The sequence below is a fragment of the Callithrix jacchus genome, chromosome 14 (genome assembly GCF_049354715.1).
Source record: "Callithrix jacchus isolate 240 chromosome 14, calJac240_pri, whole genome shotgun sequence".
Taxonomy (NCBI): Eukaryota; Metazoa; Chordata; class Mammalia; order Primates; family Cebidae; genus Callithrix; species Callithrix jacchus.
In genome coordinates this window covers 12458597-12602775 of record NC_133515.1, presented here as the reverse complement: position 1 = coordinate 12602775, position 144179 = coordinate 12458597, and the positions used below count along the sequence as shown (strand labels likewise).

At 40.5% G+C, this 144179-nt stretch overlaps 1 protein-coding gene and 1 pseudogene across 2 annotated transcripts in view; one reads left to right on the top strand and one right to left on the bottom strand.

The window, feature by feature from the left end:
- Nucleotides 1-42861: 42861 nt before the first annotated feature.
- On the bottom strand, nucleotides 42862-111314 carry SLC9A4 (solute carrier family 9 member A4). Its single transcript, XM_002757459.6, has 12 exons — nucleotides 110524-111314; nucleotides 105235-105698; nucleotides 78674-78933; nucleotides 77180-77397; nucleotides 74448-74650; nucleotides 73797-73883; nucleotides 70553-70623; nucleotides 68270-68431; nucleotides 62595-62691; nucleotides 57371-57502; nucleotides 55839-55926; nucleotides 42862-48079 (listed from the first exon to the last, which is right to left on the bottom strand). The coding sequence occupies exons 1-12, from the start codon at nucleotides 110777-110779 to the stop codon at nucleotides 47727-47729; spliced, it is 2391 nt and encodes a 796-aa protein (XP_002757505.3). The 5' UTR covers nucleotides 110780-111314; the 3' UTR covers nucleotides 42862-47726.
- Nucleotides 111315-138040: 26726 nt separating this feature from the next.
- Nucleotides 138041-144179, top strand: part of LOC118147217 (lithostathine-1-alpha-like) — a 16598-nt pseudogene continuing 10459 nt past the window's right edge. Inside the window, exon 1 of the transcript XR_013526051.1 lies at nucleotides 138041-138481. The product of XR_013526051.1 is annotated as a lithostathine-1-alpha-like (transcript). The remainder of the gene's footprint in view (nucleotides 138482-144179) is intronic.

Here is a 144179-nt window from a genome sequence, read left to right as displayed (position 1 = left end):
AAAATCATGTGGCAAATCTAAGATGGCACAATCTCATGTTTCTTTCAACTCTGGTTAAAGACACATTTTAGACTGCTCATAGAGTGCTTTCTAGTGTTTAGCTTAGACTTAAAGTAATCACTTCGAGTCAGTTCAAGTTCAGCCAAAATACTAGTTTAGACCAATTTTTGTTTTGGTTTGAATTTGTACCCCACTCTGCACAAATGCATTTCCTTTTAGGAAGGCTGCCTTTGGTATGAGAGGAAAGTCCCCCTTTCTCCAAAAAACCATTTTCACTCACTTGCCTGCCTGAAATTCATTTTTCTCAAACTTGGCTCAGATGCCGGTGTTCTGAGAAATCTAACCCACCAAAATGGAAAGTGTTTGTTCTGAATTTTCCTAAGAACATGTTTTGATAAGCGGGGCTCAGGTGAGACCTGGAGGCGATCAGGGGCAAGCAGAGAAACAGGGTCAGATTCTTTCGGATGACCTTGACCACTTCATTATTTCCCCAGGACAAGGTCGATATTTTACCATTGCATTCCCCCAAAAGAAAGGGAATAGCCATTTGAACATAACGACTGGGCACTCCCAAAATAATTGCTACTGGAGCTAAAGAAATCACTCACTCAAAACCTAGCTGTTTGTCCAAAAGGAACAGAGGGAAAATTGTTGCAATGTACCCAGATAATAAATCAAACCAGAGAAAAATGATTAGTCATAAAAGGCTTTGGCCCTGACTGTATTTGCCATAGAGAAAAGAAAGGAGTGCTATTTCAGCTACCCTGTACCTCCTCCCTGAGCTAATTAAGGGTCACTCCGGGATCTTCAGAGTTTTCTTTGGTGGCTTCAGAGGAGAAAGATAGGAGGTGGCTTTGAACAAACAGGAACCTCACCCAGAAAGTCAATCTCATATTTCAACCTCAGTTCTTTTGCCAGCTAAAGCACCCGCATAGAGCTAGGAGTGGTCTATTGTGCCAGGGAATTTACCCTTAGGGAAAGACAAAACCCCAACAAGCAAAGACTAACAAAACATAATCTCAGAAACAAGGAGTCACACTGGCTTTCAGGGAGAAACACACTCTGACTCCTCATTCCTTATCATTGAAGGTAGTAAGACCAAACACTAGGAGCTGGATCCAAAGGTGGACAGGTACAGTGTGTACTTAGGGATAAAACTTGGCCTTCTCCAATTGTAGTTAGGGGTCATCTGTAGTTTTTTGAAAAACTTCTGATGACTCCCGAAGCCTTCCCTGCCTCTCTCCTAGCTTCCCTCTCTCCAGCCTGGCAGTGCTCATCCATCTGGCAACTCTTTTCATATCTTTGGGTGTCACCTAGTGATTCTGTCGTCAACTTCCACACTGCCACCCCCGGGCCTGAAGATTTGAAGAAAAGCCAAATGGAAACTCAAACAGGCATAAAGCTTAGCAAAGAGATTAGTTCGTATTAAATAATGTGTGTTTTGCAGGGCTGCATTGTGCATGGAAAAGCATTGTGGAGGTTTACTTGGGTTTTTAAACGTTAATAATAAATTTACTAAAGTTACAAACTTCAAACATTCTGTTTTCTCTATAAATGTTTGAGCTTAGCTTAAAAAGCATGTAAGTCTAGCAAATTTTAACAATCACCTTTAAGAGGGCCGTTGGCTAATGTTCTGTCTACTTTACAAACAGGAAAACTCTTAACATCTCAAACTGGTATTTTATGTTTAATACACATATGTTTAGGTTAAAACCTCCATAATTAAAAAAACTTAAAAATTTGATGACTCAAACTTATAATTAGTGAGAAACTTAAATCATCTTAAGCTTTCCATTGATATTTTTAATCTTACTAAGATGTCTACTTAAAAATCATGTCTTTCAATTGCTTAAAAATACGCTTCAAATTGGAATTATGAAGCCAATCTGTTGTTTCTATCAAGTTAAAATTTTGAGTGATATATATATATGTAAAGTATCATCCACAGATTTCTTATTTCAAAGGTATTAATACCATAAATTTATTCATTCATTTATTTTCTATTTTTAGTTTTGTCTTTCTGCCATTGAAAGATATTTGCCCATTAAGTAAACAATTATTTTGTATTTGACACCATTTGATGATTATTGCCCTGTGCAGTTTTAGGGGACAGCTTCTCAACTTGGTGTCTTAATAACCAGAGATTTCAGGCAGGGCATGACTGTTGTTTGGTTTGATTCTAATGGGCTATATCTTATGTATTTGTGGTGGCTAGGTCAATTACTCCAATACTCACAGGAGGCCAGCAGGAAGTCCCAATCTCAGAATTAATTACACAATGACTAATTACTTGGGAAAGACCTCTAGAAGTTACACAATAACTCAGAAGGTGAATTAGATTTTACATTTGACTCTTGAAATACATGTTTTTTCCATTTAATGCTAAAGAACTATGGATCTAATATAACCTTTTACTCTGTTTCAAAGATGTCCTCTCTCTCATTAATATTAAATTACATCTGCTTAAATGTTGACTCTCCTCTTATGGCTTTGTCTGAACACTGGATCACAGTTTTCTCAGTCATCCGCTAACACTAAGATTACATTGAGAGTATGTTGCGAGGCCACCTGGACGGCAATCTAGGCTGATTCATCTGAACATACGTGGGCAATAAGCTGGAAAAGTCCTTTGCTATAGGATGAGCAAGTTCTCCATGCCACCTTAACTGGTCATTTCAACCCTCACTTATTCCCTCAAATTCTTGCCGTTGTTATTTTCCACAAGCCTTGTTATTGCCAGAAATGAATGCAGGGGACCATGTTAATCTGAAGCTCAAGAAACGGAAGAGCCACTTGTGATTTCCCAGGGAGGATTTGCCACATTCTGAAGGGCCTGTTAGATAATGGCAAGTGTCCTTTGGGAGCAAAAATTTGCTGCCCATACTACAAGTCTACAAAGTAGCGTTTGGAAAATGCCCAACAATAAGGCAGAACTGGAAGGTAACATGAGTTCCATGTACTGGAACGTAAAATGAAAGTGAACACTATCAATCAACCAACCAATAAAAACCTTAGCAAAAAATAAATAAAAATAAAACGCTGGACATAATAGACAGTGTCATATTATCAAAAAGTACAACAAAAGAACTGTTATGCACAGAAGGAAATGATTCATTTTGACTAGAAGAATTAGGGACCAACTTGATGAAAATGATAGAAATGTTCTAGTAAACTCTGAGGTATAAATTTAGGTTGCTATAGCTAAAAGAAAGGTCACAACTTGAGCTCTGTGGTTACAAGTATATCCCACTGTTATGCCTCCTTCTGTATAAAATACATATATATATATATATAAATGAACAGAACTTGAGGGATCTGTGGGACAGTATCAGACAGTTTAACATTTATGTGATTGAAGTCACAGAACAAGAACAGAAAAGGCAGAAAAATATTTGAAGGAATAGTTAAAATTTTCTTCAATTTGGGTAAAAACATCAAGATACAAATCCAAGAATCTCAGTGAACCTCAAGTAGGATAAAACAACAAAGAGAAGGACACATGAATACACCATGGTAAACTGCTGAAAATTTATGGTAAAGATAAATTCTTAACAGGAGGCTGAAAAAAAATTAAGTAAAGTAGAACAAGGTAAAATTATAGCTGAATTATCATCAGAAGCAATGGCAATCAGAAAACAGCTGAATTATGTTTTTAAAGTGTTGAAAGAAAAAAGATGGCCAACCCAAAATTCTATGTCCAATGAATGTACGAAATCATAGCACACAAGATAGGAGAAAGGGTAAAATGAATTATACTGTTAAAACATACTGGGGTGTGTGTGTGTGTGTGTGTGTGTGTGTGTGTGTGTAATGTTATTTCAAGTGAAATTCAGAATTAAGTTGGATTAACATTCAAGTAGAATTGAAGTTAACTAAAGTAGACTTAGACAAGGAAACATATCATAATCCTCAGTGTAGTCACTTAAAAATAGGGAAATCCAATAGAGGACATAATATGCAATGCTCCAACACATGCAGCCTTAAAGAAGGCAGACAGGGAAAAACCAAAAATAACATACCTGTGAGACCAACAAAGCATACACTTAAATTCATCCACAATTACATTCACAGTATATCAACTATATCCTTCAATTAAAAGTCAGAGATAATCACACAAGGCAAAAAGGAAAGAACCACATATATGATATTCATGATTAATTTAAATATAAAGATGTGGAAATTTTAAAAGTACAAGGATAAGTAAAGAGATATATGATGCCATCAGTAAGGATAAGAAAGTTGCTTTAGCTATATTAATGTCTCCAAGTCTACTTGGAGACAAAGAATATTAACAGAGGTAACTATGGATGTTTTATAATGATAAAAGGGTCAATTCTTCAGGAAAATATAATAATCTGTAATGTGTATGTATTTAAAATAACAGACCTACAAAATAAATGGAAAAAATTGGCAGAAAAAAATAAATATAAAAGTCTAATCATAATTTAAAATGTTAACATTCTTCCTGCAGTAATTGATAGAACAAGAACACACAAAAAGATATAAAATATCTGAACAACAATATCCAACTGGGCCTAACTGACATTTATAGAAGGAAACACCCAACAAATGCAAAATATGCATTTTTAAGTGAACACGGACATTGCACCAAGATTGATCATCTGATAGACCATTAAAAGAGCCTCAATAAATTTTAAAATATTGAAATAGTTTAGAGTATGTTCTATGACATTAATAGATTTTATTTAGAGATTAATAACCACATATCTAGAATATCTCTAAATATTTCACAATAAAGCAACATATTCCTTAAAAAGATATGGCTCGAAGGAAAAATAACAAAGAAAATCAGACAACATTTTGAACTGCATGATACCTGAAAATTTGTGGGATGCAGGTAAAACAGTGCTTAGAGGAAAATTACGTGCTTATATTAGAAAAAAAGACTAAATGCTCTAAGTTTCCATCTTAAGTTCTCAAATAGAAGCACAACTTAACCTTATATCAAGGAAGGAAATAATGGGAATAAAAGAAGAGATGAACTAAAATAGAAAACATTCCAACAATAGGCAAAGTCAACAAAGTAAAAATTGGTTTTTTGAAGAGATCAATACAAATGAGAATCCCTTAGCAAGATTAATAAAGAAAAAATAATAATAAAAGTGGAAGTGACATCAATGTAGCAGAACAGGAAACTCCTAACTCTCTGTCCACCCACAGATGCACCAAATAAAAATCTACTCATGGGCCGGGCGCGGTGGCTCAAGCCTGTAATCCCAGCACTTTGGGAGGCCGAGGCAGGTGGATCACGAAGTCAACAAATCGAGACCATCCCGGTCAACATGGTGAAACCCCGTCTGTACTAAAAATACAAAAAATTAGCTGGGCATAGTGGCGCGTGCCTGTAATCCCAGCTCCTCAGGAGGCTGAGGCAGGAGAATTGCCTGAACCCAGGAGGCGGAGGTTGCCGTGAGCCGAGATCGCGCCATTGCACTCCAGCTTGGGTAACAAGAGCGAAACGCCGTCAAAAAAAAAAAAAAAAAAAAATCTACTCATGAATCAATTCCCTCCAAGAGAGAGTCAGAAACCAAATTCAGAGACTCCTACACACTGGGCAATAGAAAAAACATTCATATCAAATAGGAAAAGCAGAGGAAAACTTGGGTATGGACCCACTCAGGCACTGCTGCATACAGTTGGAAAAGGAATCCCCAACTATCACATTCTCCCTGAGGGGAAGAGGGTCTAGGACTTACTTGTGGGACCCTAACCCTACGTTTCCCTAGTACTGAACTGAAAAATCCGCTAGAGTGATTCAACAAGAGAATAGATCAGACAGAGAAAAGATCAGTGAACTTGAAGACAGATCACTCGAAAGCTGTCAATCTGAGAAGCAAACAGCAAAAAGAATTTAAGAAGTAAAGATAGCTCAAGAGACTTAAGGGACACTGTCAGCAGAACAACTTATGCATTACTGGTATGCCGAAGAAGGAAAAAAGAAAGTGGCAAAAATACATTTTAAAAATGGCTGAAAACTTTCCAAGTTTGGGGAGGAAATTAGAAAGCCGTATCCAGGAGCCATTGGAGATATCAAATAAATCCAAAGACACTAAGAACATGACACATAATAGTCAAATTGTCAAAAATAGAGACAAAGAGTGTTGAAAGCAAGAGAAAAGTGAATCATGCCAAATAGAGGAACTCCCACACGACTACCAGTGAACTTTTAAGCAGAAACCTTGCAAGTTAGAAAGGAGTAGAATAATATGTTCAAAATCCTGAAAAAATTGCCAACCCAGAATATTAAACTCACCAATTCTATCTTTCAAAATGCAGGAATAATAAAGGCTTTCTCAGAAAGAAAAAAGCTGAGAGAGTTTATCACCACTATACCTGCATAACAAAAAAAAAAAATGTTAAAAGTTCTCTAAGCTGAAGGAAAATGATGCTGATTGGTATCATAAAAACATATGAAAGTATAAAACTCACTGGTAAAGTAAGTACACTGTCAAATTCAAACAGTCCAATAGTTTAATGGCAGTGGATAAAAAATATGATCTAGTATAAAGGTCACAGGCAAAACTATTAAAAACAATGAAAGCTACAATAATTTCCTAAGAGATCTTTATCATAAAGTTGTGTAAAGTGTGACATCAAAAACAAAACATGGGAAGAGGAAGAGTAAAATTGGAGAGTTTGTGTATGTGATCAAAATTAAGCTGTTATCAGCTTAAATTAACCTGTTATAAGTATAAGATGATTTTAACACCTAAGTATAGCCACAAAGCAATAGCCTATAACAGACACACAAAAGATGGAAAGAAAAAAAATCATACCCTTATAGAAAGCTGTAAAACCACAAGGAAGAAAGTAAGACAAGAAGAAAGGAGCAAAAATCTACAAAACATCCAAAAAACAATTAATAAAATAGCAGCAGCAAGTTTGTACTTATCAATAATAACCTTAATTTTAAAAGAATTAAATTATCCAATTAAATGATACAGAATGACTTAACAGATTTAAACAACACCACCCAACTATAATCTGCAAATCTATTAGCAAACCAAATTTAATAGAACATCAGAAAGACTACATGCCATGATTAAGTGGTATATATCCTAGTGATGTAAGGATGGTTCAACAAACATGATATATCATATCAACAGAATTAAGGGCAAAAACCTTACCATCATCTTAATAGATGCAGAGAAAGCATTTGATAAAATTCAGTATTCTTTCATGATAGAAGCTCTCAACAAATTAAGTATCAAAGCAATATATCTCAAAACAATAATGGCCATATATGACAGAGCTACAGCTAACGTGAAAAAGTTGAGAAACTTTCCACTGATATCTAAAACAAGATAAGAATGCCCACTTTGACCACTTTTATTTAATGGTGTACCAGAAGTCTACTGCATAATCTTATAGGTAGCAAAACCTAATGGCTCCACTAAAAAAACATAGAACTGATAATTTAGTTAAGACACAAGATATAAAATTAGCATGCAAAATCAATGGCACTTCTGTATCCCAATAGCTAACAATCTGAAAAAGAATCCCATTTATGATAACTACAAAAAAAAAATAAAATCCTAGAAATAAATTTTCCCAAATAGGTTGAAGGTCTCTATAATAAAAACTATAAAACACATATAAAAATTATCAAAAAAATCAAAAAATGCAAAGATATTCCATGTTCATGGATTGGAAAAATATTTTTATAATATCCATAGTGATCAATGATTCAGTGCAATTGTTATAAAAATACCAATGGCATTCTTCACAGAAACAGAGAAAACAACCTTAAGATTTATATGGAACCATAAAAAACTCAAAATGACCAAAACAATTTTGAGCAGAAAGAGCAAAGTTGGAAGTATTACTGTACCTGACTTCAAAATATACTACAAAACTATAGTAATCAAAACAACATAGTACTGGAATGAAAACAGCCACATAGACCAATGGAGCACAATAGACAATCCACAAATAAATTCACGTGTTTATAGCCAACTGATTTCAACAATGGCATCAGGAACATTAAATGGGGAAAGGACAGTCTCTTTAATAAATGGTGCTTGGAAAGCTGGATATACAAATGCAAAAGAATAAAACTAGACCCATATCTCTCACCATATAACAAAATCAATTCAAAATAGATTTAAGACTTAAATGTAAAACTGAAACCTAAGAAACTTCTAGAAGAGAACATAAAAGAAATGCTTTAGAATATTAATTTAGGCAAAGAATTTTTGCATAATACCTCAAAGACATAGGAAATGAAACAAAAATTGACAAATGGGATTATATCAAACTAAAAACCTTCTGCACAGTAATCAACAGAATGAAGAGACAATCGAAAGAATTGGAGAAAATATTTTCAAATGATCCATCTGAAAGTGATTAACAACCAGAATACATAAGAAACTCAAACAGCCCAACAACAAAAAAGTAAAAAAATCTGATTAAAAATGGGCAAATAATCTGAATAGACACAAATGTCCAGTATGTATATAAAAAAATGCTGAGCATTAGTAATCATCAGAGAAATGTGAATCGAAACCACAATGAGATATAAAAATAACAAATGCTAGTAATGATGTAGAGAAAAGGGAACTCACACACTGTTGTTGGGAATGTAAATCACTACTGCCATTATGAAAAGAAATTATAAATGTTTGAGATGATGGACTTGCTACTGAACCTGACCTGATCACTTTACACCACATGTATCGAAACATACCTATGTATTCCATGAATATGTATAATTATTATTTGTCTATTAAAATTAAAATTGAAAATAACTAAAAGTAGAAATACCACATAATTTACAAAACCACTACTTGGTATATATCCAAAAAAAAGGAAATCAGTGTATCAAAGCAATATCTGTGCTCCTATGTTTATTGCAATACTATTCACAATATTCAAGGTACAGAATCAACCCAAGTGTTCATCAATGGATAAATAGACAAAGAAAATATAGTATAGGTACATAATAGAATATTATTTAACCATAAAAAGAAATCCTATTATTTGGGGCAACATAAATGAGCATGGAAGACATTATGTTAAGTGAACATAGGCACAGAAAGACAAATATTACCTGTTTTCACTCATATGTGGGAGCTAAAGATGTTTATCACATAGAAATAGAGAGTAAAATAATGGTTATCAGATATTAAGAAATGTAGGAGAAAGAGGAAAATAAGGAGAGGTTGGTTAATGGGTACAAAATTAGTTAGGTAGGAGAAACAAGCTCAGTTTTCTATAGCACAGCAAGGTGACTGTAGTTAACCATAATTGTTGTATATTTTAAAATACTAAAAAGAGGTTTTTGAATGTTTTCAACACAAAATAATGCTAAACATTTGAATTGATGGATATGTTAATTACTTTGATTATTACACAGTGCATACATAATCCATAAATATATACAATTATTATATGCCAATTAAAATTGAAACAAAAGAAAAAACACAAAATTACTAAATACTAGTGATTCTAAAGGACTTAAAAGTATAACAAGATGGTATTAGGAACAGCCTCATGCCAAGAAAATGATAGGCCAATATTATTCACAGACAAAGATACATCAATCTTCAACAAAAATATTAGCAATAGAATCAATGAATATATTTAAAAAGTACTAAATGATCATCAAGATGGGTTTATCTCAGGAATAAAAGGGTAGTTCAACATCTAAAAATTAAGAAGTTTAACAATTTGTTTACCACATTAACAAAATAAGAAAAATGATTTGATTACTTTATTCAATGCTGATAAAGCATGTGATGTAATACACAATCCATTAAGGTAAAAAATCTTACATTAGAAATAGAGAACTTACTCTGATAACAAGTGTCTATTAATCCCTCCCTGCAGCTAATTTAATGCTTACTGGTTAATTAATGATGAATTTTTCCCCGCTCTACATCCTTTCAACATTGTGTTAGAGATGCTAGTTAGTACAATAAAGCAGGAAAAAAAATACAAACTACCAATATTGGAAAGATACAAACTTATGTTTATTTGAAGATGACATGATTGTGCACATAGAAAATGTTGATAGATTCACACAAAGTATATTACATCTAATTAAGTGAATTTGGCAAAGCCACAGGATACAAGGTTAATTTGAAATTCAATTGTATCTGCATATACCAGCAACAAATAATTGAAAAATAAAATCAAAATGTAGTAATTTAAAAGTACATAGCATAGCCTAAAAGTATTAAAATACTGAGTGATAAAGTTAGTGAAAGGTATACAAAACGTCTACATTAAAGAATATAAGACATTAATTACTAAGTTAAATACCTCAATAATGAGAAAACATACCATGTTCATTAATTGAAAGGCTCATTATTTTTAAGATGTAGTTTCCCCCAACTGAAACAGGATTCACTACAATACTAATCAACATTCCAGTGGATATTTTGTATGGAAGCTACATGCTTATTATATGGAAATGCAAAAGGCCAGAGACATTCATAATGATTTTTTTTTTAAGTTTGAGGTCTTACATTTCTGGATTTAAAGATTTGCTATAAAGATACAGAAATCAAGACCATGATATTGACAATAAGGATAGACAATAATTAGCAGAAGAGAGAGTTTAGTATAAACTCATGCATATATAGTTAGTGGTTTTTGACACAGTCACCAAGAACTACCTATTCTATGTCAACTAGGTCAGTGTGGAATCTATAAGGCTGGACTTAGAAATTCAAAGCTACAGAGCTGTGGCAGCTCCACCAAAACTGAGAGTACTGGACAATTGGAAGTGTGAAAATATACGTTAGTGGCAAAGAATAATATCTTTACATGGTATGGATGGTGGGTAAGCAGCCAAGAAAATCCTGGGTTTTTAGAGTTGGCTCCTACCCCACCTCTATGGACCATGTCTTTGATGAGAAGTGGTCCTATAATTTTCCTGGATACAATGAGTCGCTTCCATTCCTTTAGATTGGAGAATACTTTTTTAAAAAGTGACAGTGCATTAATGATCAGCATTATTAAAAGGCTAAAGGAAAATTTGAAAAACGGTCATATTTTCTTTGGAAAAATTATAGCAATTAACATTTGTTGAGCAATAACTATAGACAAGCAGTGTCCTACATGCTTTATAAGCACTATAAATTACCCAGCAATGGTATGACCATCATTACCATTTTAGAGATGAGAAAACGAAGGTATTTGCCCAATGTCGTAAAACTGATTAACCTAAGAAAGATTGGATATAAAAACCCAGGTAGTCAGACTTCATAGTCCACACTCTTAAAGACTAGTCTATATCTGTCTCCCTAAAAGCAAATACTTCACACCTCTTCTTGACATTTATTTCTCCATGCTTGATCTTTCTGACTCTAGTTACATTTTCTTAAGATATGCTGTCGCAGCCTTACAGTATATATGTACCTGAGGTAGTGCTCACAAAATTCTGTTCAAATCTGCTCTGTTAATTTATACTATACAGAGGGTGTATGTAATTGCATTATTTGCAGTATAACGAGGTACAATCTCTCTAAACATCACATTACTATTACTAATATTAAACACCATTCTCGATTTCTTTCTGTCCTCCTTTAACAAGCACTTTCCTACCCTGCACTCAACATTCAGGCTTTCTTTGTTTACACAGTCTGCAGAGATGGATTGCTACATTTTCTTACTGTAATTTCTGAGTCATATTTATTTTATCATTTATCAGTTTCTTTGTCATTTTTTGTATGAGATATTGACCTTTCAAGAAACTCTTGCTCATGTCCTTATCTTACACTAAACCAAGCACTCTCAGAAAACATAAAAAACTCTTATATTTAGCCAACACTGATGGAGGAGAACTTGAAATTTGTAACTCCCTTGTCTAAGCATATTTAAAGTAAAACTAAAAATTATTTTGCTAAATACCACATAATGCTGGTGTCTGCTATATGTTATGTATAATACTAGCCTTTAAAGGAGCAAAAAAGAGTAAGACTTGGTAATTGCTCTCAAGCAGCTAACGATTTGGTGGCAGACTTGCTAATGAATCCTTGTATGTTCCATGGATTTAGAGAAATGCTGGAGAAGGAAACTCAGCCAGAGGAAAAACGGCCCTGACTGAACCCTGGAAGTGCAGGAACCATATCTCCATATATGGTGGTTTAATGAATTGGCCATTTGTAAAAGCAATAAATAGCAGTGGAATGTCTACCATGTGGCAGACATTGTCTTTGGGTCTCTATGTATAATCTTTAAAAATCATGACAATTTATGAAGTGGATATAATAATTATTGTCCCCATTTTATAGATAAGGAAACTGAAGCACTGAGAAGCAGAATAACTTGCTCAGCATCACCCAGCTGGTAAAAGTTGAAACCATGCTTTAAATATAAACATTACAATGGTGAAATATGCATTTTTAACACCAAAATCACATGTCTTCACTGGGTAGTCTCAGGCAGGTGATCAAAAGTCATGCAACAGTACTTATTCTACTTTAAAACAATGGCTACTTTTGATTGAGTGCTACCATATTTCAAGCACTGTTTTAGACTCTAGGGAAAACAATCGTAAACACTACAATTGTCGGTGTGCAAAATGGTAGGCCACATATCAAGAAGCTAGCTAGGTGCTGCTTATTTATTTCTTAATCCATTCAATATATATTTACTAAATATTTATTATGGTTTAGATACTATCTAGAGTAGGACAGGCAGAAGTAGCTGTGAACATGATACTTCTAGATCTCATGAAGTTTACTTGTTAACAGAAAAATTAACAAATTATACATAGATAAACAAATAGACTAAGCTTACTATCATGGTACATTCTGCTTTTTTACAACTATCATCCTACTGTAATGTTTTTGATATTGTGAAGAGGTTATAGATCCCTTTTATAGAAGATAACGATTGATATCGTTATCTTTATCGAATATAAAGATAGATAGATAACACCTTTTGAAAAGACTCTTGTTATTTGAGCGAATTCCCACATTATATGGTTTGGCTGTGTCACCACCCAAATCTCAACTTGAATTGTAGTTCCCATGATTCCCACAGGTCCTGGGAGAGACCTAGTGGGAGGAAATTGAATCATGAGGTGGTTACTCTTATGCTGTTTTCATGATAGTGATTTCTCACAAGATCTGTTGGTTTCATAAGGGGCTTTCCCCACCCTTTGCCTACACTTCTCCTTGCTGCCACCATGTGGAGAAGGCATGTTTGCTTCCCCTTCCACCATGAGTGTAGGTTTCCTGAGGCCTCTCCCCACTCTGTGGAACTGTGAATCAAAAATTAAACCTCTGTGGCACATATACACCATGGAATATTATGCAGCAATCAGAAATGATGAGTTTGTGTCATTTGTAGGGACATGGATGAATCTGGAGAACATCATCCTCAGCAAACTGACACAAGAACAGAAAAGGAAACACCGCATATTCTCACTCATAGATGGGTGATGAAAAATGAGAACACATGGACACAGAAAGGGGAGTACTAAACACTGGGGTCTATTGGGGGGAAAAGGGGAGGGCCAGTGGGAGGGGAAGTGGGGAGGGATAGCCTGGGGAGAGATGCCAAATGTGGATGAAGGGGAGAAGAAAAGCAAAGCACACTGCCATGTGTGTACCTATGCAACTGTCTTGCATGCTCTGCTCATGTACCCCAAAACCTATAATCCAATAAAAAATTAAAAAAAAAAAAGATAATTTAAGGGAAAAAAATAAAAATAAAAAGTAAAAAAAAAAAAAAAAAATTAAACCTCTTTTCTTTATAAATTACCCCGTCTCAGGTATGTCTTTATTATCTGTGTGAGAACAGAGTGACACCCATGCTGTTATGTATGCCTTATTATGTCATAGAAAGAACTCAATCTGTACCTCCTTCGGCAGTAACAGAGGTGGACTTGAGCTCTCCCCATCAGCTACATTAGCATGGGATTTAAGTTCAGAGAAAGCAAGGGGAGGAAGTTGGTTCTGTAGAATTCCTATTTGCTGGTAAGAGTGGTGGTTAGGTGCCTGTCTCTTGGGGGTTAAAATCAATGCAGTGATATAAAAGTAGCATCAGTGCTAAGGGTGGTGGGATTGCAGTAGAGTTTCTGGCATCTAGGGTCTTCTGTCTGTGAGGGCAGCAGAAAAGAACAGCAGCAGCGGTTTCTTTAACAGACCATGTGTGTAGCAATTGCAGGCATTTTTTTTTTTTTGGACATTTAGCCTCAAGCCTACTTTTTCTTTTTTCCCAATGATACTGTAAGCTACTGAATATCAGATAATAACTTCACTATAAACTAGATGGTGAATTCTGTTGTTAGCAGCTGAGATCCTTATGTTATTCAGTAATTCTTACAGGGGTGGCTGCAAGCAGCAGGTCCTCGTTGAAATAAGAAGGTGATATTGTATATCTGGCCTCATTGAAAACAGAAAAATCCAATTAGGGTTAGAAGAGAGGATTCTGGTAGCCATTTCATGTAATGCTGAAATAATTTCTTGAATTATCATCAGTGCTCACCTTGAATTAAGCGTCACTAGAGACAAGGTTTTGAAGGAGAGAGTGTATGCTGCCTTAGGACAGTGGGAAAGGCATGAGGGACACAGCACTATGGTGGCTGCTTCTAACTGTGCTGACAGCCTCAAAAATGACAGGTCCCAATACTTCAAATAGCCACAGAACAAGAAAAGATTTTGTGATTCTTCTAAGAGAATGTTTGGGACATGCAGACCTATAGAACTAATGTAGCTGAAAATCACATTCTCTCCTTGATCATATGAGTTGCTTAATCAAAATACAGGTTGAATTCCCAGCTCACAAAACCTTTTATGTGCATCCTTAGTCACTACCTAGGAAAGAATGAAATACAGTGAATTTGAGTGGGTACATTAAGGAATATTTGAATCACTCAAAATATCCCAAATTTGAAAACTTCACTGACCCTTTCAGATAGAAGAAGCAATTCCATGGACTCTGCATGATGAATGCCTGCCTTATTTGAAGACCCTAAAATAACCTCAGTAGGGAAGCAACTTTGCAATGTTAAGTCACCCCTATCTCTACAAGTCTTTATCACATCGCAGCACAGCCCCGAGGCCAAGTTCAGGAGGAAAATCTTTACTCTCTAAAATAATTGCAAGATATTCTCTAGTTTATTTTGATCAAACAAGGGAAGTATTTGTGGCAATAAATTCACAGGACTCCAGACCAGGGAAAAATAAACACAATTTCAGATCAAGATGACTTTGATACTAATACTCTTACTGAACATTCCAGATTTAACGTACATTTTTGGGTGGTAGGAAAGACTCTATTTGCTTATTTTGTTTGCTGAAAACTGAACTCAGTGGTGTTCTATGCTGAATGAAGTACAGAGGCCAGAAACTCATTGATAGCGTAGAAAAGGATTCCAAAGACATGAAAAACTCAGTGAGTGTATCTGCATTATTTTTTCTCCATCATAGTTCTGTTCCTAAAAGAAGACTCTGAAGTTCCTCTTTTCACCACGATAAGGGGAACATCGGCATCTGAGAAAAATACTTTACTGGTTGTTTCCCATAGGTAATCGGATACATTTGGGAGATACCACTATTGAGATGGACTCCCAAATTTCAGTGGATGATAGACTCTTGATATGGCAGAAGCCAAGTAGCAGTATTCAGTAACCATAGACAAGGTAGTTGTTGCTACTGTAATCATCAAGTTGATTCATGTGATTATAAGAATGGTCTCATCTTCAGGGCTCTTCAGCAGGCATTGATTAACACCAGGTTCCCGGAACTGATATAGCTAGGAAACTTACTAATACCCTCCTTGAACCCCTAAAACTCTGGGACTGTAGCCAGAAGTCTGACTTAAACCACCACAGTAGATTCATGACCATTCACCATTTCTCAGATTTAAGTCAGTTCACAAACCCAGTGCCTCTTGAATAAAGTGGAGCCCAGGTCCTCTTGAGCAACTTGTGATAACATTAAAATGACATGCATTAAGCCTCCTACCCAATATTTCCCAGAGTAGCTTGTGGATATTTTACATGTAATTGTGTTCAAGGAAAAGAAAAAATCCAGGTGCTTGGGGAGTATTGGACACTGGGTTCAAGATAACTTCATTTCTACGAATCTAACATTCAACTGTGGAGCATGAGTCCAAATAGGGGCTTATGGATAAAACAACAGGGAATTTGGGCCAACCTCCAACTATTGATGATTCACTGGATCTATGGATCCATTTGTGGTTAATGTTTTAGATCTTGAATGTATAATCAAAACTGAGCAATTGGCTTCCTGACTCATCTAATGGGGACCATTATGTCATAAATACCAAGCAAAATTCTCTGGAGCTTTTCTTAATAAACAAAATAGGAAGCCAAATGTATTACCACATTCTTAGGGGAATCACACAATCAGTGCTGCTTTCTGAGATTTCAAAGATGCAAGGATGGTGATTTCTACCACCTCCCCATTTGACTGTCTGTTTAGATGTGCATAGGACTTCTGGAGCTGGCGAGGGCTGTGGTACCCCAGGCAGACCCCATTAGGACTGAGACACAGCTATCAGGAATGCTGTCCGCTAAAAGTTTGAGGCCTGTTCCCTCCTCAGAAATGCCTTTAGCTGAAAAGAGTGGCCTCGTGGCCCAAAGTTAAGACCCTTCCCCAGGGCAGCCCACATCTAATGATGGGTCCTCATTAAGATTTAAAGGCTGACTTCTTTGCATGAATTCAGGTCATCTCTGAAGGGCTGCCACACCGTCAGAGCTCTCTGGGCGTTTGGCAATGACCTTTGTTGCCTTTCTATCACAGTTAACTCTCTCCCTATGCCCAATCCCCATCACTCACAAGTGTTCCTGTGCATGCTCCCTGTAAAACTCCCTGCGACCAATCTGCTGCTTAGGGTCTACTTCCCAAGGAACCAGACCAAGTCAGTTGGTGCCCAATTTGGCCCTAGGAATCAAATTCAAAATGAGATTTGCAGTTGGTCACCTACAAATTGTCAATGAGGACCCCATCCATATCTGATGGTAGGTGAAATAGGTAGCTCGTGGTATGCTGCTATTGTGTAGTTATTAAGTTTTCACTGGTTATATACTGGAATTGAATGCCAGTGGGAGGAGATACACAGGCAGGTACAATAACTAAGGTGTTTGAGAGGCTTGGGGAGGTACAAATTATATGGAAAACGGAATGGGATGGCTGATGCTGAATACCATGAATGCACTAGGAAGAGGCAGTGACAGGTTGATGGTGATTAATCACCAATAAAATCCTAGATATGAAGCCAGCGGCCTCCTTGAAACCATATAAAGAGACTCTCACATCCTGCAGCTGGAGAGCAGAAAAAGCCAAAGACTGGCCCCAGAGATTAATAAGATAAGCAGAGGACTCCACAGTTAGTAGAACAAGCAAAGGAAAATTTGTTCTCTTACAGTTCTGGAAATCAGAGTCTGCAGTGGATTTTGCTGGGTCAAAATCAAGGTGCCAGCAGGTTTGCAATCCCTCTGGAGGATCTAAGGGAGAGTCACTCCTTGCCGTTATCCGCTTCTAGAGGCAATATGCATTCCTTGGCTCATGGCCCCTTCCTCCATCTGCAAAGCCAGCAGAGCAGCATCTTCAAATCTCTCTCTGACTTTGACCCTCTGTGTCCATATCTCATCTCTTTCTGACTCACCCTTTTTCCCCACTCTATAAGAGCTCTTGTGATTGCACTGGGCCTACTTGGCTAATCCAGGATAATCTCCCCATGTTAAGATCTTTTACGTGATTACGTCTACAAAGTTCTTTTCGCCATGTAAAGTAACATATTCACAGGTTTTGGAGATCGGAATGTGGATTTTTGTTGTTGTTGTTGTTTGAGATGGAGCCTCGCTCTGTCACCCATGCTGCAGTGCAGTCGTGTGTTCTTGGCTCACTGCAACCTCTGCCTCCCGAGTTCAAGTGATTCTCCTGCTTCATTCAGCCTCTGGAGTAGCTGGAATTACAGGCAACTGATACCACATCCAGTTAATTTTTTGTGTTTTTAGTAGAGATGGCATGTTATCATGTTGGCTGGGTTGGTCTCGAACACCTGATCTCAAGTGATACACCTACCTCAGCTTCTCAAAGTGCAGGGATTACAGGCATGAGACACCATGCCCAGCCTGGAATGTGGGCTTTTTCTTGGAGGGCATTACCTGTCTATTGCACCACCTAAGTAAACAACAATTCCTTGCCAGTTTTCCAAACTGGTCAGATTTTAGAACAAGAACCCGCTGACTGAAGGAGAGGCCAGATCCCCAAAATCACAGATCCCACAACCCTAAAACAAGCATATATAGTATGATTTACTGCTCCTTCCCTAAAAGAACCTATAGCTTTTTACTCAGAAACCATCAACTAGGAAAACCATCAACTTGAAAAAACATTTCAAGGGCTGTTGGACACAGGGTTGGCTTGACATGAATACCAGACATCTAAAGGATCACCACAAATCACTTGTTAAAATGAAAGTAAGCAGGAACAAGGTCTAGGTGACTACGGGTTCATCTGCCACAAAAACCTACCCAAGCATTATTTTCCTGAACCCTAAATGTATAATTGAAGTAGACTTATTTAAAGATTGACAGAGCCCCACATTTTTTTCTTGTCTTTTAGGGTAAGAGCTAGTATATATGGGAAAGTCAAGTTGAAGCCTCTAAAATGTTGCTTCTGTGGCCAAGAGAGTAAATTAAGTGACAGAGATTAGTTCCATGTTTAAAGACTTAGATAATATAGTGGGTTCAGTGCCAATAATATTCCCATTTAATTCACCAGTCTGGTTCCACCTAGAAGCAGATGGATCCTATAGGCTGGTAGTGGACTATTACCAATTGAAAGAAATAATTGCTCCAATTGCAGCTGCTATCTATATGTGGTATTATCTTTGCTAGACCTGACAACATGGATGCAGGTATATCTTATGCAGCCATTCATCTGTTTAATGCATTTAGGTTCATCCCTATCAAGACATAAAAACAAAAACAGTTTGCATTCTCCTGGAACAGAGATATGCATATATGGTCTTTCTCCAGGGCTACAGTAACTCTCCATTTCTCTGTCATAATATATTTTGAAGTTGCCTAGTCCTTATAAACTTTACATATGAGATCATAGTAATACCATGCTAAGTGACCTGAATGTACAAGGAGTATGCGGTGTTTTGGAACCTTAATAAGACACGTGCACAGAAGAAGTTGGGAGATAAACAATGGAAACATTTAAGGACCTGCCACATTAGTAAAGTTCAAATGGCCCAAGCATGAGGCATATTAAGACCACCCCTTCTAAAGCAAAGGTCAAAATGTTGTGTCTTGCACTTCTCATTGCTAAGAAGCAAGCACAAAGTCTAGTAGATTTCTTTGGATTCAAGAGATGGCATATTTCACATCGCCAACATTTGTGTTTCACTTATCAAATAACACGGAAGACTGCCAATTTTTAAAAAATGTATGGATACACGATAGTTGTACATTTTTATGGGGCATGTGATATTTTGCTATAATCATACAATGCATAGGATCAATTGAGAGCAATTGGGCCATCACCTCAAATATTTATCATTTCTTTGTGTTGTGAACATTTTAGATTCACTCCTCTAGTTATTTTGAAATATGCAATACATTACTGTTAACTATAGTCACTTTGCTATGCTACCAAACACTAGATCTTATTCTTTCTATCTATCTATATTTTTTGCGCCCACTAACCATCTGGGGCTCCTCAGAAAAGATCTGTGCACCAGCTCTAGGCAATGTTGCAAGTAGTCCTGATACCTGAGCCATATAACAAACCCTATGTCATTCAAGATATTTGTAGTAGGAAAAGATACTATAAGGAGTTTATTGGCAAGCTTGTATAGAAGAATCACAAAGTCAGTGTCCAGAATTCTGCAGGAAGGCCATGCCAACAATATCAAAAAATGACATGTTTTCAAAACAGCTGTTGGGGGTGCTCCCGGGATTCTATAACATCTGACATGGGACATCAAGTGATCGTGCCTCTCATGATCTGAGTCTGTTAGATTCCCCCCTCATTGAACCTTAAGTTTAGTCAGGCCAACCAACAAACGATAATGTCAAATTTGTGTATTTCTGGGATCAGGCATGAGCAGGGCCAAAGAGCACATGTGAAATACGTAACCAGATGGCCTTGACCCCTTCTACTACAACCTTGTTCCACTACCTAGGAGTGGAAAAGACTTCTCATCTTCACCAGCTCAAGGGTATTTTGTAATTCCTTGTTGACATTCCTAACTTTGTCTGCATCTTTCTGAATAGATTCTTCACTAAATAATTATTAATTATCAATACAGAGGGTTGCATGGTTTTCTGACAGAACTCTGAAACTATGAAAAAGAATAACCTGCTTCAGATTTGTGACCTGCAGAAACCTAACTGCCTAGGTCAATCCTCACATTTTCATTGAATGAATCACACTTGCTCTAACACATGTGTGTCTTACTAAAGCATCAATATTTCTTGCTGTTCCCTGGTAATCTAGCCCTATCAGCAAGTCATGGACTAGTATGTCCTATGGGATGATAAAATAATTAAAGCCTTTGTAGTCTAATTTACAGAACAGAACTGAAGTGAATACAGCCTAAAACAAAATGGCAAAAGTGCAGTTGAGCCTTGAACAACATAGGTTTGAACTGTGTGTCTACTTACGTGTGATTTTTTTTTCAGTAAATATATTCAAAAACTTGTTGGAGAGTTGCAAGAATTTTTAAAAACTTACAGATGAACTGCATAGCCTAGAAATACTGAAAAAAATAAGACAAAGTTAAGTATGTCATGAATTCATTAAATATATTGAGATACCAGTCTATTTCACCATCTATTACCATAAAATAGACACGAATCTATTGTAAAAAGTTAAAGTGTATCAAAAATCATGCATACAAACACAAACTCTACATGGTGCCATTTGCAGTTGAGAAAAATGCAAACAAATGTAAAGATGCAGTATGAAATCATAACTGCATAAAATCAACTATAGTACATAATGCACTATTATAATAATTTTATAATCACCTCCTGTTGCTATAGGTAGGAGTATCTGCTTAAAATGCAATGTGATGCTGATCATGTCCATGTGAGCAGTTCATATTTCCAGTAAATTGTGTATCAGATTCCCTCATGGTTCTCTTGTATTTTTCATTGTGTTTAGTGCAACATTGTAAACCTTTAATAATACCATGGGACATATGATGTGCCACTAGTGATGCTGGAAGTGCTCCCAAAAAGCAGAGAAAAGTCATGACATTACAAGAAAAAGCTGAATTGCTTCATATGTAGCATGAATTGAGGTCTGCATCTACGATTGACCATCATTTCAGGCAGATGGTTCATCTTGCAAACATATGATGTAAACTTACGAGATCAATAAATACAGTATAGTACTATAAATATATTTTACTTTCCTTATGATCTTTAACCATTATCTTTAACTTCCTTTAAGAATACATTATGTAATACATACAACATGCAAAATATACGTTACTTAACTGTAAATGTTATAGGTAAGGTTTCCATTCAATAGTAGGCCATTAGTAAAGTTGTTTTGAAAGCCAAAAGTTATACACATATTTTTTTACTCCATCGGGGTTTGGAGGATTCAGTGCCCCTGACCCCCACATTGTTCAAGAATCAACAGAATTCGTGCTATCGCTTCTAAATAAAAGAAAACTGTTGGTGTTCCCTGCTTATTGAAATAGAGGGAGAAATGCATTTTCTAATTCAATAACTGCATACTAAGTGCTAGGAGTTCTGTTAACTTATTCAGTAAATTTACCAAATCTGGTAAAATCTGGTCAGATTCTTCATTTAAAAAATCTTTAACACAGAAATCTGTGTGCAGAAAGTTTATTTGAGAATGATGTTAGCAACACTTATGAAGGGAAGAGATTCTGGGCAAAGGAAGAAGTTAGGCTGTAATGTACTGCAACATAGACTCAGCTCATTTCACAGATTGTTCTAAATCAGAGGCATTCAGAAATGCAGTGAAATGAGGCAGGAAGAATGGCCCTTTTCGTCTTCATCTTCATAAGTTACTGTATCTAGTCTACTCCCATGAAGGAGGAGAAAAGTTGGCCATGCAATTCTCTTCACCTGAGGGCAATCTCTGGGAAATGACTCAGCCGTTGACAGGCAATGCTTTTGGAAGCCGGGAGAGTGTATATCAAAATCCTGAAGGAGAACCTGGGTGGTTCACTACAGGGTCCAATACAGTCCATCCTACACAACTTGATGCCACTTGTGTTGTAAAAGTTGACCCTATCTGGGAACAGCTCTGAGGGAAAGTTATAAGAGGAAGAATAATGCAACAAAACTGTGACCCTCACATCTGCAGCTGGTCTTGGGGATGCAGTGAATCACACTCATCTCCCTCCTTTATTAAGCCTTCTCTATTCCTCTCATCATCCTCCACACTTCTGGTTATCTAGGTGGCTTTTCTGGTAGGGTGACTTAGACCTGTATCTCTGAGGGCTTCGAGCCACTGCTCACTTTGCCTTTCAAAGCCTGTGGCTGCTGCATGTGTTCATTTACCACAAAATTGGCCAAGAAAGTATCAAGAGAAGTCCCACAGGATTATCTAGGAGACAGCCATATTCTTCCCTATATCCATTGTGTAAGAGCATCCTGCCCATCAGTCAATTAATTTCCCCTACCCAGATGGTGAGTCCTTTTCTTATCTGCTCCTTTTCAACTTAACATAGTCCCAAACTTTTCTACTTTTCTCATGATGGATGACCATTATGCACTGTATCAATGGGGTCCTTGTCATTTGGCTTCTGATTGTGTTCATCCTGTAGGAGGTAGACAGGAGCAAGAGGAAGATGAAATTTTGGTATTTATTAACTTAGCTGCCTGACTACTGGGCTGGATAGTACCATGGATAGAGATACAGAGGGTCACAGATCCCTTTGAACAGACTTCTCTTGTACCTGCTAGAATCTCACGTCCAGATTCATAATTTGGCCAGATCTACCTATATTTTATTCTCCTTGATAGAACATCCTAAGAATCCACTCCTATACACAGTCTCCAGACTCCTATCAATATAAATTAGTTTCAGAACTCTTTCTGAAACTATTTCAGTATAGGTTATTTCCTATGGAATCATGCCTTGTGCTACTCACTCTAGAATGTGCTGGGACCTAACTCTAATTATGATTCTAGAGGCATCAAGGGGTGATGAAGTAAACCTGGCAGAGAATTATTTCCTTCTTGAGAAACAGCTATCGCAGTACAGTTATTGAAGTATTTTATGCAAAGAAAAGTTTGACTCTTCTAATGAGAAGAAAACAAGGACTGCTTTTGGCAAGGAATGACCAGAAACTCTGCAATGTCAGAGTTCTCAGAATCATCTTTGTCTGCCTAGATATTGCCAGCCCAGGTATCAAGTTTTCACAGTTGTCCTGTTCTGAACATAAATAACTTGGCAGGATTGAGTGTCTAATTGGAGGTGCAACTCTACAAACATTATTATCAAGCCCAAGGCTTCATCATCATACCTGCCCTGGAGGTTGAAGTCAATATATGCTGCATTTGGAGATGCTCCTCTGATAATTTTTACCCAATTTTCCACAAGACTGCCAAATTTGAGTGAGGTGCAGAAAACTTCAAATAATTAAGACCATAGAACAAGTGGCTTTTCTTCTTGGCCCTTGTATTACCAATGATTCACTGATGCTTAAACTATTGTAAAAGACCTGAAGCCCTTTGAAGCTGAGTCAAGAGCCAGTAGAAAAGTCACAGGAGAAACCTCTAAGTGTTTAGCGTTAAGTTGTGCGAGTAATTTTTTCTTCTAAGTTTTCTTTTGACATGTAACCGTGTTTCTTTTGAGACTGCCTGATTATGGAATGCCAGGTGCTCCTGCTATCTGAGTTGCCCATTATAAATGGGGTGTTATATGAGCCATCAAGCCAAATGACACCCAGTTGTCAAACAGAGGTGTTGGTTAGGCCGGGCGTGGTGGCTCACATCTGTAATCCCAGCATTTTGGAAGGCCAAGGCAGGTGGATAATGAGGTCAGGAGTTCAAGACCAGCCTGGCTAAGATGGTGAAACCCCATCTCTACTAAAGGTACCAAAATTAGTTGGGCATGGTGGCAGTGCCTGTAATCCCAGCTACTAGGGAGGCAGAGGGATAGAATTGCTTGAACCCAGGAAGCAGAGGTTGCAGTGAGCCGAGATCGCACCAGTCTACTCCAGCCTGGGCGACAGAGCAAGACGTGGTCTCAAAAAAGAAAAAGTGTCGCATATAGTGTATGAGTTTCCAATTGCTGCTTGCTGAATTACCACAAATACAGTGGCTTCAAACAACACAAATTTATTGTCTCACATTTTCCTAAGTCAGAAGCCTGGCATGATATGGCTGGGTTCTCTACCCAGAGTGTTACAGGGCTGATATCAAGGCATTAGTTGGGTTGAGTTCTTGTCTGGAGGCCTTGGGGGAAAATGTTCTTCCAAACACATTCTTTTTGGCAGAGGTCAGTACTTTGCATTTGCAGAATGGAGGTTTATGTTTGTTAGCTGTCAGGCCATTCTCAGCTTCTAGATGCCACCATATTTCTTTCAACATGACCTCTATTTCAAGCCAACAGTGAAGAATTCCTCTGTAGTTGAAGGCCTCTAATGCTTTGTATCTCTCTTGCTTCCCTTTTGTGACCAGCCTGAGAAAACCTTCTGCTTTGGAAGGGATTATGTGATTAGATAAGCCTCACTCAGATAATCTTCCCTTATTAAAGTCAACTGTGCCATAAGCATAACTTAGTCACAGAAGTAAAATCATCATACTCCCAGTCCTAGGGTTATGTAGGATGTGTATACAAACAGGAAATCTTAGGGGCTGTATTACTTTCCATTTGCTGCAGTAAAGAACTACCACCCAGTGGCTTGAAACAACACCAATTTATTCTGTTACAGTTCTTGAGGTGAGAAGTCTGAAATAACTCTTATCAAGCTAAAATTAAGGTGTTATCAGGGTTGGTTTCTTCTAGAGGTTTTTAGGACTCCAGAGAAGTTTCATCATTTCCAGGTCCTACATGTTTCTAGCATTCCACAGCTCATGATCATATCACTCCAGATTCTTCCTTCATTTCACCACCTTCTCTGCCTCCTGACTCTGTTGCCTCCCCTTATAAAATCACATGTGATTACACTGGGACCACCTGGGTAATCCAGGAGAATCTGCACATCCATGATCTTCAAGCTAAAAACAACTGCAAGGCCCCTTTTGCCAAATATATTCACAGGTTCCTAGGATTAGCATGTGGATGTATTTTGGGGGTCACAATTCAACCTACCTACTAGATGAGCTCTTACAGAATTCCACTTACCACATACAGGATTGGGCTTGAAGAATTTCTTTATTTAAAAGATGAAATGTGAGCATGTGACGCACACTGCCAACATCTACTGCTTGCTTGTTCTGTGGATTTGACCTCATGAAAAGTTCCCTATGGCCAGTTGAGCCCACCTCTGCATGAGCTCTGGCGTGTATACTGACATGATTGAGGGAAGGACTACTTCAACATTACAATCACAAATGTTGATGGTCTCAGTTTTATAACAGAGAAAGGAAGTTCTACCAATGGCTAGAACTTTGATTTACATACCTGGTCCCCTATGTATAAAAGGGGAGATTTCTCATGAATTAAGCTGCAAACAGGGCTAGTGACCATATGTTGGTCAGATAGTTGAGGTCGTGGAAGGAATAGGGGCTTGGAAGACTGGAGACTTGGAATATTAGTGACAAACAGGTATAGGGAAAAGGAATATAGGTGGACCTGGAAGGCTGGGAGAACATTTGAATCTCATGTTAATACTCATCAAAATTCTACCTCTACAGATGCTCTTAGTAATATGATGGAGAAGAATTCAGGATATTAGTCCTCCCTCTTTTTTGCCATTAGTTGGTAATTTCATGAGAAAAATGTCATGAAAACAGGAACAGAAGCTATGTGGGAGCTTGTTATGATAAATTGTTCTTCACCAAAAAGAGACTTTTCCCCAGTGCTGTTTAACTCTTTCAGGATATGATGTAACCAACTGGAAGAACCCAATCCCAGACTCTCAGCCAGTTTATTACATTGAACATCTTTTATTACAGAAGAAACAGTGATTTTTCTCTTACTAGAAAAGGAACTTACTGTGTATTTCTCCATGTAGATTTGAATTATTGCCGAGTGTCCTTTTATTTCAGCCTGAGAGATTCCCTTTAGCATTTCTTGTATGGCAGGTTTACTAATGACACGTTTTTCCAGTTTTGTTTATCTGAAAATGTCTTACTTTCTCCTCCATCTCTCAAGGATAATTTGGAGGCCTATAGAATTCTTGCTTGATAATCTCTCTTTTGGCATTCTTAATACGTCATGTTACTGCCTTCTGGACTCTGGTTTCTGATGGGAAATCATCTGTTAATCTTACCAAGGCTCCCATGTCTAAATGGGTCATTTTGTCCCTGCTGTTTCTAAGATTCTCTGTCTTTGACTTTCAACAGTTTGACTATGATGTGTCTAGGTGTAGATCTTTTCCAATTGTCCAATTTTGAGTTATTTGAGCTTATTTAATATGTAGATTAATATTTTCACCAGAATTTGGAAGTTCTCAGCCATCATTTATTCAAATTATTTTTCTCTCTCCTTTCTTTGTTTTTTCATTATGCATATATTTGTATGTGCCCCTCAGGTGTCTGAGGATTTGTTAATTTTTCTTTATTTTTTCTTTCTGTTAATGAGATTGGCAATCTCTGGTGACATATCTGTATGTTTGTTGCTTCTTTTGAAAGCTCAAATCTGCTGCTCATCCTCTCTAGTGAATTTTTCATTTCAGTTAATATACTTTTCAGCTTCAGAATTGTAATTTTGTTCTTATTTTAAGATAACCTCTGTTGCTTTATTGATATTTTATATTCAATGGGATAACATTACCATACTTTATTTAATTCTTTAGGCTTGGTTTTCTTTGCTTTTTGAGCATACTTCTAACAGCTGATTTAAAGTCTTCATCTAATAAACCTACCATTACAGCCACCCCAGGGATAGTTTTGATTAACTGTTTTGTTCCCCCTATGCACTATGCTTTTCTGTTTTTTGATGGAAACTAGACACGTTAGGTGACATTGTATAGCACCTCTGAAAATCTCCTACCCTCTTCCCAAGGGCTTTTTGTTCTTGCATTTTTTATTTTTCATTTTCTTTGGCTGCTTGTTTGTGACTTTCTTGGGTTAATTTGGTAAAGTACATATTTTCTGTAGTGTGCAGCCACTGAAGTTTCTGCTCTGTTAGCACAGTCATCAGCTAGTAATTGGTCAGAGATGTCCTAAAATGTTTTATGTCAACAAGCCTTCCAGTGGCTCTCTATATTTATTGCCATCATGCCTTCATTGTGCAGGCAGTGTTTAAGTCTACTTGGGCAGAAACTTAAAGACACCCAGATGTGACTGTATCCCTCTCAGATCTACCTTGCACAAGTATGAGACTCTCTAAAGTCCCACAGAATAGCTTTTAAAACCCACGTAAATATCTCATTTCTCAGATCTTCTCTTATGTTTTTGGTCAGTTCTTGTTTGTTTATATCTAACAACCTTAGGCAGCTATGATATTAAACAATTGCTGCTAGTTGTTTTGTTTCTGACAAATACACTAGGGATAGAGCTTTTCTCACTGAGTGAGCTCTGAGTGGGGGAGGGGAAGGGGAGAGGGGAGGGGAGGGGAGGGGAGGGGAGGGGAGGGGAGAGGAGGGGAGGGGAGGGGAGGGGAAGGGAGGGGAGGGGAGGGGAGAGCAGGGGAGAGGAGGTGAGGGGAGGTGAAGGGGAGAGGGGAGGGGAGGGAAAGGGGAGATGGGATGGGAGGGGAGGGGAGGGGAGGGGAGAGCAGGGGAGGGGAGAGCAGGGGAGGGAGAAGGGAGAAGGGAGAAGGGAGAAGGGAGAAGGGAGTTCTGTGAATAACACTTTTTCCAGGGAGCTGTCAGATGAATCAAGTAATCACACACTCTGGGTATGAAGCTTTTGGGAATGAGAGTAGGTCATGTTAATACCACCAAACCTGTTGTTTTATCTGAGACTAAGTAATTTTTTTCAAATTAACAATCTTCAGAATCTTGTAAGGTTTTCTCTATTTTCCAGAGTTATGATGTTGACTTTGAGTATTTTGCTAGTATTTTCATTGTTTTTATAAAGAGGTAGATTTATGAGACTCCTTCCTCTGTATTACCCAGGCACACGTTCTGGATGTGGATTTGCTTATTTTGCTTCACATCCTTCTGGCAGCCACACCAACTAGAGTTTACTTGCAATCTTAATTTTAGTCATAGTATTTCTCAAAGCATTGCTGCTGACAAAGAAATACATTTTATAGCAAAATAAGTAATGCAATACACTGAAACTGATAGAATTCACTGATTTTACCATATACCCCACCACTCAGAAGTAAATAGTGGAATAGTCAACTGAAGACTCAGTTATTAATGAAGCCAGCTGAGAGGAACCGCCTTGTGAATTCAGATTACAGTCAACAGGATGTGGTGTGTAGGCTGAAGTAATCACCAATATGTGATTTCATGTTTATTGTAACCCAGATACATGGGTCCATGAATGAAGGATAGAAGTAAATTGGCTCTTATCACTAGTACACCCATTAAAAATATTTTGCCCTTACTATTAATATACTTGAAAATATTTTTTTCTTTCTGATCTCATAGCTCTGGCTATTTTTGACTTACTAATCTTTGTTCAAGTTCAATTTAAGGGTAAAATTGGATCATTGTTTGATGGAAATGATTAGTTTTGGCTCCCTTGTGTTATGGAAGAAAGATTATACAGTATTGATGTTGAGTTTGGGAGAGGGAGGGTTGGCACCATGTTTCATTTTTATGGCAGCTCACTGTCCTTTGAATATTTCTATATTTGAGATACATGGTGACTATGAAGATCCTGTGTTTAGATACCATTTTAAGAAAACTTGCTGTGGGGAACATGGATTATTGACTGCCCCCAGCTGCTGTATCTTGGGATCTACCTTGATGTTCGCATCCGGCCATACTTCTCTGAGCTGCTCTCAGCCAATGAGTGAGCACAGGAAGGCTATTTTAAACAGCTGCTCCTCTCCGATGGTGAATTTCTTTAAGAGATATCTTAGGCGCAGGAATTTTCCCCAACACACACACACACACACACACACACACACACACACACACACAGCAGCTTGGTTTAAACTTTCTCAGAACTGTGCTGCCATCCCAACCCAAATCTTTCTTTCCTCCCTCCCTTCATAGGTGTGAATCCTGTGTTGTGGTCTGAAATTTCTTACTGTCTACACCCCATTACCCATTTTTCCCTCAAATGTTTCTCCCAATAAGTCTCACGCATGTATAATTTAATCTGGGAATCTGCTCTTGGAGACCCTAGACTAGCATATGAAAATTTCAGGAGAGCTGTTTTCCCAATGAAATAGTCAAAACACAATTTTGATACTTGAATGCGGGCATATGATCCAAGTTCCAATAAGCAGGCATACCTGAGTAAGTCTGTTTCAGATGGGAGAGTTTGGGTAAGAGACTCATCAAGGTGAGAATAGTAGCAGACAGTCTGGCTTCTTGAGTTTGCAAAATCAACTGTCTGAGTCAGACGTGGCATGGTAAGTGGAATGGCAAGGAAGAGTAGTAATTGCAATAAAGTCCATTTTCTTCCATTTTATGCTTGGTTACATCAATAGTGGTAGCAGCAATGGCAATTTCTTCAAGTGTTAGTTCATTGCCATTATACATTTTTCCTGAAAACTTAACTTACAGTATAATGTGTCAGAGAACTGAAACTGATAGAATTTACTGATTTTAGCGAAAAAACCCTCCATAAACTCTTCAACGTCCTTTAATAAATTCTTTTTTCTGATTAAACTAGAAAAACTGTATTTGTTATTTGCAATTAAGAGCCTTGACTATTAAGAAAGTCTTTTTAATTTTGTCAATGAATGAATTTAATGGTAAGAAGTTTCTTTCCTGGTGGTAATTTTTATTGACATACTTTCCATTCCAACAGGAATCACAAATCAACAATTTTTGACATATACCCTGGCTTCAAGAATGGGTCTTCACCTGTTTGACTACTGGTCACAATTTCTATTACATATTAAAATATTATACTATTGGAAATGTTTTTACTTGATAACCTTGATGGATTTACCATCAACTAATGTCAGTCAGTTTGCAGCCATGTAGCCTCAGAAACCAGAGTTAGCAATTGAGAATGAATCAATATCTTGGAAGCAGATGACACATGAATTGATGACGTAAAACAAAATGTGTTAGCTTAAAATGAGAACTGTCATGGGGATCCAAATACACAAAGTCTTCATGACAACAGCTCATCTCCCTATGATAAGGTCCGATATGGTGGGCTATTGGTGAGTTTGTTTTGTTTCTTATTCATCCTTATACTAAGGGTAATTTAAGCAGTCCCAGTTTTATGGGGGGAAAGATCTGTTAAGTCATGACAAATTGAGACTTTAAGGCCATTAGAAATAAGTTAAATTTACCTGATTTGTCAAATATCTTTCAGGTGACAGCTATTTTCCTTGCCCTTCTTACTTTTCCAGATTCACATTTTTATTTAGGTTGTGGCCCAAGCATTTCACATTTTTTAATCAACAATGCTTTTTAGAAGCCTTAAAATGTGTAAATCCATAGTGTAAGTAATTTTTAATGGAAAAATACCTCAAATATCATATTTTCATAGTTATGCACTAAATCCATCACAAATTGATTTTTATGGCCAAAAAATTGGATTGACATATTTGGGAAAAATACTGGATAGCCAGTTGTCTCATCATTTCTTGATTAATCTTCAGAGATGTGCAATGTCTATTCAATTATCAAAAAGTATGTTTCCATGTTTATGTATCTATTACAAAGATACGAAGCCCATAGAGAAAAGACTCCATAAATAAGACTCATATATAGAAACATAATTTATGGAGTCTTTTCTCTGTGGTCTTTGCATCTGTTACAAAGATACAAAGATCATAGTTGTTATTATTACGCTGTGGTCTTTGTATCTATCCTTTCTCAATACTATGCTACCTTAATTACTGTAGATTTATAAAAAGACTTGAGATCTGATTTACGTAGTCTCCCAATTCTTCTGAAGTACCTTGTCTATTTTTGAAACTTTGCACTTTTACATAAATTTAAAAATTGTCTTCACTAGTGTCATATTAAACCTGTGGATATTTCTATTGAGATTTCACTAAATAGACAATCCTATTTAGGGGAATTAATATGTTATTTATATTAATTAGACATATTAATTAATATCTTTATTATATTAAGTCTTCTTATCCATCCTCTGTCTTCTATTGGGTCTTAATTAATATCTTCCAAAAAATTGTATAATTTCTCCAGAATGTCTGGTATACCATTTCCTAGTGGAAAAAAGTTCAATAATACCAAGAAATGGTATAAATGTAAAAGAAGGATGCCAGTACCCTTTCATTTATTACTTGGCATTATCTTCTGAATTTTGCTACTCAGATATTCTATGATTCAGCTATTGTATTTTTAGAAACTCTTCCTAGAGGATATTGGATTTTTAAAATATAGAATAGACAAATGCTGGTATATTCTCACAGTGAAATTTTAAGCAACAGTAAAAAATGAAGAAACTCTATAGCTAAATGCAGCAATATAGATGAATCTTAGAAACATATAGTGAACAAATGTCAGTTTCAAAATATCACATACATGTGCCATAATGCCATTTTTCTAAAATCTGAAAATGAACAAAATGAAACAGAACACATCCAGTATAAGACCATAAAGGAAGGAACACATCCAGTATAAAGCCATAAACATAGAATAATAAATGTCAGATTTAGAATACTGGTGACCACAGGGAGGAGTGGAAAGACAGGAAAATGGGATAGAGAAAGAACCCATTCATTGACATAGAAATTGTACTAGTCCTTCAACTAGGTCGTAGGCTAGTGTGTTTATTTTAGTGTCTTGCTCAATAATATACACATGGTTACATATATTATTCTTATGTATCAATGTTGTATACTACAAAAAAAGCAATTATGTATTACTTCAGCCTTCAAACTTTTGTTAATTATCTGGCCAATCTTAATTAATCTTTATGAAATGTGCTAACAGATTTTTTGTTTTAACTTGATCTTCAAAATATTGTTGTTTTTAGTGACAAATACTGAAATATTTACATATAAATGTATGTATTGTCTGAAAATTCACATCAAAATAATTTGGTGAATGTGATAGCAAGTGTGGGTATATCTGAAATTAAGATTGGCCATGAGTTAATATTTATTGAAGCTAGTGATGGGTATAGAAGTACTAATTATCATCATCTTGCTACTTTTGTATACATCAAAATTTCCCCTATTAGAAAGTGTTTCTTTTAATCCCAATAACTACAAAGGAAATAATAACCATAAAAAAAAACATTGATCAACTGAAGCTAAATAATGTGGATGGGAGCTTTGTGACCATGAGAGGCCAGCTACACGCAGGCAGGCAGATCACCAGCTCCATGTGCATTGACACATCACCAGCCTCACAGGCTCTTGGATCACCAACTCCATGTATACTCATGCAGATAGCTGGATCCCTGAGCACTCAGATAGGTCACCAGTCGATGTGCTTTTGTTAAAACCTACAGGAAATATCACCACCCCAGAAAGTTCCAGTTCTTCTGGTGAAGTGTGTAAGCTTCATCCAGATGATTGCTTACTGTTCAATTTTGCATCTCATTCAAATGTGTTCTCTTGTTCATTCAGGCAGAAAACCAAACCAATGGCCATGATTCCATTTAAATGTCCATTACGAGTTGCCTTATGCCAAAGAACTTAATTATTTTATTTCTGTTTTATTGTGAATGATATAAAAGACAATCAAGACAATATTGATTCAGTTTTGTCAATGCTGCGAACAACAGCTCCCCCTCACTAGGAAGTGTGGGGGAAATTGTCCATATCCATCTTCCTTTCCTATTCCACACCTGATCCCAACAGGGCAATGAGGTACACACAGAATTCTCAATCAAAGAAGATCTCAGATTTCTGTGAACCAGTTACACAAAGAAAATATTGTCAGTGCCTTCATTTCTCTCTCTCTCTCTCTCTCACACACACACACACACACACAGAGTCACACATACAGACTTCCTAGAGACACAGAGAGAAGGGTAGAAATTTTTTTTTTTTTTTTTGAGACGGAGTCTCACACTGTTTCCAAGTTGGAGTGCAGTGGCATGATCTCAGCTCACTGCAACCTCTGACTCCCTGGTTCAAGTGATTCTCCTGCCTCAGCCTCCTAAGTAGCTGGGACTACAGGTATGCACCACCATGCCCAGCTAGTTGTTTCGCATTTTTAATAGAGATGGGATTTAAGCATGTTGGTCAGGATGGTCTCAATCTCCTGACCTCGTGATCCGACCACCTCAGCCTCTGGAAGTCCTGGGATTACAGGGGGTAGCAACTTTTTAAAAATTAGTGCCCAGTAGATTCTTTGCCTGAGCTTTTACATAAATTTTATTTTTAACATCAGAGGTAATATTATTGTCACTATTTTATAGATCAATGAAATAAATAAAGGTTCAAAGAGCTATGGTAACTTGTCTAAGGACCTCTAGTACCAATACATCAAAACAAACAGTCTGAACAACAAAAAGGAAAAACTTTTCAGTTGACTTTAGGACAGCTTTGCCCAAACTGGGTATATCTTAGAAGCAAACATAAATACATAAAGACAATTCATGGGGTAAAAAGAGTATTTAAACAGACAACTTAAATGAACTAAATACCACAGCATTTGTTGTTACAGTTAGTAATAATTAAATGAAGGCCACTGATGACCCTAGATTCTTTTTTTTTTTTTTTTTTTTTTTTTTGAGACGGAGTTTCGCTCTTGTTACCCAAGCTGGAGTGCAATGGCGCGATCTCGGCTCACCGCAACCTCCACCTCCTGGGTTCAGGCAATTCTCCTGCCTCAGCCTCCTGAGTAGCTGGGATTACAGGCACGCGCCACCATGCCCAGCTAATTTTTTGTATTATTAGTAGAGACGGGGTTTCACCATGTTGACCAGGATGGTCTCGATCTCTTGACCTCGTGATCCACCCGCCTCAAGAAATAGTTGGATCAGTAAACTAAATGGATTCTTTAAGGGTTGAATCTATTGAAAGCACAAAAGAGTCAAGTTTGGATGAGATGCAAAATTGAGCATGAGGCAATAATCCAGATGAGGCTTACCCCTCTGCCAGAGGAACTGGCCCTTTCTGGGTGCTAGAATTTTTCATCGGTTTTTACAAAAGTGAAATTTAAGTTCACAACATTAGGGTACCAAAAAATTTCACTTTCTCTGATTTCTAGATTAACTTTAATCTGCTCCAACCACTGTCATTTTAGTCTTTCATTTTCTGTGAGTTATTTTGTTGTCTTTTAGCTAATTACAACTCTGAAAATTGTAGAAAACTGTTGGCATTGCAAATAATCCTTGTTCATAGCCATGCAAATGGTTCTGTCAGGTGGAGATACAATTTTTGATTTCCTCTCCCACCATGCAAAAAGCTTGTTTTGCATCTATTTGTTGAGTTAATTTTAGCATTTCTGATTGCCTATAAATGATATTTTGAATTTGCCTTCAAACTGGTTGAAACATCATCTTGGTTTTCTCAATTAATGAGTTGAATATAATATTTGACAAGTGTTCATCTTATATTTGAGAGTCATTATTTTATCTTTTTTTAAAAAGTATCTTTTCACAGGATCTAGATGGTCTGACTCTATGGCCCACACCTGATAAAGATTCTTTGCTAAGGATCAGTCAGTACCAGCCATTCCAAAATCACACTGAATGCTAAAGAGCTTCAACATAATGAAGAATCTACAACAACTAACAGGCAAAACAGCCACTTAGCATCAAAATGGCAGTATCAAATTCACACATAACAATATTAACCCTAAATGTAAATGGACTAAATGCACCAATCAAAAGACACAGACTGGCAAATTGGATAAAAATCCAAAACCCATCAGTGTGCTGTATCCAGGAAACCCATCTCACATGCAAGGATACACAAAGGCTCAAAATAAAGGGATAGAGGAAGATTTACCAAGCTAATGGAAAGCAAAAAAAAGCAGGAGTTGCAATTCTCATCTCTGATAAAATAGACTTTAAAGCAACAAAGATCAAAAGAGACAAAGAAGGCCATTACATAATGGTAAAAGGATCGATACAACAAGAAGAGCTAACGATCCTAAACATATATGGACCCAACACAGGAGCACCCAGATACATAAGGCAAGTTCTTAATGATGTACAGAAGGACTTAGACTCCCACACAATAATAGTGGGAGACTTTAACACTCCACTGTCAATATTAGACAGATCAACCAGACAGAAAATCAACAAGGATACCCAGGGCTTGAACTCAGACCTGGAGCAAGCAAACCTGGTGGACATTTACAGAACTCTCCACCCCAAATCCACAGAATACACATTCTTCTCAGCACCACATCACACCTACTCTAAAATTGACCACATAATTGGAAGTAAAGCACTGCTCAACAAATGCAAAACAACTGAAATCATAACAAACAGCCTCTCAGACCATAGTGCAATCAAGTTAGAACTCAGAATTCAGAAACCGACCCAGAACCGCACAGCTTCATGGAAACTGAACAACTGGCTCTTGAATGTTGACTGGGTAAACAACGAAATGAAGGCAGAAATAAAGAAGTTCTTCGAAACCAATGAGAATGAAGACACAACGTGCCAGAACCTCTGGGACACATTTAAAGCAGTCTCTAGAGGAAAGTATATAGCAATAAATGCCCATATGAGGAGAACGGAGAGATCCAAAATTGACACCCTATCGTCAAAATTGAAAGAGCTAGAGGAGCAAGATCAAAAAAACTCAAAACCCAGCAGAAGACAAGAAATTACTAAGATCAGAGCTGAGCTGAAGGAGATTGAGACACGAAAAACCCTTCAAAAAATCAATAAATCCAAGAGCTGGTTTTTTGAAAAGATCAACAAAATAGACAGACCACTAGCCAGATTGATTAAAAATAAAAGAGAGAACAACCAAATAGATGCAATAAAAAATGATAAAGGGGAAATCACCACAGATTCCACAGAAATTCAAACCATCATCAGAGAATATTACAAACAACTCTATGCACATAAACTAGTAAACCTAGAAGAAATGGATAAATTCCTGGACTCCTGTGTCCTCCCAAGCCTAAACCAGGAGGAAGCTGAAACTATGAATAGACCAATAACAAGGTCTGAAGTTGAGGCAGCAATTAAGAGCCTACCTCACAAAAAAAGCCCAGGTCCAGATGGGTTCACAGCCGAATTCTACCAGACACACAAGGAGGAGCTGGTACCATTCCTTCTAAAACTATTTCAAACAATCCAAAAAGAGGGAATCCTTCCCCAATCATTTTATGAGACCAACATCATCCTGATACCAAAACCCGGCAGAGACCCAACGAGAAAAGAAAACTTCAGGCCAATATCCATGATGAACATAGATGCAAAAATCTTCAATAAAATATTGGCAAGCCGATTGCAACAGCAAATCAAAAAACTTATTCATCATGATCAAGTAGGATTCATCCCAGGGATGCAAGGCTGGTTCAACATATGCAAGTCTATCAACGTAATTCACCACATAAACAGAACCAAAAACAAAAGCCACATGATTATCTCAATTGACGCAGAGAAGGCATTTGACAAAATTCAACAGCCCTTTATGCCAAAAACCCTCAATAAACTCGGTATCGATGGAACGTATCTCAAAGTAATAAAAGCTATTTATGACAAACCAACAGCCAATATCATACTGAATGGGCAAAAACTGGAAGCATTCCCTTTGAAATCTGGTACTAGACAAGGATGCCCTCTCTCACCACTCCTATTCAATATAGTACTGGAAGTTCTAGCCAGAGCAATCAGGCAAGAAAAAGAAATAAAGGGTATTCAAATAGGAAAGGTGGAAGCCAAATTGTCTCTATTTGCAGACGACATGATAGTATACCTAGAAGACCCCATCGCCTCAGCCCAAAAACTCCTGAAACTGATAAACAACTTCAGCAAAGTCTCAGGATATAAAATCAATGTGCAAAAATCACAAGCATTCGTCTACACCAATAACAGACTTAAAGAAAGCCAAATCAAGAGCGAACTGCCATTCGCAATTGCTACAAAAAGAATAAAATACCTTGGAATACAACTCACAAGGAACGTAAGGGACCTCTTCAAGGAGAACTACAAACCACTGCTCAACGAAATCAGAGAGGACACAAACAGATGGAGAAACATTCCATGTTCATGGTTAGGAAGAATTAATATCGTGAAAATGGCTATACTGCCCAAAGTAATTTACAGAATCAACGCTATCCCCATCAAGCTACCATTGACTTTCTTCACAGAACTGGAAAAAACCACCATGAACTTCATATGGAACCAAAAGAGAGCCCGCATAGCCAAGTCAATTCTAAGCAAAAAGAACACAGCGGGGGGCATCACACTACCGGATTTCAAACTATACTACAAGGCTACAGTAATCAAAACAGCATGGTACTGGTACCAAAACAGAGATATAGACCAATGGAACAAAACAGAGGCACCGGAGGCAACACAACATACATACAACTATACAATCTTTGATAAACCTGACAAAAACAAGCAATGGGGCAAGGATTCCATGTTTAACAAATGGTGTTGGGAAAACTGGCTAGCCATGTGCAGAAAGCAGAAACTGGACCCCTTCCTGACACCTTACACTAAAATTAACTCCAGATGGATTAAAGACTTAAACATAAGACCTGGCACCATAAAAACCCTAGAAGGAAATCTAGGCAAAACTATCCAGGACAGGAGTAGGCAAGGACTTCATGAACAAAACACCAAAAGCATTGGCAACAAAAGTCAAAATAGACAAATGGGACCTAATGAAACTCCACAGCTTCTGCACGGCAAAAGAAACAGTCACTAGAGTGGATCGGCAACCAACAGAATGGGAAAAAATTTTCGCAGTCTACCCATCTGACAAAGGGCTGATATCCAGAATTTACAAACAACTCAAGCAGATTTACAGGAAAAAAACAAACAAGCCCATTCAAAAGTGGGCAAAGGATATGAACAGATACTTTACGAAAGAAGACATATATGAGGCCAACAATCATATGAAAAAATGCTCATCATCACTGGTCATCAGAGAGATGCAAATCAAAACCACATTGAGATACCATCTCACGCCAGTTAGAATGGCGATCATTAAAAAATCTGGAGACAACAGATGCTGGAGAGGATGTGGAGAAAAAGGAACACTTTTACACTGTTGGTGGGAGTGTAAATTAGTTCAACCATTGTGGAAGACAGTGTGGCGATTCCTCAAGGCCTTAGAAATAGAAATTCCATTTGACCCAGCAATCCCATTACTGGGTATATATCCAAAAGACTATAAATCGTTCTACTATAAGGACACATGTACACGAATGTTCATTGCAGCACTGTTTACAATAGCAAAGACCTGGAATCAACCCAAATGCCCATTGATAATAGACTGGATTGGAAAAATGTGGCACATATACACCATGGAATATTATGCAGCAATCAGAAATGATGAGTTCGTGTCGTTTGTAGGGACATGGATGAATCTGGAAAACATCATCCTCAGCAAACTGACACAAGAACAGAAAATGAAACACCACATATTCTCACTCATAGGTGGGTGATGAAAAATGAGAACACATGGACACAGGGAGGGGAGTACTAAACACTGGGGTCTATTGGGGGGAAAAGGGGAGGGCCAGTAGGAGGGGGAGGTGGGGAGGGATAGCCTGGGGAGAAATGCCAAATGTGGGTGAAGGGGAGAAGAAAAGCAAAGCACACTGCCATGTGTGTACCTACGCAACTGTCTTGCATGCTCTGCTCATGTACCCCAAAACCTATAATCCAATAAAAAATTAAAAAAAAAAAAAAAAAGATTCTTTGCTTGATCAAACATTAGGCAGGCCGAGCCTTCTTCTGGGCCCATTTGTGTACTTCCTTATAAAATCTGTTTTAGCGAAGAACCCTGTGAAGTCAGTTTAGCAAGGAACACCACTCCCAGTCCCCACCACATCTGATTACCCTCAATATCTCATTGGGATCTTTTCCTCCACCATCCCCCAGGTGATGTCTGATTACAGTGTCCTGTCTTCAGCAAGGGTCTTGCTAGGTTGATTTAGCCAGACTCCCCCTTATCCCTGATGTTTCCTTTTAGTAATTTCTAATTCAATTACTCCCACTCTGCCAGTGCTGCAGTCAGAGTGGATCCAATCTCTGTTTCCTGCTGCAAAATCTCATGACAGTGGTCTCTACATCTATCTTGATGGTCCCAAATGAAGTCTTCCTTACTGTGCTTTAGCAAGTGTAATTGAATAATTTTTTCTTCAACACATTTTTTAACTACAAAACTATCTAAAACCATCAATATGGTAATAGCTAACATTTACTGTGCACTAAACTATATGTCAAACACTCTGCTAATACTTGGAAGGGTTAAGCAAATTGTCTAAGTAAGGTTTTACAAAACCACAAAACAGCATTCAAATTCAGGTCAGTTTTACTCTTGCACTCCAGCTTTTAGCCACTTGTATTTCCTCCATGCCTATTAAGTTCTTTCATAGGCACAAAAAGTTTTCTGGTTGCTCAAGACATAGAGGGCTCTATACTTAAGAGTTTACTAACCTCTTGACCTCATCCAAGTCTCACAACCACTTCATGAGTTAGATGGGGTAGATGTCATTATCCCCAGTTTAGTGATATGGAACTGACCTCCTTGGCCAATGTCACACAACTGGTAAGTGTTGGAGTTAATGATCTAACCCATACCTGCTGATTCTGAAATATTGTCCTCTTGAAGGAAGAGGCTATAGCGTGGTCCCCAGATGGATGAGGCTAATGCCAATTGGAAAGATATCTCCTGCAAGGTAAACTACATTTACTGTAATCTTGGAGATAGTTCAGAAGCCTGGAAGAACTGACCCTGTAGTGCTAAACCAAGGTTTAACCATTGCTCCAAGACTTTTAGATTTTAGGACTTAATAGGACACATTAATACAGCAACATTTTCCCAGAGCTTTCTTTGTGTCTGGCATCCAAGGCATTTATAGTCTTGCAGCAAACACTGGACAGGAAACTAAGCCTCGCAAATAATTTATCAAATGTAAAATTATCTTCCTATTTTTGGAAGTTTTCTGGGCCTCCTATAACTACAAAGAAAGGTTTAGTGTTGTGATTTAGTCACAATAGTACCTCTTCTCCTCCAATAAATTCACCCTACCTCCTCAGGTCATTATAAAACTAAACCTCTTGTGAGGTACCCCAAATGTCTTATGTTCTGTTCATTCTGCCTGGAAGAATCTAATTGCCCAAATTCACCGTAGAGGTTTACTTTACAAATTTTCATTTTCATTCTTATAATATTTGTCCAAATATTTTTCTACCAGAGAGCTGCCTGAAACTGCATGTGTTGTGGAGTGAAAGTGCAGACATTCCCGCTGCATTGTCTAAAACCAGAACTTGAAATTCAGCTCCAGGGATGTGGGTGGGGTAGGGCAAGTATTGTTTGCTAAACCCTGTGTTGGGTTGGTCGGTACTGCCCGGCTCTGTGTGACTTTCCATGGGTGTGTCCTTGGATGAGGACCTGTCCTTTTGTCCTTTCCTTTTAAGAGTATCCTTTTTTGGAAGATAGAACATTTATCCTGCTTTCTGACTGTTTTTTTAACTTCTTGGTTTAGAACTTTAGTGATATCCTCCCACCCCGCCCCCAACTACACAACCCCTTTTAAAGATGACACAGTTAGATAATAGAGCTGCCTCCTGAACCAGGTCCAGAACGAGCACAAACTCAAAACAAGGGCCGCGTTCACGGGTGAAATAGTACACCAGTGAAACCTAGGGTCGGAGTTTCACTCACTCTTAGTTACCAAGAAAAATTCTTGTAAGAGAACAAAATAATTGAAACACTACGGGTTCTTCCTTCCTTTTAGACTGGCTCCGGGCCACGGTGCTAGCCGACCCCTTATTTTAAAAGTTTCTAACTGGCTCAGTTTCTACTCTTTTCAATAGTTCAAAGAAAAATCCAATAAAAACAAAACTATTGAATAAAAATAATCTAATTCAAGCATAACTCATAGCCTCACTTTGCTATATTTATACAAAGACACAGACTCCTGAATGAATGATTTGATTATACCTTCTGTAAGCATGAATTAGCACTTCAGCATCAAATAAAAGGGAAAGCAACCTTGGAGCTGTCACAGCAGCAGTTAAACAACACCTCAATTTTACCTGGTTTGGTAAAGTAACCTTTAAAATTCAAACGATGGTGGCAAAAAGCAGATTCTCCTTTTCAGTGTATTCTCTACAATAGTTAATGAGGGTAACTATAGCTTAGTAGATAGAGTTAGTGGCATTGGAGTCAGACTGCTCTAAATGAGACTGCCACTTACTAGCCGTATGTCCTTTGTGAAAACTTACCTGACACTCAGTTCCCTTCTCTGTACAGTGGGGACAAATCGTAAGAACTACTCCGTAAGATTGCTCGGAGAATTAAATTTTTAAAGTGCATATATAGAGTACTTAGTAAAATTATGAGCATATAGTATTTCAATTATTGAAAAAGTACTTGCCAAGAATATAAATTCTTTTGCAAATATTATATGAATGCTTCAATAGTTGAAGTCATTATCCTTATCCTCTTCCATTTTCTTCAGTGGAAATGTTGGTTTATGTGTCCATTCTAAGTAAACAGCACAGTTCAGTGTTTTGACGCTGCCAAGAACTGTGGACATTGTCTGGCCAGACACTCATTTGGGAACCATGAAAAAAGTTCTTTGGAGACAACATATAAATAAAATTTTTTTAAACTCAATTTAAAATCAGACCAGAACATTTTATGAGTCCTCAAAAACAAAAACATAATGACTCAAATTATCAGTCTTGCTTGTCATCTAATTTTTACAACATTCATTAAGTTTATAAAAACAGTTTCAAAATGACGACAGTTGCTACTGTATTTATGTGTCCACTTTCAAGCAAAGTTTTTTTTTGGCAAGATGGAGCTTCTCTGTTTTTTTCCTATTGGATCTTTCCCAAGCAAGAAAGAATTTTGCGTAAATCTGAGTCACTTATTAAATTCCCAAATCTACTCAAGGAGGAAATCTAGATCGGTGGTTATGAGCCAAGACAGACCTGATGTCTAAGGTCTTCCTTGAAATTAGGGAGACCTTGGACCTGTTAGTTAATCTCTAAACTCATTTCCCTTCATTTTGGATGTACTGAAACTAGTATGTAAAGCATTTTAATAGAGCCTGGCACATAGTAAGCACTCTCTAAAGTCTGGCTATCTATCCAAGACTGATTTCTTAGAACACAGAGTAAATACCTTGATTTTAGGACCATCTATTTCACCTTGAGATTTGTATTACTACGGAAACAGTTTTGGTTCAGTCCTCAACATGGTTTTTAGTTAATTTGTTGAATAAACCCCAACTTGAAGAAGACTAGGCAATGAAAATTGATTTCTAACCTGCCATACTTACTTGGGTACCCCTGGCTTGAAGCTCATTAGAACCTCAGAAAGAAAAAGAATTTATTAAATCAATTATTGTGCACAGATGAAAGGGCACATCACTTGCTAATTACAGTAGTGGCTAGCACTGATGCAGGCATCTCTTTTATTCCCCTCAGCTTATGGCCCCATTAGCAATTAGCAGGGACTGATGTCCTGAAAGGAAGCATTCTGTGTGCACTGCTGGGTTTTCTCAGGAGGAATTAGAAAGGAGATACTTGACAGAGTTTAGCCAGAAAAAAAAAAGAAAATAAAACAATTTTAGACTACAAGAAACCACCTGTTTTATTTGCAGATAAAATATACTTGCAAAAATCTTAAACAGCATCAACACACTCATTGACCTCATTTATTAATTACTTTGCCTAATTTTGGAACATTATGAAATGTATTAGAAACTATTTTATTTTATATTGAAAGTGCTTAAACACTTACCTCTTTAGTTAATATTCACAAGTTAAAATAATCACTTTTTTGGAGGGAAGGTATCTTACAGAAATGAAAGTCCAAACTGAGGAATTAAACTCCAATGAGTGTTTTCTCAATGAAGAAGTTTCCCTTTTCCTCACTGTGTGCCCATCACAGTATACAGAAGCAAGGCCATGGTCTCTCTGAGAGTAAATCAAGATTAGAACTGTATGCCAGGGTATACCAAAAGCAAGCAAAAAAACAAACAAAAAAGCAATATTACTGATACTTGAGGTAATGACATAAAACAATCAAGATAAAGTTGTACTTGGTTGAAAGATGTGACTCCATATTCAGGCCCCATCTTTGGTCTGCTCTTAACCGATGGATGCTGGGTAGAGATGTGTCCAGGTAGAGCTGGGATCAAGGTGGTGATGTTCTCTACTTCTGTCATATCTTCTCCCTAGCTCCCTCAAATATCCTCTCTTCTACCAATCTAGCTACTTTTCAGAAGTCTCAGTAGCAGTTATTTACACTTCTTCACATAATTAAAATAATGTATATTCTCTTTCATAAGCACATGTACTTTAGCCTAAATAATTACAGCTAATAGTGATCAAACTCTTCTATTGAAAAAAAACACCAAGCTGAGCATTTTACATATATATGATCTCATTTAATCCTCACAATCCTTTTATGAGGTAGGTATTTTATCCATTGGTAAATATCAGCTTAAAGTATGATAATTAACTTCCCCAAAGTCTCACAGCTACAAGTGGTCTGATTTCACAGCCTGGGCTTTGAAATAACTATATTATTGAAAATCTAAATGATCATAGTGTCAGGAGTCTTGACAGGTGAGGCAATATTCACAGGGCTTCTCTGCAAGCTGAAATCAACACTCCAGGCTGAAGACTTGAATTCTGCCTTAGTAGTCACCTCTAATATAGGAAAAGTAATTTCATCATGAAATTCAGGTAAGTCCAGCTCTGCCTTCCATGACCCTTCAACTTTTTCAGAGAGGCACAGTTTAGAGCCTTTGTGAGAGAAGGAAAAGAATAGAGGAAACCTAATAAAGTGTCCAGAATCTCATTCTCCACTTTGTCAGAGAAGATTCCCTTCCAGGTCAATGTTTCTGTTCTAGCAGATAGGTTAAAGACAGGAGAGGTGCCCATGACATCATGTTAGACTTGAGGAGGATGAATAAGAACATTTACCGTATTCCAAACACCAGAAATGTGTGGCAAATCTTTAAGGCAGAAGGCTACCATGTAGGAAAAATAAAAGGAAATGGTACTTAGCCTCAGAAATTCACTGAAACCCAAGACCCTTCAGGCTAATAATATAAAAAGGTTTTGGAAAGTTAAAAACAAAAACTCTTAGAGGAAAATTAGGATTGTGTGTGTTGTGCATCTGATTTTTTTAGGATGAAAATCAAAGAACAAATTCTTTGGGCCCGTTGGCAGAGAATGTTGACTGCTTAGTGGACCAGAAGCCAGGCTCAGAATAGGAAACTTGATGCAATTTCATCCCCTTTCAGAGGGGAGTAGGGAAGAAGCACCAGGCTCTCCTTGACACTCAAGAGAATGTCCTCTCTGCTGCACTGCTGGGTGCCTTTTGGAAAAACTCATCATGGGAAATTGATAACCACGGCATTCCTGGGCTAGCTTCTGTACGTACATTCAACCAATCTCCAAAGGGCACTGCTCTTCCAGAGTACTGTATGGAGGGAAGATTCGATCACACTGCATTTTCAGACAATAGTGAATGATCAAATAGAGAGGCCATTTTGGCCATGAGCTCTCCAAGTCTGACAGAGCCCACAGAATCACAGCATCACTGGGGCCCTCAACCTGCCACAAGTTTTAGGAATTAGCCTCAGGGCCTCTTTCCGGGCTTGAACAGCCATGGCCAGTCAGTGTCTAGATGAGCAAATGTCCTTAAACAACTCCATTAAGAAGTCTGCCAACTAAAGGGGAAAGTTCTACTGTACTAAGTCATATCACCACTCACCTTAACGGGATCAGCATCTCAGAGTAAAACAGGAAAGTTACAGAGTCCACTAATTCTTAGACCTTGCTGGCTGCTCGGGGAAGGGGCCTTCACAATGGATTTCTGTTGTTGCATGGAAGGAGTCCAGTAAGGGATGTAGGGACACTTCAGGTCTCAAGAACTGGTTTTCCTAATGGCACTGGAAAGGTGAATTCTGATGACTTCTCTTGGCTGCTGTATCTCCATCTGAGGTTTAAGGATAATAGCCCACTGCCTTTCATTGGGCACAGTTTTATTTCTGTTGTTATTGACTGCTTGTTTCTTTAAGCAAAGAGAACAAAATCTGGCTGGGTGCAGTGGCTCACACCTGTAATCCAGCACTTTAGGAGGCCAAGGTGGGCACTTGAGGTCAGGAGTTGGAGACCAGCCTGGCCAACATGGTAAAACCCCATCTCTACTAAAAATACCAAAATTAGCCAGGTGTGGTGGTGCACACCTGTAGTCGCAGCTACCTGGGAGGCCAAGGCAGGAGAATTGCTGAAACCCAGGCGGCAGAGGTTGCAGTGAGCAGAGATTGCACCACTATACTCCAGCCTAGGTGACAGAGCAAGACTCTATCTCCACAAAAAAAAAAAAAGGACAAAAAACAAAGATTCCTGAGTTTTATGTATGCTTCTATCCCTTTAGGCTGATTACTGTTATTTGACAGTGCATAATTTTTATTAAAATCAAGATACTTACATAATTTAGAAGCAGCTTTATATTTTAGGTTCAGAAGAAGAAAGACAATGGACTTTTTTGAAGGCATTTCTATGACTGCAGCAGAAAAATGAGTGCAAATCATTAAAAAAAAGATAAATCCCAGCACTTTGGGAGGCCGAGGCGGGTGGATCATGAGGTCAAGAGATCGAGACCATCCTGGTCAACATGGTAAAACCCCGTTTCTACTAAAAATACAAAAAATTAGCTGGACACGGTGGTGTGTGCCTGTAATCCCAGCTACTCAGGAGGCTGAGGCAGGAGAATTACCTGAACCCAGGAGGCGGAAGTTGCGGTGAGCTGAGACCCTGCCATTGCACTCCAGCCTGGGTAACAAGAGCGAAACTCCATCTCAAAAAAAAAAAAAAAAAAAAAAAGATAAATTCAGGAGAAAGCATATGTCTGGTCAGTAACTAGTATCCATGGGTTATATTAGAGGACAAGCAAGCATCCTTCAAGGAAAAGCAAACTCTGAGTTGGCATCAGATGGCATCTCAAGACATAATTTTTATCATCTACAAAATAAAAATGTCTGACAACACCTTTTCTAATGCCCTTTACAGCTTTAAAATGCTATTGTGAGTTTAACATTTATAGATAATCTACCATGTACAAGACACTATAATAACTGATAAGAGAAAAAGATGGAAAAAAAAAGCCCCAAAATACAAAATAGGTAAAGAGGTGAGATAAAAACACAACAGATAAATGGATACAATTTAAAATGAACAAACTGTCCTCCCTGTCCTTCCTCTCACTGACCACCAGAACGAACCTATGTGTGCATGCATATGCAAAATCCACAGATAAGGTACATGGCACATCCAAAGGGATGTGGGGGCACCAAGGGAGAAGGTAAAGGCTGGTCTAGAGAGCAGGATGCCTTGATCACGGCCTTTAAAGACACATAAGATTAAAACAGCTGAAGATGGTAGAGATGTCAAAAATAGTGATAGCAAAAGGGTATTTGGTTAGTTGCATATTGTAGGTTGTCATTTGGCCCAATAACAATGCTTGATAAATGTTTCTTAACCTCCTGGTGGCCAGAAGCAGAGAGGGAAGGTGGAAGAGAAGTCAAAAAGTGAGGAAAGATAAAGCAGTCTAGTAAAATTGAAGAGTTGGAGTGTGAGATTCAAGGTAGAGTTCGGGGATGATGAGGATGGAAAATGAAATTGAAAAATAGCTTCATCCCCTAGGGTAAAATTTCACACCCTACAAATGCACACGTAATAAATATCTGTTTTTAATTTCATTGCTATTAAAGTCTGTTATGGCTGTTTTGTTTCTGATATTCATTTTTAAAATAAGTATTCCAATTATGAAATAGACTGTAAGCCTACTGTTCATAGATTAATCCTGTAGTGTGTATCACATCTATCATTGCTACTGATTAAATAAAGCAACTTCATAACAAATTTTATCTCTGATAAAACTTAATTATTGCATATTGAATATGAAATCAAAATCAAATTAGCTTCAGTTTGGAGGGAGGACAATCCAACTGTGAACTCACCATGTAACCTTGGACTAGATGGCCTTGTCTCTAAACACAGGGGGTTGAGTAAGGTGACTTCAAAAGCCCCTTCTAGTATTAATTTGATTATAAGTTGCATATGCATATAGGCAATGTGATTTTCTAACCAATAACACTTGTATCTCAATATATGGCTTGGATCTCATGCTCCTGATGGAAAGTTCTTAGGAATTGTTAGTGACTAATTCCTGGGGTGATTAACTTCTCTCACTCACATGGAATTAAAAGGTACCCCGCATGAAGAACATGGAAGAGCCTTCAAGTTTGTTCCCAGTCATTGGGAAAAATCTTCCTGCTGCTTATACATCCATGTCTAATAGCTTCAAAGCAGCAAACTCGATAGCTCTCTTCTGAATTTCAGAAATTCTCCTTTCACAGTTATAGGAAGACAGATTCTTGAGAAACACCAAAAAATCCTGTGGACAATAACACTATTTTCTTTGGAGCAAAGGACTGTGGGACCTGTGATAGTCCCTGCCGTGTCCACGGTCAGTTGTCCACCTCGACCGAACTGCGAAGGCCTCACCCTCACTCTCTCCTCCAGACTCACCCTCCTCATCCACTGCGTGAAACAGAGGTTTGGGCCTTAAAGCCACCCTCCTGCTTCCACCCATGTACTCTTCTTGGCTTGTGCTTCTTTGATAACCAAAGCTCAATGCCTTCCCTCCTCTGTGTAGGCTCTTCATTGGGATTATTTCTTGTGCCTGTTGCTTCTGAAGCGACCTTATCCGAGAGCGTGCGCTGAACATAACGGATGAGGATCCTGGATTGCTGCCGTCATCATCTGGGAAAACATCATGACAAGAAGGGGAAAGAACACTTAAGACAAGAGTTAAGACTTAATATCCAGATGGCAGGAACTCACAGTGAAGCAAAGCCCTTCCTGAGGTTTCAACTCTTATACTCAACTTTCTATTTATTTATTATTTTTTATTGTACTTTAGGTTCTGGGGTACATGTGCAGATCATGCAGGATTGTTGCATAGGTACATACATGGCAAGGTGGTTTGCTGCCTTCATCCCCCGCCATCACCTATATCTGGTATTTCTCCCCACATTATCCCTCCCCGCCCTCCCGACCCCCTGCTGTCCTTCCCCTAGCCCCTGCAACTGACCCCAGTGTGTGATGCTCCCTCCCTGTGTCCATGTGTTCTCTTTGTTCAACACCTGCCTATGAGTGAGAACATGTGGTCTTACACTCAACTTTTTTATTAGCATGATTTTCCCTTCTTGAGGTCACTGCCCCAAGGAGATGGAAGGACAGAAGCTTTAAGTGCAGTGTCATAAATAAATAGAAATGCATGAAAATGGTGTATCAAACCAGTCTCCCCAGGTAAGTAAAGTAGTGTCTTTTTACAGAAACAGATCAGTTGGCCATAGACATAAACATGGGACACAAAGATTATTGGTCTTGTCCAAAGCCAGTGCTACACAGAAGGTTACGTGGGGCAGCCATCTGAAAGTGCTTGCTTTGATCATGATTTACTTTTTAATAAGTGGTTACCAGAAAGCAGTACGTCTGAGTTCCAATCCTTTGATACAGAAAGAGTCAATTCTGGAGAAAAGGGGCTAGGAGGGAGCCACAGCAGAGACCACGGTGTGACCAGATGCCCTCCTTTCAGAGGAGTAAGCAGGTGACAGACTGTGACTGGCACATGATGGGAACTTCCCTTTCCTGATAATTTACTATATGCCTGTCACTGTGCTAATCCTTTTACATACTCATGCCATTGAATCCTCATAGCAGCCCTTTCAGGTGAGTTAAGTTATGAATCTCACAGGTAAAGTTGCTGAGTTATCACAAGGTTAAGCTATGCTCAGTATCACACACTGGTGAATATGTGGCTGGAGTTTGAGCAGAGCCTGTTCGGCTTCAAATCCACTTCTTACCATCAGGTCTTCTTGCTGTCTCCTTGATATATCCACGTGCAAGAGAGAGGGCTACCTCGTGAGAGGGGAGCCAGCAGCTGCCTTATCCCCTCTTGGATTCTCTTCCAGACCCCTAACCATGCCTAGGATATTGCCTTGTTCCTTCTTTAATGTGCACACATCTTCAAAGGAATATTTCTCACATATCTCATTTGCTCTCATTTCCTCAAAGTCTTAGCCTTATAAATTTATTTTCCCTTTAAATACTCTCCCGCTAATTTAGATATTTTCAGACATTTACATTTAAATCTGAAAGCCGTGTTCTTTCTCCCATTCTCTTTCCTAAAAAACAAAACAAAAACTCCACATCTAGAATAAATATGCCCAAAGGTTTACAGCTGAAAAAATGTATTTAGGATGTGGGACACCTGAAAATCTTTAAATGTCCTGTTCAGTAATGTTTTTTGTAAAATCTGACCAAATTATACTAAGAAGGTAGCTTGGAAATTGGACAAAGAATACCAACTTCTTTCAATAAAGAAAACATTAATTTATCTATCTGTCCATTTTTTTCCATGACTTCCCTTTAACGTGTGCTTTATGATGGGGCCTGGGACCAGTCCCTCTGGATCCTTGGTGCTTGGAGCACTAACTAAGGAAAGAATGGCGTGGAGACTTCTGTCTGCAAACCCTGTTCTCTCACTCCAACCATTCCTGCTGAGTGCCCCATCTGTGCACAGACCTTAGTTGCAGTTTTGATTTCCTGATCACTGTCTGGGTTATTGTACAGTGGACTCCAAGCTCTAGGAAGAGGCATGGGTATGTGACTTGCAAAGTTTCACTCAACTTAGGGGACTAGAGCTGCCCAAAATTGAAGGAAGAAGTTGGCTGGAAAGCAGAAGGCAGAAAAAGGAAGAGTGAGGACTTTTTGTTCTTTTTTTGTATAACTCTCCTCCACATGGGCACCCAGGCAGTGCAGATGCAGGCAGAGCAGTGGATACTTTTCCAACAAAATCTGAATTTCTGCTCTTTTACCTTCCACCTGACCAACAGACAGCCTTAACTTCTGGACATGGGCATCCTGGGGTGAAAGGAGAAATAGGGAAAGTGCTTCTGCTCAGTGCAGGGCAGGCCCTGACACAGAGGATGAACTACCTGACGCAGCACACACTGTTCAGACACCCATACCTGGAGCACAATCCTCCCAACCTCCACATTTTTTAGACTTGTGGTAAAATATACATAACATAAAATTGACCATTCTAACCATCTGTTTTCATCTAACGATAAACAAGTGTACAGTTCATTGCAGGAAGTGCATTCACATTGCTGTGTTACCACCATTCATCTCCAGAGCTTTTTCATCTGCAACAATGCACACAGATTCTAAGCAGCCTCAGGACATATAAGGGGTTTCCAGGCAAGACCTCTCTATTTATAACACCAAGTGAGTCCTAAAGGCGACAGAACCCTGGAAGAGCGTGGGAAGTCCCCCAAACCAGCATGGAGCTCCAAGACATTCAGAGCAAGAAAAGCCCTGACCTTGGATGGCAAGGGAGAGCTAGGAAGAGAAGCGTTCTCTGAGTTTCAGGCGGGTTAGCCAGGGACTGCTTGCCTGCAGAACAAGACCCTCCACTGTCTCTCCTAGATCCCCTCCAGCCATTCTCCTGGTGCAGAAAGATTTCTTCGGGTTTGGAAAGAAAGATTCCAATTATCAACTGTGCTTGGTTACACACTGAGGACTATCTCAGCCTCATCCTGATCATTATTATAATCCTTTTTAATGTATCATGGTTTATTATTTTTCATAAATCATAACCACTGAAATTACAAATTATTCATAGTAGAGTTAATTCCAAGCAAGCCAGAATCAGTCTGCTTGTGAAGCATATATGGGCATAAGTTCTCTTGACAAACAAGAACAAGTGTATAAAATCCTACAGATACGACCCACAACATATTACAGAGCACTGATTTCCCATCTTTAAAACGTATTAAAGATAACTAGTAACGTAAGTGTTGTTTCGTTACTTTTCCCTCAGTTTTCTAGTTTACTCTCTTTGTTCACCTAGATGAAACTTAGAACCAATTGAGTATATTTGAAAGAAAAGAAATCATTAGAACTAACATTTCATTTCGAGTCTGAATTAAGTCATGTAGAACTGACATTGTGAAGCGCTTTCTTCCAAAGGACACCCGTATTTACCCATGTCAAGGCTTCTTTAAATCCCTATGTAGCAATAGTAATAATGACTAATATTTCTTGCACATCTACTTGGTTCCGTGCTCTGTTCTAGCAGCTTTATATACCTGTTCATATGTGTACCCTGCATGTATGTGACTGGCTTCACATCAGGACAATACAACTGCATATGGAGGGAACCAGTATTATCCTCTTTATAGATCGGAAATGACAGTGCGGAGAAGTAGAATTTTATTTTTCCTTCATAGAGATTCTGTCTATTTTTTCCTGGCATTCTCTGGTTTTGTCTGAAAGTGTGACTGAGACATCCTTTAGTGAGGACATCTATTAAAAGGCTAGGATCCTGTGACCTCTTTACTAGTCTAGTGAATAATGTATGTGTGCTTCCAAATGTTAAACAACTCTCAAATTCTCGAATAAACCCCACGTTGAAAGATGTATTGTACTTTTAAGGTTCTGCTATATTTTATTTATAATGCTTATTTAAGATTTGTCCATTAGTGCTCCAATGAGGCTGCTTCATGGTCATCTCCTGCTACCATAGTCATGCGGTATTGATGCTCATCTCATAAGAAATAACTGTCGTCTGGGCCTGATGGCTCACACCTGGAATCCTAGCATGTTAGGAGGCGGAGGCAGAAGGATCTCTTGAGCCCAGGAGTTATAGATCAGCCTGGGCAACATAGGGAGACCCTGTCCCTTTTAAAACAATTTTTCTAAATTTTTTTTAAAAGAAATAACTGACACTTTCTTGTCTTCTCACTCAACAAAAATCATGCCAGGTTATTCGTACCAGGAAAATTGTTTTAAAAAAATTAAACTATTGGCCAAGCTCAGTGGCTCATGCCTGTAATCCTAGCACTTTGGGAGGCTGAGGTGGGTGAATCAGCTGAGGTTGAGAGTTCAAGACCAGCCTGGCCAAGATGGTGAAACCTCATCTCTACTAAAAATACAAAAATTAGCTGGTATGGTGGCACGCGCCTGTTGTCCCACTACTTGGGAGTCTGAGGCAGGAGAATTGCTTGAAACTGGGAGGTAGAGTTGCAGTGAACCAAGATGCACCCCTGCACTGTAGCCTGGGAAATAGGGTGAAACTCCATCTCAAAAATAAATAAATTAGTAAACTATTTTATGCCCTATATTTATGTGTTGCTCTTTTGTTAGTTTTGTTTGCGGAATAGCTGACTCATAACATAAAATAATACCAGTTGCTAGAGTGTGTTTTGGGAATAGATGATTCAATCAATGAAGCAGAATTGGAAATCCAAAATTCTCTCCAGGATAAATGACTTTAGCACAAAAAGGTGGCATTTATCTTGAAAAAAAAACCAGGAGCACTGCTATTTGAAAACAATCTGAAGTGCATTTCTACTTTAATTCCTACACAAAGATAAATCTTAGATATGCTGAAATTTAAATGGGAAAATTAAACTATTAAAGTTCTTGATTAAAATAATTGGGTGAATCATTTTTGAAATTTTTCTGTGGAAGATCCAGCAGCTTTAATAAAAATTTCTGAAGGCCAGTCTGGGTGTGGAAGCTTATGCCTCTAATCCTGGCACTTATCAGGAAGGCGGATCACTTGAGATCAGGAATTCGAGACTAGCCTGACCAATGTGCTGAAACCCTGTCTCTACTGAAAATAAAAAAATTGGTTGCATGTGGTGGGACACGCCTGTAATCCCAGCTACTTGGGGCTGAGACAAGAGAATTGCTTGAACTCAAGAGGCTGAGGTTGCAATGAGCCGAGATCACTCCACTGCGCTCCAGCTGGGAAGAGAGAGAGACTCCGACTCAACAAATCTAAAAAAATCATTGGCAACATATAGGAGAGAAAATGGATGATATCCTTGTTATATAGAGTTCTTCAAATTTATTTCAAGAAAATCAACAACCAAACAGAAAACAAAACAAAACAAAACAAAGAAAAAACGAGCAAAGGCAGAAACAGAAAACTTCACTTTAAGGAATATCATTGTTTCCAAAATGTGAAAGATGTTCAACTTCACTAAAAGTCAGAGAGATTCATATGAAAACTAAATCTGGCATATAAATTTTATGCTATCATATTACAGATTCCTTGAAAATGTGACAACAGCCCAGTGGTATTGGGAAAAGATCTCTCTTTTACAGACTGTTGTTGTGAGGGTAAATTAGTGATACAATCTTTTGTGACGGTGTTTTGACAATATATGTAAAAATTTAAATCGGTATGAATTTGACCTCAAAATTTTACTTCCAGGGAAGTTTACTAAGGGAATAATTGCTTATTTGTGAAAATACCAATCACAAGTCGTCCAGAGTGCTTATTATATATCGTTGTTTATATTTATTCTAAGTTAATAATTAGTAAGTAGCTTAATAAGTGTTGGTACATGCATATAATGAACTATTATTCATTCATTAAAAACGAATATTAGATCCGTATCTAATGACGTGGAAACCTATGTACAATATATTGTTTGGTGAACTAGGCAACTTAGGAAAATTACAAAACAATGACTATACTTTGACTTTATGTATAATATGATGCCAAGTTTTTCTGATTTTTTTTTTTTGTAGGGGCCAGTGTCAGTATGGGTAGTGTAGGGGTCAAGCGGGTATAGGAAGAATTCTAGAAGGAAGCTCACCAAAACATTCTATGGTGATTATACCTTGGCAATGAGGTTGCAATTTCTTTTGACTTTCTTGTTTTTTGTTTTTCTACATACACAGATCGTGCAGATTTGTTGCATAGGTATACATGTGCCATGGTGGTGGTTTGCTGCATCCACCACCCCATCATCTACATTAGGTATTTCTCCTAATGCTGTCCCTCCGCAATCCCCTCACCCCCTGCTATTCCTCCCCTACCCCCAACCCAGGCCCCGGTGTGTGATGTTCCCTTCCCTGTGTCCATGTGTTCTCATTGTTCAACACCTACTTATGAGTGAGAACATGTGGTGTTTGGTTTTCTGTTGTGTCAGTTTGCTGAGAATGATGGTTTCCAGTTTCATCCATGCCCCTGCAAAGGACATGAACTCATACTTTTCTATGGCTGTATAGTATTCCACAGTGTGTTTGTGCCACATTTTCTTTATCCAGTCTATCATTGATGGGTATTTGGGTTGTTTCCAAGTCTTCACTATTATGAACAGTGTCAAACTTAACATACATGTGCATGTGTCTTTATGATAGAATGATTTATAATCCTCTCGATATATACCCAGTAATGGGATTGCTGGGTCAAATGCTATTTCTATTTCTAGATCCTTGAGGAATTGCCACACTGTCTTCCACAATGGTTGAATTAATTTACACTCCCACCAACTGTGTAAAAGCACTCCTATTTCTCTACAACCTCTCCAGCATCTGTTGTCTCCTGATGTTTTTTTTTTTTTAAGATGGGGTTTCACCATGATTGCCAGGCTGTTCTTGAACTCCTGACCTCAGGTGATCCACCCACCTTGGCCTCCCAAAGTGCTAGGATTACAGGTGTGAGCCACTGCACCCAGCCAAACAAGACTTTCTTGTTTATGCTTTTCTCTACCGATTGATTTTGATTTTGTATCAAGTATGTTTTTAAATTAGAAAAAAGTTTTATTTTGAGGTAATTATATATACTCCTTAAACATTAAATTCTAAAATCCTATATGTTTAGTTTACTTGAATTTCCAACATGATTTTAACACTTAAAAGTTAGGAAAATAAAAATAGATAACAAGGCATGTTATAATTTCCATAGGGTTGTTGTTTTTTAATTTTGCCAGTTAAGGATACTTACACATATAATTTCTATCACTATTATCATCAATTCAGAAATAAAGACTCTTAACCAAAATCACAGGAAGAACATAATCAGATTTTTTAAAATAGTCCTTCAAATTGAATCAATTTAGCTTAATGAGAATTTCTTCCTTGTCACCTTTTGCTAATAGCAGATTATTTTATACATATGTAAAAATAGTAACTTTGCTTTTATTAGAATAACAAAGTTTCAATAATTCTAAGAATTCCACTTAATAATTAAATATTAAATGGGAACATTTAATCAGTAAATTTGGTGGAAATCATTCCAGTGAAACTAAACCAGCTTTGGAGAATTCCGCTCATATTTAAATGGTGGGTAAATATGACAACTTCAATGAAACCCCATTTCACATTTTTTTGAGATGAAATCAAATTATGACCCTTGGGCTCTATCTGGCCTGATTCCTCTTTGTGTATGGTCTGTGAGCTACAGATTGTTAGTATATGTTTAAGGGGCTGAAAAAAAAAAAGAAGACAATATTTCATGATGAGTAAAAATTATATGAAATTCAAATTTCAGTGTTCATAAACAAAGTTCTGAGTTTCATCTATGAAAGAAGTTCTTTTTTCTATTATATAAGTAACCTACATAATGTTCTTGATGTTGCCTCTTGGTCCACACCCCCAGATATTTACCATCTGACTACAGAAAAGCAGCAGAACAGCCAGGTGTGCAGCTTACCTGAGAACCCAGCAGCCCTTGTGTCTCTTCCTGCAGATTGAGGATTCCCGTAGGGAAAGGAGAGGTAACGGATATTCTTGGTGCCAGCCTGTGAGTAGCAAGTAGAGAGAAAAAGCAGAATGAGCTGCTTTAATTAAGAGCAAATAAAGGGAAGGGCTGGACACGGTGGCTCAGGCCTGTAATGCTGCCACTTTGGGAGGCGGAGGCGGGTGGATCACCTGAGGTCAAGAATTCAAGACCGGGCCGGGTGCGGTGGCTCATGCCTGTAATCCCAGCACTTTGGGAGGCCGAGGCAGGTGGATCACGAGATCAAGAGATTGAGACCATCCTGGTAAACAGTGAAACGCTGTCTCTACTAAAAATACAAAAAATTAGCTGGGCATGGTGGCGTGTGCCTGTAATCCCAGCTACTCAGGAGGCTGAGGCAGGAGAATTGCCTGAACCCAGGAGGTGGAGGTTGCGGTGAGCCGAGATCACGTCATTGCACTCCAGCCTGGGTAACAAGAGTGAAACTCCGTCTCAATTAAAAAAAAAAAAAGAATTCAAAACCAGCCTGGCCAACAGGGTAAAACTCCGTCTCTAGTAAAAACACAAAAATTAGCAGGACGTGGTGACAGGCGCCTGTAATCCCAGGTACTCAGGAGTCTGAGGCAGGAGAATAGCATGAACCCAGGAGGCGGAGGTTACAATGAGCTGAGATCGTGCCACTCACTGCACTCCAGCCTGGGTGACAGAGCAAAACTCTGTCTCAAAACTAAAAAAAAAAAAGTAAAGTAAGATAAAATAAAGGGAAGAACACAGACCTGTTATTTAGCGTCTTGTTTGGATTACCGGCTTTTAGCTCCTTTTGTTTAGAGAAAGCAGAACAGTCTAGTCTCCAATATGTATTTCCTTTCCCTCTCACGATAAAATAGACCATTAGCAACCTTTTAAAGTTACTCCCTATCCCCACTGAGGTTAGGTTTGAGATTAGGGTCTGCTTCTCACCCAGCCTCCATCCAAAGTGCCAGTAAGACTGGTATGCTATGGCCTCCAATGGGAAGAGTGCAGGAACACAGTGGCTGTTGTGAAGGTGAGCCCAGGTGTCTTGGTAACAACCAATCCCTTCCTATATCTTATTGGGAGAGAAGTAAGCCTCCTGGGGTCAGAGGGCCTGGTCCAGATCCAGACTCCATGGTGACCTGGCACTGACCATGAGGACTGAAGGGAGACCTCGGCATGGTCAGTACCTGGTCATCATAAGGTCTGGGTCTAGACTCACAGCACAACAAGTGCATTGCAGTTCCTGTCCCACCATGGAAGGCAAAAGCTTATGAGCAGATGCCTTGGATCCCTAAGGCCCTGGACCCAGAGAAAAAGATTGCTTGGTATCCTGCCTTCTTACTTTTGTATCTCTCGGGTAACTAGGTGAGGTTTCGTTTGTTTAAATATCAATGGTCATGCATGTGAGAAGATCCTGTACAGGAACAGGCTCAGCAGGTGACAAAGATTTGCAGACTGAAGGAATGTCGCAGTCCCCAGCCCCAATGTACCGGCTTTCCCCAGGGCAGGCTGTGGCCTTTCCTCATGCTCTCCCTTAACGTGTTCTGGCGGCGGATCAGAATCTCCTTCGCCTGCTTCTCACTTTTCTGGGGTTTGAGGTTGTATTTGTTGTAGGACAGGGTCTGCAGAGAAAACAGAATGTCAGATACTTAAGGACTCCTCCATACAACTTTCAGCCAAGGAAGCCATGGGAATATCAGGAACCTGAGACCAGGAGAGGGGTGAGCACCTTGGAGGTCAGCTAAGCATTTGCCTTGGTGACCAACAAGCAAGCCTCAGCACCAAGAAGAAAAGTCTGTGATCCAAGGTCACTGCTTTCAGGGTGCAGCTGTGGCTGGAGCCTCTGCCTTCTGCTCTAATCCTCACAGCAGTTCTTCCCTTAGTTACCCACAGATTTGGCCTGTCCCATACACACACTTTCCTTTCCAGGTCATGTTTTTGATGCCGGGCCAATGAATTTAACAGGAAATGAAAGTACGAAAACCAAACTACTTTGTGAATTTCCATAGGGTTGCTGCTTTTAAATTTTGCCAATTAAGGATACCTACACACACACAATTTCTATCACCATTATCATCAATTCAGAAAGAAAGACTCTTAACAAAAAATCACAGGCAGAACATAATCTGAGATTTAAAAAAAAAAAAAAAGTCCTTCAAATTGAATCAATTTAGCTTTATGAGAATGTCTTCCTTGTCCTTTATCCCAGACCAATGGAAACTTGTCATGAACCATGAGACCAACATCAGTCAGTCCTCAGACAGATGCTGGTGAAATGCTTATCTACAATTTCTTCTTCCTCTTGGTGCTCACTAAAGGTCCACTAGTGAATGCTCAGTTTGCCAGGGGTCGATAGGTGACACACTATGTGCACTGATAAACCACAAAGTCCACATGACAAGATGGGGACTGCAGGTACTCTCCCTCCCAAGTGATGGGTGCTGTGATAGGGTAGTCAGTTTAACTGCAATAGAGAAAATGCTCGATGTGACAGGTGCCGTGGAAGGCACAGGATTAAATAAGTGAGTAAATCAGAATTACAGTCTTTGAAAGGCTTACAGTCTCCTGGAGAAGTTAAACCAATAGGGTTAAGATGCTATGGTGCAGGTAAGTGATAAGATTCTGGGATCATCGGGGGTCATACAGTATAGGCAAAGGGCACTTCATCCAGTCTTGGATTGGAAAGGTTCATTGTACTGAGAGAGTCTTGAAAGATGAGTGATTGCTATCCTGAGAATAAATTCCAGGAAGAGGAAACACATGAGCTAAGACATCAGCTGTTAACCACCTTGGAGGTAAGAGGACAGTCAGAGGATGTGCTGGGAAAGAGCCAGGAATGGGTCTGTTACCACAAAAGAACAGGATGCTTCATTCAAAGTGTGTGAGAGGTAAGACTGGAAGAGCATGGAGGGTTGCGGCCAGGCCATAGGCAGCCTGCTAAGGAGTAGAGGCTGAATTTTTCAGGCCAGGTGTTCTTTAGGTGGGTGCACTTCAAACAGTGCCACAAGACGCCCCACGAGGTGAGGAACAAAAATACTAATACTTCTATTTCTATTGATTTGTATTCAAACAAATACAAAACAGATTAAGCTCTGTTAGTACTTAATATATGAATTTATAATGTGCCTTCACTCAGTCCATACATCTTCATATATAAATTTATAATGTCCTCACTCAGTCCGTACATGAGACAGTCAAGTCAATAAGGAATTGACAATGGCAATTGCTTCACCAGCTTTCAGTTCATTGTTCGTGTTTACTGTATGTACATCCCGTTAAATAGATCTGTGATTTTCATTATCTATTAACTAAGGTAATCATCACAAAATAGATAATTGTATAAAAATAGCATCATAAAGAAGGTGTAAACTGGACTTCCAAAGGTGGCTCGTGGCTGTAATCCTAGCACTTCCAGTGGCCAAGACAAGTGGATCACTGAGCCCAGGGATTTGAGACCAACCTGGGCAATGTCACTAAACCCCATCTCTGCAAAAAATACAAAAAAAATAGTTGGGGGTGGTGGTATGAACCTGTGGTCCTACTACTCACGAAGCTGAGGTGGGAGAACCAATTGAGTCTAGGAGGTCAAACCCGAAGTGAGCTGTGATCATGCCACAGCACTCTAGCCTGGGTGACAGAGTGAGAGTGACACCTGTCTCCAAGGGGGAAAAAAAAGAAGACATAAACCGAAGGCCGAGGGAACAATGAGGGAAGGGTAAAGCCAACTTTCTCCTTCTCCCAATGGAGAAGTGTTCATCCACTTTTAGCAAATTAACAGATCTGACAAGAAATTGGCCCAAAAAGTTGAATTTTGAAGACAGTTTGAAATATGGATTTTTGTCAATCATTAGTAATGATGCACCTCAACCTATGTGTATTTTATACATTGAAAAATTTAAAAATGGTAACATGACACTGTTGTGAAAAATAAAACAAAAATTAGGAATGTAGAGACAAATTTTTACAATTGTTTATCAATTTTAAAGTCATGCAAAACTGAATTCAGTGTGCTCGCGTGCGCGCACGTGTGTGTGTGTGTGTGTGTGTGTGTGTGTGTCTGTTCACAGACATATAATGCATTGCTAGTAGGATTTCCTACACCTAGACCTACACCTAGACTTGGGAAAAGACTGTACATTTTAAGGAACACTTGGACATTTGGCTTCCTATTTCACCTCCCATAACGTCCCATAACCCATGTGCTTCTCTATTTTGCCTGTCTGCAGGGAGCATAAAAGGCTCAATGCAGGTAATGTACATGCAAGTTTCTTCCCTCCACTCCCTCCATTTCTGTGTTCCAGTGGAGCTTGTATTTCCCACTGAACCTTGAGCCCTACAGGAGAAGGAAGCTTTTCTTATTCAGTGCAGTGTTCTTGATGCCTGACACGTTCTAGATGTGCATTAACTATTTGCTGAAGGAAACTGATATTGGATAAATTGCTCTCTTCCTTTGAAAGTATGCAGAAATTCTAAGAGTGATCTGATTATCCAGGCTACTCAGGAACCACCCATCAATCTGTGACCTATCCGGGGGCCTAGGCTAAAGCTGCTTTCTTCTCTTGTAGGTTTAGAAATAGCGTTTCTCTGTCTCCATTCCCACTGTGTTTCAGAGAGCTTCCTCTGTGGTTGTCCTACCAGGAACCTCCAGAGGTGAGTCCCTTAAGCTTTCCATCCATGAAGATTCTGTCCTGGGTGTGCTGAGTGGAAGGACTTCAAACAGGATTGGTTGGAGTCCTCCTAGGAGCAGCGGATCCAGCAGGGCCAGCTCAGTTTCAGATCAACTATACATTAGGGTTGCCCAGAGTTAAACTCTGCATTGATTCTGGTCCTGACCTGAAGTAAATCCTAATGCCCAAGATGGCCTCTTTCAAAATGTGAACAGTGAGAAATGCCCTGGCCAGCAGGCCTGCATCTATCACCCAGGCTACAGAATGCAGGATGGCCAATGTAGACCCTTTGTGACATTCCTTAAAAATGTAGATTGTCCTCTAGAAACAGAGTAGATATATAATTGTCCTGAATTGCATTTTCAGGTAGACTTTTCCTTCAAGAGATCAAGAGGGCCATGGTGGAAGAGAGAATTCTCATGACCTTTGTAAAGCTGAGGAAGGAAAAGAAGATGGGAAGTGGTAGGGCTGGTGAGTTTGACTTACGAAGTAAGCAAAGCAAACTCAAAAAGCCACTTCATAGGCTTGTAACTGCCCTCTGTTTATCAATTGTGTCCTCCCTATTTGGCTCCCAGTGTGGTCAGCAATAAATTCTTTAAATGGAAAGAGGACTATGTGCTTTAATTTGAGGGAAATGAGGAAGGAAGATGCTGTGTAGCTTAGAAGGTAGAACTCTGGGAGGCAGACTGCCTAGGATACTTATTAAAAGGGAGGAAAGGATCCTATCTTGGAACCTGCATCCAAGGAAGAAATGAAAGGATGAGCAGTTGACCTTATCTTAGACTGGATTGGAGTTGTAGCATCTCCATCTCTGTTTCCAGACCTTACCCTAAACTTGACCTTCTTTCACATAGAGAAAAGGCTGGGTAGCAGGCACTCTCTAGGCTCTGGGTCTCACTAAGCTAGCCACATTCTTCAAACCAGGATGTTGTTATCTATTATTTATCTAAGCCAAGATGTGGTAGTCTTACTGAAACAGTTTCACTTGGAATGATTTGAAAGGTGTGGAATTTACTCTAAGCACACTGCCATTGATGCTGACCTGTTTTCTTCCAGCTGGTACACAGCCTCTCACTGACACATTCCTCTGAATCATTGACCTTTGAGTTGAAACAGGAGACCAGAGAACATTAACTTTCATTGGCTTATGTAAGTCCGAAGTCATGAAAAGAGCAGAGGGTGGGTGGGTGGAAGACCTGTGTTTGTAACTGGATTTGTTTTGTGACCTTGAACAAGTCAGATAATCAACTCCACTAACCTCAGCATCTTCTCTTTGAAAATGAGGAGCTTTGCCTAGATGATTTTTTTTTTAGTTTCCTTAAGACTATGATCAATGTCACAAAACCAAAGATCCTCAAAGTGAATTCATTTCTAATCACATCCAAGTATTAGAATTAGGATGGACAATCAAATCCTTAAACTTGAAAAAACTTCTCGTTAGACAACTTCGTTAGATGGCTAATTAGATGAATATCATTTAACTAAATCAAAGTTTCAGAAAGATTCATCTACTTCCCCCAGAAATGTTCTTAGTATGCACTTTGGACCAGGTCCCAAGGACTAGAATAGATTTCATATCTAGTTCCAAAATTAAGAAATAAGATGTCTCCTTTTATTCAGGCATTTATTCATTATAAATTATAGTTTCAATATTCTAACCTGAACTATCTCAACTTTCTCACCTTTACTGTAGTCAATACAATTGAGACAACTGCACTGTGATCAGCATCCTGGTGCCATCTTTGTTCTGTAGTGTGGTGGATGAGCTTCTCTGTAGGGAGACCTGCTGGTTCTGGAAAGGACCAGGCTGCAGGACTAGGGCAGCGTGCCCCCTAGAGACGATAACTAGATTTGCACTTATTTTAATGCCACAGGTGCTGATTTTGCAGCAGAAACATGGCAATTAACTTTCTGTTATCCAAGCTAAGCAGAGAGAAAATATTCAGCAAGAGACCACCTTAGAGAGGGCGATGTGAGCATCAGGGGACTCCGGAAGGACTGTTTTCAAGAACACACAATGGGGACCACACAGGTGGCTCATACACACCCTTTGCCGAACTTGGTACATGTTGCATGTCAGTATGTCCCTTATGGACTCCACATCTTCAGGGGAAAGTCTTTTGATTTCTTGTATCCTCTGGGCCCTGGAATAGTCATTGAGGAAGAGACAAGCATTATTATTTCATTTGGCAAGAGGTGCCACAAAAATATCAATATCAATTGCTCTGTACTGAGGGGCATCCTAAGTTCCAGAATCCTACACATAATCTTTCCTGTTGTTCTAGTAAGTTGATTTGAAATGTCAGAACATGTGTCTTGACGTCAAGTTTTAAAAATACTGTTTCTTTATCGATAGCCTATGTATAGTAATTATTCCAACACATTTTTTAAAAAAGGCCTAAAGTGATAACAAACACATTAATTTTTTTCCTCCAAATCTGTTGTGAATTGGAATGTTTGTACAATACAGTAAAAATCAATTGTTAAAAAATTATACTATGCCACGCAATCCAAATATTTTACCATTAAATACAACAGAAAAAAAAAATGACTCTGTGAAAGGAGAACTCTTTGCTGGTTTCGCCTTTAATATCTCATTGAGGGCAGGTGACAAACAACTCACAGATTAATACCATCTACACACCACATTTTGATTAGCATTTATCTAACAATATTAGTTTCACGAGTACATTTATATTGGAATTGCATCTATAAGGATTTTACCTTTGGATAAGAAATAAGTGAAGAAACCAGAATCACATTTTACAAGGGCAATTAGACCATTTATACCACAAGAGCCAGTCCAGCTCTGATATATTGTACACCGTGACCCCTTCCTGCCCCTGGAAGGGATTAAAAACTAGGCTATGCCTGTGCCCAGGTTAGCAGTCAATGCACAATTGTCTTCTGGGGATTTCAAAGTCCTGACATTGCTAGGGGAAGAATTCTCATGTGACAAATGTATTTGGTTACAATCCAGTGGCAGTAATTTTAAAAAGCTTGGTATTATATACATTCCAAATGAAACATAAGAACAAAAAAGAGAGAACTAAAAATAATTAACTGCCTTTTTAATACTATCACCTTCCTTAAAGTCTTGATATAAACCCTAATGGGTTTGTTTCTTTGTTTGTTTGTTTCCAGCTGCAGCTCTTTTGAATTTTGAATGCATAAGGGCACTGAAGTCTTTGATACCTGCTTGCATATGCTCTTAAAATAATTGGTCACAGACATGAGTAATTATTCATTTTAATACAGGCCACCATTTAAGTATTTTTCAAAACATTAGTATCAATACAGCCATAAATAGCAAAGACATTTTAAAAGAAATGTACATTTGATAAAATATCTTAAAGGACTTGGACACTGGCTATCACAGCATGCCTGGATTTTGTTTGGCAATGCTGTCTGTAGACTGACTAATGTCCTTTCTGCAAACTGATTGAAATCAGTTTCCATATCCTAACGCTGCGAATGTCACCTCTATTGACACACAGTTACCACCTTTGGTGATCTAAACATTATTATCAGTGCATTTAAACCTGACTGTTTAAATGTCCTTCAAATAACATTTATTCTGATTTAGATATGCCCACACACTTCCATAATCTGAACACTTTCCTTTAATGTGGTGAGCGTGATGTACTGCTAAGCAGAAATAACAGCTAGTCAAATAGTTCCACTTTCTGCTGAAACAACCAAATAGGAAAAACCACTGATAAAGGAAATGGTAATAAAGTTACACTTGATAAAGCAGTAGGTCTAACTTGGCACTCTTCCCAGTTTATAACTGACCACTTTGGGAAGGACAAACTTAGTTAAAGTCCATTCAGACTCTGGCTTAAACGAGCACTTCAGGTATATCAAAGGCATTTCCCTTCGTGGAGCCACACTGAGAAGCCGCAGCTGTAGAATTACAACAACTATCGTTCTACAGCTATAGAATTGACTCATCTGGGCAAGGTGATACCTGGAGTTTCCTTCATGCCACTTCATTAGCAAAACCATCCCTGAAATACTCACAGCACAAGCACAGGAGATGCATCTTTAGAAAAACGGAATGAGTAATCATTTCTATATCAAATCAATCTATAAACCAGGACTCTTGTCACTGGACCATTCATTCATTATCCATAAAGAAGATCTTCATCACTTTAAATAAAAATTTTGCCATAATTTCAATCAAATTGAGAAAATCTGAACCTAAATATATTTGAATACAATGTTCATATTTCTCACAACTCTTTTTACTTATCTTTTATATTGATATATAATAGTTGTACATAGTTTTGGGGTATATGTGATAATTTAATACAGTCATATAATCAAATTAGGGTAATTGGGATATCCATCACCTTACACTTTTATCTTTTCTTTATATTAGAAACATTCAAATCATTCTCTTCTAGATATTTTGAAATGTACAGTTAGTGTTAACTGTGGTTACTCTACTGTCTTATCAAACACCAGAGCTTATTTCCTTTATCTAAGTGTAATATTTATTCTCACTAATCAACCTCTCTTCAATCTGTCCTCATTCTCTTTTGGTCAGTTACTATAGTAATGTAAAAAGAGGCTTCTATTCTACTATAATATCTAGTAGAATACACATGTCATAGTATGAAGTTCCAAAAGATCAAATATTATTTACTAATTCATTTAGAAGAATACACCTTTTTGTAAGCAGCTTAGATGTGAAGTCTGTGGGAAAAGTAGGTTCAGATGACAGGAAGACTTGCCTGCGGTGCACACAGCGGCTCCCACCAGCCGCCCTGTGTGTGCAGCTGCTTTGCATCTTTTTACAGAGGTCACCAAGATGACCAACATTTGGAATGAGTGATGACTGGCTGAGAAGATGCTGCTGCTCCTCAAAATACGTTGTTCCCTTGTGGAAGTGAAAAATGGCATCAGAATCTGCATCCTAGTCTTCCGTGTGAGAATGTGGAAATGTGAATTTATACCTGTCAGTGTGTGTGATCCATGAGGAAATTCTTAGAGGACAATGACGTTATTTAGGTCTCTTTAAAAAAATTAATGACATTTAAAATTATTTGAGAGTTTTAAAACACATTTTGAGATTGTATGGTTGTCATTTGTTATGCCTAAAAATATATAAATATTTTAATATCACTTTAATTTTAATCAATAAATGTTTAAAGCTTCAACCTTTTTAACCAGCTTGAGCCTCTATCTCTGATCATTTCGAACAGCTTACTCATGGATGAGATATGCTGCTTCATATTTGAAATAGTAATCAAAGTGCATATTCTACTTATCCATAGGATTGTTTTGAGTTTAAAATAAGATAATGTATGTAAAAACAATGGGATTCCGAACAATCAACACCATCCAAACTCTGTAAATAGACAACCATGGTGGCAGCGTTCTCCTGAACGTCACAGAATTTGAAAATCTAAACCTTTTGTAGAACAATTGCTTGAACTTCTAAGGAAAAAAATACCTGTGCATTTTGTTGTTATAATCTCATACAGAATAATAAAAAGCAAACTGAGTACACATTTCTTTTTCCTATTATTGTATGAAGGTTTGTTTTGTAAAAAATTAGCTGCTTTGATCTTAGGAGAGGAATTCCTTTTTGCTTCACGTCCTACAGATTTCGGATGAGATCAAATAAATGCAGTTTAAATACTAAATATGTATTAAATATCAACTTTAAAAAATCTTCCCACCCCAGTTAACTAACTGCTTGGGTTATAGGAGGAAAGGGAATTATCTCGGACCTATAAGGCTCTCTCACTAATCTTAAATTCATTTCTAAAGAATTATTGACTCAACTGGCAGGCCCCACTCCAAATAAAACTGGTTTAAAGATTGCCTTGAGGTAAGAAATTAAGTCAAATGCTTATGGCTGATGCAATGTAATACAAAAATTCAAAATATGCTTTACCACCTGGCAGACTGATTCTCATTTGAGATAACACCCCTACCTTCCTAGACCAAGAGTTCACATAAATGAGCAAGCAATTAAGGAAGTTTCTGATGGTCTAAACTGCATTAACTGGCATTCATCCTTCAGTGAGCAGGCCAAAGGCAAGGGGAGCCCAGGTGAGGTGCACCTCTCATAGACTTGCATAGCTCTTTGTTCTTTAAGATTATGTTTGTGTGGACTTTTGTATGAATGTCATGACCCAACCAGCAGAGTATGCTGTCTATGAGGGCAAGGCCTGTGTCTGCTTCACAGTGCCTGGCACATACGAAGTGTCTAACAGACAGGGTTTGATCAAAGGTGTCAAATGCAAGAGGATTCCAAAAAACTCAGCAACTAAGATAAGTCAGATTTAAATGCAAAATTTTTAGAAATAAAGGTCAATACAGAAAATTTTCAACGAATATAATATCAACATTTTAAATAAAAAGAGGATTGATATGCCTGATGTTTCCTTTGCCTGGGCTCCACTATGATGCAGCAGAGCGTTGCCAATATATATTTGTCAGCACTTTTCCATTTTAATATCAGAAATTTCCTTAAAGCCATGTGATGGCAGCACGAAAACAAAGCAACAACCCCCCACCACGACTCCCAGAGAAAAGTCACTAAGAAATAAGGCAGAAAACGTTTTATTATACTGAGATATCCTCAGGGACGCTAGTTAAGATTCTTCTCAGGCCATGTAAGAAATGCAAGGCCGTTTCTGATTTATTAGCAGGCAAGGGATGAAGGTGTTATCTCAGAAATAACACTCAGGCAATAGTGACAACTTCATTGCTACCTATTCTTAGCTCTTCTTCCAACTTGCTTTTTAAATGTGAAGACATAATTGAAGCATATGATCAGGTGTTTTTACCTGCGGGAGACAACAGGATGGAGAGGGCACATGTTCCTTATCCTAAATATATGTTGTGATTAATTTTCCCAATTTGTAAACCATTCGTTGGAGAAAAACTGGGCATCTTTGGGAGATTAATGAATTCTTTTGACATTGAAGAGGCTCTCATTAACAGCTTTAAGAAGTATTTAGCCAGCTCTTGGGACAAGTGGCTACCAGAGGCTCTACCACATTGCAGAGAAAATCATCTTGTAATGATGGATTTATATTCCAGTGTCTCCCCTACCTATGGCCTGCTTCCACAACAATGCCCTGTGGTCCTCTGTTCCCCAGAAAGCCAGGGATCTCCCTGCTCCTACTCCAAGCGGGTCTCGAATAGACTCAAGGCAAATTTCACAGTCTCAGGTAGACCTTTGCCTTACATGTAATTACAAACACAACTTTCTCTTTATATAACCCACCAGTGACCACACCTCCTGCTATCATCACTCATTCCCAAATCCAAGTTATCATCTCAGAAAGCTAACTCATCTCTCAAGTAAAAGAGGAAGAGAAATGGCTTATGGGAAGAAACACAATGGTAGGAAGGATAGAATCACATGCACAGGAGTCCTACCAGGAGGAAAATGAGACATCTTGTGAAATATGCTGCAATTCTACACATTCACTTGCCCTTCACTCCCAAAGAAAGGTGTCATACAACCCTAAGTAAGCAACATTTGCTAGAAAGTAATTTTTCAGAAACTAGGTAAAATATGTTGAGCTTGGGCCACACCATAAAAAATGCCAAGGCTTAGATTACATATTTTTTAAGTAATTTCTTCTTCATATTTCTGCCTCTTTACTCCTCGTATACCTTTAAACGAGGCAATGAGTTAGTGCCCCTTGGAATTCTGACGGTGAAAGTTTAGAACAAAGAACAGACAGGACTTACTGATGGGGTATGGAGAAAGCTGTAGAGCTGAGTATCCCAGTCTCCACCATCTCGATGGCTTGTTTCATTTCCAGCTTCTTGTACAAAGAAACAATGCTTGATTTGGGTAGGTTCTCTCTGATGAGGATTTTTCGTAAGTATCTATGATCAAACTTCTTAAACCTAAAAACAAAAACCAACATTTTGGAAATCTTGAATGTCTATATGTGTTACGTAAGTAGGCATGTCTCTTAAAACAAACTACTTACTACTTAACTTTATTCTGAAGAAACATCAGGACGGTGCCTGGAATTCACAGCATTTGAACACATTTTTTAAAAAAATTCATAGTATTTATGCATTTTTTAAAATAAAAAAGAATGGCCTCCTGGCCTGAATACATTGAAAATCAACTAAACAAAAGGAAGGGACAAGCTGCAATCAGGGCAAAAAGTGTGCATAAGTGAGGCGCGGGGGAGGCCCAGCCCAGCTCAGCTCCAATTGTAAGAGAAGAAATGAGGGGGCTGAAGCTTTTGAACAAGTGTTCCATTCTAATAGCTCATAACAGCGGCAGCTGCACTTACAGTAATACTGGCCTATTCAACCAGAAACCAATAACTTTAAATGGCCCGGTAGTTACAGTAGTTTTGCCCCATTATGCTGCAGATCATTTTGAATCCTACCAATTAAAGGGAAGAAAAAAACCCTACATATGTCCCAGTAGCCTGAATGATGGAGACTCTGAATAGGCAAGACTGATGGCCGCTGACTATTGTAAGGAACCTCTGGCCGGCCCATTAGGCTGAGCTGTGCTACGCATATGGTGCCTTCAGAGTCAGCCATTTGTTTGGAGTTGGAATTTTCAACACTTTCATTTTACATTCAAAGAGTAGTTCGTCCACCTGCTTTATTTTCCGGAGGGGCACATAGCTTCCCGGGCTGCTGGCTTATTAACTGGCAATTGGTTTCCTGGTCCATGAGGTGCGCAGGTTCTGTCAGCTAAGTCCCTTCAGGGTTAGGGACTGGCTTCCTGAATCTGAGGTCGGCTCAGACCAGGCCTCCTTTTGTTCCAACTGGTTCGATCTTCCGTCTTCCAGTTTTCTGCCCTCATAAGAAGCCATGGCTTTTGTGTATTCTCAGCACACGGTAATCACCTCCCCAACCAAAACACCCTCCCTGACATTCTTCTCACTGAGCTCACCTTAATCTTGTCCTGTTGAACTCAAGAGGCTGCCCTCCTCCTTACCTTCCTGGATTCTTTGTGGCTCCCGATGTTCTGGGTCCTCCCTCTGTGCCCTTCATATTCTGACTCGCTCTTGCTCCCCTGCCAGCCTCTGTAACCACTTCTTCCCAGTCTCCTTCTGCCCTTTCTTTCCTTGCCTGAGCCACAAGACTGGGAGAGTGGGACCTTCTCAGAGCCCTGTCCTAAGTGAACTTCCAGCTACTCACTGACAACTGACAACCTTCATCTCCAGCTACAACCTCCCTCCTGAACTGGGAAGTAAATCCAGTAAGACGATCCATTCTGAAAGGTGAGATATAATGGAGAAGAAGGATTTGAGCATTTTTAAAAAGAATTATTATATTTAAGAGCCTTAAAGATCTTCCACTGTGGCCTCCCCCACAATAGAGGAATCCCTTCCCAGGATTCCTCAGCAGGTACCAAACTCCCTTTCCAACCTCTTGAAGCTGGCCATTCCATGGTAGATCTGATCTGATCTTATCATTGGGAACCTTGTCCTTGTTTTTTTGTTTGTTTGTTTGTTTGTTTTTGGAAATGGAGTTTTGCTCTTGTGGCCCAAGCTGGAGAGCAATGGCACTATCTCAGCTCACCACGACCTCCACCTCACAAGTTCAAGTGATTCTCCTGCCTCAGCCTCCCCAGTAGCTGGGATTACAGGCATGTGCCACCATGCCCAGCTAATTTTTTTGTATTTTTAGTAGAGATAGGGTTTCTCCATGTTTGTCAGGTTGGTCTCAAACTCAGCCTCAGGTGATCCACCTGCCTCCGCCTCCCAAAATGTTGGGATTACAGGCGTGAGCCACCACACCTGGCCTTGTCCTTGTTTTTAACTTAAATCTGACTTTTCTAATTTCAACCCATTAGCTGTACTGGTTCTCTCTGACACAACCTACACCAAGTCTACTGCTTCTTCCCACTTGATGTCTCTTCATTTTCCAGACTTAGCATGCCCTGGAATTTCAGTTGCTTCCTGTAGGGGATGGCGCTGGAGCACTTCATCTGCTTGGTCTCCCTTCCCCATGCCGTACATATTCAGTGAGTGAAACTCTCAGCTTCCTTACTTGTCTCTCACTTGGTAGTGACTCCAGTGCCCACACACATCTTCAATTCCAGCCTTTAAGTGATCCATCAGCTGCCAAACAAACACCAGAAAATGACTGCCAGAGAAAAGCCAACTCAGAAAGACACACAGGACAGATAAGACCCTTTAAAAAACAAAGGAGGCTATAATTTTCTGGGGCATATCTATCACTCTGTTCATGTAATAAAATATTTGATGCCTTTTACAGTCATTTCAACTTTTTTGTGGTTTAAATACTTCATAGATAAGTTTCTTGATAATTCACATAATATGTAAAGAAAACAGGGCACCTGGCATTTGCTTTGGATAATACATTTCTAGAATGATCTAGAAGTTTCTCATTACTGAAATCATTTGGAAGACAATAATAATAATAAAATATATCATATTTAAGATATTATGAAATAATAGTAATAACTGTTACTTTTAATTTCACTGCAAACTATCACACTGGTATCCCATCAATAATTTCTGAACATATAATTCTATAAATATTCTACTATAACAACATATAATAACAAAATATCTATTTTTCTCATTTTAAGATGCTTGCTTGATCGAAGTACTTATATTTCACCACGTATTTGTTTTATCCAAAATTGTTTATGAAAATTTAGGAAAAAGTGCAATCTTCAACATAACTATGAATTAGTCTCCAAATATTTTAAATTTGAAATTATTGAAGTCTATTCTAGCTTCTGAATTTTATTTTGAGAAACAGATTCAAATATTATATTAATTCTTAAATAATTGATTCACTATCTTCTGCCAAAAATTGTAACTTTTTTGAGGAAAAGAAAAATAAATGAAAGAAGAGTAAAATATCCAAGTTTCATGGACTTAGGTGGATTATCTAATTTGTCAAAATAATAAATCATAAGAAAGAGACAAAAATCTACAATCAGGTTAAGGTGTTACATATTATAAAACAGTCACTACTTATCTGTTCATTATTTTCAAATGGCCTTGAAAATTTTTCATTTGAATTTCCTGGAATTTAAATAACCAAATTTCATAGGTGACTTTGACCATGAACTTTAGGGTAGATTTTGGAAGACTTCATCAGTTTCTCCAGTATTAAGATGGTGAACTCTCAGGGACAGAAGAAACCTAAATTTTTTCAGGTTCAACTATCTCCTCAAAGCTTGAATCTCATGTACAGCGACTATGTCACAAGTTCCCAGTCACAGGTTAGACACATTCACTTCAGCTTCAGGTGTGCCAATCAGGAAATGATTGTCAGAATGCTCTTTCATTAACTGAGTTGAAGTCTCCATCTATAACCCTTCAGACATGAGTTCTCATGTCTATTCCTTGGAGCTCTACACAGTGGCATCCCTTCAATGTTGTGCTGAACTTAAACAAACAGGTAGAAACCGTGATCAATGTCATATTCACCTTTGCCAGACTGGGATATTTTCACTAAAATCTGCCACTCAGCCACATATGCAAAATAAGTAGCACCCTTTACCCCTCTTCTATTAAGAGTTCAAAAAGGGCGGAGGATCTCGTATTTCATTGAAACAGTGATTTTAGAAGCAAGCAGGATGGCTTTGAATGTTAGTCACTGTGATAATATTTTGAGGCATCAGTTTAGCCAGGCAAGTCACCAGTTATTCAATCAAACACTACTCTAGATGTTACTTTAAATGAATTTTATAGATCTGATTAATAATCTGATTATCAGTTGTTTTAACTAGAGAGATGACCCCAGATAATCTGGGTGGGCCTGATTTAATCAGTTGAAAGGCCTTAAGAATAGGCCTGAGGCTTCCCTGAAGAAGAAAAAATCCTACTTGGGGACAGCAGCTTTGGTTCATGCCGGAGAGCTCCAGTCTGCCCTTCTGGATGGCCTGTCCCATGGATTTTGGACTTTCCTAGCCAGCCCCCACAGTGGCAAAAAACAATTCCTTACAACAAATCTCTTCATATATCTGTATCTAAATCTATATATCTATTTCTGTATCTGTCTATTTATCCATCCATCTTACTGGCTCTGCTATTCTGTTGAACCCTGATGGAAATACCACCAGCTTGGACAAAAAAGGAGAACAAAATGAAAGAAAGATGTCAGATCCTCACAATTCTATAAGCAAGAAATAGACTGATAAGATTACTCAGCTGCAAATTGATGCTACCTTTATTAAAAAGGAAGCATGATTCAGAGGGTGAAGCTGAGAACAAACCCAGAAGGTAGAGCAAAGAGTTGCAGGGGATTAAGGGATCCCCAGGCCTTGAAACCAAATAGAGCTTGCCCAGGAAATGTTGAAGTCTGCTTAGTATCGATGGATCCTTTTTTTCTTATGTTATCTCCCCACCTTTTTGAAAGGCAATAGCTATAATTGCTATTCAATGAGTCTCCTACCATATATTTTAGGAGCAGATAACTTAATTCTTGAGTTTCACAAATTCATAGATGAAACCATGCCTCAGAATAGATTATACTCAGAGCCTCACTGAGGCCTGCTCTAGATGATAAAGATGATGAGATTGGGGGTTTTTTTGAACTGACAAAATTCAGATAATATTTTGGATTTTGAATTGATGCTCCAATGTATTGAGACTTCTGGGGTGTTGGATTAGAAGAAACGTATTTTGCATGTGGAACAGACATGAATCTTTGGGAGACAGAGGGCAGACTGTGGTAGGAAGAACAATGCCCTTGCAAAACCCTCGATGTCTTAATCCCCAGAATGTGTGAATATGGTAGTTCAGTTTAAAGGAGGATTAAGTGCCAGATGGACTTAAGGTTGCTAATCAGCTGACCTTAAGATGGAGACAATCTCCTGAATAATTCATATGGACCCAGTGGGATCCTAAAGCTCCTTCAATGTGGAAGAGGGAGGCATAAGGGTCATTGCTGGAGCGATGCAGCCATTGTAGGCTCTAAAGATGGAAGGAGCCATGGGCCAAGGAACACAGGCAGCCTCAGGAAGCTGGGGGAGGTGAGGAAACAGATTCTCCCCAGGGACTCCAGAAAGGAGCACAGGCCTGCAACACCTGAATTTTGAATTTCTGACCTTCAGGACTGTAAGACAATAAATCTGCATTGTTTTAACCCACTAAGTTTGTGGCAATTTCCTACAGTAGCCATAGGAAACTTGTACAGTCACTCTTGGTAGAGTGGGGAGGGAAGAGGAAGTCTAGTGGCATGTGCATACATCTCATGGCGACAAGGGGGAAGCATCTTATTAATTATTAAGTATGACTGTGCGATAACTTACACGAATGTGAAGCTCTTCATTGATGGATTCTTTTTTATTCGTTTTTTTAACATCCAGGTACCGGACCAGAGGGCCAATTGTGATTCCCTAGATCAGAAATAACAAAATACACAGTTTTGTTGTGATGAAGACCGTTACTGGAGAGAGCAAGTTTATCAACAAAACTATTCGAACGTCTAATCTATATGTTTTTATACCGGCTATTACGGGATAAACGCTCCAATGTTTACTTCAGTTATTAATTCCCTTAAGTACTGAAATAAAAATAGATGTATTGTCTGTATTTTAACATAGGAATTTGGTCTCACCCATCAAAATAACCTTTCATTAGCTCTTAAGAGCTAACTCCAACTAAAACAAAAACATGTGCTACCTAGTACTAACTGGAATCTCATTTTCAGAAATGTAGTGTAGCTGTTAGTCACCTGCTACTCAGGACTCTTTTGCTTAATATGCTGCATTGACTTGAAGGCGATATATTTTAGAAGTTAAAGTATGGTCGCAAACATGATCTAGAAATCTCTGGGAATTTTGTTTGGGTATTGAGCAAAGATCTGAAAATCAGATAAAAAGTCTTTATTTATTGTTTATTAATTTATACACTGTCCTGAAAGAATCTATTTATTTTAAATGTAAGGGAAATCTACTTACCTGAATAAATACAGTAAAGTATATAACTACTAGAGTAGCAGTGACAAACATTTTCTTCCTAGGAAAAAGAGACAGAGGAAGCAAAAATGCAAGTGAAAAACTTCCAGCTCCTCGAACACCACTGTAGAAAATTATGCACTGGTCCTTGATGGAGAAGGGGAAAGTCCGAAACTGGTTACTGACATAGAAGAGAGCAAATACGCCTAGAAAGGGGGAAATATGTATTAGAGCAGAGGATCATGCATGAGCAGAGATACAGAGCTAATGAACTGACGTTGCGAGTGTGTGCCCTGCTGACAATGAAGCCTAATTCTATCACATATCCATGAATGTCTATCAGAGGTAAAGTACCTTTTATGGCTTTTGACTTTTTTGTTAGTTGTGAGATAGTAGCACTTCAAGTGGGAATCTTCACTACAGTAACCTGGCGTGTATTATGTGCATGTGTCTGCATTTGTGTGTTTAAAGTAATAAAATCTTGATTTTTCTAAATGTAAGGTATGTATTTTCTAATCTATATTCATAATATTTGCCCTGCCTTTCAAAACTAGTCAAAGCAAGTATATTGTTGACTGGGTGAAGGGGATAAATACATTCTTATCATCTCATACTTTCACTGGGTACCCAAAGGAGGTCTGTAATTTAAAAATGAGAGAGGTACTCTTAGTGACTGTGGTCTCTACAATCAAATCCTTTATCATTGGCTTGGTCCTACCTGAGGTTCAATGCAAACGAAGAAGGAAGTTGGAAAGGGTTAGAAGGTGAGTGGGTGCTTCTTACTGCCAGTGAGTTTCTTAAATAGAAGGCGAAGGGTGGGAGAGCTTGTTTGAAACACAAAGGAGTGTTCTACCACATTGATGTTCATCCCCAAGTGGCCCATATGACTTGGCTACCACTGATGCAGTGGTGCCTGGGAGGAAAGATTCCTTCATTAAAGCTCTGATGAATCAAAGAAGCATTTCATTTAGTAGAATACAACTCTCCACATCCTCAAGTACTTCCAGTCACACAAACTTGCCAGCAAGAATTCTTTGATAATAGGCACATGGATAGTGCAAGAGATAAGCAAATTTACTTTTTAAAACATTGTTGTGTTTGTCCTGGTTCCTCTACATGCCAGTCATGTGACCTTGGGCACGGTTCTTAATCATTTCATGTCCTCAGACTCCACATCTGCTTGATGGGGTAGCCACAGTGTTTCTCTCAGAATGTGAATGTTAAATAAATTTAACATCCATAAATAACATAAGATGCAGCCTTTTATGTAACAAGCCTTCACGAGTGTGAACTACTATTAGTTGTGATGAGTCAGGGTGGGAAGAGAACAGGCTGTGAGTGGGAGAACTGGATTCTAACACCTGGCTCTGTCAATTGCTGTGATGTGGCCAATTGTGTCACTGTCTTGGTTTTTCCATCACTTTCCTCAACTGTAATAGCACGGGGGTGAGCTGGATCATGAAGCATTAACAATGTCGATATTCCTCTAATATAAATGCTTTCCTGGGTGGGTTCTTTTCTTGTTGGCTGGGCTAAAGCTCTGTAATTTTACTTCTCTTGGCATTAGCTCTACTCCCCTGTAGATTCCTAGAGTATTAGAACTGAAAGGGAACTAAGAAATTTGTTCAAATCCATCTTTCTGTGGTTGAGGAAGACAATTTTGAATAGTTAAATGTCTGCCCAAGATCAAACAGCTAGTTTGTAATGAGGCCAGTACTAATGATTTGAGATTATAAACTTGTATCACAGCTTCCTCCTTTCTCCTCCAAGGAGCCCAACAATAATATATGTTCATAATTGCTTACAAATATTTTAATATTTCTGTATTCTTGTTAATCTCCTCTAGAGCCTAAAACCCATCCTAAATGAATTTGAAATTAATATGTTCAAGATAGGTTCTCAGTCGTTTCACTTAATTTCTCTTGGAGTACTTGGCTTGAATATATTGGTTAAAGTCATTTAACACAATGCTTGAATTATTAGTCAAGACACTTAAAAATAGAATTGCTCCCAGTGAAAAGGCAACCCATCTATTGTAGTTCAGTGCTTAATGATCTTTTCTAGTTCCTGAAACATAAATATATAACAGAAATCATCAGCCACTAGTTCTCATTTTAAAAGCCTAGTTACATTTTACATGTGTGATGCCAGTTACACTCTAAAGTTGTTCTTACTAATTAATAATTAATACAAAGCTCTTTTAAAAAATTCACTTCCTGATTTTTTATTTGCTATACATCACACATTTGCACACTCAACCCTCAAATAAAGCCACCTGTACTATTTATGGGGATGTTTTCTACCATTATTTGCCTTCCATAGAATACAGTTTGTGAGATTTCACTTATCCTATAGTGAACGTGTAAATAAATGCCCACGGTTTATAATCCATTTCTGAAGTAAGGTGCAAGAGGATGTAAATCTACAAAGAAGTGAAGAGCAAGGGATTCACTGACTGAATTTTATTTAAATAGGTAGATGTAAAAGTTCTTTCTTCAATTAAAAAAAAAAATACTCCTTGCCTCAGCCTTGCTTCAGTGCAGAACCTTATCAACCACAGGCAGAAAAGATTCCTGCTCAGGACCAGGTGCCTAGTCTACCCTAACCGGTAAAACCAGTTAGCATCCACTCAGTACTGAAGTTTTTACATTGCAGAAGGGAATAAGAGAACTGAAAATGCAGCAGGGACCGGAGACTCTGGGGACCGGGGACTCTGGCACCATGCTGTCTCTTACTGATGGCTCTCCAGATCTGGCAGAAGGCCAGGGTGAAGCAGATGAAGGCCCAGTTCCACTCGTGGTTCTTGCCCACAGTGGACACACCCATGAAGATGAAGATCAAGGTCTCGCTGACGCTACTCAGCATCTTCATGAAGTACTTGATGGTCGTGTACGATGTCTGCGACACGTTTTCTTCCACATACTTTTTCATTGTTACCGCACAGGCTGTAATTCTACAAAAGGAGCAGAGTCTCAGAGAAAATCCATGAGGTTTTCCACTTCCACAAAACGCCCTCCCCACAGTTGATGCCACAGAAGCCTGTGTTGATACAGGAAGAATATCTCCCTTATTCCCTTCTGTGGCTGCAGACTTTTCACAAATTTTCTTTCTCCCTCTTTTCCCTCCCTAAGAGATCTTTACGAGGTAAAGCTCAATGTGGTGGAAAGATGGGCGTGGCACAGTCTTTCTGAAATAAAATGACACACAATTCCCATGGGCACACCCAATGCAGAATGCTTTTCTCTTGCCCTCTTCATGAAGAGTTTGTCAGTCCCAACTCACACTTGCTACTTTACTTAAACCAAAATAACAGACAGAATAATTCAGCAAGGCTCTCATTTCCTCCAACCCAACCATAAATTATCAAAACTTAAGACAATGCAAGATTCTTTTTTTATTGGCTTTATTTCAAATAATTCTGTTCTAGCATGCCATTAAGCAAGTGTGGGAAACAGAAAGAAACTTGCCTTATCTCAGAGGTTTTGATCAATTTTCAGGTGGGAAAGTGACAGATGTCTAGAGTTTACACTATCACATTTAGTTGAAAGAGCTATTTCCCCTTCAGTGAAATTAAATGTATCTTCCTTAATAGCTGGAAAGAAGGATAATGCCATAGAGAAGATAACAAGACCAGATATAATAAGCCAAGCTGAGTAGCCTAATTCAAAGATAGACATCTCAAGGATACAAAGACATAAGGACAAGCATTTCAAAAATATTTGCATTAAGGCAAAGAAATGTAGATTTCTAATCTTATCCCATCTGCCTAGTTTCATTCCACATTGAAGAGCCATGGAGCCATGGCTGTGTGATGTGGTTTGAGGGCCACAGCAGAAGGCAGAGCCCAGGAATGGCAGTCCCTCATGTGTGCCTCCCTTCGACTTTAAAATTAACTTTTCAAGGAAAAAAAACACACTACTGAGATGATAACCTTGAAGTTTCCCCAGATCTTCTCTGTACCAGCTTTACTGAGCCTTCTAAATTGACATAATAATTACTATGTACTTCTCAGGCAAATCACAAGAAGAGGACAAAGGCAAAGTTGGAGAGAAGGTTTGTTTGACAAAGGACTCAATCAGGTTTTACAAAAGTTTAGAAATTCCTAAGTCCTGCAACACCTTTGAGGGTTAGCGTCATTAGTCATGCCTTTCCCAGATGCCTGATTCAGGTGATGTGGTCCTAAACTTTCTTTCTATTACTATGTGACTTGATCCTTGGTTTGTACTTACGCCAGGATGCCGGAGAGGTAGAGGGTTTCAGCAGCTAAGTAAGACAAATAGCTGAACATGAAGACGATGAGTGGCTCAATTGCAGAGATATTCTGAGTGAAACGTGTGATAAACGCAGAAATAAATCCAAAAGCAATGCCAAACATTACTCCTCCAACCCCTACAATGATGAATCGGGCACATCCAGCCAAAATGTCCACAGGTTCTATGTCTTCAAATTTATGCATCTTTGTAAAGGCAATTAACATATTGTATAAGACCTAGACAAAAAAAGAGAAAACAAATATGAATGATTAATAGAAACTGGGAATACTTTGCATGCAGATTCTCAGCTATGTGTCTAGATAAGCAATACACAAAAATAAATTCTACAACAAAAAATACTAAGATGACTGCGTTTTTAACTGTATTCCCAATAATTTAGATGTATTCTGTTTCATTGAATAAAAAGTGTAATACAACTTCCATTCATGAGCACCTACTACGTCTCTTTGTTAAGCTTTCAGTGTCAGTTAATTTATTGCCTCTAAATTCCAAATGTACCCTTCTATTCGTGTTCTATAATAGTGGAATTACTTAAAGCATTTCTTCTTTTACATGAGCACCTAGTTAAGCTCTCTCAGTAGAGGGCCTAGGAAGGACATTGCAGGTGCAGGAGGAAGGGGCTTCCTGCAGTTTCTCTGGGGCCTGCGGGGAGTCAACCACGTGGGTGTGGGGAATTCCAGTGGACCCTGCCTGAGCCACAGGCCCTGTAAGTGATCCCCCTGCAACCCTGCAGCCTTGGCCTGGTGATAACCTGTCTGCACAAAGCCCATGCTATGATATGATAAAAGACATGATAATCTGTCTCCATGGCCCATGTGCATTGTGTCTGTGGCCCAAGGCTCCACTCAAGCATCCCACCCTCTGAGAGCCTTCTCCCCCTCCCCCCATGCAGCCTGCTCCTCTGAAGATCCTCTACCATCTCCCAAGTGCAGGCTCCCACTGCAGCTCTGTCACAGGGGTTGCTGACTGATGTCTGGACCTGCCTGCCTTCCAGAGGGTGGTCGATTGTTTTCCCAGCAACTCCAAACCTGCTCCAGTGTGGCTAAAGCAGCCAACTTCTCTGCTACCCAGTGGCCAGTCCACACCTTCTCCAGTGAGAGGTGAACCCCCCCCCCCACGCGTGTCCTTCCTTGGGTGCCCTCCATCAGCCCTAGGGTACATGGAGAGTTTCCTTATATCTTATAGTTATGCCTTTATTATAGTTAACACATTCTATAATACATTAACATTTTTTATTTAACGTATTGTGGTGTATCTTTCCTGATTGAACCTGACTGTTATACGCTCCATGCACATCATTTCATCAAATCCCGCAAACAATTCTAGCTTATGTAACACACACTCTGAATTTTTTTTTTGAGATGGAGTTTCACTCTTGTTACCCAGGCTGGAGTGCAATGGCGCGATTTCGGCTCACCGCAACCTCCGCCTCCTGGGTTCAGGCAATTCTTCTGCCTCAGCCTCCTGAGTAGCTGGGATTACAGGCACGTGCCACCATGCCCAGCTAATTTTTTGTATTTTTAGTAGAGACGGGGTTTCACCATGCTGACCAGTATGGTCTCGATCTCTTGACCTCGTGATCCACCCGCCTCGGCCTCCCAAAGTGCTGGGATTACAGGCGTGTGCCACCGCGCCCGGCCCGAATTTTCCTATTTTTCCATTTATTTCAACATTTATTTTGAAGCCACGGAGATCTATTTTTTTTTTTTTTTTTTTTTGAGACGGAATTTCGCTCCTTACCCAGGCTGGAGTGCAATGGCGCAATCTCGGCTCACCGCAACCTCCGCCTCCTGGGTTCAGGCAATTCTCCTGCCTCCTGAGTAGCTGGGATTACAGGCACGCGCCACAATGCCCAGCTATTTTTTTTTGTATTTTTAGTAGAGACGGGGTTTCACCATGTTGACCAGGATGGTCTCGATCTCTTGACGTCGTGATCCACCCGCCTCGGCCTCCCAAAGTGCTGGGATTACAGGCTTGAGCCACCGTGCCGGACCCGCAGAGATCTATTTATCACTATTTAATGCCACTCCACAGCCCAGAACTATGATCTAGCTCCTGAAAAGCAGCAGCAGACGCACAGACAATGAGACCTAGAAAAGAGTTGAATGAAGATCTCTGCAGAAAATGAAGAGTCGGGAATATCAGCCCCTGAAAGATTCCTGTGAAACCACAGTGCATGCCTCTTAGCCTCTGTCTATCTATACCAGGAAAAACACAAAAAATCAGAGCAGAGGGTGGAACCTAAATCTCAAGGAAATCATGGCTGTGATGGTATTCTGCGTGCTGCAGAGGCACAGAAGGACTGCACGGACCTTCTGGAACAGGTGATGCCCTCTCATCTTCACAATTGGCTCTCATTTCCCCGCAGGCCATGGCCCTTCATGCTGCACCCTGCAGGCTCTCCCAGGCCTTGACTCTCATCTTTTTAAAATGGGAATCATCTTCCTTATAGAGACACTCAGTGTCACCACTGATCTTGGGTGTGACCTGACAGCCTTTGGGTTCTGACTTTGGCTTTACCCTCAGGACTCACCAGAACCGCATGCTGACCCATTTGTTGCTGTGGTCTGCAGGCTGCAGGAAGCCACAGCCATTCCTCCCCCAGCCCCTTTCCTAGTCCTGGCCCCTCCACATTGTCTATAAGTCCAACCTCTGTTGATTCCCTATAACATCACCATCATGATAAAAGACTGTTGTTTTTGGCCAGGCACAGTGGCTCACACCTGTAATCCCAGAACTTTGGGAGGCTGAGGTGGGTGGATCACCTGAGGTTGGAAGTTCGAGACCAGCCTAGCCTACACAGTGAAACCCCATCTCTACTAAAAATACAAAAATTAGGCCAGGTGCAGTGCCTCACACCTGTTATCCCAGCACTTTGGGAGGCCAAAGCAGGCGGATTGCCTGAGCTTCGGAGTTCAAGACCAGCCTGGGCAACACGGTGAAACCCCATCTCTACTAAAACAAAAAAAAATTAGCTGGGTGTGTCAGTGTGTGCCTGTACTCCCAGCTACTCGGGAGGCTGAGGCAGGAGAATTGCTTGAACCCGGGAGGTGGAGGTTGCATTGAGCCGAGGCCACACCACTGCACTCCAGCCTGGGTGACAGAGCAAGACTCAGTCTCTTAAAAAAAAAAAAAAAAACAAAAATTAGCCAGCATGGTGGTACATGCCTGTAATCCCAGCTACTCAGGAGACTGAGGCAGGAGAATCACTTGAATCCAGGAGATGGAGGTTGCAGTGAGCTGAGATTGCACCATTGCACTCCAACCTGGATGACAAAAATGAAATTCCATCTTTAAAAAAAAAAAAGATTGTTGTCTTCCCACAGAGAGGTTGGCAGTAAATGACTGATCATGTGCAAAGGTTGTCCCTAGGCTTCTATCTTCTTCTGTTCATAATCATGAACAGAGTGCATCAATGGCAAAGACCTTCTCCTTGCTCTCCCTTCTAAACAATGTCTCAACGTTTGTTTGAGGGAGGCTGTCTTCCAGGGACAGATAGAAGCAAAAGCAGCAGGAGGTTACAGAATGGACATATTTATGCTGCAGCCACCATGCTACTGTACACTTTTTGCTACTTCCTTATGTGCAGATATCAAACATCATACAGCATGGCTTTGGGCTTTAGAATGTGAGCTGGCAGTGAGGGGCATGCCTCAAAGTAGCTCAGGTGTCACTCATTCTCACCTAGGATGCTTCATGATCAATGCACTTTGTTGATGGGGGTGGGCAGACACTGAGGTTGCATGGTCACCCTCTGCTAATGGGTTTTTGGTCCACAGGCACCTCTGCAATGAGGCTCTGTCGCCTTGACTCCTGTATGACTCTCCTAGGGATGCTGTGACAAAGTACCACAAGGCGAGTAGCTCAGGTTAACAAAAATGTATCCTTTCACACTGTTCTGAAGATTAGAGGTCCGTACTCGAGATGTGGGCCATGCTCCCCATGAAGGTGTTAACAGGAGGGCCTTCCTTGCCTCTTCTGAGCTTCTTTTTTTTTTGAGACGGAGTTTTGCTCTTGTTACCCAGGCTGGAGTGCAATGGCGCGATCTCGGCTCACCGCAACCTCCGCCTCCTGGGTTCAGGCAATTCTCCTGCCTCAGCCTCCCGAGTAGCTGGGATTACAGGCATGTGCCACCATGCCCAGCTAATTTTTTGTATTTTCAGTAGAGGCAGGGTTTCACCTTGTTGACCAGATGGTCTCGATCTCTTGACCTTTTGATCCACCCACCTTGGCCTCCCAAAGTGCTGGGATTACAGGCGTGAGTCACCGCACCCAGCTCTTCTGAGCTTCTTCTGGTGGCTGCTGGCAGCCCTCACTGTTCCAGGTTTGTGAGTGTATCACTCCAGTCCCTGCCTGTGTCTCCATATAGCCTTCTCTGCCTGTTTCCTCTGTGTCACATCTCGCATCTCCCTGTTATAAGGACACCAGGCATTGGATTAGGGCCCACCTTAGTCCAGTGCGAGCTCGCCTTCAATAATGATAACTGTAAAGACACTGTTTCCAGTTAGGGTTCCATCCTGAGATTCCAGGTAAGCATGGATTTTTAGGGGACACTACCCCACCTAGTACAGCTTTTATAACCAAAATGACCATACGGTGAAATGAACTTGTATTACAGACTATAAGTTTTCATTATAAATCTCTCAGAGCACAGATAATTTTATTTTGAATTTTACAAGGTCCTAAACTGTGGCTTATTCCCAAAATGGTTCAATCAGGTTTCTTAAAAGAGCCTAGAATGTAGATTTTGAGTCTATAGATTAGTGCTGCCTGCTCAATGTAATAAGTAACCAGTAGTAATAAGCGTGGTTAGATATGGGAATGTAATAGGCTTGCATTCTTCCCACAAAGAGATGTTTCTAGTGTATTTTCTGGGAGGAGAGGAAGCTGGGGAAGATGAAGAAGAATCAGAAAGCTTGATGCCAGTGAGTCCAAGCAAGTACACACACACAACATACAGATACAGGCAATAGACACACACACACATACACAACAGACACATGCATCAGACACACGGGCACACACACACACCATAAACATACAGACACAGGCAATAGACACACACACACACATACACACAACAGACACATGCATCAGACACACGGACACACACACACACACACACCATAAACATACAGGCACAGGCAATAGACACACACACACACACATACACACAACAGACACATGCATCAGACACACGGACACACACACAGACACACACACACCCCATAAACATGGTGAATTGCTGATATTAGGAAAGGAATTACTTAAAAAGAGAAAGATTTATAGAAATCTTAAACTGAATTTGCTTAAAAATATACATGATAAAGTGTAGAAATGTCCGGAAACAAAAGAGCAAAGGAAAACCCCCACAAATGTCCCACCATCCCTCCTAGAGAAAACTACTAGAAGTACTATAGATATGTATTTTTTAATTCTATCTATCTATCCATCTATCTATCATCTATCTATCCATCCATCCATCCATCTGTATATCATCTATCCTTCTGCTGTCTCTCATCCATCTCTCTACCTGGGGCAGTCAGAACCCTTCAGATCTCTAACTGCAGGGATTCCCATCTGCTGTTCTCAGCTAAGGCCTGAGCTTGGCAGGGACACTGAGATAGGCCCCTTCCTGGAAGGCAAAGGACTCCTTGGATACATGTTTTAGCCTACGGGTTCCTGATGAGCTTGATAAACTCTCTGAGAAATGCAGTAAAGACAGTCCCATCGGCTTCTATTCTTCCCTCTCTCCTTTCCCTGGAATCACACTGCAGTGTGACCTGAGAGCTCTCCCAGCCCCTGGCTTCTTCCCCATGTTCCCTCACAGGAGTTTCTCTAATCAAACTCTTGCATGTTTAATGCACTCTGAGTGCCTGATAAATGAAGAACCTGGACAACATCTATCGGTCTGTTTGTGTATCAATCTTCCTTTACAAAACTGTTATAATCCTGGTCTATTTTATTTAAACAAACTGAAGCCATGCTTTAAGAAAACCTGGGATGAGTATTTGAAAAAAATTTGTGACTTTTGATTTTGAATGAATCCAAAAGAATCTTAGTGGTTGTGTCTTGACTCAGTGAGTTGAGTCCAATTTCACTTTCTGCCACGTATGGGTCTTAGGATCCCTGGGTATTGCACTGTTGGAGTTGAGCTCACACTGAAAGGAGTGAAGCCACAATGAGGAGTCACACACTCCCCACAATCCCAGAAAAGGAAGTTTAAATGAGGTTAAGTGGAACCTGACAGCTTATTTGACTCTCAAATCCAAAGGAAACTAAGAGAATATGACCGAGACTCAAAGATTTGAATATTGTTGCCACAAACTAAAACTCTTTTACATAACTTGTTAGATTATTAGTAGCTACCCAGACTACTCCAATGGCCGGGAAAGTCAGCTGGGTCAGCTTTGTCTCTGGACACCAGTGTGCCCTGCCAGGAAGATGCCATGGCCATTTCAGAAGCTAAAGTAGTACATATAATTAAGAAGACTGCATTTACAATCACAGTCCTTACTACTACACGAAAAACAGTTCTTACCTTTCAAATTACCAGGCTCTGGGTATCATTATAGTTGCAAAAGATTTTCTTTGGGTTCATTTCAAGTCACAATAATGTGTGTGTATCTTTTATACACTGACGGAAAGCTCAGCCAATGCTAAATCTCAAACATGTCCACAGCCCCATGGAGAACAAGGTTAGATTTTCCCTCTTCACTCATTGTCTCAGCAAATGGTCCTTTTGTGTTACTTTGAACAGGTTCTCCAAGCCTTCCAACATTCTAATAATCATGATCCTTTAGCTGATGCCACTGTAAAAGTTTGCAAAGCCTTTTTAACATGCAGAAACTCACACAGTAGCTAAAAACATTAGTCCTTCAACCAGGGCTCAGAAGAGGTGAAGAGTCAATTCTAAATATGCTAACTTTTTTGTTGTTGTTAACTTTATTGAGGAAAGGCTTACATATGATCAATTGCATCTAAAATGAATGAATTCTGGACATTGTAGACACCCATTAAGCCATCACCATAGTCAAGATATAGAACAATTCCATGAATCATGAAAGGTTCCTCATTCATTTGAAGTTCTCCATTCATCTCTCTGACTCTGGCCACAATGAGGAGTCACACACTCCTCACAATCTCAGAAAAGGCAAGTTTGAATAAAGATAAGTAGAACCTGACAGTTTATCTATTGCCACAATTGATTACTTTGCATTTTATATAATTTGAATAATAAATTATTAATTCTTTTTTTGTGACTTTTTTTTTTTTTTGAGACGGAGTTTCTCTCTTGTTACCCAGGCTGGAGTGCAATGGCACGATCTCGGCTCACCGCAACCTCCGCCTCCTGGGTTCAGGCAATTCTCCTGCCTCAGTTTCCCGAGTAGCTGGGATTACAGGCATGAGCCACCGTGTCCAGCTAATTTTTTTTGTATTTTTAGTAGAGACGGGGTTTCACCATGTTGACCAGGATGGTCTCGATCTCTTGACCTCGTGATCCACCCACCTCGGCCTCCCAAAGTGCTGGGATTACAGGCGTGAGCCACCGCACCCGGCCCTTTTTGTGACTTTTATTTAACTCAGCATGATGTTCTTGAGAGTTACCCAAGTTGTTGGAGATATTGGTGGTCTCTCCCTTTTACACCTGAGTAGTATTCAACTATCTGGTTACAGCATATTTTCGTCATTCATATATCTGTTTACCTGTTAATGAATATTTGTCCTTCCCCATCTCCCAGTTTTTGGCTATTTGAATGTTGCTGCTATGAACATTCACGTACAAGCCTTTTTTGTAGATGTATGTTTCCATTTCTCTTGCGTATTTACCTAAAAGTACAATGGCTAGGTAGTATGGTAGACATGTGAAAGTTTTAAGAAACTGAAAAATCATTTTTCAAAGTCATCATATCAGGCCGGGCATGGTGGCTCATGCCTATAATCCCACCATTTTGAGAAGCCGAGGTGGATGGATCACTTGAGACCAGGAGTTCAAGACCAGCCTGAGGAACATGACAAACCTCATCTCAACTAAAAATACAAAAATTAGCTGGGTGTGATATCGTGTGCCTATTATCCCAGCTACTGGGGAGGCTGAGACATGGCAATCACTTAATCCTGGGAGGTGGGGAGTGCAGTGAGCAGGTGAGCAGAGATTGTGCCACTGCACTCCAGCCTGGGCAACACAGAGAGACTCACTATCAAAAATAGAAAAAATAAAAACAAAACAAAGTCATCATATCATTTTACATACCCACCTATGGATCCTAAAGCAAACTCATCTTGGATGATAATCCACCATGTTGTTGATTTCTGATTAATCCCAGTTCTGGGAATGCCTCTATGATTTCCGTATTATCTACTATTTTTTTTTTTAATAAAAGCACATACTATAAATTGTGCCCTTGATTTGCAGTAAAGTAAGTACAGTAAGCTAAAACAACTTTGACCATAAATTCTGCCCATAGACAGATTTATACAACATTCTTGCCTTTCCCTACAATTGTCTACACATTCCTTCTCTATGGTATATAAGGCCTGTATCTGGGGGTTAATGGCACAGGGTTCTACCATCTTTTCTCACCACTGCTGAAGACACAGCCATAGCTTCTGTTCCTAAGTCCCTGTTAAATGTTTATTTCCAAAAAACCAGGTATGTCCATCCCTTTTTTTGGCCTCTCTGTTTCCTTAGACTTTTGGGGTACATTTAGACAAACATATCCACTGCAGAATACCCCAGAAATGTATGAGATTTCCAGTTGCTCCATATCCTTGTTAACACTTGATATTGTCCATGTGCTTGCTGGCCATGAATATATCATCTTTTATGATGTATCTGTTCAAATCCTTTTTCTGTTTTTAATTGAGCTCTTTATAGTCTTATTGAGAATTGAAATTATTTAAAATTATTGGTATATTCTCTATGTCTTTTGTGAAATACATGTATACACAATGATTTCTTTCATATGTAACCTGCTTTTTTGATTGCGCATTTTGAAGAACAAGTTTTTTTCTTTTGATAAAATCTAATTCATTGCTTTTTTTGTTTTAATTTGTGCTTTTCCTGTCTTTTGACTAATCCAAGGTCAAAAAGTGTTTGTTTCTATGGTCATAATATATTACTCCTACGTTTTCCTCTGTGAGATTTATAATTTTACCTTTTACATTTCATCTATGATACATCTTGAGTTAATTTTTAAATATGGCTTGAGGTTAGGTGTGATTTTTATGTTTTTCCACATAGATATCAGATTTTTTCAGTACCTTTATTGAATAGACTTACCCTTTCCATTGAATTGCCTTGGTTCTTTTGCCAAAAATTAATTGACCATATATACATAAGTCTATTTCTAAATTCTGCAGTTTCTTTCATGGTCTATATCTCTATTCTTTAATTAATATTGTGATTTGTGTATAATTATTATAGTTATTGTAGCATTATAGTAAGTCATCAAATAAGTCTTTTAGCTTTGTTCTTTAATTTTAAACATTGTTTGATGTGGTCTAGGTCTTCACATTTCCAAACAGATTTTAGAATCAGCTTTGTCCATGTGTACTAAAATGTTTTTCAGGATTTTGATTGGGCTTTCATTGAATCTATAGATCAAATGGGAGAAAACTGATATCTCAACAACGCTGACTCTTTCATTAATGAATATGACATTATTTAGGACTTCTAATTCCTTTCAACAATGTTCTACAATATTCAGTGAAAGGACCTGGCAAATCTTTGTTAAATTCACTTTGAAGTATTTCTGTTTTGGCAGTACATTTGAATGTTATTTAAAAGATATCTAAAATGTTATTTTCTTTCTTGAACCATAAAGTATCTAGAAGTGTGTTGTTTAATTGTCAAATACTAGGATTTTCCTAGATATTTCAAACATATTTTCAATTCTGTGTGGACAAAAAACATACTCTGTATGGTATCAAGGCTTCTAAAGTTATTGAGGCTTCTTTAATTGTCAAATGTATGGTCATTTTTATTAAGCACACCATATGCACATGAAAAGAATGCTCAGTTTGCAGTAGTTGGGCATAAGGTTCTATGAATAGGAATTAGGGCAAGGTGGTTGATAATATTCAGATCCTCCATGCCTTGCAGATATTTTACTTAATTTTACTATCTTTCCTAAGAGAAAGGTGTTAGAATCTCCTACTAAAATTGTGGAATTGTCATTTCCTGCCTTGTCGATTTTTAATTCATGTATTTAGTTGCATTATTATTAGATATATGCACACATATGATTTTTACGTAATCTTGATTAGTCAGCTTTTTTATCATTATGATAGATCCCTCTTTATCTTTGTAATAATTTCTATCTTTACATCTATTTTTAACTGGTATTAATGCAACCAAATTAACATTCTTGTGCTTACTGTTTGCTGGTTTATTTTTTTGCATCCATTTACCTTCACCTCATTTATGTCTTTATAATTAAATTATATTTCTTATCAATTGAATATATTTGGGTCCTGCTTTATAATCAGTTCTTACTCTCTGGCTTTTAATTGAAGTGTTTAGTTCATTAACAGTTAATGTAATATTGTTATCATTAGATTTGGATCTACCATATTATTATATTTTTTCTTTGCCCCTCTTTCACTTCTGGATTATTGTCCTTTCCTGCATTCATTTTTATTTATTGAATACTTTTAAGAATTCTATTTTAATTTTTATGTATTGACCAAATTTTTTTACATTATGTTTAGTGGTACTCTACAGTAACAACTTTAACTTTTTATAGTGTGCTTTTGGCTAACATTATACCACTTCATATAAAATAAAGAACCCTTATAGCCATGTTGGTTCATTAAATGTACTGACTTTTAACTTTCCTTAAGAGTCAAAGTAAGAAAGTTCTTTGTAGTCATAATATTAAATCTTGTGGATTAATTTAACACTGATGGCTGAGGCTCTAATAATAATTAATTACAAATTTTTGTGACCACCAATCCTCCTAGTCATGATAGTTATGGTCCTCACCATGTTCATGGATCCCTGTAAGGGTAACTTCTATGACACAGCATCTGAGGAAGGAGTAGTTCATTTATACTTTCTACTCAAGAGTGAGAGTAGACAGACCTTCAAGAAGTCTATCTACAAGCTGGGATCTGAGAAGTAGTCTTAGGTGAAAACCCCTACCCAGCTTTAAGCTATGGTAACTGTCTTTTCTGAGAGTCATAGAGATAATTGACTTGGCATGTATGACTAGATAAATACAGTGAAATTGGTTAAGGGACAATGAGGGACCATGAACAACTATGAGTTCATGGTGGAAACAGAAATATTGAAAAATAGAAACTAAGAGAAGGAAAATAACAATTGAGTGAATGATATGGAAGCTAACTGGAGTGGTGATATGGCTTGGTTGTGTTTCAACCCAAATCTCTTCTTGAATTGTAGTTCCCATAATCCCTATGTGTTCTGGGAGTGACATGGTGGGAAGTAATTGAATCATGGGAATGGTTACCCCCATACTGTTCTCATGATAATGAGTGAGTTCTCACAAGATCTGATGGTTTTATAAAGGGTAGTTCTCCTGCACATGCTCACTTGCCTGCCACCATGTAAGACATGCCTTTGCTCCTCCTTTGCCTTATGCCATGACTGTGAAGTCTCCCCAGTCATGTGGAACTGTGAGTCAATTAAACCTCTTTCTTTTTATAAATTACCAGTTTTGGGTATTTCTTGATAGCAGTATAAATATAGACTAATACAGTAAATTAGGACAGTAGAATGAGGTACTACTGTAAGGATACCCAACAATGTAGAAGTGACTTTAGAACTGGGTAACAGGCAGAGTTTGGAACAGTCTGGAGAGCTCAGAAGAAGATAGAGAAGACTGAAACTTCCTAGAGACTTGGAGGGCTCAGAACAGAGGATGATGTGTGGAAATTTGGAACTTCCTAGAGACTTGTTGAATGGCTTTGGTCAAAATCCTGATAGTGATATGGGCAATAAAGTCCAGACTGAGGTGATCTCAGATGGAGATGAAGAACTTGTTGGGAACTGAAATAAAGGTAGCTCTTGCTATGTTTTGGTAAAGAGACTGGTAGCATTTTGCCCCTGACCTAGAAATCTGTGGAACTTTGAATATGAGAGAAATGATTTACAGTACCTGGCAGAAGAAATTTCTAATAGGCAAAGCATTCAAGAGGAAGCAGAGCATGCAAATTTGCTCTGACAATGAGGTAGAAAAGAAAAAATCATTTTCTCGGGAGAAATTCAAGCCTGTAGTAAAAAATTGCACAAATAATGCGGAGCTGGATGTTAATCACCAAGACAATGGGACAAATGTCTCCAGGACATGTCAGAGACCTTCACAGCAGCCCCTCCCATCACAGGGCTGGAGGCCTAGAATGTTTTCCTGGGCTGGGCCCAGGGCCCTCCTGCTCTATGCAGCCTTAGGACATGGTGGGTGCCCTGTGTCCCAGATGCTTCAGCTCCAGCTGTGTCTAAAAGGGGCCAACATAAAGCTCAGGTCATTGCTTCACAGAGTGTAAGCTCCAAGCTTTGGCAACTTACACATGGTGTTGAACCTATGAGTGCACAGAAGTCGAGAACTGAGGTTTGGGAACTTCTTCCTAGATTTCATAGAATGTATGGAAATGCCTAGATATCCAGGCAGAAGTTTGCTGCAGGGGCAGGGCCCTCATGGAAAACTTCTGCTAGAACAGTGCAGAAGGAAAATGTGGAGTTGGAGCCCCTGCACAGAATCCCCACTGAGGTGCTGCCTAGTGGAGCTATGAGAAGAGGGCCACCTGCCTCCAGACACCTAAATGGTAGATCCTCTGACAGCTTGTACCATGTGCCTGGAAAAGCCACAGACCCTCAAAATCAGCCCATTAAAGCATCTGAGGGGTGGGGTACAGAGGGGAGGTGAGGGCTGTACCCTGCAAAACCACAGGGGTGGAGCTACCCACAGAAACCTACTTGCATTACTGTGACTTTGATGTGAAAAATGGAGGCAAAGGAGATCATTTGGGAGCTTTTTTTTGAGACGGAGTTTCGCTCTTGTTACCCAGGCTGGCGTGCAATGGCGTCATCTCGGCTCACCGCAACCTCCACCTCCTGGGTTCAAGCAATTTGCCTGCCTCAGCCTCCTGAGTAGCTGGGACTACAGGCACATGCCACCATGCCCAGCTAATTTTTGTATTTTTAGTAGAAATGGGGTTTCACCATGTTGACCAGGATGGTCTCGATCTGTTGACCTCATGATCCAATTTGACTACCCTTCTGGATTTTGGATTTGCATGGGTCTATATCTCCTTTCTTTTGGCCAATTTCTCCCAATTGGAATGGGTGTATTTACCCAGTGCCTTTACCCCTGTTGTATCTAGGAAGGAACTAACTTGCTTTTTATTTTACAGGGTCATAGGTAGAAGAGACTTGCCTTATCTCAGATGAGACTTTGGACTGTGGACTTCTGAGTTAATGCTGAAATGAGTTAAGATTGTTGGGAAGGCACTTATGAAGTGTGATGACATAAGATTTGAGAGGGGCCAGGGATAGAACAATATGATTTGGCTGTGTCCCCACCCAAATTTCATTGTGAATTATAGCTCTCATAATCCCTGTGTGTCATGGGAAGGACCCAGTGGGAAGTAACTGAATCATAGGGGTGGGTTTTTCCACGCTGTTCTTGTGATAATGAATAAGTCTCATGAAATCTGATGGTTTGATAAAGGGCAGTTCCTCTGCACATGCTCTCTTGCCTGCCACCATGTAAAATGTGCCTTTGCTCCTCCTTCACCTTCTGCCATGATTGTGAAGCTTCCCCAGGCATGTGGAACTGTGAATCCATTAAACCTCTTTTTCCTTATAAATCACCCAGCCTCAGGTATTTCTTCATAACAATATGAAAATGCATTAATACAAATGGGGGCCGGGAACAGTGGCTCATGCTTGTAATCCTGGCACTTTGGGAGGCTGAGGCAGCTGGATCACCTGAGGTCAGGAGTTCAAGACCAGCCTAACCAACATGGAGAAACCCCATCTCTACTAAAAATACAAAAACTAGCTGGGCGTGGTGGCAGATGCCCACAAATCCCAGTTACTCAAAAGGCTGAGGCAGGAGAATCACTTAAAACCTAGGAGGCAGAGGTTGTGGTGAGCCAAGTTCGTGCCATTGCACTCCAGCCTGGGCTACAAAAGTGAAACTCAATCTCAAAAAGAAAAAATACAAATTGGAAGATAAATGTAAAAATCAGTTGAAAAAGTAGCAGAGTGTGAGCAAGTAACCATATGCATCCATGATGAGGCTCCAAAATGACAATGTGATAGCTATTAGCATTGTTTATTCAATTTTTCTTTCCCTTCTAGGAAACTTGTAGGATTGCCCTTCTAGTCTCTTTGACATTGATTGTCACCATGTGACTATGCCTGGCCAACTTTTGAGTTTGAAAGAGTTTTCCTTTGTTTTTTTCTCAAGAAAGAAATACAAGAGAGAGTTTTGAATAAAAGAGATATGTCATTGCCAGAATGGGGCATTTGCTTGCTGAGGTGAGACCCTCCAGAAATTTCTCTCTCCTTTAGCACAGTGACCAGCAATGTTCAATATGGTAACTGCTCTATAAGCCAAAGACCTTCAGTAACCATTATGAAGGGAGGGCCCTGTTGGCTATGGGTTGAATCATGCCCCCTGCTCCAAATTTATATGTTGAAGTTTAACTGCCAGTACCTGATAATGTGACTGCATAGAAAGACAGCATCTTTAAAGAGGTCATTAAGTTAAAATGAGGTCATAAGGGTGAGGCCTTAATCCAATATGATTGGTGTCCTTATAAGAAAAGGAAGAGATACTAGGGAGGGTCACACAGAGGAAAGGCCACATAAGGACACAGCAAGAAGGTGGCTGCCTGCAAGCCAAGGAATGAGGCCTCACCAGAAACCAACCCTGCCCAAATCTTGTTCTTGGACTTCCAACCTCCAGAATATGAAAGAATAAAAGTCTGTTGTTTCAGCCCCCCGAGTCTCTGCTGTTTTACTACAGAAGCCCTGGAGGGCTAATAGAGAATCTATGTCTTCCTCTTTGCCTTGTGTATCTTTATAATTAATCTTCATTGCTTGAGCTTGCCATAACTCAGTTTCTTAAAACAAAAAGCCTAACTAATTACTGACCCTTTATTTTTTTACTGCCAAGTTAAAAAAAAGCATTGGAAGTTAAGAGTCATACCATAATGTAATAAAAAATGATCTTCCTGCATGTCACATAACAGAAAGGTACAAAGAATATCATAAAGACCTGTAGTCATCAACCTTAATCAAAAAATTAAACGGTGGACCTAGTTCATTTTCTAGCTTATATTAAGGGGCTCTGGCATACTAAACTCTGTCATAGGGCAGTTCCTTGGTAACCACCTTCTCTGACTCTCTGGCCACAAAAGGAAAGGAAGAAGACCAGCAACTACCTAGCAAGCTCTCTGCATAACAATGTAAAAGGCAGAAGAGCGAAAGCTCTTTCACCTCATTCCTAAAGGAGGGGAAAAAAGACCTGAAGGCCAGATAGGGAAGTTAAACAAGGTGTTGACCCATGTTCATGGGGTTGAGATCTCTGAACGTTCGTTGTTCCTAAGTTCAGTGAACAGAGGCCAAGCTGGATGTCAGAAAACGTGATGAGGAGGAGAGAAAAGTGTGTGTGTCAATAAATCTTGTTTACTGACCTGGGTCACAACAATGACATTTCTTTAAGGAATTCTTTTTCAATGTAAAAAGTTTGAAACTCTTCTGAGCTTGAAGAAAGATGGAGGATTGCTATAGTTCATAGCTGCAATTACCACCTACTGGCCAATGACTTGCAAATATGCACCTTGTTCAATCTCTGGCCCAGGCTCGAGACTTTCATTACTAGAATTATTGAACAATCCCTTTCAATTCCCTGTAGGTTTCTAAGACTCAACAACTAAAAACCAACGTAATGCTATCACCCACCCCCACCAACACATCCATTCACCTGTTCCTCACCCATGGTGCCATCCAAACACCTGCCTGAGTCTTACATCCCTCAGTCTATGCAAATCCCTCTCCTCCTTTGCTCCCCATATCACCTTGGAGAAAATGACTTTAGGACTATCTTTCACCATCTAGTGTCAGTTCACCTGCATGATACAAAAGGTAATTTAAAAGCCACTGAACCTTAAAACTCTTTTAGCCATAAAAGCTAGCATTAATTGTAACTGATAGATTTAAACTCATTGAAGACTAGCTCTGTCATTTGCTTTTTCTGAGAAGGAGATTGCTCTGGCATAATGGAACAAGCAGTGCCTAACACCAAGTAGTAGCTCAGTAATATTTTTTGATAAATGAATGAGTGGATGGATGGATGAATATATGGATAGATGGATGATGGATGGATGGATGGATGGATGGATGGATGGATAGATGGAGGATTAGAACTCACGGGACCTCTGGCTCCGCAAGACGTAACTGAACTTCATCATTAACATAAAGGAGTGAGATTTCGTGGTATCTCAGCTCTCTCTGGTGATATCAGCCTATTACTCACTAAGAACCAAAGCTGGTACTGGGTGATAAGGAGGAAAATATGGATTACTCCAGCCCAGAGGCAGGATCAATGGCTTCTCCCCTCACTCATATCCTGGATCTAGTGCTCCCATCCAGGCCTGTGAACAGTTTCAACTGATGTCATCCATGTACACAACCATCAAGGAAGCTATAAGGAAATTATTTGCCAGCCAGCACCTCCCAAACAGCCAACTGATGGGACTTTTCATACGACACCAGGCATGTTTTTTCCTACTGCAGCCCAACACACCCACAGTCCCTTAAGGATACATGAACGGGTGTTGTTGGGGGTGGGACAGCTGTTGAAACCACAGGACAAGGAAAGTCCCCAGGCTGTGCTTGAAGCTCTAGGCTTTTCTTTCTAGTCAGAGATTTCCATTAATGTATTATGTAACCTCCTAGAAATTCTCTGTGGCTAGAATGGGTTCTAATAATATACAGAATAAGCAGGTCCATTGTTAAAAGGAATTATTTACAAGCTAAATAAATAAGTCATGTCTTCATAGCTGTGGCTCATCAAAGGCAGGGGACAAAGCTTGTTTGCTTTTGTATCCCAGGCACTCAGCAAGGCTGGCAGGGAGAGAACTTCTCCCATGCACTTTCCTGTGCTCATTCTGATTATTCCCTAAAAAGCTAAAGAGAGATTGCTTTTCTCCCTGTTTCTCCTCCAAATCCATTTCCATAGCTGCTCAACCCCACCTCCTGACAAAGAAAAAGCAACTTGATAACCAGCGAGGCTTTGCTCTTTTTTCTTGTGCCTGTGAACTGAAGTGAGTTCTAATCACTCCTAAATGGCTCACAGTGTAGTCTGGTTGAAAGCCAATTTGTACAATTCAAACTTCAACCTTTCTGTTTCTCAGCCAGAAGAAAATGAACCAAACAAATATTTGATGAACCAAATGAGAGGCCTTGAAATGAAATCATGAAGTGCCCTCCAGCCCTGCACTGCTTTAGCATGCCTCCCAAGGATTAGCCCATGCCCTTCAGGCTGCTCCTTAAAGGGCGAGTCTGTGGCTTGGACTCTGGAAGTGCAGGAAGTAAAGGGGTTGCCTGTTGTAGAAGGTTAGGAGTCAGATTTGGTGAACCCCCACCCTTTGCAACACTCTTCTTCATTTACTGGGACCTGCACTGATCTGCTCCTCATTTCTCCCAGCTCCTTCCATCTCCCCAACCAGGTCCAAGCTCTTCATCACAGGCTATAATGGTTGCCGCATCTCTCTCTCTCTCTCTCCCTCTCTCTCAGTCTCTTTCTGTCTTTTCCCATAACACACACACACACACACACACACACACACACACACACACACACACGCCGGCTGTGGGCTGAAGAAAAGTTCACCGTGAAAACCTCTAAGTATTTTGATTGAAAGTGCATGTCTGAGGGCAAATGCCTGAGTCCTTTGGGACTCATGTCTGGGTTGGGTGGGCACCAGACTTCTACCCCCTGCCAACAGAGGGTCAGAAGCAGCCCCAGAGGACAGCCTCACAGATAAGGCACTTGCTGAGACGTTGCAGGGTGGTGGAGTTCACTCCTCAGGCATCAGAAGCCAATCAGTCAAGGCTGGATGGCCCTTTCTGCCTGAGGTTTAGGTCTAATCTCCATTTCTATGCCTGACAGATAGTTGGCAGATGGTCATTCTTGTGTGGACCCATCACTGGCACACAGGACTGGCAAGGGGATGTTTCTGTATCGCCTGCCCTATGCCAGGCATCCCGAGACCTATTTCACAATCTCCTCACAATCACCATTTGAAGTCAGATTAATCATTCCCACTTTACATATGTGGAAAGAGGATTGGGTCCCTTGCTCAAGATCACACAACTTGTAGGACCATGCCCCTCACATACAGTGAGCTCCCTATATTCTTGGCCCGAAGAAACCATCCCCTGGTAAAGCTAACTCCTCTCAGCTCCCATCCTTGGAATCAGAATAAAATGAAGGTAAATATAAAGAGGACAAGGAAAAGATGCCTACTCTCCCCTCAAGATTCTGCTCAAGTTTACATATAGCTCTTCTCTTGGAAAAGCTGAGACTGCAAAGTTCAGATAGACAGATATGACAATGTGGCATCATTAGGGCGTCAGGAGAGCTCTGGGTTCAGATGTACCCATGCATGTGGGCTTGCATGAATAACACCAAATGCAGGGGCTCACTCCGTGCCAGGTTCTATTTAAATGCTTTATGCATATTAATTCATTTTAACCCTCCCAAAACCCTATCTCCATTTCACAGAAACAAAACTGAGGCCCAGAGAGGGTAAGTGATTCACCTGAAGTCATACAGCTAGCAAGTAGTAGTGGAGGGAGGACCTGAACTGAAGCATGTGGCTTCCCAGCCATGCTTTTGGCCATGCTTTACTGCATCTTGAATGGGAACTAATAGAGTAAGGACCCCTTTTGAGGCAGGATAATATAAACCAGAAATAATCATGAAGAAAAATTTTCCCTCAAACGAATAGATTGGCTATATGGTTCACCCTTATGTGCACGGTGTCCAAGACAGTGGGGGTGCAGAACAGGTGCATGACAAGGTGTGGGGAAGGAGAGATAGGACCTTGGGATTCTTCCCTCTGCCCATGCCCGCCCCTGGTTTTATCCCACCCTTAGCATTTAGGCTCAGGAAGCAATGCTGAAGTTTGGTGGTGGCAGTTAATTTGAAGAAAATCACCCCAGTTTGCTCCCTCTTGGGGGCTTAAGGATGGAGGGCTTCAGTCACTGGAAACAGACACCAGGGCAGCAGGTGAGCCCCAGGGCCAACACATTCCCTGCACACCTTTCCTAGTCCCCACTGCTTGCTGCCTCATTCATTATTCACTCTTCCTGCAGCACCTATTTTCCCACTATAGCCCTTTATTCAGCGCCCTCTGCAATGCTCCATTCTAGATGCCGAGTCCTGTGATTACAGGACGGAACAGCGTGGAGAGAAATTGAGAGAGCCGACAGGCAACTAGCCAGCAAAGTTATGTTGCTACAGGGACAGACAGATTAGAAGAGAAGAGGGCAAAGGAATTCTAGCATGAGGGATCAGGAGACATAGGATCTAATGCTACCAGCAAGAACCCATAATAAATAGAGGGCAAATTGCAAACTGAATGAAAGGTCAATAGTCTCTGATAGAAACTGTTGCCACTGATCACCTCAGCCAAAGGGAATTGCCGGCTGGGCAAAGCAGTGAGGATGACTTTTCACTCTCTCAGGGATACTGAACTGCATAGAATAAACTCTAGTCAATAAATAGATAAATGACTTCTATGAGAATTTGTGTCTTTATAACAAAAATAACAGTGAAGAAACTTAGGCACATGGCGATCTGCTAAGTCACCCAACAGGCCTGAAGGACTGAGAAGGGCCAACACAGAGATGTGGACCCAGACAGTCTGGGTCCAGGGGGTCTCTTTCCTTAACCACTGCGTAGTATTCCCACCTCATTAAACTGCTATGAGGCTTAAATATGGAAAATGGCATGAAGCTCCCATCAAGGTGACTAACCCAATGCTCAGAATGTTTAGCTCCGCTTCCCCTCCTACTATCCTTTTAGAGAATGGCATCCAAAGTCAGCAGGATGCCCTAGGAAGATGTCACTGGAGGAGGGAGCAAGAGTGGGAGGGGAGAGAGGGATGAGGAAAAGGGGAAGTACAGGGCGGCAATCAAGAGTAGAGACACCCTAGAGCCAGGCTGCCTGGGTTCCAGCCTCAGCCCTGGCCTGTCTGGGCCTTTGACCTCTCTGATGAGGTAGAGGAGATGGGGAGATGGGGGGAGTGAGGGGTGATAGAAAGCTTGGTGGCCTCACTTTGTTGCTTATTCAGAAAGTTGACCCAAGAAAACCAGGGCTGATTATAAATCTAAGAACAATTTGCCCTACCATTTGTGAGGTAGAGGCATATACATACATACATATATACTTTTTTTTTTCTTTTCTATTTTCTTTTGAGATAGAGTCTCACTCTGTCACCCAGGCTGGAGTGCAGTGGTGTGATCTTGGCTCACTGCAACTTCCACTTCCTGGGTTCAAGTAATTCTTCTTCCTCAGTCTCCCAAGTAGCTAGGACAACAGACATGCACCACCACACCTGGCTAATTTTTGTATTTTTAGTAGAGATGTAGTTTTACCATATTGGCCAGGCTGGTCTCGAACTTGTGACCTCATGATCCACCTAGGCCTAGGCCTAGGCCTCCGAAAGTGCTGGGATTACAGGTATGAGCCACCATGCCCAGCCGAGGTGGAGCCATATTTAAAATCAGCTACTTATTCAGAATAAGCCAACCACTAAACAGTGTCCAGGAGCTACTTCAGTACAAAGTCACGGCTAGCATTCAATGGAGTGCTCAATCCAGGTTGGGCATTCACTCTACTAACAGCTGAATATAAATTTTCCTGTGATCCTTATAAGCTGAAGAATGTCATTATCCCGATTTTACAGCAAGGGGAGGCACAACAGGATCAGAATGTTGCCTGGGACCACACTGTTTTACAAAAAGAACACTGGCTTCACTCGCTGGACTTGAGCCCAGTCTCCTTATTGGTAACACATGGGTTCCCTCTTGTTCATCCCAGTTCTGTGAGTGGAAAATTCAAAAGGTGAGGAAAAAAGAAAAAAGCTTGGGAGGAGGCAGAACTGAGCACACCCGTGTCTGCTGTGTCATTGGTCAGGCAGCGTGTCCTTGTGCAGTTTATTTTAACCTCTTTTGCCTTCTTGTCTTCATTCATGAAGGGCACTTTCATTCATGAAGAGTTTATTTTATTAACTCCTTTAATTTTACCAAGGGCACTCAGTCATGCCTCTTAGTAAAATTAAAGGAGTTAATAAAATACTAACAAATGCAACAGTGACATAGTAGCTGCACCTGTCTTCCTGCTGAGATTTTGGCCATGAGATTCAACTAGGGATACTGTTTACGCAATTTTAGAGACATCCTTTATTTTTAAAATAAAAGCTGGTATATATTTAAGCTGTACAACATGTCTTGATATATATATATATACACTGTACACAAGGAAATAGTTACTAAGATCAAGCTAATTCTTGCATCCATCTCCTCACATTGTAACCTTTTGTGTATGGTGGGGGGTGAGGACACTAAAGCTATTTGGGTTTTGTCTCCCTCCTTTTGCCTACCATTAATTGAGCATGTGTTCTGGTGATTAGTGTCATAACCTAAAATATTCAGCAAGAGGGAGAAATAAGTGGAGCAAGACATCTGGGGGATCAGATTCATTAGCATTTCGACTGTTGGGAACAACCCCTTCTCTTTGGTGGGAAGGCAGCTTTTCGGTGGATGAAGATCTGCAGCGTTGTCACATGTAACCCACAATCACAGGCCACCTTCCGGATGACTCAGCTGCCTTGCTGAAAAGGCATGCTTGTGACTGCTGCCCCAGGAAGGCTCCTTCCTCAATGAAAGGGTGAGGTCAAGGCCCTTGGCTCAAAATACAACTGGACGGCAGCAAATACCCGTTCCTTTTCAGCTGTGTTCTAAATCTGGCCCTGGGGCTTCTCTGTTTTCACTTAGAGACCCAGCAGTGCCAGTGCACACTTAATACTCACTGTGCTGTGGGTGACCACAGAGTGGCCCAGGAGTGACGTGTGGGCAACCCCACGGAGCCAATGCAACAGCAGCTCTGCCCAGCAGAGGTCACAACAGTGTCCTCAGCAGATACTCTGGTTGCTTGAAAATTATAATTTTATCCTGAAATGATCATGCTTAAAAATGTCTCCCCCAAAGCAATTAAACTTTGGGGCAGTCAAACAGATGTTGCTAATAAAGAAACACCAACCAGGACCAAGCCTAGCCGAGACTGGCTCTCCATGGGAAATCTAGAGATAACTCAGAGGGAAGTCAGATTCTCAAGTTCGAGGCAGGAGTTCTTACTCTTCCCTGGTAAGAACTTTTGTAGATTATATCATGGAGTTTTTGACAAAGAAAGAATGTGCTGTGAAAATTAAAGAGATGGTATTTACCAAGTAGTTTCTTGATCTCTCTAATAATTTATGAAGGGGAGGCTGAATAATTGCCTCAGAATGGACTTCCAAGGGGTGGCCCTGGTCTTAACACAGGTGAACACCCTCCAGGACACTGTCAGTAGTGGGGATGAGAGTAACCAAATAATACCCCCAAACACTTGGATCTCAGTGAAATAAGGTTATCTCTGGGAGACCACCTAGGAAATGAGCACATCATGGGTCAGAGGGGCTCCCTTTAAGAGATGGAATGGATTCCCAGACAAGGGCACTTACTTATTTGTAGCAAAACTGAAAGTATGAAAGTATGTACAGAAGGAATGGGTTGGGGAAAGGGGATCTCAGAGACTGATCCAGTGCAGTCTGGGGAGATGGTACAGTCCTTGTTCTAGGCGTATCATCATTTTATATCAACATATATCAGCTTCTCTCAACCTAAAAACAATAAACCTATAGTTCTCAAACTTCAGCAGTCAGCTGAGGTTTTAATAGCACAGGTTCTTAGGTTTGACTTCCAGACAGTCTGCGTTGGAGGGTGTGAAATGGGATGGATATCTGAAGTCTCATCAGGAACACAAGTGTGATGCTGACACGTGGCCTGAGGATCAGACTCTGAGAAATGAAATCTCTGGATCCTATGGGAGTCCGGAGTCCAGGCTTCCCTGGCAGCTTCCTGACAATGTGGCTTTTTGTGAAGCTTGACCACAAAGGTAAAATGCACCAGCTTGATGATTCTAGTTCCTACCCTCAACAGTTAGGAATTCTCATTATGAATAAGTGATTTGACATCAGGTTTCATGTATGGGCCTCCTTTGCTTAGGAAATCCATAGGTATAGCTCAGATCATTTCTCAAAAGAGACTTTTCCTCCCCTAAAAGATTTTACAAAAAACAAACAAACAAAAACTTATCTTGCTTGCCAGGTGAATTAGTAAATTGTAAATGGAAAAAAATTAAAAACAAAATGTTTGCACGTCTTTTAGTTAGACACAATCTCTGGAAGCAAAATATAAACTCCAGAAGCAAAAAAGAGTACAGTCGTAGGTTTGACTATATAAAAGTTTAAAAGTTCTATAGCGTAAAAAATACCTTAATCTAAACAATTTTAAATGACAAAATGGAAGAAAATATTTGGTTTTTATAGGACATTCAAAAGTTTAAAGGTAAGATAATTTAATGAATTTCTACAAATCTTTTTTCTAAGCAAGTGGTCCCAAAGAAAAATGGGCAAGATGCAACATTTGCATATAAAAATTGGGATATGACATACTGATACTGAAAACTGTAATCATTGTTTAACTGAAATTTATGTTTAACTTGGTGTCTTGTAATGTTTTCTTTTTTTGAGATGGAGTCTCACTCTATCGCCAGGCTGGAGTGCAGTGGCATGATCTCAGCTCACTGCAACCTCCACCTCCTCGGTACAAGTGATTCTCCTGTCTCAGCTTCCCTAGTGGCTGGGACTACAGGCGCCTGCTACCACACCCAGCCAATTCTTGTATTTTTAGTAGGAATGGGGTTTCACCATTGGCCAGGATAGTCTCAATCTCTTGACCTTGAGGTATGCCCTCTTCAGCCTCCCAAAGTGCTGGGATTATAGGCAAGAGCCATCATGCCAGGCTAGTGTACTGTATTTTTTTAAGCTTGTCAACCCTGAAAGGATATGAGCTTTCAATTTACAGCATTTGACACAGTAATGATTGGCAGTTGCTGAAAAGTTGCCTAATATCATCATGCAAATTAAAACAAACATGAGAAATCCTTTTACTCATGACATTAGAAAACATTAAGAAGACAATGTCCCTTGTCAAAGATATAAAAAGACATACATGCAATACTCTGTCTAAGGAAGTGAACACTGATTAAAGAAGTATAAGCTGATTAAGGCTTTCTGGAAAATCTTAACAGCTGTTGTCTAGGGCCTGAAATTAAGGTTCAATATTATGTACTGCCTCGATATTTGGCAAAATTATAAAGACCTCAACTGGTCTACCTGCAAGCTTCCTTCCCAACTCCACCACCTGAATAAGGTCCTCCAGCCAAACCACCCTCCTTATCAAGGGTAGCAGGCACAATTCCTGCTTCTTCCTGAATAGAAGGGTTTAGGTCCCTGCCAACCTACAAAATCATTCCAACTCCATCGCTTCCTCCTGTGAGACCCAGGGAGCTCCTTACCCTCTCATTACCACAAAGCCTGCCTCCCACAGCTCCTGGTTGTTCATTCATTTCCAAGTGCAGCCCCTGTGTGGCCCTGCAAGGCATGTGGTGTCCTTCTCCCTTAGGCGGTGAGTATAGGTGACGGATAAACTGCTGTCAATCTCATCTGCCCAGTGTTGGGTGTCATGTGTTTGGCGGTCTACAACCTTAGAGTGAGAATTTCTCATTTGCCATGGAGGCAGAGAGGAGCTGATTAAAACAGTGGCACATTTTTAATTTTATTTCACTTCTAAGAAAATATCATAGAAAAACACGAATACAAAGAAGAGGCATGCAGAAAAAAGAATATTCAATAGGCATTTCAACATTGCTTGTAAAAATGAAATATTGGAAACAACCTGAATAACCCATTCCTCAGAAAACTGTTAAGTAAGTTACTGTAAACTTAATCTATGAAATACTATGCAGTAGCTGAAAAGACATTAAAAAGAAGGCCAGGCATGGAGGCTCACCCTGTAGTACATTTTGGGGGACTGAGGCAGGTGGATCACCTGAGTTCAGGCTGATGTCGCCCAGGCCAAAGGTCTTGACCTGGCAGATAAGGTAGAGGGAGAAGCCAATGCCCAAGGCATCGATCCTAGTACTGCCCACCACAGGATGGAATACAAAAACTTAGCTGGGCATGGTGGTGGACACCTGTAATCCCAGCTATTTGGGAGGCTGAAACAGGAGGATCACTTGAACCCGGAAGGCAGAGGTTGCAGTGAGCTAAGGTTGTGCCATTGCACTCTCCAGCCTGGACAACTAGAGTGAAACGCCAACTCAAAAAAAAAAAAAAAAAAAGTCATAGAATTTTAAGACTTGTTATAACTAAGCAATACATACAACCCACCCACTTTATATTAAAAAATACAGCTCACGCACACATACATAATAAAAGATTTGCAAAAATGTTATATATGCATATAACAACGACACAAGGGAAAAGGCCAAGCTGATAAAAGTTGCGTCTTGGACAGAGGAGGTGAGGGCAAGCAGAAGCTTTTGCGTTTCATGCTATATAGTTTTGTACTATTTGACTCTCACAGTGAAAATGTATTATAGTATTACTTATGTGCTGTGATAGAAATTTAAAAGTAAGAAAAGTATGTATGAAAATCTTCTCTTCTAACAGTTGCTGAAAGTTTGTAGTAATTAATGAAATTGAGCAATGGGACTAGCTAGTTCTCAATATTCCAGCACCCCAGCCTACAGATACCCCCTGGGCCTTAATGCTAGATGTTGCTCAAGCCTCTAAGTCCTTCTCAGTTTCCTGCCAGAAAGACTCATAAGGAAAAACGCCTCCTTCACGTTTTCCATACAAGTCCTACAACTGAGTGATACACAAACTACCACATTTTCACAAATCTTTTGGCATCTCTTCCCTGACGCTTATCTTTTATTTAACCTAATAAATGCAGTATGTTAAAACCGCAGATAAAGGGAATAAGAGTGAGGTCTGATGATGGAGAGAAATAAAAACATCAGCTTCCGCTTTAGCTAGACTGAAAGCCCAGAAGGGTCATTAGCAACGGTTTCTGTTTGCTAAACGAAAAACTACGTTTAACTCAAGAATGATCCTTCTCTCTCCTTTTCCACTCTTTAAAGAAACTAGTTGGCTTGTGAATGACAAGCAGTGTGAGTCAGCGATTATGGTGGCCACGCGGATCCTGAGGAAATTCACCAGAACTCGGGCCGCACCGCATGGACTGAAGCTCATCCCTGTCCTGCAGCAGCTGAGCCACACTGGAGCCCGCCCCACAGTGCGGGTCCCCAGCCCCACCTCCACCCCTCATCTCCCCAGGAAGCAGGAACAGACACATGGCACCTCACCACAGTAATGCCGTCATTGAGCAGGGCCTCCCCAAAGATCATCACGTAGAGCTGCTCGTTCACACGGGCTTCCTCAAACACGGCCAGCACCGCCACGGGATCCACCGCGGAGATCAGGCTGCCGAACAGCAGGTTCTGCAGCAGGTTGACGTCACTCAGGCCAAAGGCCTGGACCTGGCAGATGAGGTACAGGGAGAGGCCAATGCCCAGGGCGTTGATCAAGGCCCCTAGGACCGCCCACCACAGGATGGAGCCGATGTTCTCAAAGAAGGGCCGGGTAGGCATGAAGTAGCCGCCCTCCAGCACGATGGGCGGCAGGAGATACAGGAAGTAGATGCTGGAGTCCATGACCGGAGGCGATTTGTGGTCGGTGCCAAATATGATGCCGCCTACCACCGCCCCCACCAGGATGAGCAGGCAGCTCTCTGGCATGAGGCCCGGCAGCCTGTGGTAGAGGTGGAAGCCTGCGGAGCAGAGGAGAGCACGGTTAGGTGTTTGCAAACGAAACGGTTCTGGGTGTACCTGAGGTCTTTTAAAGTCAAGCAGACAGAACCATGGGCAAGCTGGCTGGCATCTCAGCCTCAGCGTCCCATCTGTAGCAGGAACTGGTAGTGTCATGAGGGTCTTCTGTAAGGTCAAATAAGTAACATGCCCAGCTTGGTGCAGGTCAGTCATTCTCAGCCAGCTGCCCCCTTCCTACCTTCCATCCTCCCCCCTACTTTCCCATCTTACAGGGATCTGCGAGGGTGCATGAGGGAAAAGGAGAAATGACGCTGAACCTTTTGCACTGCTGCAAGCCCAGCTTTCAAGCTTATGCAGAATCTATCATAGTCAGCAAACCTCAGCTTATTCCAAACTTACTGACCTCATTCCTTTCTTCACCAAACACATACACAAAAATTACAAGTCCTTTATTTTATCTCCTGTGTTTAACCAATGACATTGCCATCTAGTCAGCCACTGAAGAGGAAAATCGGGTTGCATTTTCATGAGTGACTCTTCATACAATCAATTCTGTATTCATTTGTGTCATGACTCTCATTCACTACCCCCAAAATCCATCCCCTCCTCTCCATTTCTTTGGCCACTGCCTTTATTTAGAGTCTCCCATTTCTCATCCTAATGATTGCATTGCCTTCCTGACCGCCAGTCTCACCCTTGACGCCCCCAAGCCATTCCACACTCTACTGCCAGATGATTTTTCTGCACCACGGGTCTCTGATTGTCTCAGCTCCCACCTAAGATTCTGAAGGCACAGAAAGCATCTCCTGGATTGTAAACTGGGGATATTAGTTGAGCCTCACTGTGCAAAGACTACTGTTAAGTACTGCCAGGTAGAAGACCAAAGAGGTAGACAGCTGCAATTCTTACAGTTAATAAGGTTTTTGAAGCAAGACATAAACAAATAAGAAGATGACATATAAGTATATAATGAAGGATATACTGAACATATCATCAGATCTGGTGAGAGATCAGAGCTCCGCAGATCACCATGGGGCTCGGCGTCTCCCACACACTCTGCATTATCTTAATGTAGCCTGCATTCAACCAGGCAAGGCCTTGTCACTCTTCAGGCCTCTTTCTTATCTTCTTACTCGATTGTTACTGCTTGGATTGTCCTTTTCCTTGGTCTCTTTAATTCCTGCTCATCCTCTGAGGCTTAACTTTCCTAGCTTCTTCCTAAGTTTATATCTTCCTCTGAATTACTATTAATAAAACATTTTATCTGACTCTGTTTAATAACAATGATCCCTGTCAACTGTTTTCTGTGCATGATTCATGTCCCCCACTAATCTGGAAACTCCCGAAACTCAGGCAGAATGATTTACATCTTCGTATCTCCCCAAATGCTTAGCACAGTATCTTGTCCACAAGAGCTGGCCTACTTGCTGAAAGCATCTGTAAGTGTATAAATGAATGAATAAAGAGTTAAATGTTTATCAGAGAAGCTTTTTCATGAGAAGAGATTGAGTAGGTTGTTGGAGAATGGTGAGGATTTGCATATTCGGATAACAGAGCGGGAGAGATTTTAGGTGGGGAGAACATCAAGAGTGAAAGAAGAGAGGAAGGAATGGCCTAGCCAGATATCTTTGACATTCATTGAGGGAGGGAATCCACCCAGCTGGAGCAATCTTTGAATTGGGAAAAGCATCAGAAGACTTGGAAGATGATTTTGAGGCAAATAATGGAAGATCTTGAATTCAAACTTAAGGAAGGTGGTGGGCTCCCAGCCACAGGCCATGGGGAGCCAACGAATGTCTCCTTGGGAATTAGTAGATTCAGCCATCCAAAGATGGTGTGGGCTTCCCTGACCATGGCTTTGAACATCATTCACCATAAACAAGCACGTTAACACAATGGGTATAATTATCACCAAGGAATCGGATCATCCCCACTTTCACTTGGCTTCAGGGTCAGTGTAGGCTCCTCCTCTAGAGCACTGAACTCTGTTTTCTAATAGCTACTTATTTCTCCATTTCCTCTTCCTCCTCTTTATTCTCCTTCTTTCTTCTTCTCCTTTTTCTCCTCCTCCTTCTTCATCTTTTCCTTGTCCAGCTCCTGCTCCTTCTTATTCTCTTCCTCCTCCTTATCCATTTCCTCCTCCTTCTCCTTACCCTTTTCCTCCTCCTTCTTCTTCTTCTCCAGTTAGTGCTTATTTTAACCAAACTTAACTTTTTTTAATATATGAAGGAGGTGGAAGAGCCCATAGAGTGATTTTCTCAGGCTCTCCAGTTTGGCCCTGCTTTCAGGGATCCAGTTTCCTGAAATGGATCCAACATTCACCTGCCTTAAGCCAAGTTGTACTCTACACAGTTGTAGGAGGAAGAGGCCACACATTCATAAGTAGGGCCCTGTAAAGGGAAATGCTACATGCCTTTCACATTTTGAAACTTCTCCCTTTCATGATGGACAATAGAATCAATCACTTAGAATTTAGAGTTTCAGTCCTTAGAACTTCAATTGACACAAATATTAAAAGTCCTCTTTAAAAGTCAAAGAAGGCCCTACAATTCAGTTCCTCCCAAAGATTCAAGGAGCATTCGTCTGTGATGTTCTGACCTGGAACTGAAGTAGAAGATAAACCACAAAGTCTGAGGTGGCTTTGTATTACCTTTGTTCTACATTATCTTTGTTTTACAAATGAACAATTGCATGTTTTTAAAAGAATTGGGGGAGAGTTTTGATGTTTTTCTGTCAGTGTGTCTATGGGAGTAAGTACTAAATTAACCTGTCTTCCCCATTAGACCAAGTTCCTTGAGGTCAGGGATCATGGTCATTTCCATGTATTTATTTCATGGGTGCTCAGAAAATGTGCCATGATAGAATGAGAAATAAAAGAATGAATCATTATAATGATTATTCATTTTATTCTGATTCACATCTTATAATAGAATCTTTAAAAACCCATATGAATTCCTTAAGTGTTAAAATTTGAAATCGTCATCATCATTATTATTTTGGCCCTAGTAAATAAGCCCTTATACATAAAACTACCAGTCTAGTACTTGGCACTTAATATATACTCAATAAATATGACCTTTTTTCTCCTCACTCCTCATGTCCATATGGAATATAAAAATAATCTAAATTCTTCAAGACTGATTAATATGAAATTGTATTTGAATAAGCATGTGCTGATATCCTACTCTTTTTTCCTAAAGCATGTTAAATTACATCATGAAAATCAAGAACATTTAAAACAACAGTTTTATGAACACACGTATTTTCACAGTGCTCTTCACTCCTAGGCAGAATGAATCTGGGTGCATACAATCCCTCTAGAAAACAAGCTAGGTTTTACAGAAATATAAAATCAAGACAAAAGGCACCCTTTCTGCATTTAGATGTTTATTGATAGACATAGCAACTAGCTAGTTGGTGACAGGACAAGTTTCCTCGTACTCAGATAGACTTGAGCCATTTCTGTGAAGAGGAAGTCAGGTTGTGGAGTGGGGAGCAGCAAGCACAGAATCTCTAGCATATTGTTTTAAAAAGAAAACTCAAGTACCAAGTAAGTTCACCTTGAATATAATCAGTGTCCATACAATTTCACGAAAGATGTTAGGCTGCTCTGAATGGGAATGTTATCCATTTGGAAAGCCATTTTTACTTGAATACCTCTTAAAATCATGTAAGACCCTTTGTGTAACTTAATCACTGAACAAATTGTACAAGAGTTCTTCAAACTAACAATTCCTATTTAATCTTCACACTTTACTAGTTCAAAATGAATAGGAGTTATAAAGGAGAGTCTAAAGAAGACACAGACACTCATGTCCCCAACACTCAGGGGGAGGGAGCTAGGTGAATAGACAGAGCCCACAGAAGGTAACTGCCAGACCTCAAGGCTCAACCCACATTCACACCCATCCTAGAGAAAATATACATATGTACATAAATGATAATCAAAATGTTTCATAGATTTGATCTCAGTAAGGCAATCTACATACTCAAATAACATAAAATTTATAGCTCAGGCAAAGGAGACATTGTGCTTACACACAGTGTATTAATTGTATTAATTTTCCACTTTGGAGTAAGGCGGTTTTAAAGAGACAAGGGAGTGCAGTTAGGGATTAGGTAATCACAGAGTATAACCACCTCTTTGGTTTTTGACACAAAGATCCCTTGATTGGAATTTAATCTATTGACTTGGATACACATTAGTTCACAAAGGAAACTAGAGATACTTCACTGGCCCCACTTGGCTTAGGTGTAAACTGATATTTTATTGACATATCATCTTATATGCCCTCACATCCCATCACTGAGTGATATGAGTTGCCTGTGGTTTTCTTGTTCCTTGCTTTCTGTCAATTTGCAAGAAGTATATGCCACTTTTAAAGAATAAACAATGGGGTCATTGATGAAGCCCACAATTACACAGCCAAGAAAATTTTACAGAAGAAACATTATGTGGTTCCTGAAATTTCCACCTTGCAACATGCTCAGATTTACATGCTTTATTCTCTATATTTTTAAAGCATAGAATTTGAGAGTTTCCTATGTCAATAATGTCAGATGGTTGTCATCCTAAAATGAGAAGAAACCAACACAGCCCAGGACCCAGAAGTATGCGCTTAAATTTCAAAGCACAATCCTGAAGCATTACTTAGCTTAGTAAAAAGCAGTTATGACTTTCCCTTGACTGAAGGGAAGAGAATCTTTAATGTAATAGCAGTAACAATCAAAATCCTTTTAGCCCATTTTCCATAAGGCATTTTCACATTCACTATCTTACATAAAAAAACAAAAAAAACTCACCAAACCAAGTGTTTAAGGACTTACCTATTTTTGCAAGGGATGCTAGAAGTATCCAGAGAGTGACCTCATAAGGAATTTGCACATAGTCATAATCCAGTTCAAAAACAGATATCCTCTCATCTGGCTCTGAGCTGGAAGCAGCAAACCAAGCATTAGGTGCATGCTGAGCAGTGGAATTTGCAGGTTCATTAACGTCAGAAGATGCTTTAGAATACTCAAGAGCCACTAGCAGTAGCAAACAATTCCAAGGACTGAAAGTCAGGAATATCTGCAGAGCCATTCTTGTGGGCTTCCCTTACTTACACCCCTGTGTGTGGGTATATGCCACACATCTGAAGTTGGAGAGGCTTCTAGGGAGTGTCTGCATCCACCTGGATCAAAAGTAATGCAGGTACAGTCCCTGGGTCCTTCCAAGAAGATTCCGAGTGTGTTATTGAGCTCTGCATGTAGATGCTCTCTAATCTTCTTTAGATCGTTTGTGTTCAGGCAACTCAGCTTCCAACTCAAATGCAGTTATTAATAGACTTGTTAAAGTCCATGGAGTTACCTGGAGGACCTCCATCCGATCATGGCTTGAGTAATTTATAAAAGGAATAAAAATCTCTCCATTTAAAGCTGTTTTCTCATATCACTGCATACTGGTTTTGTCTTGTGGGTGAAAATTTAAAAGCATACCATAGTACTCATTCCACAGATCGTTGACGTCCTTCTGATGAGGAAATGAACCCTTCCCTCTCTATCAGATCCCAAGAAGGAACTACCTGTCCTGCACCTGTTCCTTCTCTCCTCCCCCTGTCCTCTCATTTGTTTTGAATGGCCAAGGCTTCAGGTAGCTCTTGAACTATACTTAATTATTTGCTCTGATTTGACTTTTGTAATGAAATCTTTTCCCTGAGTGTTCTCTGGAGGTCACACTGCTGACACCTAGTGGGGCACCTGCAATACAACACCCTTGACACGTTTAGTGATGACTATTAAGGTGACCATGAAACTATTCAAACCAGGACACTTTGGGAATAAATAATTAATAATTATGCGAAGCTGTAGGCACAAACCAGAACTGTCCTGGTGAATTGTGTTTATGGTATTTATACATAAGGAAGAAGGAGGATGAGAAAGAGGCAGTAACAAGGATGGTAGCAAACACTGAAATTTTTGCACATTATCAGACTCCGTGAGCAGTCATTCACAGTAGGAATGAAGTTCCAGCTCTCTATGAACTTTACACTGTAATTTTTAAAAAGCAAGAAGCCAAAGAACAAATTCCATAAATACATCTAAATACCTGGATTTGTAAAACTCCATGGCACATCCAGATTTTCCATTTAAAATTTGTTATTGAAAAGAAGCGGCACCATAGAGTGTTGATTAAAGAATTTTGAGATGATTTTTATGAGCCTACTTCTTGCTCTTCTATTTGTAGCCAGGTGACTTTACCAAAGTTAATCACCTTTCAGAGATTCCTTACCTGAAATGAGGAGAAAAATATCTGCCTCATTGAGTGGCTAGGAACATTAAAAGACATAAAGCAGGTAAAGAATTTGGCATATAACTGGTGCTTAAAGATTAGTTTTTATTTTAAATTACATTTCTTTTTCTTATACGATAAGATACAACACGTTTTCAATGATTACGGATACTCAGTAAAAAATCAGAATAATACACCATCCATATACTACCTCAACATCTCTTTTACATCAAACTGCAAGATTCTTTGTGTTTTGTTTTTTTCTTAGTTCATATTAGTGACTGCAGGAGATTCCCCTCCCACCCAACACACACACACACACTCAGCAAAGATCACTAAAAAATTAAGAAAAGAATGGTTGAGAAGGGCTAACACTTAGATGCAAATTTATATGAGGCAATAGAAGTAAAATTCACAGATGAGTTTTTTTCTTTTTTTTTCAGTTTGACTCCAAAATAGATTGGATTCAGTCTCTGAAATGAGACAAATCCGGTGGATGACAAGCAGGGCACCCATATTGAGAAATTATTTTTTCTCAAAGAATATATGAATATCTTTTCATAGAAAGCTGCTTTATAATATGCATTTTATTTTTATTTGAATTTTTATTGTACTTTTTTTTTCTAAAAAGAAATGAGGGAGTGAGTCTCTCATAGTGCCTTGTGAAAAGATCAAAACTAAGAATCAGAAAACTAATGTACTCAGGTACTAATTATCTAATTGTCTTTGGAAAATTACCTGTTCAAGCCTTAGTTTTTCTCATCTATTTTGCTGTCCATACTTGGTAGCTTTTTCCTGCTCTAAAATTCCAAATTCTGTGGGTATATGGCAACTTGTTTAGCCTTATGATCACCTGATGGCTGATAGTCCAGTCCCTCTCAGAGTAAGAATGCCAGTCTCATGAGGATGGCAGGAGAACAACGTAAGCTCTGCAACAGTCTACTAACTTGTGATCCCACTTCATCAACCATTGGCATCGCTTCCACTCATGTAGTTCTTTCCCACAGATGTCTGAACGTTCTTTCTAAAATTCTTTCTTAATATAAGCTCCCCAGTAAAGCGTATGTGAGACAAAGCTTCCCTGAGAGGTACAAACCAAAGGCAGCAGAAGTGAGGGGAAAGGGGGAAGAAGGGAGAAGCTCTTCCAAAATGACAGCATGAGAAGCCCCTTAGACTCTCTCCCTAGTGAAACAACTATAACTGGTGAGATTATTAAAAATAGAAAGCAACCATTCAGTCTCTGGAAATTGTCCTAAAAGCAGACAGAAATTAAAACAAATCTTCTAAATATTGGTAAGACCTGAAGGCATGACCTGTTTTCTCTACCCACCCCTCAACTCAATGTGAGAAAAACTCTATTCTGGATGAATGTAGTCAAAAGAATGGGACTGCCTCTAATCTCAGATCCCAGTTTAGGACTACAGCTTCTACCCAGAAAAGTCAGGCTGTCAGTATATGTAACCAAACTCTGCCCTACCCCCTCAGCAATATGTTGAACAAACTTGATTGCAGGCAAGTGTAACTGAAAGATCCCTTCTTCCAAACAGCCCCACTCATAGGACTGAAACTACTCCAGAAACAGCAAACTAGGAATACTGTACCCCAATAACTCTCAACTTGCTCATAAGACTGAGTTTTCACAATAGGGGAGATAAACCAAGATGACAGGTAGCTATCGCCCCAGTCTAGCATCTCACTCACACACCAGGGCTATCACTCCAAGAGAAGCAGGTAACTGTCTCTGTCCCCATCTCCAGAATAGTGGAACAGAGGTTCTGCCAAGGAGAGAAGCGAGAGAAGCAGAAGCGATGGAACAGAAAACCTATAGCTAACTCTAAGTAGACTAACTTTATTGAAACAAAGTGTAGAGATGTTGAAGCCTAAGGGCACTGTCAACAACAATGAAGATTTAGGTTGTAAGCAAGGAAGAGAAGCTAGTAGCTCCATGACTGCAGTAAGTGATAAGGTAGACCTACTAGAAGTTTAACAGAACAACCAGAAAAAGATGGTTGAAAAGGACTCTTCTGAGGTATATGTCTCAAAGACTGGCCTCAAAGATTACCGTGCAAAGGGGCCTGACTTAATTGGATCAGACTGTGGAGCAATTTATGACCCAAGGCATTGGGTATTGTTGAAAACCATAGGCCATTTCAGCCAGCAGTTACTGGAGGCTAACAGTTGAGTGTGATATCAGTAGGTACAACACACCAACTAGAAGCTTAGCAGATCAGTGAAAGAAAGTCAGAGAAGCCTGCTAAAACCATTGTTATTCTAGGGGGTGAGAGAAAGGGCTTAGGGGATTATGAGCATGTCCCAGGCTTCATTGGCTGAGGTGCAGTATAAAAAGCTGCAGAGGAAAATAGCATTTGCTGAAATAGTCCAGCCAAGTCACTAAATGGAACAGCAAACAATTCAGCAGCAACAAGCCCTGGAGTTGGGGGAGGGGGAGAAAGCAGCAACAAGAATTGCTACAAGATATCATCTAAAATATCCAGTTTTTAGACAGAAAAAGTTACAAGACCACATACTGGCTACAGAAGTCACATTTTTGTTTCAAAGATACCAGTAGGTTGAAAGTAAAAAATGGAAAAAGATACATCACAAAAACAGTATGCTAAGAGAGCTTGAGTGGCTTTACACAGACAAAATAGGCTTTAGAATAACAAATGTTACTAGAGATAAAGAGAGACATTTAAGAAAAAGAAGTGTCTATTCATCAAGAAGTTATAACTCAAACTTATATATATGAAGTGGGATTTATACCAGGAAGGCGAGGTTGGTTTAACATTTCAAAATTATTTCATATAACATGCATATGAATAGAATTAAGGCAAAACCACATGACCATTTTAACAGACTGAGAAAGACATTTGACAAAATCAACCACCTTTTATTTTAAAAACACTCCACAGGTCAGGAATGGAAGGAAACTTCCTCAACATGATAATGGACAGCCAACATTATACTTAATGGGGAAAGACCTAAGTACATTGCTCTGAAAGAACAGGAACAAGACAAGGATATACACTGTTTCTATTTCCATTCAATATTATACTAGTACTGCTTTTAGTCAGGGAATTTAGAAAATGAAAAATAAACAAAAGGCATTCAGATGGAAGGAAAAAAGTAAAACTATTTTCACTTGCATGATCTTTTAAATAGATTATCCTAAAATATTTAAGTAGAATATCCTAAATAATTGACTAAAAAACTATTAGATACAAGAAATGAGTTCAGCAAACTTGTATGATATGCAATCAATATGCAAAAACAAAGTGTGTTTTATAGTGATAATGAATAAAACAAAATGGACTTGAGAAAACAATGCCATTTATAATAGCAGCAAAACATAAAATTCTTAGGAATAAGTTTATCAAAAAGTATCACACTTGTATTATAAAAAAATTGTTGAATGTAGTTAAAGAAGATCTAAATAAATGGAAAGATATCTCTGTTAATGCATCAGAAAACTTAATATTGTTACGTAGGTGACAGTCTCAAAAATGAACTACAGATTCAACACAATCTCTACCAAAGTCGTAGGTTTCTTTTCTCCTTTTTCAGAAATTGATAAGCTGGTCCTGAAATTCATATGTAATATGCCCAACAAATCTTATTAAAAGAAGATTAAATTTGGAAAGCTGATACTTCACAAATTCAAAACTTACTACAAAACTAGAATAATCAAAATAGTGAGATGCTGAAATAAGAACAGACATAGAGAACAATAGAACAGGATGGACAGCTCAGAAATCCTTTTCTTTTGTGGTTAATTGATTTCTGACAAATGTGTCAGGACAGTTCAATATATAAAGAATACCCAGGTGTTGGGAAACTTGATGTTCATTTATAAAAGAATAAAGATCAAATTTAAAATATTAATTAATACAATTAAATGAGTTAATATTCATAGGGTGCTTACAATAGTGTCTGGCACATAGGAAGCACTAGTAATAAAAAGCAGGGAGAGGATGAAATGGGAATAAGCAGGACTTCCATTCGTTCAACTGATGTGCAGAATGTGCTGTCATCTATCCTGGGAATAACAGGAAAGAAAAAGATGCCTCGGGGAGAGGGTGTGGTGTTAACACACTTGTGTTGTGCCGGCTTCTCTGACTAGAAAGAGGATGAAGACATTTAGGAAGGGTCAGGGCAATTGATAAGAGGAAGCCTTACAGTTGGAGCTTCATAGTTAATTGAAACCAAATTCGTCTTGATGTGTCTACGTGGTAATAAGATCGAAAGAATAATTATCAGTTCACTTAATTTCTTGGAAGAGATCCATTCACAGTTGCACTGGAGTATCACAGTGTGCTGGGCACTTTCTTGTCTATATTTGTGATGGTGAAGGGAAAAAATCAACAGTTTTCACTTGCAAAGCAGAGAGTTAAAAGAATCATCCTGGAATTTTAGGCCAGCAGCAAGCTATTGGATCACTGACAGTTTTGATAATTATTCAGATAACTGTATTGGTTGTAGAAACTTGACCTTTTCTGACCTGCCTTCCTGACCCCTTGTTGGTGCCAGTCCCAACAATCCCTGTGGTTCTTGTCATCCGCTCTTAGATACCCTCTCACACATAGAGCCCAGTGGCAGGGAAGGAATAGCCAGATATCCTCTCCAGCGGATGCCTTATAATTTTGGTTGCCATATCCTGTCTTCGAAGCCTCATAGGACTAATTGAAGGTGGTACACACTGCAGGGGAATCTCCCATCCCCCAGGGTTTCAGCTGTGTACAGACGGAAGAGGAGCTTAGGGTTCATTCTTCCCTTTTTACCCTCGGTTTTCTAGAGGCAACTTTTGTTTTAGAGAAACTCCAAAGGAAAAAAAGAAAAAGCAGAATTGACACTATGTTTTACACATGATGAATTGGAAAGTCATCTCTAAGAATAGTTTTCAACAAAGTATGAGCACACCTGTTCTTCCCTCCCATAACGTGTCATAGCTGACTTTACCAGAGAGTATTTGTGTAGCACTCTGAGACTAAAGTATCTGTTGGTTGTCCCTGAATTCTTGTTACTTTGTCAGGGCTCAAATTTATATTCTTTTTTAGGAAGAATGAAAAAGAGTAGTGATAGAGAATTGGTCAATGCTGTCCAGAAAGATGATTTTCTTTCCAAGACCATAGCTAGCAATTAAGCTGGATGGCCTTGGATCAAGTTCTGGTGTATCATACCCCTAAATTGAAAGCCTGCATCTTAAGCTGGAGAGAAGTCAAAAGCTATGACCCTGCTTTCAGGACAGAAAGCTGAGCTCTGTCTCTGCCCCTCAAAGTCAAACTTCCACTGCTCAGAGAGAAACAGAGGGGGCTGGTAAAGGGTAAAATCAAGTCCAAGAGATACCCCAATATGGAAGGAGAGGGTAAATATCACAGTGTAGTGTGGGTGGATGGGGTGGACATGAATGTAAGCTTTGTAACAAGACAGATCTTCATACAAGAGTTAATGTCACATTCTTACGGTTCTACTATAATAGCTTTCCTAAGGGAATACAAATTTTCCTAGAGGAAAAATTTGAAGTTATGTGAACTGAGGACATCTTAAACCTCTTTCAGTCTCAGCTACTTTATCCACAATGATGATGATGATGATGATGATGATGCCTATCCATAGATGCTTGAGGATTAGGTGAAGTGACACATAACAGAAAGAAAAATGCTTAGTACAGAATTGATACTAGATTAGTATTAGCTTCGTTTTATTTCAAGATGATTATAAACTCCATATAAGGAAAAGCCTAATATCCCTCAGTATTCTATAATACTTCCTAATAAGTTACTTGTACACAAGACATCCTCAATTTATTGGATGGTTAAAATAAGACGGTGAGGTGATTAAAAATAAAATGTATCATCTTTCTCTCTACCCAGATTGTCACCAGTCACCACTGTTTAGAAAATGAGTCACAGGGCTAGTTGAATCCAGACTAAAAAGGCTGAGCTAACAACTGTATCTTCCCTAAACTTTCCTCTTCACTCCAAGGGCTGATCCCCTCCCACTTCCACCCCACTCAACCCATCACCACCAGCACCTATGTTAGGAATGCCTAGTTTGTCTGTTTTCCCTCTCCTCTTTGTAAAATTACTCTTTATCTTTCTTTCCTCAACTAAATTCCTATTTCCTTATGGGGACAATGACACTGGGTTTTGAGAAACACTGATTCATCTTAAGGTAGGTGGATAACATGTACTGACATTGGGAAGAGGCTGCTTTTGTTAGCAGAAGGATTGCTGATAGATACTCGGGCAATCTACATACATGGACATGCCAAACATAAGCCAGTGAGATGTGGGTGATACCGTGGCCCAGAGGAGATTGCCGTTTTCTCCTTTACTCAGGTTTCAAGGACATGCATGAGTGTGGAGGAAGGCAGCTGAACTTTATTTACAATTAGTCTTCAAAGAACCAACTTGCATGCCAGTAACCACTGTCACCTCTCATTTTCTATGATTCAGTCCAGGTAAACCTATTCCTCCTTCAAGGCTTCTGCCTGCTTCATATCATCTCCAGCATCACACACCCAGGGAAGCTTGGGAACTGTATTAATTTGCCCAGGCTCTTATAACAAATTACCACATGCTGGGTGGCTTAAACAATACATATTTATTTTCTCATGGTTCTGGAGACTGGGAAGTCCAAGATCTAGATGGTAGCTGATTAGGTTTCTGGTGAGGCCTCTCTTCCTGACTTGTAGATGGCTGTCTTCTTACTCTGTCCTCACATGGCCTTTTTCTGTGCAAGCTAGTGTGACAGAGAGAGAATCTCTAGTGTTTCTTCTTGTAAGGGCAATAATCCTTTTGGTCCAGGGTCCTACCCTTATTACCTCCTTAACTTTACCTCCTAAAGATCCTATCACCAAAACGCAGTTACACTGCAGTTAGAGGTTAGGGCTTCAACATGTGCCTTTTAGGAAGATGTAATTCAGTCCACAGAAAAAATCTTTAGGAGAGTTTTTCACTGCCTGGCTCTGGCTCCCTGTGATGAAGCTAGTTGTGACTTGTAAAATAATTTGTTCTCTTGGTTGTCTCAGTTGGCAGAACCTAAGTTTTCTTTGGTACTCTATTAGAACACAAGGTATATCTGCCAATATCCCTGGTACAGGATGCTTCCACAGGTAGCTTTTAACTTTTGAAATCTGTTCTTTGTTACAAGACAGAATTTATGTCCCCTAACGATATAACACTCATGATTATCAGCCTTCAGCAAAGGGAGGGTTTTTGATGAAGCACTGGAGAGACTCTCCAAAGGTCCATCTGTATTAAATCATTGAAGTGAACTGCTTATCCCAGAAAGCTCTGCTGCAGAATTGATCCTGTAGCTACCAGCTGGGTGGCCACTAAAGCAGAGGCCAGCAAGTATGTCTATACCAAGCTGCCAAAGGTGCCTCAGAAGGAGAGAGCAAGATTCTAAACCTCCACATTTAGTTTTCCCCAATGCTTTAAGTTGAGGCCCAGCTAAATATCTCCACCTCTTTAACATGGGCTAGCAATACCACCCGGTCCCCAGATACTTCCCTGCCAGACTGAACTTCCGTAACCGAAAAGACATCCTTCCCTTTGATTGAATACTTCACTTCTGCGTCACCTTCATGACACACAGATGAAAGCAAGTCCCTGAACAAAAAACAAAAAGAAATAAAACCCAAACATTGATAAGAGACAGTTAGTGAACACTAGGCAAAGAAGGCCTGGGAAACACAATATGTGTGGTTCCAGAAATTTGTGAGGCTAGAAGTGGGGGGAGGGGCAGGTAATAGGCTCTTGTCAACCATTAGGCAGGACTTGACCGTAGGGTATTTGCCAGGTACTCAGATGCAAAGGAAGGTGAAAGCTTCTTGGGCCAGGTGGGAGCAGTGGCTCATGCCTATAATCTAAGCATCTTGGGAAGCAAAAGTGAGAGGATCTCCTGAGCCCAGGAGTTTGATACCAGTGCTAGTAACATAGCAAGACTTTGTCTCTACAAGAACTAACAATAATAATAATAAAGCAGGGGGTGGTGGTATGCACCTGTAGTCCCAGCTAGTCTCAGCTGCTCAGGAGGCTGAGTCGGGGAATTGCTTGAGCCCAGGAGGTTGGGGTTACAGTGAGCCATGGCCGAGCCACTGCATTCCAGCCTGGGCAACAGAGTCAGACCCTGTCTCAAAAAAGAAAAAAGGCTTTACTTTTACAGTGAGGTCATATTTTGATAATTGAACCAGCTTGAGTGGGATTATGCCATTTCGTAGGCATATGAATTTGTGCATCTGGTTCTTGGTCCAAAGTCATTACTGGAACTACTAAGGTAAGAGGGTCAGGATGTTTTCTGTGTTAGAAACCATAATGGGCTTGTAAGGCATAAGACAGCAGGGGCAGGGGCAAAATTCAGAGGCTCAGACGTTGTCTCTGCCTCCTCCATACTCAAGGGTGTGGCCTCACCAGCACTGAATTTCGTTCAAGAACCAAGAACACCCAGGGTTTGTAAGTTCCTCATACAAAAATAACAGACTATTCACAATTTTATATGGAATAGTGATGTAAATCCTGAGGATCAAGACTAGTAGGGTATCCAGAATGAGGCTATTTCAGCAACTTTGATAGGTATCTCAAGGCATGGAGAAAATGATGAGATCTGTAGGAAATCTTTGAAAGTTATGCTGCATGTGCTCCTCCCACAGCATCCAGCCCTATTCCACTGAGTTCAGGGTCTGTGTGTGTTGTTGGGTGGGATGAGTGATGTTGCGTGGGTACGTGTGATTGTAATTGATTATACCAATTAAACCCACTTGCAATAAAATACCTGCACTTATGCACTCATAGTGAATCATATTTTACTGAGAAATATGCTGAATGATGGGACTGCAGTACATTCTGTTTTCTCTGAGAAATGTCTACAGTATTCCTACCTGGCAAAAGAGAAGAAACATTCAGTTAATTTTAAGAGAAAAATAAGAAAGACCTGGAAAAGTGTTGGAGGTGGCCGGGTGCAGTGGCTCATGACTGTAATCCCAGCACTTTGGGAGGCCAAGGCAGATCTTGAGGTCAGGAGTTCAAGACCAGCCTGACCAACATGGTGAAACCCTGTCCCTACTAAAAATACAAAAATTAGCTGGTGTGGCATGCACCTGTAATCCCAGCTACTCAGGAGGTTGAGGCAGGAGAATCACCTGAACCTGGGAGGTGGAGATTGCAGTGAGCCAAGACCGCACCACTGCACTCCAGCCTGGGTGACAGACTGAGACTCTGCCTCAAAAAGAAAGAAAAGAGAAGTGTTGGAAAGAGCACCTATTGGAATAAGTTGTCAATACTTTTTGTGCAGTCTGGGAGTGGGTTGGGAAGGATTTTTCATTAGGATCTTCACTTATGTGGCAGTGCACAAAGAGCTCAGTTCAGTTCAGCAATGATTGCCTGAACTGCTTTGTCACAGGCACACAGCGCAGAAGGAGAAGGCCAGACGAAGGAAGCATGTGAGGAAATGAGACAGAACAACACAGAGGGAAATCAGGACACTGTCCACCAAAAGATAACTGTTTCTATGTGAATTTCTTAATTCTGAAAAGCATGATGGTTTCAGATGAGAAATCCCTAAGAACACGCTGAGACATTAAGGAAGAGAACAGAAAAGACTCTACTTTTATGTCAGTTAGGACACTTTAAACTCTGCTGCAATAATAAATCATCTAGAAACTTCAGTGGCTGAATACAGGTAGTTTACTTTGTACCCCCCATTATGGTTCAATGTGGGTCAGGAAGACCTTTATCATGTGGCAATGCTATCTCAGGCATGTAGCCTCCAAGGTCACAAAGGCCAAGAAGGAGTGTGCAAAACTTATATCTGCATTGACTCAGCCTAGAAATCACCCTATCACATCCACTTTCCTTCTAGAAAATATTAGTCACGTGGCCCAAACCAACTACAAAGAAGGCTGGGAAAAGTGGCTACCCTGTGTGTTCAGAAAAACAAAATAATTTTGGTGAACACACAATGTTTTCTCTGTCACACCTGTGCAATTAGCTCTTGTTGGACTTAAGATACAATTGCATACACATTCATCCATCTGTAATTGAGTGGTTGATTTGTAAATAGCTTCTACAGGATCTGATCAGTGGAAACAAATGAGGCCTTAAAACATGTAGTGAGGTAGTGGTGGGAAAAGAGAAATGCCATTATCTGTAGATATCTTAGTAAATTCAGCCTGTTAAATAATCCAGTTACAGTTGTGGGGCATTTTTTTTTTTTTCATGAAAAACTCTTAGACATGAAATGAACCAGAGTACAAAGGTAAGAATAGCCAGTAAGTGATATTTAACTGTGCCAAGTTCTTGTCAGAGACTTGCCTGTATATAGTTGGTTTTTTAAAAGGCACAGAAACTTACCTGGGGATGGGTACAATCAGAGGTTAAATGGGGTCTTTTACAATTGACCTTCAATTTTGGCAAAGGGGACAAACTTAGGGACTACGAGTGACAAGTGTCCTCTCAGTTCAAACAGAGATGTTAGACAAAACTCCTGCAGGACTTGCTAAGAGCAGCCAAACTGGTTGTCCAGCAGTCACATCAGTGGAGACCTATGCAAAAGACACTACAGCCTCCCAGTTAGAGATTTCCCAGGGCACGACTCATAGACACGAGGCTTGTCTGCCAGCAGGAAAGACTGACATTTCACCCCTGCTGAGGATGTACAGAGCTGAGTTCTCATCCCCACAGAATCCATGTAATTGGAACATAGACAAGTAAAAAAGAAAATCTTGGAAGAGTTTATAATCTTTTGGTTGGGTTTCAAAAATAAGACTGGTCCATCTGGAGTTAATTTTAGTGTAAGGTGTCAGGAAGGGGTCCAGTTTCTGCTTTCTGCACATGGCTAGCCAGTTTTCCCAACACCATTTGTTAAATAGGAAATCCTTTCCCCATTGCTTATTTTTGTCAGGTTTATCAAAGATTGTATAGTTGTAGATATGTTGTGTTGCCTCCGGTGCCTCTGTTTTGTTCCATTGCTCTGTATCTCTGTTTTGGTACCAGTACCATGCTGTTTTGACTACTGTAGCCTTGTAGTATAGTTTGAAATCCGGTAGTGTGATGCCCCCCGCTGTGTTCTTTTTGCTTAGAATTGACTTGGCTATGCGGGCTCTCTTTTGGTTCCATATGAAGTTCATGGTGGTTTTTTCCAGTTCTGTGAAGAAAGTCAATGGTAGCTTGATGGGGATAGCATTGATTCTGTAAATTACTTTGGGTAGTATAGCCATTTTCACGATATTAATTCTTCCTAACCATGAACATGGAATGTTTCTCCATCTGTTTATGTCCTCTCTGATTTCGTTGAGCAGTGGTTTGTAGTTCTCCTTGAAGAGGTCCCTTACCTTCCTTGTGAGTTGTATTCCAAGGTATTTTATTCTTTTTGTAGCAATTGTGAATGGCAGTTCTTTCTTGATTTGGCTTTCTTTAAGTCTGTTATTGGTGTAGACGAATGCTTGTGATTTTTCCACATTGATTTTATATCCTGAGACTTTGCTGAAGTTGCTTATCATTTTCAGGAGTTTTTGGGCTCAGGCGATGGGGTCTTCTAGGTATACTATCATGTCGTCTGCAAATAGAGACAATTTGGCTTCCACCTTTCCTATTTGAATACCTTTTATTTCTTTTTCTTGCCTGATTGCTCTGGCTAGAACTTCCAGTACTATATTGAATAGGAGTGGTGAAAGAGAGCATCCTTGTCTAGTGCCAGATTTCAAAGGGAATACTTCCAGTTTTTGCCCATTCAGTATGATATTGGCTGTTGGTTTGTCATAAATAGCTTTTATTACTTTGAGATACGTTCTATCGATACCGAGTTTATTGAGGGTCTTTAGCATAAAGGGCAGTTGAATTTTGTCAAATGCCTTCTCTGCATCAATTGAGATAATCATGTGGTTTTTGTCCTTGGTTCTGTTTATGTGGTGAATTACATTGATAGACTTGCGTATGTTGAACCAGCCTTGCATCCCCGGGATGAATCCTACTTGATCATGAAGAATAGGTTTTTTGATTTGCTGTTGCAATCAGCTTGCCAATATTTTATTGAAGATTTTTGCATCTATGTTCATCATGGATATTGGCCTGAAGTTTTCTTTTCTTGTTGGGTCTCTGCCGGGTTTTGGTATCAGAATGATGTTGGTCTCGTAAAATGATTTGGGAAGGCTTCCCTCTTTTTGGATTGTTTGAAATAGTTTTAGAAGGAATGGTACCAGCTCCTCCTTGTGTGTCTGGTAGAATTCAGCTGTGAATCCATCTGGACCTGGGCATTTTTGAGTGGTAGGCTCTTAATTGCTGCCTCGCCTTCTGTCCTTGTTATTGGTCTATTCATAGTTTCAGCTTCCTCCTGGTTTAAGCTTGGGAGGACACAGGAGTCCAGGAATTTATCCATTTCTTCCAGGTTTACTAGTTTATGTGCATAAAGTTGTTTGTAATATTCTCTGATGATGGTTTGAATTTCTGTGGAATCTGTGGTGATTTCCCCTTTATCATTTTTTATTGCATCTATTTGGTTGTTCTCTCTTTTCTTTTTAATCAATCTGGCTAGTGGTCTGTCTATTTTGTTGATCTTTTCAAAAAACCAGCTCTTGGATTTATTGATTTTTTGAAGGGTTTTTCGTGTCTCAATCTCCTTCAGTTCAGCTCTGATCTTAGTTATTTCTTGTCTTCTGCTGGGGTTTGAGTTTTTTTTTTGATCTTGCTCCTCTAGCTCTTTCAATTTTGACGATAGGGTGTCAATTTTGGATCTCTCCATTCTCCTCATATGGGCACTTATTGCTATATACTTTCCTCTAGAGACTGCTTTAAATGTGTCCCAGAGGTTCTGGCATGTTGTGTCTTCGTTCTCATTGGTTGCAAAGAACTTCTTTATTTCTGTCTTCATTTCATTGTTTACCCAGTCAACATTCAAGAGCCAGTTGTTCAGTTTCCATGAAGCTGTGCGGTTCTGGATTGGTTTCTGTATTCTGAGTTCTAACTTGATTGCACTATGGTCTGAGAGGCTGTTTGTTATGATTTCAGTTGTTTTGAAATCTAGGCAAAACTATCCAGGACATAGGAGTAGGCAAGGACTTCATGAACAAAACACCAAAAGCATTGGCAACAAAGGCCAAAATAGACAAATGGGACCTAATCAAACTCCACAGCTTCTGCACGGCAAAAGAAACAGTCACTAGAGTGAATCAGCAACCAACAGAATGGGAAAAAATTTTTGCAGTTTACCCATCTGACAAAGGGCTGATATCCAGAATTTACAAAGAACTCAAACAGATTTACAGGAAAAAAACGAACAAGCCCATTCAAAAGTGGGCAAAGGATATGAACAGACACTTTACAAAAGAAGACATATATGAGGCCAACAATCATATGAAAAAATGCTCATCGTCACTGGTCATCAGAGAGATGCAAATCAAAACCACATTGAGATACCATCTCACGCCAGTTAGAATGGCGATCATTAAAAAATCTGGAGACAACAGATGCTGGAGAGGATGTGGAGAAAAAGGAACACTTTTACACTGTTGGTGGGAGTGTAAATTAGTCCAACCATTGTGGAAGACAGTGTGGCGATTCCTCAAGGCCTTAGAAATAGAAATTCCATTTGACCCAGCAATCCCATTACTGGGTATATATCCAAAAGACTATAAATCGTTCTACTATAAAGACACATGTACACGAATGTTCATTGCAGCACTGTTTACAATAGCAAAGACCTGGAATCAACCCAAATGCCCATTGATAATAGACTGGATTGGAAAAATGTGGCACATATACACCATGGAATATTATGCAGCAATCAGAAATGATGAGTTTTTGTCGTTTGTAGGGACATGGATGAATCTGGAGAACATCATCCTCAGCAAACTGACACAAGAACAGAAAATGAGACACCGCATATTCTCACTCATAGGTGGGTGATGAAAGATGAGAACACATGGTCACAGAGAGGGGAGTACTAAACACTGGGGTCTATTGGGGGGAAAAGGGGAGGGCCAGTGCGAGGGGGAGGTGGGGAGGGATAGCCTGGGGAGAAATGCCAAATGTGGGTGAAGGGGAGAAGGAAAGCAAAGCACACTGCCATGTGTGTACCTACGCAACTGTCTTGCATGCTCTGCTCATGTACCCCAAAACCTAAAATCCAATAAAAAAAAATCAGCCTGGTGCCTGATCCTCAGCAGGATATCGATTGTGGGATATCAGCTCAAACAAGTGTAGTTGGAGAGCAAGGAAAGAGCAGAAGGCCTGGGAGCAATGGTGGGGAAAGTGGGCACCCAATTTCCCATGAACCAGGTCAATGTTGTGCAGAATAATCAGGTAGAGTCACATTGGAAGAATGGACCATTAGGGGCTTTACTGCATGGGGCAGAAGATGAGGTGGAGCCAGAGAAGTTTTCACCTTCATCAGGTGTACCAGGAGCAGTGGACATCTTGGTAGGGTTAGAGATAATGGGTTTACATTTTTACTTTTAAATTAACATGCAATAAATGTAGTTTGTTTGCTTTACAGTTGTATGCATTTAAATAGGATGTAAATTCACACAATCACCAAGACAATCAGGTTACATGCTCTTTCTTTGAGACCCGCCCTCCTCCGTCCCTAACTCCTGAAAACCCCAAATCTGTCGTCACCACTTTGTCTTTTTGAAAATGTCATAGAAATGGAATCATGTAACCTTTGGATATTAGCTTTTTCCACCCAGCATACTGCATTGACATTCATCGAAGCTGGTGCATGCCTCAGTGGTGAATTCTTTTGTATTGCTGAGAAGTAATCCATGATTTGCTTGCACAACTGTTTGTTAATTACTTCACCCTGTGCCAGTTATCAAGGTATCACCAGTTATCTATGTATTACCTCACAGTTCTGAATTCACCATTCAGTACCTGCTCTGTGTAATAGATTGGAGTCTTGAAGCATTCATCCCGTACAATGAGTATAGTATTCACCTCTTTGGTACAGGGAATTGGGCAAGCATTACTGAAGGGTCCGTCTGGTTCCAGCTGCTGCGTTCTGTGTGTTTTCTCATTTGTGCTGCACCATCAGGCAGCAGTGTGTGTGTGTGTGTGTGTGTGTGTGTGTGTGGGCATCTGCTGGTGGTCTGCACCAGCTATATCCAGAGAAAGCCGTTGCTCAGAGACCTCACAGTCCTAGCTTAGGCCAGGTGACCACCTCCTCACATCCTCCTGATGTGGGAACTGTGTACTCTAGGCCGCATGCCCACAGTGGCATTCTAAATGCACTGTGTACCCCCATATCAACTGCAGCTCACCTGAACCCTAAGGTAGTCATGGCCTGACCATGCTATGTGTCTGTCCACCAGCCATGGTTTGACTGCACCCCACAGGTTTGCTTCCAGCTTTCCCAGAAACTGTGAACTACACATGTTGCTGCAAGCAACATTATTTTATTGTTTTTATGGCCATGTAGTATTCCATTGTGTGTATGATCACATTTACTTCCACATTTACTTTATTTAGTCTACTGTTGATGGGCATTTAAGTTGATTCCACGTCTTTGCTGTGTGAATAGCACTGCAGTGGACATACATATGCATGAATCTTTATGGTAGAATGATTTATATTCCTTTTGGCATATGACCCATAATGGAGGTGCTGGGTCTAATAGTAGTTCTGTTTTAATTCATTTGATAAATCTTCAAACTGCTTTCCACAGTGGCTGAACTAATTTGCATTCCTGTTAGCTGTGTAAACATAACCTTTTCTCTGCAACCTTGCTAGCATCTGTTATTTTTTGACTTTTTAATAACAGCCAGTCTGACTGGTGTGAGATGGCATCTCACTGTGGTTTTAATTTTCATATATCTGATGATTAATGATTTTGAACATTTTTATATGCTTCTTGGCTATGTGTGTGTCTTCTTTAGAAACATGTCCATTTACGTCCTTTGCATACTTTTTAATGCAGTTATTCAGGTTTTGCTTGCTAATTTAAGATTTTTGTAGATTCTGTATATCTGACCAAACTATGTCAGATGCATAATTAGCAAATGTTTTCTCCCATTCTGTATGTTTACTCTGTTGATAATTTCTTTTGTTTAATTAGATCCCATATCCCAATTTTTGTTTTTGTTGCTATTGCTTTTGGAATCTTCATCATGAAATCTTTGCAAGCTCCTATATCCGAGATAGCATTTCCTAGGTTATCTTTCAGTGTTTTTACATAGTTTTACATTTAACTCTTTAATCCATATTGAGTTTACCTTTTTAAATGATTTAAAGAAGGGGTCCAGTTACAATCTTCCACATATGACTATCCAGTTATCCCAGCATCATTTATTGAATATAAAGTCCTTTTCTCACTGCTTGTTTTTGTCAACTTTGTTGAAGATCAGATGTTTGTAGGTATGTGGCATTATTTCTGGGATCTCTATGCTATTTCTTTGGTCTATCTGTCTAATTTTGTATTAGTATCATGTAGTTTTGCCTACTGTAGACTTGCAGTATAATTTGAAGTTGGGTAATGTGATGCCTTCAGCTTTGTTCTTCTTGCTTAGGATTGCCTTGGCTATTCAGGCTTTTTTGATTCCATATAAATTTTAAAATAGTCTTTCTAATTCTGTGAAGAATATTTTTGGTAGTTTCTGATGAACAACATTGAATCTATAAATTGCCTTGGGCAGTATGGACATTTTAACAATATTAATTTTTCCTGTCCATGCACATGGAATGTTTTTTGTTTGTTTGTGTCATCTCTGATTTTTTTGAGCAGTGTTTGGTCATTCTCCTTGTAGAGATCTTTTACCTCCTTGGTTAGCTGTATTCTTAGGCATTTTGTTATTTTTATAACTATTGTGAATGGGATTGTCTTCTCCACTTGGCTGTCTGCTTGGACATCGTTGGTTTATAGGAATGCTAGTGATTTTGTTCCTGAAACTTTGCCAAAATTGTACATCAGCTGAAGGAGCTCTGGGGCTGAGATAATGGGGTTTTCTAGATATAGAATTGAATCATATGCAAACAGGGATAGTTTGACTTTCTCTCATGCTATCTGGATGCCATTTATTTCCTTCTATTGCCTGATTGCTCTGGCCAGGACTTTCAGTAATAGATAGAAGATTTACCTTGTTTTAATTTTCAAGGGGAATGCATCCAGATTTTGTCCATTAAGTACAATGTTGTATATGGATTTGTCATAGATGGCTGTTACGGTTGTAAAATATATTCCTTCAATGCCTAGTTTGTTTAGAGTTTAAACACAAAGAGATGTTCAATTTTTATCTAAAACCTTTTCTGCACATATTGATATGATCATGTGGTTTTTTAACTCTGTTTATGGGATAAATCACATTTATTGATTTGGATATGTTGAACCAATCTTGCATTATAAAGCTTAGTTGATTGTGGCTTTTTGATGTGTTGCTGGATTTAGCTGGCTAGTATTTTTTTTAAAGATTTTTGCATCAATGTTCATCCAAGATACTGGCCTGAGGTTTTATTTTTGTCATTGTTGTTGTGTCCTTACCAGATTTTCATACCAGGAGGATGTTGACCTTATAGAATGAATGAGTAAGGGGTCCCTCCTTATCATGTTTTTGGACTAGTATTAGTAGGAATGGTAACTGCTCTTCTTTATATATCTCATAGAATTTGACAGAAAATCTATCTGGCCCAGGGCTTTCTCTGATTGGTAGGTATTTTATTAATGATTTAGTTTCAGAACACATGATTGGTCTGTTCAGGGATACAATTTCTTCCTGATTCAATCGTGGGAGGTTGTATTCTTCCAAGAATTAAATCATTTCTTCTAAGTCCTCTTTGTCATTTTGGATTATGTTTATTTGGATCTTATCTCTTTTTTTCTGTATTAGTCAAGCCAGTGCTGTATCAATCGTATTTATTCTTTCAAATAACACATTAATAGATTTGTTGATTTTCTGTATGGTTTTCACATCTCAATTCCCTTTAGTCCAGATCTGATTTTGGTTATTTCTTGTATTCTGCTAGCTTTGAAGTTGGTTTTTTCTTACTTCTCTAATTTCTCTAGGTCTGATGTTAGGTTGTTAGCTTGAGATCTGTCTGACTTCTTGATGTGGGTGTTTGGTGCAATAAACTTCCTGCTTAACACCATTTTAGCTGTGTGTGGGAGGTTCTGATATGTTGCATCTTTGTTCTCATTCATTTCAAAGAATTTCTTTATGTCTACCTTAATTTTGTTATTTACCCCAAATCATTCAGGAGCAGACTGTTTAATTTCCATGTAATTGTAGGGGTTCAGGTGATTTTTTTAGTAAAGATTTCTATTGTTATTGTACTGTGGTTGCTCAAAGTGTGGTTGGTATGATTTCTGTTTCTGTTTTTGTTTTTTTTTTAATTTGCTGAGGGTTGTTTTATGCTCAATTGTGTGGTCAATTTTAGAGTATGTGCTATATGCCCCTGAGAAAAAATATATATTCTGTTGTTTGAGAGTGAAGAGTTCTGCAGATGTCTACTAGGTCTATTTGGTCAAGTGTTGAGTTCAGGTACTGAATATCATTGTTAGGTTTCTGCCTCGATGATCTGTCTAATACTGTCAGTAGAGCATTGAAGTCTCCTAATCTTATTGTGTGGTTATCTTATTTTTTGTAGGTCTCTAAGAACCTGCTTTATAAATCTGGGTGCTCCTGTATTGGGTATGTATATATTTAGGCTTGTTAGGCTTCAACTTCATGGAGCCCTTTACTACTATGTAATGCCCTTCTTTGTCTTTCAAAAATCTCTTTTGGTTTAAAGTCTGTTTTGTCTGAAAATGGTATAGCAACCCTGATTTTTTTCTGTTTTTTGTTTGTTTGCTTACATGGTAGATTTTTCTCGATGCCTTTACTTTGAGTCTAGTAGTGTCATTGCATGTCAGATGGATCATTGCATATGAGAGGGGCATACCATTGGGTAATTCTTCTTTTTCCAACTTGTCACTATGTACCTTTTAATTGGGGCATTTACCCCATTTACATTCAAGGTTAGTATTGATATGTGCAGATTCGATCTTGTCATTATGTTGTTAGCTGAATACTATGCAGACTTGTTTGTATGCTTGCTTTATAGTGTCACTGGTCTATGCACTTAAGTATGTTTTCATAGTAGCCAGTAACGGTCATTCCTTTCTGTATTTAACACTCTCTTTAGGATCTCTTGTAAGGCAGGTCTGGAGGTAATAAATTCCCTTAGCTTTAGATGATCTGAAAATGATCTTATTTCTCCTTCAATTATGAAGCTTAGTTTGCCTGGACATGAAATTCTTGTTTAGAATTTCTTTAAGAATGCTGTGTATAGGGCCCCAATCTCTTCTGGTTTGTAGGATTTCTGCTGACAACACTGCTGTTAGCCTGATGAGGTTCCCTTTGTAAGTGATCTGCCTCTTCTCTCTACCTGCCTTTAACATTTTTTTCCTTCATTTCAACCTTGGAGAGTCTGATGACTATGTGTCTTGGAGATGGTTATCTTGTGTAGTGTCTCACAGATGTTCTCCGCATTTCCTGAATTTAAAGGTTGTCTTCTCTAGGGAGGTGGGGAAAATTTTCATGGATGATATGCTAAAATATGCCTTCCAAATTTCTTGCTTTCAATTAGTTATAAATTTGGTCTCTTTACATAATACCATATTTCTCAGAGTGTTTGTTTATTCCTTTTTTATTTTAGTTATAAATTTGGTCTCTTTACATAATACCATATTTCTCAGAGTGTTTGTTTATTCCTTTTTTATTTTTAATATGTATCTGACTAAGTTATTTCAGAGAGCCAGTCTTTGAGATCTGAGATTTTTTCCTCAGCTTGGTCAGTTCTGCTGTTAATACTTGTGATTGTATTCTGAAATTTTTGAAATGAGGTTTTAGGCTCTATCATATCAGTTTGCTTCTTTCTTAAAATGGCCTTTTCATCTTTCATTTTTCTGTATCATTCTATTGTATAGAATCCTTGAAATGGGTTGTGACCTTTGCCTGAATCTCACTGATCTTGGTTCCTGTCCATATTCTGAGATCTATTTCCGTCATTTCAGATAACAATGGTTAAAAATGGTTAACCATGATTAACAATGGTTAAGAACCATTGTTGGTAACTAGTATAGTTATTTGGAGGTAAGAATAGATGCGGGCTTTTTAAGTTGCCAGAGTTCTTGCATTGGTTCTTTCTCATCTATGTGGGCTGGTGTTCCTTTAATCTTTGAAGTTGCTATTCTTTGAATGGATTGTGTGTGGGTAGGTGGGTGTGTGTGTATGTTTATTTTTTCCATGGCCTTGGGGGTTTGATTGTGGTATAAGGAAGGTGTAGTTGATTGGCTTCATTTCTGGAAGGTGTCAGGGTTCCCCAGTTCTGGAATGCTAATATCAGGCCCCTGGCTTTGTTCTTTCTGCCCTCAAGGTTAGAAATCTGCTGTGCTGGGGCACGTATGGTGTTCCTGGACTGCTGGCCACAACACTCCAGTAAGTGGCAGTGGCCACAATGTTCTGTCTGTGTGGTAGCAGTGGGATCTGTGCTCATTTGCACATGCTACAGCAGTGGCAGCAGGGCTGGGTGCATGCTCGTTGGCTGGGGTAATGCACTGACAGGCATGGAGTTGCCAAACCCCATGACCCATTATTTTGTATATGTGTTTTCTGTCCATTTTCTGTCTCTGCTCCTTCTAGAAAGCCTGTAATGTATATATTGGCTCAGTTGATTATGTACCAGTTTCCTTCAGCTTTATTTACTCTTTTGGTTTCTTTTTTCTTTTTGTTTCCTTGGATAACAAAAAGACTGGATAATTTCAAATGACTTGTCTCGAACATACTGACTTTTTCTTCTGCTTGATCAGGTCTGTAGTTGAAATGCTCCAAGCAGTTGTTCAGCTCAGCCAGTATTATTTAATTTTAAAAAAATTTCTTTCTTGACCTTCTAATTTTGTTTATATATTGTTATGATTTCATTTAGTTTTCTAACTGTATTCTCTTGTAGCTCACTGAATTTCTTTTAGACAATTGCCTTAAATTATTTGTTGAGCAGTTTGGAAAATCCTATTCCTTTATGGTCAGTTTCTGGTCCTCTTCTTTGTTCTGTTGGTGACGTCATGTTGCCCTGATTATTTATGATACTTGTGATCATGTGTCTTTGGTTGAACAAGTAGTCACTTATTTCAGTCTTTATAGACTGGCTTTAGCAGATAAAGCCCTTCACCCATCAGCTATTCAGAGATTCTTGGCAGGCCATCTCACTTGGTCTTTGGCAGGCTTGCTGCTGGCATCCTCAGAAAGCCTGGGCCAATGAGGACCAACTTGGCATCAGGGTTCACTGCCTCTGGTTGACCTATTGACTTGGTATACCCAGGTAGGCAGTCACTTCATGAGAGCAGGTCTGAAGCCTGTAATCACAGGAGCCACACTAAAGCCTGGTCCCATGGAGACCAATTTGGCTGTAGGGAAGGTCTTGAACCTATGTCTTCGTGGGTTAGCCAGACACTAGGGTAGACATGGTATCTAGGTCTCTAGGACAGGTCTGGAGTTTGAGTCTGTGCATACTGGGCTGGTACCTGGAACTATAAGGACTGGCATGCAGCCAGGGTTAGTGGGGGGTGGGGCTGGCCTGAAGCCTGGGACCATAAATGTCAACTTGCCTATGGGGTAGACCTGGAGACTGGATCCATGGGGTTAAGGCTAGAGCCTGAGTCAGTGGGGGCTGGCCTGGTGCTAGGTCTACTGTAATGAGACTTGATCCTGGGTCTGCTGGATTATGGGGCCAGATTAGTACTGCATCCACAGAGACTGGCCTGGAACTGGGAAGATCCAGAGCTTGGGTCTGTGGGGACTGGCCTAGTGATGGAGGCCACAGAGGCCAGTCTAGCACGAGGACTTTGTGACTGAACGAACATAGAGTCTTGAGGAGGGGTTGGGGTTTGACAGGACTAAATTCTGGGACTGTGGGTGCCAGTCTGGAGCTGGGGTCTGCAAGTGCTGGGCTGTAGTTGTGGCTATGGGAGTCATCCTGGAGCTGTGGTAGGTCTGAAGGATGGGTTCACGTGGGCAGGCTTGATGTCTAAGAATTCAGGGGCCACCTTGGGGTCTGTGGCTGCAAGTGCTAGCTTGTCCTTGAGGTGGGCTTAGAGTCTGTGTCAGTAAGTGCTGGCCTATGTTCTGGAGCTATGGGGAAAAACATGAATCTGGGTTTGTCTGGAGCCTGTGTCTTCTGGGCAAGTCTGGAGGCTGCATTCATGGTGGCTGATCAGGAAGCTGGGGCCACAGAGCCTGGTCTGGCCTCAAGGCATGCTGGAATCCAAGTCCAAGGGTACCTGCCTGGAGTCAGAGGCCACTGGGTCTAATTGGGGCAAACCTAGTGTTGGAGTCCATGGAAGAATCAAGTGTTTACTTCACTCTCTTTCCCCAAGTTGAGAGAATGTCTCTACATGTTGTGCTTCCTGAGATTGAGGGAGGGGTGATGTGAATCATGGAAAAGTGTTCTTTCTACCCTCTTCAATGCATCTTTTCTTATTTTCTGCAACATGCAGATGCTTTAATCACTCATTTGGATTTATTAGCTCTTCTGAAGGTATTTCCATTTTAATGGATAGTAGTTCAAATGAATGTTTCTGTGAAGGTTTGAGAGCTGGAAAGTGCTATCTACCATCCTGCTGATGTCATTCTCTAAGAAGTTCTATTCTAAACACGACCAGAGCCTCCTAAGCTTGTCATGTCACACTATCAGGTTTGGGCTATGGAAATGGGAGGGCAGTAGATACATGGGAAAGAAATGTCCTCATCTCCCCACAACAAAAATCCTACATGAGCAAGACCCACACCTTCATCATAACACACTGGTAAGGATGCACATTTCATCATTTTCCCTAGAGGCCTGTGTAAAATAGGGAAGAACCAAGACCCACAAAGTTTTCTCCCCCCTGAACACTTTGTCCTTCTCAGGACAAAGTGACATTGGCACATACAAGACAGCAAGTGCAGACTAAAAATTTTATTATTGCTCTCTAAAGCCTTAGGCCATATGACAAAATGAAGAGACTGAAATGAAAGTGAGAAGGAAGAAACAGAAGGAAGATAAGAATGACGTGGTCATATCTGGGGGGAATTAAGTGAATATTCTCTTCCAGGATGTCTTCACACTGGGTTCATGCTCATGATGAGTTCCACACCAAACGCAGGCTGCTGACTTTGCTCCTGCCCTAGGTAGTGAACTTGCAGACATAGGGTAACCTCACATTGCAGTTATAATCTTTCCACTTCAGAAATACTGGAGAGACAGAAGACATAAATGGAATGGGACTGAGTAATCTGGGGAAACCAATGAAGAGGCATCCCAGGTTTAAGCCTAGAAGTTAAAGACTCTCCCTCACCTTCATCAGTGTCCCAATCTAGGAGAAAGATTCAAAGAAAGCAGAGAAGAGAGGAGATGAGAGAAGACACACTAGCATTGTATTTTCTAGCTCAGGAAGATTTCGTGAAAGCTGGACCCAGGAATGGGGGATGAGATGGAAAACACTGGGAAGAGGCCATTGCTCTGTTTCTTACCCGTGCTTCTTGACAGGCTCGTATGGTGGCCGGGGTTTGAGACAGTGGAGGGATTTCTCTCCCATGCAAGGTAATTCATCACATCACTGCTACTCCACTCCCATCCATCTCCATTGGGCTCAGTGCCCTATAGAGTAGAGGAGGCAGCCAGGTGAAGGGAATGGCCACTGCAGCTCTTCTTCCACGGCCCCTCAGCTGCAACACCTGATTTGTGACCCAGGATGAGGGAATTTGGTCTGCTATTCCAGATGTTGCTGGTGAGCTCTTCACTAGCAACCTCTTTCTTAAATCCTCATTGCTATTGGAAATTCCCAGCCAATAAACACAAGACCTTTGGAACCACTCAAAGTAATATGTTATTTGCAGAACAATAATTGATGTAGCATTTGTGATTAGCCTGTGAACCTCAAAGGTAATGACAATTCTGTATGGGGGCAAAAATGGATTCTATCTTCATTAAGGATTCCTTGAGAATAGTAGGCAAAGACCCCATGAAGCTCAGATAATGGATTAGCCCAGCCTCATATGAGAATTAGGTCATACGCCTGAGGAGGCAGACTGATTTCATCCAAAAAATAGAGACCTCCACAGATCTCAGATCTTCAGCTGTCTCACGAACTTTCTTTTTCCCCTGATGTTTCACCATGTTGACCAGGATGGTCTCGATCTCTTGACCTCATGACCTACCCGCCGCAGCCTCCCAAAGTGCTGGGATTATAGGCATGAGCCCGGCCAGGATTTTTTTTTTTTTTAAGTAGATTTCCTGAAGTTTCTTGTAAATTCTGGATATTAGCCTTTGTCAGATGGGTAGATTGCAAAAATGTTCTCCCATTCTGTGGGTTGCCTGTTCACTCTAATGAGAGTTTCTTTTGCTGTGCAGAAGCTCTTTAGTTTAAGTAGATCACATTTGTCAGTTTTGGCTTTTGTTGCAATTGCTTTTGGTGTTGTAGTCATGAAGTCTTTGCCAATGCCTATGTCCTGAACAGTACTGCCTAGGTTTCCTTCTAGGGTTTATATGGTTTTAAATCTTATGTTTAAGTCTTTAATCCATCTTCAGTAAATTTTTGTATAATGTGAAAGGAAGGGGTCCAGTTTCAGTTTTCTGCATATGACTAGTCAGTGTTCCCAACACCATTTATTATAAATAGAAAATCCTTTCCTTATTACTTTTTGTTGCCAGGAAACTCGTCATTCAAATCTGAGCGAGTGGGGCGAGTGCAAAGACGGGCGCGAGTGACAGATCAGCACAGGAAGGGCAACCTTACGGGATCCCCATGACAAGGTATGCGCCAGACACCCGCTGACAATACGAGTCGGGGGCAAAATATGCACACGAGGCACCTGCGAGCAATGGCGGCGGGGGAGGGAGCGGGGTAGAAGGGGCGCTTGATAGGTACTGGAAGGAGAGGCGCGCTCACAAAGACGTTAACGGTTTGGCCGGCAAGGTTCCCGCACAAGGCACCTGATAGCAATGGAAGGGGCGGCACGCGCACGCGCACAGGTGTACTGTAGGGAGAGGCGCCCGCACTAAGGACCTGGGACCTTAACGGATCGGTGCGGCAAGGTACGCGCACAAGGCAGCTACTGACAACCATGGGATTGGGGGCGGGGTAGGGAGCGGCGCGCGTGCTAGGTACTGGAGGGAGAGGCGAGCACAAAGGGCTCGGAATCTTAATAGATTGGCGTGGCAAGGCACGCGCACAAGGCACCTGCTGGCAAGGACGGGAAAAGGGGGGTCCAGGGCCGGGCGCGCAAAATAGATACTGGAGACAGACGCGCGCTCACAAAGGACCCGGGACGTTAAGGGATTGGTGCGGCAAGGTATGCGCAAAAGGCACCTGCTGGCAATGGGGGTCGGGGGAGAGCCGAGGCGGGAGGAGAGGGGCGCACAGTCGACCAGATATCTCAGACTACAAGTGTGGGGCACCACACCCGGCCAATGTTTTTTGTATTGTTGGCCTTGGCCCCAAGTGTGCCCAGGTGCTGATGGAGCGCCTGGGGTGTGTGAGACCTGCCGCCAGGGCCTGGCTGGGGTTGCGCCGGGAGCTGTCCATGGTCCTGAAACGATGCCGGCAGAGGCGCCGGCTGTGAATGAGCGAGTGAGCGCTGTCCGTAGTGCTGCAGAGGTCTTGGGCCCCGGCAGTGGCGGCAGCGGTGCCTAGGAGGCCGGCAGCCGGAAGACCACCAGGAATGCTTCTTGGAGGAAGTAACCCTTGAGGTGGGGAGGGTTTTCCAGGAAGGGAGACGATAGCATGAGCAAAAGCTTAGAGATACTAATAATCATGGCCTGGTGCGCGCGTCTTTTCACGCCAATCTATTAAGAATCCGAGCCCTTTGTGCTCGCCTCTCCCTCCAGTACCTAGCACGCGCGCCGCTCCCTACCCCGCCCCCAATCCCACGGTTGTCAGTAGCTGCCTTGTGCGCATACCTTGCGGCACCGATCCGTTAAGGTCCCAGGTCCTTAGTGCGCGCGTCTCTCCCTACAGTACACCGCGCGCGCGCGCGCGCGCCGCCCCTTCCATTGCCATCAGGTGCCTTGTGCACGAACCTTGCCGGCCAAACCGTTAACGTCTGGCTTCCTTTGTGCGCGCACCTCTCCTTCCAGTACCTATCAGGTGCCCCTTCTACCCTGCTCCATCCCTCACCGCCATTGCTCGCAGGACGCTCAGAGTCCAGCTGTCAAGAGTTCAACTATCCGAAAATAGCCACTGCGCCCAGCAGCGGTTACCTGGGCACTCTGTGCCCTTTATCCCTGTCCCGGCCCCTTCCCGGGGCCGAGGACCCAGCAGTAAGACTCAGTTTCCTTGAGCCTGCTGCCCGCATCCTTCACTTCATTGGCTTGCGGGATCTCTCCGTTGCTCCTGCCCCTGGACGGAGTGGCAAGCCTTCCTACCCAGACACTTGTAAGCAGCCTGGTGTCGAAACAACTCCAAGGATTTATTCTTCAAGCCCTGTCTTCTGTACGGCAATCCTGCCTTCAATCTGAGGCCCAGGTACCACAGCAAGCCAGTGCCCTAAGGACTCTCAGAGAGGCCCTGGAGAAGGTAATCGCCTTTTTGTGGCCCAGAATACCCAGTTCTACCCTACACTCCAATCCAGAGATCACGTAGAGGGCCCTCATGGGGAGTGGGGCAGGGATGCCTAAGCAGGAAAAAAACCCCAGAGTCCAAGAAAAGCCTGATGATCAGAAAGGGGGTCCTGAGGGCACCAGGGATGCAGGGTCTGCATTTAGACCCCTGTGGGACAGTGGAGGCCTCTCTCCCTTCGTACCCAGGCCCGGGCCCCTGCAGAGAGACCTCCATACCCAGAGGTCAAAAATGCCATCTGAAAAGAAATCCCAGCCCTCCAGGATGAGCTACTGCTGCAACTCCATCTCCAGCTCCTACAGCTCCGCAGGAGGCTTCCCGTGGGTAAAGAGGGGGAAGGGGCCAGCCTCATCCGACTGCCAGCTGCCCCTCACTTCTTCAAAGGCAGTGACTGAGGTCAGCCCTCAGGCTGTCTCTCAGGGTCAGGCCCAGTGTGAAAAGGCAGCAGATTCAGCACCTGGGGAGAAACTGGCCCCCAGGAGTGGCTCCCCGACATCTCAGGCCTCTAGGCCTCATAGACGAAAGTACCCTCTGCTGCGACACAGGCGAGGGGAGCCTCTGAGGCTGCCATCTCCCTTACAGCTGGGGTTCCAGGTCACCGCTGAAGACCTGGACCTGGAGATAAAGGCCAAAACCATGTGACTTAATTGTGCACTGCAGGGTGAGGAAAAGTCCCTCTGGGAGTGCAGAGCCTCACTGCTGTCCCATGCTTTGGGACTGGTAACAGGGACGTCTTCTCTGCCTGCTGACTCTAAAGCATCCAGCACAGAGGCACAGCAGGAGAGATGCAAGTCCCAAGATGGCCTGGACCCCGTGGCCCTCCAAGCATCTGCTGCAGGGTCCCCCTTTAGACCTCCTGTGTCTGGGAGGAAACGCAGGTCAGCAGGTCCCCTGTTATCCTCCTCAGACACCCTTCCTGCCACCTCTGCACATTCCCAGGGCTCAGCCCAGGCCTCATTGTCTGCTCCAACACAGCCAGACCAGGGCACCACAACACACTTAGCTGCAGGGGCTTCCTTACCCACCACTTCCACCTCGAGCCCCCGCACCAAAAGAAAGTTGACCTGGGCTGCAGACCTGGCTGGGAGCCTTCCTGACCCCTCTTCTGCCTCTCCCACCACCACCCTGGCCAGACAGAGGGTCAGTGATTTCACTGTACTACAGAAACTTGATGCTATTGCTGCAGCCATTACCCAGCACAAACCTGTGGTCCTTCATGGACAGCAGCAGGGAACCCGCTCCTTGAAGCAGTTTCATCCATATTTCCATCCAGCTGCTTCAGGTGCAGCCCAGGCCTCATCTTCTGCTCCAGCACAGCCAGCGCAGGGAACCACAGCACCCTCAGCTGCAGGGGTTTCCTTACCCACCACTTCCACCTGGAGCCTGGCTGGGACCCTTTCTAAGCCATCTTCTGCCTCTCACACCACCACCCTGGCCAGACAGAGGGTCAATTATTTCACCATAATAGAGAAACTTGACACTATCGCTACAGCCATCACCCAGCCCAAACCTGTGGTCCTTCATGGACAGCAGCAGGGAACCCACAACTTGAAGCAGCCTCATCCATCTTCCCATCCAGCTGCTTCAGCTGCAACCCAGGCCTCATCTTCTGCTCCAACACAGCCAGCCCAGGGCACCACAGCGACCTCAGCGGCAGGGGTTTCCTTACCCACCACTTCCACCTGGAGCCTGGCTGGGATGCTTTCTAACCCATCTTCTGACTCTCTCATCACCGCCATGGCCAGACTAACGATCGGTGGTCCCACATCACTACCAAAAGTTGCCGTGACCATTGCAGCCACCACCCAGCCAAAACCTGTGGTCCTTCACGGACAGCAGCAGGGAACCCGCTCCTTGAAGCAGCCTCATCCATCTTCCCATCCAGCTGCTTCAGCTGCAGCCCTGGCCTCATCTTCTGCTCCAACACAGCCAGCCCAGGGCTCCACAGTGCCTTCAGCTGCAGGGGTTTCCTTACCCACCACTTCCACCTGGAGCCTGGCTGGGACGCTTTCTAACCCATCTTCTGACTCTCTCATCACCGCCATGGCCAGACTAACGATCGGTGGTCCCACATCACTACCAAAAGTTGCCGTGACCATTGCAGCCACCACCCAGCCAAAACCTGTGGTCCTTCATGGACAGCAGCAGGGAACCCGCTCCTTGAAGCAGCCTCAACCATCTTCCCATCCAGCTGCTTCAGCTGCATCCCAGGCCTCATCTTCTACTCCAACACAGCCAGCCCAGGGCACCATAGCACCCTCAGCTGCAGGGGCTTCCTTACCCACCACTTCCACCTGGAGCCTGGCTGGGACACTTTCTAACCCATCTTCTGCCTCTCTCATCACCACCCAGGCCAGACTAACAATCAGTGGTCCCACCTCACTACCAAAAGTTGCCGTGACTGCTGCAGCCACCACCCAGCCCAAACCTGTGGTCCTTCATGGACAGCAGCAGGGAACCCGTGGCTTGAAGCAGGCTCATCCGTATTCAGATCCAGCTGCTTTAGCCTTGAGCCCCCCCACCAAAAGAAAGTTGACCTGGGCTGCAGGCCTGGCTGAGACCCATTCTAAGCCATCTTCTGACTCTCATTACCGCCGTGGCCAGACTGACAATCAGTGGTCCCACCTCACTACCAAAAGTTGCCGTGACCGCTGCAGCCACCACCCAGCCCAAACCTGTGGTCCCTCATGGACAGCAGCAGGGAACCTGTAGCTTGAAGCAGGCTCGTCCGTATTCAGATCCAGCTGCCTTAGCCTTGAGCCCCCCCACCAAAAGAAAGTTGACCTGGGCTGCAGGCCTGGCTGGGACCCTTTCTAACCCATCTTCTGCCTCCCTTATCAACGCCCTGGCCAGACCGAGGGTCAGTGGTCACTCCTCCCTACGGAAACTTGCCGTTATGGCTGCAGCCATCACTCAGCCCAAACCTGCGGTCCTTCATGGACACCAGCAGGGAACCCGTAGCTTGAAGCAGGCTAGTCCGTATTCAGATCCATCCGCCTTAGCCTTGAGCCCCCCCACCAAAAGAAAGTTGGTGTCAGGCTATCCCAGGCAAATTCTAGGACAGGCTATCCCAGGCAAGGCAAGGCAAGGCTGTTCCAGGCAAGGCTATTCCAGGCAAGGCAATTCCAGGCAACGCTGGGCAAGGCAAGGCAAGGCAAGAGACAGCAATGCAATCCCAGGCAGGGCAATGCAATCCCAGGCAAGGCAATTACAGGAAAGGCAATTTCAGGCAAGGCAAGGCAAGACAAGGCAGGGAAAGGAAATTCAAGGCAAGGCAATTGCAGGTAAAACAAGGCAAGGTAATTCCAGGGCAGGTAACTCCAGGCAAGGCAAGGCAAGGCAAGGCAATTCCAGGCAAGACAAGGCAAGGCTATTCCAGGCAAAGCAATTCCAGGCAATGCAAGGCAAAAAAGGGCAAAAAAATTCCAGGCAAGGTAAGGCAAGGCAAGGCAAGTCCAATCCAGGCAACTCAAGTCCAATCCAGGCAACTCAATTTCAGGCAAGGCAAGGCAATTCCAGGGAAGGCAATTTAAGGCAAGGCAAGGCAATGCAAGGCAAGGCAATTCCAGGTGAGGAAAGTCAAGGCAAGGCAATTTGAAATGAGGCAATTTCAGTCATGGCAAGGCAAGACAAGAAAAGTTAAGGCATGTCAATTCCAGGCAAGGAAAAGCAAGGCAATACAAGGCAATTCCAGGCAAGCCAATTCCAGGTAAGGCAAGGCAAGGCAATTCCAGGCAAGTCAATTCAAGGCAAGGCAATTCTAGGCAATGCAATGCAATGCAAGGCAAGGGAAGAGAAGGCAATGCCAGGCAAGGCAAGGCAAGACAAGAGACAGCAATGCAATCCCAGGCAAGGAAATGCAATCCCAGGCAAGGCAATTACAGGAAAGGCAATTTCAGGCAAGGCAAGGCAAGACAAAGCAGGGAAAGGAAATTCGATGCAAGGCAATTGCAGGTAAGGCAAGGCAAGGCAATTCCAGGCAAGAAAATTCCAGGCAAGACAAGGCAAGGCTATTCCAGGCAAGGCAATTCCAGTCAATGCAAGTCAAGGAAAGGCAAAATATTCCTGGCAAGGCAAGGCAAGGCAAGGCAATGCAATCCCAGGCAAGGCAATCACAGGAAAGGAAATTTCAGGCAAGGCAAGGCAAGACAAGGCATGGAAAGAAAATTAGATGCTAGGCAATTGTAGGTTAAACAAGGCAAGGTAATTCCATGGAAGGTAACTCCAAGCAAGGCAAGGCAAGGCAATTCCAGGAAAGACAAGGCAAGGCTATTCCAGGCAATGCAAGGAAAGGAAAGGCTAAAATTTCCAGGCAAGGCATGGCAAGGCAAGGCAGGGAAGGGCAGGGCAGGGCAGGGAAGGGCAGGGAAAGGTAAGGCAAGGCAAGGCAAAAGGCAAAAAAGGCAAAAGACAAAAGGCAAAAGGCAAGGCAAGTCCAATCGAGGCAACTCAAATTCAGACAAAGCAAGACAATTCCAGGGAAGGCAATCCAGGGCAAGGCATGGGAATGCAAGGCAAGGCAATTCCAGGCGAGGAAACTCAAGGCAAGGCAATTTGAAATGAGATGATTTCAGTCATGGCAAGGCAAGACAAGACAATTCCAGGCAAGGCTATTCCAATAAAGTCAAGGCAGGGCAATTCCAGGCAAGGAAAAGCAAGGCAATGCAAGGCAATTCCAGGCAAGCCAATTCCAGGTAAGGCAAAGCAAGGCAATTCCAGGCAAGTCAATTTGAGGCAAGGCAATTCTAGGCAATGCAAGGCAAGGCAAGAGAAGGCAATGTCAGGCAAGGCAAGGCAATGCAATCCCAGGTGAGGCAATGCAATCCCAGGTAAGGCAATTACAGGAAAGGCAATCTCAGGCAAGGCAAGGCAAGACAAGGCAGGGAAAGAAAATTTGAGGCAAGGCAATTGAAGGTTAGGCAAGGCAAGGTAATTCAAGGGAAGGTAACTCCAAGCAAGGCAAGGTAAGGCAAGGCAATTCCAGGCAAGACAAGGCAAGGCTATTCCAGGCAAGGCAATTCCAGGCAATGTAAGGCAAGGCAAAGTAAGGCAAGGCAAGGCAATGCAATCCCAGACAAGGCAATCACAGAAAAGGCAATTTCAGGCAAGGCAAGGCAAGACAAGGCAGGCAAAAGAAATTCGAGGCAAGGGAATTGCAGGTAAGGCAAGGCAAGGTAATTTCAGGGAAGTTAACACAAGGCAAGGCAAGGCAAGGCAAGGCAATTCCAGGCAAGGCAATTCCAGGAAAGACAAGGCAAGGAAAGGCAAAAAAATTCAGGCAAGGCAAAACAAAACAGGGCAGGGCAGGGCAAGGCAAGGCGAGGCAAGGTAAGGCAAGGCAAGGCAAGGCAAGGCAAAAGGTAAGGCAAGGCAATCCAAGGCAAGGCAATCCCAGGCAAGGCAATCCCAGGCAAGGCAAGGCAAGGCAGGGCAGGGCAGGGCGGGGTGTGGTGGGGTGGGGCGGAACAGGGCAGGGCAGGGCAGGGCAGGGCAAGGCAAGGCGGCAAAGCAAAAGGCAGCAAGGCAAAAGGCAGCAAGGCAAAAGGTGGCGAAAGGCGGCAAGGCAAATGGCAGCAAAGGGCAGCAAGGCTAAAGAAGAAGAAGGCAGGCAAGGAAAAAGAAAGAAAAAGACAGCAGGCAAGGCAAAAGAAAAAAG

What these genes read in the sequence shown, in the direction of transcription:
- SLC9A4 (XM_002757459.6), bottom strand. Translation starts at nt 110,779, where the DNA reads ATGGCTCTGCAGATATTCCTGACTTTCAGTCCTTGGAATTGTTTGCTA. An exon ending in ATGAAGAGCTTCACATTCGT is followed by an intron (nt 70,624 to 73,796) that starts GTAAGTTATCGC and finishes TTTGTTTGGCAG; the next exon opens with CTGATGGATCACTTAAAGGC. An exon ending in GCCTGCCCTGGGGAAAGCCG is followed by an intron (nt 55,927 to 57,370) that starts GTACATTGGGGC and finishes TGCTACTCACAG; the next exon opens with GCTGGCACCAAGAATATCCG.